Consider the following 107,515-nt stretch of genomic DNA (forward strand, 5'->3'; position numbering starts at 1 on the left):
AAGCCCCAGGTGTGCCAGGGATGTGGGACAGCCGGCGGTATTCTGCTACCAGGAGCTCGAACTGTGAGTCAGGGTCACTGGCACCTGCTCTCCAGTTCCCTGGACTCTGGCAATGCTTGTGGGTCCATCCCCAAGGAGATGCACAGCCCACCTGGCCTTATCCTGACATCCCGTGGTGCTGCCCACTCTGGTCACAGCCCCATGTCCTGTCCCTGTCCTGGGTCAGGTCTGTGACAGCCCTGGCAAGGACATTCAGAGTCCCTTTTCTGCATGCATAGCTGGTTGTAGGGCCAGCACTGGCCCCAGGACTCTCCTGCTTCCCCTTTCCCCAGGGTGCAGGGTCCAGGATGGCACCCCCAGAGCCAGCAAGGGACAGAGGTCTGCCAACAGCATGCCTGCACTGCAGAAAGAGCTGGGGAGGGGGAAGAGACCCTCCAGCAAAGACCTCTGTGAAACGCCCAGGGATTGGGGGCTTCTGCCCAGCCACTCTCCAGCCAGGGTACAGAAGCTCCACAGTGAGTGTCTGGGACCCCACATCCATCTGGGGACAGCAGGAGGGCCGAGGGCAGAGCTGGGATAAGCCATGGCAAAGATTGCTGTAGCGGGGGAGAAAGGGGGATTGAGGGATTACTGTGGCAAACGGCTGGGAGCCTGTTAAAGCTGGGGATCAATTTACTCCCCTCTGCCCCACAGGAACTAATCTGCTTCTTGATGAGGGGCTGGGAATTTTGTTGTCAACAACCACCAACACGCCTGCCCAGCACTGCAGGGGTGCAGGGACACAGAGGCATGGGGTTGCAGGGACGAAGGGCACTGGGTTTCAGGTCTGGGCTGGAACCCCTGGGTGGAAGGTATGGCCTGCACCAGCTCCTGGAAACATGATGTTTCCCATCAGGACGAGATGATCCTGGGCCAGATATGGTTCTGCTGATCCTGCTGGAGCCTCATCCTGCCTGTGTCCAGCTCAGTGCCAGCCCACAGCAGCACATGCTTCATTTCTTGGCCCCATTACCTCCAGCTTCCACTCCAGCCCTGAAGGGGAGCCATCAACCATCCTGGGGTGGGCTGGGGTCTCCTGCATGTGTTGGGTAGCCTTGGCCAGACCCTGCTTCCCTGGCCAGTTTCTCCTAGGCTTGGCCAACAGCCCTGCATGACAGGGACTGAGAGCAGCTGCTATTTCTGTCCCCAGCACACAGATGTAGAAGACGCACAAAATAAAAGATTCAGGACAGGCTCCTGAGTGGGGTCACACCTGCCACCTCCTCTCCCACCCCCAAGGTTGGGCCTGTGCTCTGCACCATTCTCAGTATCGGGAGAGGCACGTGGTCAAACCACAGGTTACAGAGCGCTGAGACACCAACAGCTCCAGACCCATCAGCCACAGAAGGGTCCCACTGTGCAATGCAGAAACAGGTAAGGGGCTGTGGGATGAGGGGTTTACTGGGGGCCAGGCAGAAACCCCCTCACTGGCTTTTCTGATATTTTTATATAGTTTTCTTGTGAGCCCTGTGGGCTTGGGCTGAAAGGCAAACCCCTGGGGAATCAGAGCAGCACCTGGTGTTCTAGATCCCTGAGGCCCAGAGCAGGAGAGGCACTGGGAAAGCTGCTGGAGAGTTAGCCTGGCCTGCCACTGGGTTCAGATCCCATCTGTGGTCCCAGAGTGAGTGCAGGACTTAGGCCCAATCGCCTGGACTTGCTGGCAGGGGTCAGAGTGAAATTGCTCTCTTGATTCTGCTCTGAGTCTGAGTTGTGGCAGATCCTGCCATCCATGGCAGTGGGGTCCTGGCTGTCCAGTGCCATCTGGGAGCTGGGAACACTGTGCTCAGCTGCCTGCAACCTGTGCAAGGCAGTGGGTTGGCCTGGGACCTCCCTGCCTGGGAGCAGGTCCTGGCAGTGTGAGGCTGTGTCTGCACTGGGGTCCCCAGGGTGGTGCCTGGGCAGGTGGGTGCTTTGGGCACCTGGGGATGCTGGTGTGGAGCCCCAAGACCCAACTGCCCTGGGCAGCTGGGGCCATAGACTGGGTGCTGAACCCCTGGGGGTGCTGGGACAGTTTGTGGGATGTGGGGCTGTGCTGGGGATGCGTACCCAGGGTCACGTCCCTGCACCAGCTCTGCATCGCAGGCGGCTGCTCGGGAAGCGTGTGGTTGCTCTTGCAATGACTGAGCATGGCGAACTGCTGTGAGGTGGGTGTGAGACGGAAACCACCCTGCACGTGGGGCTGGGGGCCGGGGCCGCGGCACGCCCAGGCTCCTGGCCCTGGGGCTGGGTGGAGCATCACTGCCCTGGGCGTGGTGCTGCACCCTGTGGCCAGGCTGCCACAGCTGAACCCTCCTCACTCAGCCTCCCCCTGCGCAGGCAACCCCCAGCTCCATCTCAACAGAGCTGATGGCCACCACCGAATTCTACTCCTGGGAGGACGAGTACTCAGGGGAGGCTGGCATGCTGCCCGAGCTCTGTGAGAAGCAGGCAGTGCAGGGCTTCGCCCGCACCTTTCAGCCTGCAGTCTACCTGCTGCTCTCACTGCTGGGCACAGTGGGGAACGGGCTGGTGCTACTTACGCACACCCGCTACCGCCGGGCACGCAGCGTCACCGACGTGTGCCTCCTGCACCTCGCCCTGTCCGACCTCCTGCTGCTCCTGACGCTGCCCTTCGCCGTCACTGACACGCTGCAGGGCTGGTCCCCAGGCACGGCCGCCTGCAAGGCACTGCAGGGCCTCTACGCCCTCAACTTCTACAGCGGCTTCCTCTTCCTCACCTGCATCAGCGTGGACCGCTATGTAGCCATCGTGCGGGTGCCAGCCGCCTGCCGCCTGCGCCCACGGGCTCGCCGCCACGGCTGGCTGACAGTGGGGCTGGCCTGGCTGCTGGCCACGCTGCTGGCGTTGCCCCAGTTCATCTACAGCCAGGCGGAGCAGCACCAGGAACTCCAGATCTGCCGTGTAGTCTTCCCCAAGGTGGTCTCACGGGCGGCCCGGGGGGCCACCAACCTGGTGCAGGTGGTGCTCGGTTTCGCAGTGCCCTTCTTGGTGATGGCAAGCTGCTATGCAGCCGTGGCACGGACGCTGCTGGCGGCCCGCGGTGCACAGCCCCACCGGGCGCTGCGGGTGCTGCTGGCCCTCGTGCTGGTGTTCGTAGCCCTGCAGCTACCCCACAGCCTGATGGTGCTGCTGGACACGGCCGAGCTGCTGGCCAGCTGGGAGATGAGCTGCGCCCAGAGCCGCCGCAAAGACCTGGCGCTGCTGGTCACTGGCGGACTGGCGTACCTGCGCTGCTGCCTCAACCCCCTGCTCTACGCCTTCCTGGGCCAGCGCTTCCGTCGGGAGCTGTGGCTGCTTGCCAGCGACGCCGGCTGTGTGGGGCCCCTCGACCCGCGCTGCCCTGGCTGTCCCAGTCCCCGCCGGCGGACATCGCTCTCCACCTGCCTGGATGTGGTGTAAAGGCACGGTGCCCGCAGCCGGGGCAGGGACCAGCGCCCCGGGGCTCGGCCTCTCCGCAGCTCCCCGGGGAGAGCCCTGGCGAGCAGCATGGCTCGGGCAGCGCCAGACAATCCTCACGGTGACCGCACGCTCGTGGGCAAAGGGAAGAGCAGCTCCGCAGCACCTGCGTGCCCTAGAGTGCCTTCAGTGCCCAGCGACCCCCCGGGGCGGGGGTTCCTGCAATGTCATGCGTGCTCCGAGGGGGCCATGCAATGGCAGGCGTGCTCTGGGGGTCTGTGCGGTGCCGGCGAGCCGGGGCGGTGAATGCATCAGCGGGGCCAGGCAGGCAGGTTGTTCCCACCCTCACAATAAACCTCGGTCGAGTCCTAGTGGCCGAGTGTCGTTTCTATCCGGGCCAGGGCTGTCCCAGGGACTTTTGTGGGACAGGAACTAGGAGCCGGCTCGCAGCCCTGCGGCCACTGGCGCTGGCGGGCGGTGCCTGCAGGAGGCAGCAGAACCTCGCACTTCCTGACTGCCCGCTGCCCGCCCTCTGCCCGTCCCCTGCCCGCCCCTCTCCTGTTCGCGCTCTGCCCGTTCCCGGGGCCGGAGAGGCAGAGAACCCCCGTTAAAGCCCGCCCTGGGTCCGACTGGAAACCCCCTCCCGGACCGGGGGCAGAAGAACGTTCCTCTCCCCTCACTCCCCCTACGAACTCCTCTGCTTCGGCACATCCCAACCCGGCGGCTCCTCGGGGCCAGGATGCTGCGCTGGGGCTGAGCTGGCAGTGCCAAGCGGCTCATGGCCACGGGCCGGCAGCGCCGGGGCCGTGCGGGGCCCAACGCTCCGCGCTTGGCTGAAGAAGCGCGCCGAGGTGCCGGTAGCAGGATGGGGCTTGGCTCCGGTGCAGCCGCTCGTAGGCTCTCCCAGCGGAGCTGGGCATGCAGGGAAGCACCTTCCTTTCCTGCCGGGGCTGGAAACTGCTTCATGCTCACTCCCTGCTCTGCTTGAGATTAGCCCAGTGCTCGTCTGGAAGAAACCAGCCCAGAATCTTCACCTACTGCTGACTCAGCAGCCGCGCAGCCGGGGTGATGGTATTCCTCTCAGCCCTTGCTGGGAAGCGAGGGCCAGATTCGTGCAGTACCGGGCCAGGCAGCACAGCTGACCCCGCTGCCCGCCCATCCTCTTGGCTCGGTTGGTCCCGCTCCCGTCCTCCGCTGACCCCATGGCTGGCGGGCTCTGCCCGGTGCCCGTGGCTGCCCCGGTTGTGCGGGCGGCCCCACACCGGGGCTCAGCCCCCAGAACAGCCCGCGCAGGCCGCGTAGGAGGCAAACTGGCAGCCGGCGTTTCCTGTCTGCGCATCCCGGCACTCCGGCTCCCAGGGCCGGCGGTGACCCAATAGCTGAGCAAAGCCAGAGACTTAACTCCTTCTGGGGCTCCGCGAGCGGGGCCAGGGCCCGGGCGCTGCTGCGACGGCACCCACGGGTCGAGGGTGCTGCGGACCGTCTGCCGCCAGAGAGGGCCCGAGGCAGAACTGCGCCTCGTCGTTGTGGCACCGGGTGTGAGCCCGCCGTGAGCCCCTTCCGCCAGCTCCTGTGTGGAAAAGGCGCCACGAGGACCGGCAGGACAGGCCTGCCCGAGCATGGTGCCCTCCTGCCCACGGTGCGAGCCTGGAGACCACGGTGCTGCCCGCTGGCACACACCTGGCACGGCCCCGTCCCAGCCGCCCTCCCGGGACGTGTGCGATGGTGCCGCACGCAGGGGCCCGGGCAGCACATGGTCCCGGCGCCCACACCGGGTGCGGGCGGTGCCCGGTGCCGGTGCCCCGTCAGGTGCGGGAGGTGCCCTAAGCAGCCCGGCGGCGGCGGCCCCGGGAGCGCCGGCCCCGCTGCCCCGGCCGGCAGCTGACGCAGCGGCGGCTCCGCCGCCCCGGGCGCTGGCTCCGCCCCGGGCCGCGCGCAGCGATTGGCGGCGGCCGGTGACGCGCGGCCCGGCCCGCCCGGGGCGGCGGCGGGGCTGGGGCCGGTCCCGACGGCGACGGGGGCCGGTGCGCGGGGTGGGCGGCGGGCTTGTCCCGTCGCTTCCCGGTGCCAGTGCCGGTGCCGTCCCGTCGGTGCCGGCGGGGCGATGCCGTTCCCGGGCGGGCTGTGGTGGCTGCTGTGCTGCCGGCGGGGCTTCACGCTGCTGCGGCGGGATTACGGCGAGGCGGACCGGGAGGTGGACGGCGAGGCCGAAGAGGAAGAAGAGGAGGTGTCCTTCGAGCTCCGCGCCCAGGGAGACCAGGTGGGGCCGACTCTGACTCCGGAACGGCCATCGGGACGAGCACCGGCACCGCGGCGGGACTGGTGGTGCGCGGTCCTCCGGTCCCGGCCCGGTCCCCGTCGCCCGGTCCTGTCCCTGCCGGTCTCGCCGCCCGGGCTGCCCTTGGCGCGTCCCCGTCGCCGCCCGGGGGGGTCCCGCGGGTCGCAGGGAGGGCTCGTCCCGGCGGGTGCGGGCGGGCGCGGGAGGTCCCGGGCCCGCGGGGCAGGTCGAGGGTTGCGGGGCTCGCTGCCGGCTGGTCCCGGCGTGGGGCCGGTGCCGCGGCGGCGGGACCGGCGCCCGTCGGCTGTTGGAAGTGCAGCCTGAACCGGGCGCTGCCTTCTCCTGCCTGCTCCTACCTGCTCCACTCCGCGCTGCCCATTCCTTGGGGCAGGGACCGCGGGGCTGCCGTGCCAGACCCGTACCGGTTCGGTGTCGCTGGCCGGTGCGCCGAGGGGACCCGCACTGCCCGCCGGAGCGAGCCGGGGCTGTCCCGGGAGCACGTGCCGGGCGCGGGGAGCGGGCCTGGATCTCCCCGCTCCGGCTGCTTCCTCTCTGGAGGGAAGCGGAGCGGCGGAAACCGGCGCTTCCTTCGGCCGGGCTGCGTGTGGGACGGCTGATAGCGCGGGGCGATCCCCGGCGCCCGGGGGGGCCTCCTGCCAGTGCCGGCGGTCTCCTGTACCCAGGGCTATGGGGCCAAGTCCCAGCCTGGAAGGGACACAGGGGGTCTGCTTGCTGCAGCTCCTCTCCCCTGCCTGCTGTAGGGGCTGCAGTACGGGCTGGCTGCACAGGGCTGGGGGCTGTTCGTCCCCCGGCAGTGCCAGCCCCCTGGGACGGTGGGCAGTGGGGACAGTGGCAAGGCTTGGAGCTGGGCTCTGTGGAAGCTGGTGGCAGTGCCAAGGGCATGACTGTGGCAGGAGCTGTTTTTGGGTTTCCCGCATCCCATGGGCCACAGTGGCCCCAGAGGGCAGGGCTGGAGTGGGCGGCTGGTGACGTCAGCTCCCCAGGGAGCCCTTTGCTGTGGCCAGGGGGTCCTCAGAAACCCACAGCACTGGCTGCCCCTTTCTGGGAGCGTGGGAGCAGCTATCCCAGCCCTGCTGCCATGGCTCCTCTCCCGTTTATTTATATCCCTTAGAAGGAGCTGGTCACCACCACTGCCTCCTCTGGACTGCCCACGAGAAACTGGGCACTGTCTCCATCCGTGCCTGCAGCCCTGAGGAGCATGTGGAGCCCTCCCCAGCTTCGGCAGCAGGACAGTGGTTGGAGGTGCTGGCCCCATGCACAGGCACCACCACTATGTGACAGGTGCCTCTAATGCCACGGTCAGTGGTGCCTGGCCCTGACCCACGGCACAGCAGTACCTGTGGCAACCCCCCCTCCCTGTCACTATTTTTAGCATCCATCTCTTTTTCTTGGCGTTGTGTGGCGTGCTCTGGCCTGTCGTGCCTCTGGCTGTCCTCTTGGACTGCAGCTGGCAGGAGCTCCCGCACATCTCCTGGGACAGCATTGCTGGTACTGCTGTGTCCCTGCACCTCGCTCTGCTGGGTGCCTGCCCTGCTCGACCCGGTGCCTGCTAGTGCCTGGGCTCTGCCTCATGTCCCAGCACGTGTGCCAGGGTCATCACGTGAGCGGCACCATCCATGTCAAGTTGTGCTGTGCGAGGAGGAACCGGCCCTGTCCCGCTGCAGGGCCAGGGACTTCCCAGCGCTGTGTCCCACCACCGCGGGCAGGAAGTCAGTGGCCCCATTACAATGGGACTTTGTGCCGTAAGCGTATTACTCAGCACTGACCTTGTGCAATTCTGCACGGTATTCAGCTGGCTGGGTCAGCTGAGGACACACGGCTAGCATGGTTGCCACTGCCCCCGCACCTCCAGGGTGCCCCAGCTGCAGCCCTTGGTCTTGCCACGGCCACTGGGGCACCGAAGCTCACTGCCCCTTGGCAGCGGGATGGGAGCCTGTACCTTTGGGCCCGGAGCCAGGTTGGCATAGAGGCACACAGTCAGTGGGGGGATGGTTGGGGGCACCAGTCAATGAGCGTGGGGCTGAGACTTCTTCCTCCCCAGGGATCCCTGGAAGTGAGTCTGAGCCAGCCCACCCGTAGCAGCAGTGGCTCAGAGCGGTGAGTGACCCCCTGCCTTTGCCCTGCCGGGCATCCAATCACATCCCTCACATGCTGCACAGGAGCTGGGGGACTGGCATGTTGCGGGAGGGTGGCCTGGTGCTGGTGTATGCCAAACCATCCTGACCACAGGGTCAGCACCAGGCTGTGCTGCTCTGTCGGGTAGAGCAAGGATGGCAGAGCCGGGACTGCCTTGCTCGTCCCCATCCCTGGCGCATCCTCAGGCACGTCTCCATCCCTCTGCCATGCCACATAGCTTGACTGCTGCAGGCTTAGCCAGTAGGGCCATGTGTGACTCTTCCTGTGCCAGGAGGCTGTGCCAGGCCATGTCCATCAGCAGAGGCTGTGGCCTGGGCTGGTCTGTGCTGGGGAAAATGGGGGGCTGGGGCACAGGGGCCTGCTCGCTCCCCATCCTCCTAGTACCGACGCTGCTGCCAACATTCCTTCCTGGTTGTTCATTTTCCGAATTCCTTGGCAGGGCCGTGACTGCAAACAGCTTATTTTTAGCCAGGGTCATCTGCACTCGATGACTCTGCTGTGTTCCCACTGCAGGGCTGGGGTGCCCAGAGCCCCTCAGAACCCAGTTCGCCCCTGCCCCCGGGCCAGCTCCCTGTTCAGGGAATGTAGGAGACACCCACGGGCACCTGAACTCAGCCCCGTGTTGTCCCCAGGTCCTTGCTTGTTGCAGAGGAGATGCGCAGCCTCATTGTGGAGAAGGGCCCAGGGCCAGTGGAGGATGATCCTGATGCTCTCGTGAAAGGTGGGATTCTATCCCATCCCAGAGGGACAGAGGCACTGGCTGGGCTGGTGGCAGGCAGACCCTGTCCTGTGCTGAGAAGCTGGTGGAGCGGGTGGTACCAGTGGTGGGGACTAAGTGTTCCCCTTCTCAGGCTGGCTGCAGCGGGAGATGCGGGGCTGCATGAAGACCCCCTGGATCCGTCCTCGGAAGTACTGGTTCGTGCTGACACCTGACTCCTTGGACTACTACAGCAGCAATGAGAAGGGAGCCCGGCGGCTCGGCTCCCTTGTGCTCACCAGCCTCTGCTCTGTGCTCTGGCCAGACAAACAGCTCTACAAGGAGACAGGTGAGATGCCTGTGTCCCTTGGTCCTTGTGCCCGGTGTCACCCTCCCAGCCCCGGGGGCATCTGTCACCCAGAGGAGGGGCTTTGTTGAGCCCCGAGGTGCTGAGTCTGGTGGGAGGTCCTTGAGATGCTGGTGTCCCTCCCAGGCTACTGGAGCGTGACGGTGTTTGGCAGGAAGCACTGCTACCGCCTGTACACGGAGCATCTGAACGAGGCCGTGCACTGGGTGTGTGCTGTGCAGAAGGTCATTGACAGCAAAGCGCCTGTCCAGACGCCCACCCAGCTGCTCATGCACGACGTGGAGGTGAGCGTGTGGCACTGGGCTGCTGGCATCTGCATGTGCCAGGCATGGATGTTCAGGGCCTCACATGCCTCAGGGTGGCCGTGGAGGGTCTGTGCCAGGCACTAGCCGGGCACCCCCTCTGCAGCTGCCACCATCACTTTGCTCCCCAGGAGCACAGCAGCAGCCCTGAGGTTCTGGAGCAGATCTACCGCTGCAACCCCATCCTGCGCTACACCAGCGGCCCCCTCTACGCTCCCCTGCTGCCCTTCCCCTACGGCAGCTTGGACCAAAGTGGTGAGGGACGGGTGGGGGGTGTGAAGCCAGGTCCAGCACCCTGGGCTGGTGGCAGTGATGGCTGGGCTGAGCACTGTGTGAGGCAGGTGGGTGCTGGGCTGGGTCCTGGCTGGCCCTGGTTGTGAGGACAGTGCCCAGCTGCTGGCAGCTGTTAACCCCCATCCTGTCCTGCAGCCCCCAGCCCCCGCAGCTACACCACACTGCGTGATGAGGCTGTGAAGCTCTTCAACTCGCTGCAGCAGCTGGAGTCGGAGTGGGACCCAGTGCCGCTGATGCAGGGCATCCTGCAGACCTGCCTGGACTTGCCACCGCTAGTGGATGAGATCTACTGCCAGCTGGTGAAGCAGACCACAGAACCGCCGGTGCCGGGGGGGCAGGGCGACCTGCACTACTGGCAGCTCCTCACCTGCATGAGCTGCACCTTCCTGCCCTCCCCGCCTGTCCTGCGCTTCCTGCGCTTCCACCTGGACAGGTGAGTGCCGGAGGTGCCCCCTGCAAGCAGAGAGCTCCTCAAGTTGAGACCCCCTCAGGTAAGTGCCACCCTGACTCTCCTGTTGTCTCTTGCAGGACTGAGAGCCATTTCCCTGCGTCAGAGATGGCCAAGTATGCCTGCTTCATCCGGGAGGCGCTGGGGAAGACAAAGGGGCGGGAGTGTGTGCCCTCCCTGGAGGAGATCCTGATGCTGATGCAGCGGCAGGAGATGATCTGCACCGTTCACTGCCCTGGGGCGCCTGCCTGCAGTGTGGCCATCAGCTCCCACACCACAGCCGAGGAGGTGAGGGGTCATGGTTGTGCTGGGCAGTGGGCTGGGGACGTTTTTGCATGCAGGCCTGGGTGGGGCAGTGTGACATGGAAGGCAAGCAGCTCCAGCACGTCTCTCCCACCTGAGCCATGGTGGAGAGGGCCCAAGGCCTGCCTGCCTTTGCCCACCATGACCTGTTTGTGTCCTTTTGTAGCCCTGAGCTCTGTGGCTAGGGATACATGGTCACCACTGGTTGCCTTTGTCTCTCCCAGGTGGCCCAGGAGCTGGTGTCACGCCTGGGGCTGTCCCAGAGCCCCAACCTCTTCGCGCTCTACGAGCAGTCCCGGCGGCGGGAGCAGCCAGTGGGCAGTGCCACACTGCTGGCTGATGTCCTCACCAGGTTTGAAAAGTAAATGTCCCACTCTGTTTGTTGCCTATGGGTGAGAGGGGTCGGGGGGCCAGAGGTGGGAGGGGACAGTATGGAGCACCTTCACAAGCTGATAGAGCCAGTCCTGTCTGCCACAGCCTGGCCGGGGAGCAGCAGGAGCAGGACCCACCGTGCCGGCTCTGCTTCAAGCACTATGGCTTTCTAGACACGGATAATGTCCCACGGGACAGCCTGGAGTTTGCCCTCCTCTTCGAGCAGGTGAGTGCCACACTGGGGTGGAGTGGCCATGCCGTGTCATGCCGTGGTGGCTGTGCCATGCCAGCTCACCACACACTCTTACAGGCACACGAGATGGTGCTGCGGGGCTACGTGCCCACGTCAGAGGAGACGCTGCAGATGCTGGCAGCCCTGCGCCTGCAGAGCCTCAACAGCGACTTCTCCACACACACGCCCTTCCCGCACCTGGAGGAGCTCTTCCCGCCCCACGTGCTGCACGCCCGCCTGCCACCCCCACCCCACCGTCCCCCTCCCAAGTGCCGGGGGGCCCGGCTGCGTATGGGGCTGCTGGCCGGGGGGCTCTGGGGGCAGGCACTGGCCAAGCAGAGGGCAGAACGGGACCAGCGCCTGCGGGGCCGCCTGCGTGAGGAGGGGGCCAACACCATGGCTGCCATTGTGGAGAAGTGGAAGCTGCTGCAGGGCATGGGCCGGCCTGAGGCCATGGCTGCCTATGTGGCCCTGGTGCGGGAGTGGCCTGGCTTTGGCTCCACGCTCTTTGACGTTGACCTGCACACGGTGAGGCCCCAACCTGACAGGGCATGGAGGCAGCCCTGGCAGTTGGTGGCCCTGACAACCCTGTCCCTGCAGAGCCCAGTGGGCACTGGGCCCCAGCATCTATGGCTGGGCATTGGAGCCAAGGCCGTCTCGCTCTACAAGCCGGGGGAGCCCGAGCCCTTGGACAGCTTCTGCTATGGCCGCATCTCCTCTTTCGGTGCTTCCGACAGGAGCACATTTCGCCTCTCCGTGGAGGACCAAGACCTGCTCTTTGAGACCTCCCAGGTAAGGGGCAGCCACCCCTCCACCCTTCCCTCCCCCGGAGTTGCCCCAGGCTGACCTCCCACATCCCCTCTGCCTGCAGGTGGATGAGATCGCCCAGCTCCTCAACACGTACCTCGCCTCTGCGGGTGCCCGGCAGCTGCCCCGGCCCCAGGAACCCCCCACCAGCCCCCCCACCTCAGAGCCCCCTGTGCTGCCTCAGGGTGTCTGCCCTGTGGCTGGGCCCTGGCAGCTCCGGTCACCAGTGGGTTCCTCCCACAGCTAGTCTGGCAGCCGGTGCAGCCACGCAGGTGCTCCGATGGCTGGTGTGGGAGGGTGGCCAGCGTGGCAGCAAGTGGCAGTGCTGTGCTGGCCTCCAGCTGTTCTGCGGAGCGTGGGGTCAGGGGCTCATTTTTTCCCCCACTGCCGTTGCCTTTCTGGTTATTTCCTTAATTTATTTTGAGACGCCTGCGTGCCCGTCTCCCAGCACTTTCCCTGGTGGGCAGCAGGGCCATCCCTCTGTGGTGCCCTGCACTGCCCCCAGGCCCGTTCCTGTCCCCTGTACCCTGGTGCCTTCACCTCTAGCACTTGTGCTGTCCGACCACTCTGCCAACACCCCGGGGGCTTTGCCTGCGGCAGAGTGTGCCAGGCAGCAGTGCTGTGCCATTGTCCATCTGCTGGGCCCACCCCTTCTGGGAAGCTGCAGGCGGCTTTTGGCCGAGCTGCCCTGGGGACCCACAGGCTCCTCCTGGCTGAGTGGCTGGGCCCTGTGGTGGCCCTTCGGCTGGGCTTGTGTCGCAGGGGTGGCCGGTGGGGTGGCAGCTGGTACAACTGGGGCTCAGCCCCTCAGTGCTGCCTCTGTAGAGTTTGTCAGTTCTGTCTTGGGGAGGGGGGGTTGTTTGTTTGTTTTTCTAAATAAATGCACAAAGGAAAGGCTGGGCCTCCTGTCCCAGAGCGTGGGTTGACAGCGGGAGGCTGGGACAGTCAGATCGCTGGGGCAGCAGGGCCTGGGACAGGCGGCAGGGAGTAGCAGCACAGCATGTCCTTGGGGGCAGGGACCGTCATCCCTCCGGTCAGCGCTGGGCACCCTTTGGCATTTTACCAAGAGCACAGGCAGCTCCAGCTCCCCGGCAGCCCCTGGCACTGGCTGCCCCGGGAGGGGGGAACTGCCCCAGCCGCAAGGCACTGCTGCAAGGCTGCTGCCAAAGAGGGCGTGGGAGCCCATGCTGCCATGGCAGCCATATTTTTAGCCTCCTGCAGCGCCCCACAGGGTAAGAGGAAAACGCTAATTCTCACCTTGGGCTGGCTGGGCTTGGGCCAGTGCCAGTACTGCCCCATGTCCACAGCCCACAGCCCAAGTTCCACAAGGCAGGACCAGAGCTGCCATGTCCATTGTCCCCCAACACCGTCTGGCCCCAAGCTGATGCCCTTACTGACACTGCTGTTCCCTGCCTCAGATTCTAAGTACCGAGGGCACCCCCAGCCCCTCACAGTCTGCTCCTACATGGAACCTCACCCCTGTGGAACATCCGTGTGAGCACCACGTGCTCCACAGGCAGGGCAGGCAGGGCGGCGCCAGTCCTGGCCCTGGTCAGCTGTGCTGGCAAGTCCTGCCAGTATTTCTGGCTCTGCCACAGCGGTTGCTCAGTGCTGCCTGGGACCCACAGAACTGCCAGCTGGGGTAGGGCTGGGCCCATGCACCCCAGAACATGATGGTGAGCAGTGGCTGTGGTGCTCCTGCCAAGCTGGGTCCCTGTGAGCTGTGGCTGCACTGCAGGGCCATCCCTGCCAGGCAAGGTGAGTGCTGGGCCCAGTGTCTGCAGCTGCTTCCCTGCCTGGCTGCTCACTCAGGAGCCGTGCAAGCAGCATCAGTGCAGGAACAGCCTTTATTAAAGCAAAATAACCTACAAAAATATAGATACAGCCCGTGCCCCAGGCCTGATCTGGCAAATAGGAACAAGGCTCCTGCCCAGGGCAAGGACTAGCTCAGCCACACGGAGCCTTTGGCCATGGGGGTCCAACTCGGGGGGCCGGGCCTGTGCCCAGACCCAGGGTCACTCTCCTCCTCCTCCCAGCGAGCGTTGCTCCCACAGGCGGAGGTTCCCTCCCAGCACCGAGCGCAGCTGCCCCAGTCCCGTCCTGGGCCAGGGCATGTGGTGGGGTGGGGGCTGTCCCCCGCTGAGGGACTGCAGGGGCAGTGCTGCTCCCCCCAGAGCAGCTTCCGTGGAGGAGCGCAGCGTGTGTGCGGCCAGCGCAAGGGCTCTGCCGCACCAGGCAGCGCTGAGGGGTGATAAACGTGGGCACGGCCCAGACAAGCCCTGCCAGCGTGCGTGGGGTGGCCGTGGGACCCTCCTGTCCCCTGGCAGGGCACTCACTGCTCCTGCGTGCCCCAGGAGATGTAGTCGGGGCGCGTGGCCGCATGATACTCGTCGATCAGCTGCTGCACGATCTCCCGGGAGTTGTCCAGCTCATCGAAGTTGTCCTTGAAGATGTCCTCCTTGCGGAACTGCTCCAGGAAGGCCTCCCGCTTGCGCAGCTTGTCATACTGCCGGCACGTCCGCTCAAACAGCTGGAGAACAGCACAGGGTCAGGGGGCCAGAGCTCCCTGGGGACCCTTCCCAATGGAACGGCACAGCAGCCAGCAGGACTGAGGGGACGCCGGACCAGACCTGAACCCTGCTGGGAGCCACCCACCCCACTCCCCAGCAGGGCCTGCCTTGGCTTCATGATGGCCCCAAACCAAAGGGACACCAGGGCTGTGGGGCCCAGCATGGCAAGGAGAGGTGCTCACCGAAGAGATGTTGGTGTGGTTTGCCATCATGAGACCACTGACACGGTGAGCGGATGGCAGGTAAGGGGACTTGCGGGACAAAGCCACCTGGATGCTGGCAGGGCCCCAGGGAATGAAGTTGGCCAACTTCCTCTCCCGGATCCGCTGCAGACTCTTGTGAACCTGATGGGAAGAGAACAGTGAGGGAAGCAGGGTGAGGGGCAAACAGCCTGGTCCCAACAAACCCACAAGCTGCTCCTCACAGGAGGCATGGCCACAGCAGGACTGTGGCCTTTCCACAACACCAGAGCCCACATAGGAACCACCTGGAGCCAGTTCTCAGGCACTGTCCAGTCTTGCCTCAGGATCCCTGCACAGGCAGTGACTGCGTCCTTCCCTGCACCACACCATGGCCATCAGCACTTGAACGGCCATGGGAGCTCACCTGTGTAGGATCCACCTCCCCCTGGATGATGTTGAGGATGGCAATGTAGCAGTGGTTGGTCTGCCTGTCTCGGCCTGTGGACACCATCACGTTTTTAGGCTGCAACAACCTTCTCATCACATCCAGGACTGTAGTTTTCCTCACACTGGCCACCTGCACAGGCCAGCCAGGGGTCAGAGGGAACAGGTGTGCTGCTTCCTGCCCTCCTACTGCCCAGCACACACACACAGGAAGGGGGCACAACTGGAGATAGATGCCCTCGCCCTGGGGATGGAGCCACGTGCAAAGCCACATGCAGGATGAAAATCCCAACACCACACAACCGGCGCAGCCAGGCTGAACAGTGTCAGTGGGGGCTCCAGCATGGGAGTTGTCTGCCCCTGCCACAGCACAGCAAGGGCTGTGGATGAAGCTCAGCTGAGAGCAGAGAGGGCTCAAAAGCAGAGGGGTTGTACCCCATTCCATCCCCTCCCTGCCTTGTCCAGCTCCGAGCCACAGGCAGACCAGCCACTGCATCCTTGAGTGCTGTCTGGTCTCTGCTCAGCTACCACTAGCCAGGGGGGCCACAGCCAGGGCCAGCACCCAGAGCACCTGCAGCAGGGCCAGCTGGCTGAGGTGGCAGTTTCATTCTGCACCGTCTGAGCTACTGGCTGAGCCCTGCCCGCACTCCTCCCTAGGAGGACAGATCACACACTGATACCCTTTTCAGAGCCAGTAGTTTTTCAGATTTTCTTCTCTGAGAAACATCCTGAGGAAATGCACGCAGGGAGAGAAGAGCAGCTGTTAGACCGTGACAGGCCAGTGCAGCCAAGTGCCTCCCAAAACAAAACTGCCCTGTTTGCACCTAGGGGCTGGAGAATCCTGGCTGGGACGAGCCAAACACAAGCACAGTGTTTGATGTGCTGAGGTGTGGCAAGGCCTCTCTCAGAAACAGATCAAGCCCTGGGAAAGGGCTGATACCTGGAGACCAACATCAGTTTTGGAGTGACAAGGATCAATAGTTTGGACCACTGGGGGGGCAGGGCCACTCTGCTGACCTTGCTCTAATCATTTATAAGGGTAGCTTTCCACCCTGATGCCGTGCTGATGCATGCAGCAGGTAGCCTGGCACATGCACAACTGCCTGCTCACATCTGACTCACTGCACATGCAGACATTACATGGTGTGAGCACACAAGCCTGGGATTTGGGACATACAGTGACAGTTTACACCGAGACATGGGACTGACAGATGCTACAAGGTGAGTGTGGCAGCTTCTCCTGCCCTTGGGAATGGGGAGGAGTGCCTGGGGCTGCCTTACCGACTGGTCAGTGGTGAGTGGTGTGTACCCCGTCATGAGGAAGTGCAGGCGGGGCGTGGGGATCAGCGAGGCGATCAGCCCGATGAGGTCATTGTTCATGTACCCAGGATACCTGAGTGTGGTGGTGCTGGCAGACATGATGGTGGAGACCTGGGGGAGAGGACGAGGTCAGTGCCCGCATCACTGCAGGGTCACAGGATGTGTCCCAACCTGCCTCACGTGGCTGTGCCAAGGGAAGCTGGAGCTGCTACAAGGGCAGAGGACTCTCGCTCACAGTTCCAGGATGCCCACCCATGAGCCCAGCCCATGCAACAGGTTAAGACTGAACTGAACACAGTGGGGAGCCCCATGCTGGCTTCTCCCTAAGAATCCTTCTCACCAGCTGGTTGATCTGCGAGAACGAGGGGTTCTGAATGTGCAGCCGGTCAGTTGCAATACGATTCAAGGCTGTGTTGTCCAGAACCACCTGCAACAGAAACCCAGCTCCATGAAGGGCCTTGGAGGCAGCCAAGGAAGGGCAGTCCCAGTTGCGTGTCCCAGGGCCCAGCACAGGCCCTGCGCGCTGTGGCTGGCAGAGCCCTCGGCGCAGGTGGCAGACACTCGAAACCACAAGCTGACTCATCTGTGGAGCGTAACTGACACTGTCAATGGAAGCTCTTCCCTCCCTCCTGGCTGTGCTCCCCACACTCTGCCCAAGAGCTCTGCCCCTGCACCAGCAAGAGCCCCAGCAGCTCTGGTGAAGCTGCTCCTGCCCTGCCACACGCAGGAATCAGCTGCAGGGGATGGGCAGTGTCTTGGTCAGACCCAATCAAAGGCCACGGTGCGGGCTGAAAGTGCTGCAGGGGTTGTGGGTGCTGAAAGTGATGCTGGGATTCAATTTAGGTAGAGGCTGCAGCACAGCTATACAGTGGAAACACAGACAGCCCTCACTGCCTTGGGAAGATCTGCTGTCTCCCAGAGGCAGAAATGCCAGGCAGCTCCACAGGGGTTAGCACAGAGCCAGCAAAGGTTCCCGGGGACCATCACACCTGCTCAGCCCTTCTGTTCAGGGCACACATGTTGGTGCAGGCAGGGCTCGCAGGCACACCGTGCTGCTGCAGCACTGGCTGCAGCATGAGCCTTGGTTCTGGGCTGTGGTGACAGGGCTGTCACCCCAGGGCTGGCTGCACCACAGGCCTCTTACCACGCAGTCAGCGTTCTGAGTCAGCCTCTTCAGTGTCAGCAGAGAGTTGTATGGCTGGACTACAACATCGCTCATCTCATCTTGGTTGGGGAACACCGAGTAGGTCTCCACCAACTTCTTGGGATACCTGGTGGGAAGCGCAGCCATCTCAAGGGTTAATGCCAAGCCAGCACTCTCTCCCCTCCCACTAGCTGCCTCTGCAGTCTCCAGGGCTCAGACAGGGTGAGTCACCAGAGCTGTAGCCAGAGTGGCTCCCAGGGAGGGAGAGAATGTGTCCCAGGAGTGCCTACCCCAGCAGCACAGGAGCTGGCTGCCAGAGGAGCTACAGGGAGACTGAGCCATCCACAGGCTGATTAAGCAGCTGCTCACAAGCCTTTTTAAGAGGCTGCAAGCTGAAACAGGCCAGGATAGCAGGCCAGAGCCCACAGCCAGAGCCTCCCATCCTCCCCTGCACAGAGAGTTTGCAGGCAGCTGCCTGATAAGAATGGCCAAGGGAAGGCAGAGCTTGGACAGAATGAGCCCAGTTTCAGAGCCTCTGAAGTCCCCAGGCATATCAGAAGCTGTCCCGCCGCAGGCAGTGGGCCAGGGATTGCACAAGACAGTGTTTGGGTGGGGGTGGTGACTGTGGCTCTGAGTCAGCGCTCTCCAGCTCCAGTTCTGGGCAGGGTGCCCAGGCTGGGCCAGGCACTGCGGTGCAGGAAGGGGACAGGGCTGTGCTCACCTGTCATTCAGTCTCTCCAAGAGGTACGAGCCCAGCCCAGAGCCTGTTCCACCAGCAATGGAATGGCAAAGCACAAACCCCTGGAAGGAAAAAGACAGTGCTGAAGCTGTAGCTCAGAGTGAGAGCAGGCAGACAACGTGCCACCCCTGCCACCTACAGCACAGACCCGCTGGCCAAGGCCAGAGCTCCCCATGGCAGCTCAGGGCACAGACGCAGCGGAGTTGGCTCTGGCTCCTCTGGACCCCAGTCACAGCTCTTCAGGCCACTCCTTCCCACACAAATGGGATCTGTGGCTCTGCACACCCTGCAAAGTGCAACGGCTGCTTGGGAGCCTCCAGGACTATTCCCACCCAGAAAAGGCTTCAAAATAGCTCTAATGCCACCTCCAGGACCCAGTCTGTCACATGAAATAGAGATGTACATTTTCAGCCCTGTCCTAGGTCCCTTATGCCTCTTCTTCCCACTGGAGTGACTGAGACCAAACTCCCACTGCCTGACACCAGAGCAGCTCCCACAAAGGCCTTCTGAATCTTCTACCAGTTTTAGGTGACATTTGCACTTCACCTGCTGCCACGTGACAGCCTGACACAAACACCCTGTCTGTCTGCACACAGGGAAGAGGATCACGTGGATGGTGGAAAGAAAAATGCCTGGTGAGCAGAGAGTGAGAGGATTTCCAGGGCAGGATGACTGGTCTGGACCAATGTCCTGTCCCCAGTTCCCCTCTCTCTGTCTTCTGTGCTCAGACCCAGAAACACTTTGAGCAAGTCTGTGCACACCAGAGTGTTGAGCTCATCCCTAAAAAGAGCTGCCTGGTTGGGGAGAACACCAGGCAGGGCCACCAGGTCCAAACCCCCAGTACACTTACTTCCAAACTGTCACTCCCGTCAGCCTCTCTGTCTATTATGTCAAAAATATCTTCGTGAATCTTCTCACCCTGAAAGAGAGACCAGATCTGGTTTCATTCCTTTCCCACAGAACAGGGAGCAGAGCTGCTTGATGCCAGGTTAGGCTGGCAGTGAGTCCCTGTGCCCAGGGTGCCACAGAGCGCCCAGTGCCAGTTCCTGCCAGCGACAAGATGTTCTTCAGAAAATGGGGCTGAGCTGCCAGGACGGGGTCACGAGAAGGCCCCAGGCCTGACTGGTGCCCTGTGTCTCACCCAGCAGTGCTAGAGCTGGTACCTGCGAGAATCCACTGGCCCAGTTGTTCCCAGCTCCTCCTCCATGCTCAGACAGGTAGATGTTTTCTGGGTTGTAAAGGTTGGCGTAAGGGGAGTTGAGGATGGAGTGGATAACTCGGGGCTCCAGGTCCAGCAGCACGGCTCGGGGGATGTAGTGCTCATCGTCGGCCTGCAACGGGAGCAGGAGGCTCTGGTGGCTGCTGCAGCTCGGGAAGCAGAGGGCGTGAGCCACCCCCTGGCCGCGGGTGAGCCCAGCACAGCACGAGCCGCGCCTGGCGAGGGGGAGGAGGGATGCAGGGGCTGGCTCTGTGCAGCCTGCCTGCGATGCAGGGTCCCTGTCCCCCGGAGCACTCCCAGCGCGGGCGGGGGAGCTCTGGGTGCTTACATAAGGTCCCGTCTGTGGCTGTCGCAGCCTCGTGCCTGCGCTCCGCCCCCGCACAGCTCCACTGGCACACCGGGAGTGCGGCCGGGAGCCCGGCACGGGCTCTGAGCAGAAGTCTGGAGTGAGCTGCCGCTCCAGCCCACCGGGTCAGCACCTGCCCACCAGTCCCTGCGCCCGCGGGGGCTGCGGAGAGGGCTGGGGCGGGCGTAGAAAGCCAGGAGCCCCGCGGGGGCCGGTGCAGTACAGCCCATGTGGCATGTCCATCCCACGGGCCGGGCCCGGCGGTACCTGGTAGAAGAAGACGTCCTTGCGGTCGGTGCCCTCGGTGGCGAACTCCTCCACGATGCCCTCCGGGCTAATGCCGTGCTCGGCGCAGAGCTGCTTCCAGAACTCGAACCCGACTGCGGAGGGGGGGCGGGCGGCAGTCAGACCAGACGGGCCAGCCCGGGCTGGCCACCGGTACCGACACTGACACCGGGACCGGCACCTGGGGAGGGCCCGGAGCGCCCCGGCCCGCAGGCCCCGCCCCGTCCCACGCGCCCCGCCAACTCCCCCCGCCCGGTGCGCGCTCTACTGGCCCCGCCGCCGCCGAGGCGCGCTCACTCTGGTTGCCACACTGGCCCAGCTGCAGGGTGATGATCTCCCGCGGCATCGCGGCAGAGGCTCCGCTCCGCTCCGCCCGGCCCGGCTCCGGTACCGCCGCGTCTCCCGCCGCCGCCAACGGCACTGCGCCTGCGCGCTTCGCATTTCCGGGGGCAGCGCCGCGCGCCCCCTCCCCTGGCGGCGCCCTGGCAATGCGCGTGCGCCCCGGCAGGCGGCGCTGACTGCGCCTGCGCCAAGATGGCGGCGCCCAGGGAGGCGCTGCGGCTGCCGGCGGCGGGGGCCGCCATGTCCGTGGCGGGCGCGTGCGCGCGGGCGGCGGGCGGATGTTGACGCTGTGTGGGAGCGATGGCGGCGGCGGCGGCGGAGGGGCCCGGGCCCGGCGAGCGGCAAATGCGGGTGCAGGCGCTGAGCGCGGCGCTGCGCGGCCGCCTCGGGCCCTACGAGCCGCTGCTGGGCGCCCTGCAGGCCGTGCTGGTGTGGGAGCGGCCGGGCCGCAGCGTGCTGTGCTGGGCGGCGGTGCACGGCCTGTTCTGGTAAGCGGCGGGGCCGGGACCGGGACCGGGACCAAGCAGCGCAGGGCGGGCGGGCGGCGGAGCCGTCCCGTTAGGGAGGCGCGTCCCGCCGAGGCCCGGCCCGCGATGGCCGCGGCTGGGAGGGTCCGTGCGCCGTCCCCGAGGCAGCGGGGCTCGGTGGAGCGCGGGACAGTTGCCCTCACGCAGGAACGGGCCGTGAGCAGCCGCGGGTTTGGGCCGTGGCCGGTTCCGGACAAGAGGGACCCGGGAGCGCTGGGTCTGCTGCAGCCCCGTCCCCCTCCGTGTGCTCCCCTTGTACAGGAGAGCGTCAAACTAACCGGGAGAACACACGGGAGATCCCAACCGCTGTGGTGGTGCAGGGAGGGCCGCGGGCGCTGCTCGCCTGGGACAGGAGGCTGTACAGCAGGGCTGTCCCGGGAGAACTGGCCCCCCTCAGTGCTGACTGAGTAGCACCTGAGGAGTTTCCTTAACGAGTGACTGGTTGGTTTCGGATTAGTTTGTGTAACTCTTTTGTGTCTTGCTCAGATCTGGCCGGTACCGACTCTGTTAGTTTCTTTCCCACAGGTTCTTTGCTCTGACTTCCCTTCATTTGCTGTTCCTGGTTGCATTTACCCTGATAGTAGTAGTGTGCATAGACCAGTGGAAACACAAAATCTGGCCAGAAATTGGAGGTAAGTAACAGCATTTTTGCTGATAAAGCAGAAAATCTCGCCCCGTTTCCCAGCCCATGAGTACAGGCTCTGTCTGCAGTTCAATTGTTAAAACCTGAGTCTTTTGCTCTGAGGGTCTACAAGCTGTCAAGGGTACTGCAGGCGTTTTCTCCCTGGAGCTGGAAAATTCTACCTTGTGTAAACATAAGACCTTTTTGTACTTGTGACACTGGTATTTGCCTTCTAGTCCTGAACCATGGGGTGTACGTGACCTACTGCAGGTTTGAGACAGTGATTCACTTTCTAAGTATTAAGTATCAAAGCCAGACATTGAAGTGTATGTGGAGCTCATTTGGGTTTCTCCTCAGAATCCATAATAATCCAGTTTAGAATGAAGATGAGTCCCACTCTTGCTGTTGAGCAGAGATTTTGTTGGGAGAAGAGGCATTTGAACAGCTGTCAAAGAAGTTTGTCCTAAGCCTTGAGTAACAAAGCAGTTGTGTCCTTCCTTTGTGACATTAATACACTGCTGAACACCCCACTCCACCCAGCTCGGGGTCCCGTGGCTTTGCAGGGGAGGCTGGTTTGGGGTAGTGGGAGGGTCTGCCTGCCTCAGGGCTGGCTCCCTGACTAACCAGCAAGTTAGCTCCCAGCCTTCTGCTTCAACCCATGTTCTGTGTAGTTCCTGGGAAGACATTAAAGCTTTCCTTGGTTTTGAAGCTTGGCTCAGGCTCCTTTTTGAGTGGCAGTGTCTATTGAGCTCCCTCATCTGCCTGATTTTGATCTTGGGATGGCTGGTACAGCCCTTGATCATTTTTCAAGTCCTGGCCTTGGTGAGAAAGTATCAAAATACTTAAATCCCTGATGCCTCCAGCCTGCAGGCTATTCCTGCTCCCCAGCTGGTGTGTGCAGGGAGTGAGGGAGAGGGAAGTGCTGTTGTGGCCAGAGCAGCCTCCAGTGTCCGACAAATACCAGGGAGCAACAGGGAGACTGTTGCAGTCCTGGACTGTGACACGTACACACTCAAGATGTGTTATGGAGTGATGCATCTCCACCCTGTAATTACAGTTAATGTCTTTTCCAGGTGTTCCCTAGCTCATTAAATCTTTACTTAAATCCCAAGAGCTAAGCATTCCCATGGCAAATTCCTTGCAACTAATGTAGTGTCTGTTCTTAATATTTTAGTGGCAAGACCTGACGAATTAGACAATGAGAGGTAGGAAACTAATTGACTCCTGCTATGATACTTTGTTGTTACCTGCACATGCTTGAATATCCTTGGGGTGAGGGAGAGAAGGGAGCTGCTGGCTGGAGGGAGGATGGGGCCTAGGACACTGTCAGGAGGTCATGAGAAGATTTTGACTTGCCCAAGCCTTTTTATTATCCTTCATCTTTGCCTTCATGCCAGTTTCCAGTGATGCTCAGTCCCCTGCCCCCTGCAGTGAGAGGTGCTTCCTTAGAAGCAATTCCTCTTGTATGGGCCTCCAGCAGGAGGAAAACAGCATTTCTGTGGGGATTAATGAAGTCACCTGAGACTTGATAGGGAATGTTTAACCCAGCAGTTGTTCCTGCATAGTTATGACCTGACTGCAGCATTAATAATGGGTTGAGAAATGCTGGGGTGTTGCCTCCCTGCTCACACCTGGCTCTCTGGGCACACCTTCCTGCTGCTGCTGCCAGACTGTGCTGGATGTCAGCGCCCGATTAAGTCACCCGAGCTGGTTTCCACAGGACAATTGTCTTTATTCAGTCTTTTAAGAGGCCCAAGCACAAAAGGAATTGCTCTTCATGACCTTCAGGGACTTGTGACCAGCAGTTAAGAGGCACTAACAAAAATCACCAATTCAAGGCCTCCAAAGTAACTGAGTATATGAAGTGAGGTGCAAGGCTGCTTCTAGACCTCATGCTGGACTCTTGCAGGCTGCAGTTGACCAAATAACTGCAGAAAAAGTAAATGGATTCACTTGCTTTGCCTCTATACTGCCCGCCCCCTCCAGCAGCATGGAAACTAGTCGGGGCCACTGACTAAATTTCCTGCTCCTCAGCTGCTGTGGGAGCGCTGGGACACTGATAGAGTGGCCACAGACAAGCTGCTTTGGGGAGGGCAGATGACCCTTATCCTTAGAGCTCCTTGCTGGGGAGGAAGAAGTGTTTGTAACAAGGGATTTCAGCACTGACATTGATGCAGTAACATCTGTTCCCAAATTCTGCCTTCACTGCAGCTGGGGATACGTCCACCCTCGGCTGCTCGGATTGCCAGAGCTCTGTCACCATTTGGCTGAAGGATGGGTGGCTGTGACCAACTTCTTAAGTAATCTCTTCATTTTCAAGAGGCAAAGCCCTGGCAAGGTAAGAATGTACAGACCTCAGGGATAACCTGCTTGATGTGGAGCCTCTTCTGAACCCAAGGATCCTTCTGTGCTGGCATCCAGCACTGGCTGAACACGTTCAGGCATGGGAGGTTGCCACAGGAGGTCTCCCATAACACCATGGCTGTTAGGTGGGGGAAGGAATAGAAAGCATAGGCAGAATGAACAGGCTGTGGAGGAGGGAGGAGAAAGTGCGTGTTGGTGTGTGGTTTGCACCACTGAGATGAGAGTGTGGCTGCTCCTTCTGTAGGTTTCTGGCTTTCTAAGTGTCTGTCCTGGGTTGAGCTGGCAAACTTGTTTCCCTTACTGGGTTTCAACAGTTCAAGAAAGCGTGTAAAGCTTTTCTTTATTTCTTTTTTAGAGCTTGTGCAAAGAAAACCTCTTGCATGGTGATACTGTCCCTGTCCTCTTCACCTTGAAGAGTTCTCTCTTCTTTAGCCTCTTCCTTGCTTTTGGCATCCCAGCTTTGGGAAGCTCCTCATGCCCTGAGGCAGGAGGCCTTGCCTGCCTGTGGCTCTGAGGGCAGATACCCCCATGTCTGTGGCCATCTTAGAGTGGGTGTTTGGACTCCAGGAAGGCTTCGCTGTCCTTAGAGGACTAAGATGATCAAAAACTAAGTGAGGCCACTGCTTAATCTTTGAAACTCATTGTCTCCCATGTCTTCAGTTTTGCCTTCTAGTGTGTGGAGTCTTCACTTTCCTGGCTGTGCTCGGCCGGTATATCCCTGGACTCTTGCTCTCATACTTGCTGTGTAAGTAGATCTCTGTGCCAATACAGACTTACATATGAAAAGAGATGAGGTGTCTGAGGGATGAGACTCCTCTGTGCAAAAGGAAAGCTTGTGTCAATGGCTTTAAAATTTAAAATAGTACTTTCTTCCTGGAATGTTGAGGTTCTTGACCAGGACTCGAAGTCTGGTCTGAAGAGAGAACATGTTTGAGTGTTTCATAACCACAGATCTGAGCACTAACAGGTTGGCCTTTCAATTTTGTTAAAATGGCAGAGCTGATTGCACCAGTTCTAACAGCCCCCCGCAGTACTGCCCTCAGTGCCCAGATCTGCTGTTGTGTGTTATCCTGCATCACAAAATGGGCAGGATCTTGGCCAGGCAGCATCCTGAACAACCTCCTGACGTGTGTTCCCACTTGCCCCAGTGCTCTTCATCCTGCTGTGGCCCCTGGCCGTGTACCACAGGCTGGGGCAGCGCGTGTACCTGCGGCTGGAGCCGGCGCTGCGGCGGCTGGACTTCGGCGTGCGGGGATACGTGACAGCCCGGCAGCGGGACAGGCAACGTGAGTTCCATGCCCTTTCTGAGCCCTCAGACCCTGACCCTTGGTACCTGAGACAGGCTGTGAACAGAGCCCCCCGCCTTGGCGTGGGGTTGGACTGCATGTCTGGCACAGCAAATTCTTGGAGCTGCCTTGGGAAGTGGGCGAGGCAGCTCTGCCTTCACAGGCACCTCCCAGGGAGCAGCTGCTGTGGGATCTTCACAGTGCTGAGCTGCTCCAGTTCCTGGCTGCCAGAACTCTGTGTTCTGTATCATGGTTGCATGGAAGAGGGAGGAAGGGATCAGCAGGGGAGTGCTAAACATATTCATCTCTTCAAAAAACCTGCTGCAGCCACCATCGGGAATGATCATGGCTCTGCTGTGGAACAGAGCTGGCTCTGCTGTGCTGTGTCCAGCTTGGGGTTTTCTGGTCCTGCACAGAGCCCTGTCCCAGCAGCAGTAACAGCTTTGGCTCTGGTTTCTGGCAGTGCGTGGCCGGGCCCTCGGTCAGGAGGCCACAGACGATGGGAGCGACAGTGAAGAGGAGCTGGCTGCATTCTGCCCCAAGGTAATGGAGCATCTGGGACAGGGACAGAGCTAACTGCACTATGGGGACACACAGCACCTGCCTGCATGTCAGCATGGGGTAGCTAAGTGAGATGGCAGAGATGAGGACACCCCTTTCAGAGAGCTCTTTCCCACTCTGTCCCCACTCAAGGATGTCCAGAGCTGCTCACGCCAGCTGCACGCTCCTAGACTGGGCAGTAAACATGAGTGAGCCATAGGTACCAGCCTCCCCTGAGGGCTGGGTTTCACTGGAGGCCACTGGATCACCTGTTTTGCCTTGAAAGGTCTCCAGTGCTGATGTTTTCAATTTTATCTCTTATTTCAAAGCTGGATGACTCTGTGGTCGCCAAGGAACTGACCATCTCTGACTCGGAGCATTCGGATGCTGAGGTTTCCTACACTGAAAATGGGGTGTTTAATCTTTCGAGGGGCCAGACTCCCCTGACAGAGGGATCAGAAGGTGAGAGGAAACAGGAAGCTTCTGGAAGGTGTGGAATGCCAAACAGGTGCCAGTGTGATGGGTTGGAGGGAGGATGCTTTACCTCATGTCCTTGAGGTCTGGCTGTTTGATGTCGGCCTTGCTGCTGCACATGAACTGCAATTGCCTGTTTTATTTGGAGCTTCCTCCTTCATTCCTGTGGTGCTTGAGCAGAGTGACAGCAGCTGCTCTGCAAAGGCAGATCCAGCTGTGCCAGTTGGCTGTGGGTGCAGAAGCAGTGTGGTTGGGGGTGCAGGTGCTCCTCTCTGGCAGGTGGCTGGTTTGGAACCTGCATTCCTTGAGTGAGCTGGGAGATCAGTGGGATCCAAATAGCTGGGACAGGGAGGAGAGTGGGTTGAGGAGCATGTAGTCTATGAGATGCCAGCAGTCTGTCCTAGGGAGGTGCTGGCCCAGCTCCTGCCCAGGGCTTGCAGGTGCTGGGTGGGTGCCGGCATTTAAAGCACTTTCTCCTCCTCCAGACCTGGACGGTCACAGTGACCCAGAAGAATCTTTTGCCAGGGATCTCCCTGACTTCCCTTCCATAAACCCAGAAGCAACTGGCATAGATGATGAAGATGACACCAGCATTGGGATCCCAAGCCTGGCGTACCGCCCACAAGGGACAGAGGATCTGCATCTCCCTTATGACCAGGAGGAGTCTGGCGCGCTGCCGGCAGTGCAGAATCTCACCAACAACATTGCTGGCTTTGTCACCAGGGGGATGATCCAGCTGGCACTGTCAGGAGCCCCTCAGGCAGGCTCCTCATGCAGCACCAATCCCCAGAGAGGGGCAAAGACTCAGCTCAGAGCGGTCAGCTCAGACTTGGACACTGATGCCGAAGGCGATGACTTTGAACTGCTGGATCAGTCTGAGCTGAACCAGCTGGATCCTGCTGGCTCCCGAGGCCAGTAAGCCATCCCATCACTTCCCTCTGGTTTTCTATTTCTCATCACAGAGGGAATCCTGGAAGGAAAAGCCTTGCACAGTTCTCTCAATCGTCGCCTGTGAGTCTGAGTGATGTGACAGCCAGTTGCTGGCTGGGAACTTCACTGTGACTTGTGACTGTAGACTCGCTTGGATTTTAAAATAAAGGACACTGGTAATCCCTGGGAAGAGGCATTGAAGGGACAGCTCCACAATCACCCTGTGCAGTTTGCCAGGACACTGCCTGTTCCAAACTTCCCCACCTAAGACAATAAATCTGGTGTCTGCAGCTCTTGAGACTGGTGGGACCGACAGCATCGCCAGGGACAATCGTGCACCAGCCTCCAGGAATGATGCGTGACCAGGAGAACAGGATGAGGCCCCTCAGACTTGGTGTCTGGGACAGTTGCCCACTCCTGAAATGTTCACAAATCCAAGTCTTTCCCAGCAATATCCAGCTCCGTGTGGAACCAACCCCCTTGCTCCACTGTGGACGTTGTGCAGCCACAATGTTTTCCTTGCACTGGCCTTCCCTCGGCTCTAGCTCCTCATGATGCTGTTTTTTAAGAGCTCGATGGCAATAAGACACCTGCTGCGACCACCAGAGTCCTGCAAGAACATCCATGTGTGGCCCCTGCTCTCGTGTTGCTTTCCTGAACTAACAGCCTTTGTTGACAGCCAGCTAACACTTTGCTAGAACCCCCTGTGCTCCTGCAGCTTGTTCCCGGGGGCTGGCCCGAGGCCGGGTTTCCTGGAGGAGGTGGGGCGGGGGTGCCCGGGCAGTGGTGTAGCCCCCTGGCCCCGGGCCCACCCTGCTTCATCCAGCCTCGTGCAGGCAGAGCCCAGCAACGGGAACCGGACTGGGGCACCAACTGACCGCCAGTGACTGAGGAGCTCCCGCCCACCGCGGCCCCATGAACAAACCAGCAGCCCCCGGGGAGAGCCGATCCCGCTGTGCCCACCGAGCTCCCCCGTTGCGTTTCCTAAGCCATAGGCCCGGTTCTGATCCCGTTTGTGCAGCCAAGAACATACCTCGGCAGGGCCCCCGTTACCGGCTGCTGTTTGTCTGTCTCCGCCTGCCCGAGCGCGGGGCTTCTCCGGGGGAGGGGTGCGGGTCGGTAACGGCTTGTTCCCTACGGGCTCCAGGGCCGGGGCCGGTGCGGGGCCACACCGGGGCCGCGGCACTTCCGCCTCCGCCCATCAGAGCCGGCCTTGCCCTCGCCCCCGTTCGCCGGGGGCGCGCCGGAAACGCGCGAGCGGCGCGACCGGGACGGAGCGGGCGGGATGAGCAAAGGGCGCGAGGCCGCGGCGGGCGGTGAGTGCGGGAGGGGAGCCCGGGAGGGGACCCCGGGAGGGGACCGGGGACCCCGGGCGGCCGCTGCAGTGTCAGAGGGCCGTGGTGACCGGGACCGGTCCTGCAGGAGGCGCTGCCGCCGTCCTGCTGCGGTACCTGCGCGAGCAGAACCGGCCGTACAGCGCCCAGGACGCCTTCGGGAACCTGCAGCGGGAGCACGGGCTGGGCAAGGCGGTGAGCGGGGCGGGGCGGGGCGGGGCGGGCGCGGTCCCAGTCCCGGTCCCCGCTGACGGCGCGCCCCGCAGGCCGTGGTGAAGGCGCTGGAGCAGCTGGCGCAGCAGGGCCGCGTGCGAGAGAAGGCCTATGGGAAGCAGAAGATCTACTTCGCCGACCAGGTGAGCCCCGGCCGCGGCGCCCCCCGCCCGCCCCCGCGGCCCTGACCCGCCCTCCGCTCCGCTCCCGCAGGAGCAGCTCCCGGCCGCCAGCGATGCGGAGCTCCGCGGGCTGGACGGGCAGATCGCGGCGCGCTCCGCGGAGCTGCAGGCGCTGCATCAGAGCTGCCGGCACATGGAGCAGGGTGAGTGCGGCCCGGCGGCCCCGCCGCGGCCCCGAGGCACGGGCAGCTGCGCCCGGTGCCGACCGGCAGTGCGGCCGGTGATCGGTGTCGCCTTCCCAGAGCTGAAGGACCTGAACAGCTCCATGACGACCCCCGAGATGTCCAGGGAGATCGAGGCGCTGAGGAAGGACTGCGCCAGTTACACGGAGAAACTGGAGAGAATTAAATCTGCCACCAACCACGTGACTCCGGAGGAAAAAGAGAAGGTGAAGACCTGCCGGGGCTGCGCCTCCACCGGCATGTGGCACTTCCCTCGCAGGCATTCCCGGCCCCGGGGCGGCCCTGACTCTGTGCCCTTGGCAGGTGTGCCGGGAGCAGCAGCTGTTCCGCCGGGAATGGCGCCGCAGGAAGCGCATGGTACGGACTGCGGGGCGGGGCGGGCCCTGCCGGGACGGGCCGCCCCCTGCCCCCCTCATGTACCCTGTTCCCGTTAGGCCACTGAGCTGCTGGACGCCATCCTGGAGGGGTACCCCAAGAGCAAGAAGCAATTCTTCGTAAGTACCGAGGCCGCGCTGTGCTCGGGGCTGCTGAGCTGGGAGCTGAGCCTGCCCTGATGCGCTGGTGCCGCGCAGGAGGAGGTCGGGATAGAGACGGACGAGGACCACGGCGTGGTGCTGCCGGTGGCCCCGTGAGGTGCCGGGGATGCCTGTGCTCCGGGGAGAAGCTGCTGCTGCTGTTGTAGCTGCTGCTGAAACTCGGCTGTTGTTTTTTTCTCTTAGCAGGACTTGGGCTTGTCCCGTATATTCGTTTGTTTTAAAGTTCTTTTTTGTTGGTGGATGGTGGGTGGGAGTGACATGGCACTGGCCCTCTCCTTGCAGAGGGATGTTGTTTCTTCCTGCTCCTCAGTGCCAGGGAGCTGGCAGGCTGGGCCCACTGGGGCTGAGGGGAGGTGTGGGGGCATTTGTGCCTGGTGTTCTGGTAAGAAAAGGGATGTGGGAGGAGGTGGGGGACACTGGTGCTCCGAAAGGGAGCAAGGGACTGTCAGGGCTGGAGAGCCTTTCCATTAAACACCAGGACTTTGGTTAGCTGCACCTCCCTGTGGTGTTTGTTCAGAGGGTGCTGAGGCAGCATTTGCATTATGAGGAGTAGTGAGGCAGGAGCTAGGAGAGGATAAGCCTGGAATGGGCTTCTGGAAACTAAGGGCTCTAAGGCACAGCTCCAGGAACACAGCAGCAAAAAAAAAATCATTAAAACATTCAGCAGAATTTATTTAATTACTTTTCACAATAGAAAAATATGTCACTTTCATGTGTGAGGTCTGTAAAACTCCACATACTCCTCCCAAGGCAGGAAGCAACACTCCCTCCTCAGTGCTGGGAAAAAAACAGCCTGAAATAAACACTCCCTGGCTGTTCCCCTGGAGCAGGAGCACAAATCCCACTGCCAGCAGCATCCTGGAGCAGTGACCAGCCCTGGCCTGGGCAGAGCTGTGACCCAAACTGGTTGTGGGACAAAGGCAAAGGTGTTCTGGAGAGCAGCTGTGTGCACAGCTGACACTGGCAGTACTCTGGGACTATTTTAGTGATTCACAAAAATCAAATCAAGGCTGGTTGTGTTATGTGTGTATAAAAATCTTGAGGGGCAGTGAGCACACATGCCCACACTGCTACAACTGCAGAAAGTTCCCATGCAGCACAGCCAACCCAAAAAGGAGCCAGCACTTGAAGGAATTTCCTGTGTCCCTTCCAGGACACCTACAGCTGCAGCAGCACCCTGGAACTGATGGACTTGCCCTGCTGCCAGCACTGCCAGGCTCCCCCAAAACACAACATCTGCCTCAAAAGAGCTGCTTCAGAGGGAGCGGGGAGACAGTTTGCAGGTCAGGGAGAATCTATTCCTACTTTACACCAGAAACCCATCGTTTTTAGCACACATTTGTCACATTTCCCCAGCTGGGGTCAGTGGGGGTGTCTGAGGCCTGAGGGCACAGAGTGGACCTGCTCCAGGCTCAGCTCCACAGGGAGAGTTGGTGGCACAGGCAACCCTGTGGCACTGCCTGAGCCAGAGACTCTGCCCCGACCACTCTGTCCCATGAACTCCTTTCCTCCCCCCATGCCCAGTCCCCAAAAAGATTAGGTAACACCGACTGGAGCAGCTGTGTCTGCATGGCTGCCGTTGGGCTTCAGAGGGAATACAATAAATAATTCAGAAAAGCTTAGAAACAGCCATGAGGGAGAGGGCCTGGGGCGGTGCCCGTCCCCCAGGCAGAAGGTGCCCTGTGCCTGTGGGCATGGAGGCCGTGGAGGAGGTTCAGTAGAGCTGACTCTTCACCTGGTGCAGGACTCCAATGACAACCTCTCGCAGTGTCTGTAGCAGAGAGGACATGGTCAGTTGGTCTGTGGGAAGAGCCACCCCTGTGCACTGTCTCTGCCCCCTCAGCCATGGCACCAGCCTTGCTGCAGCTCCACACTCACCTGGGGCTTGCAGTGCTCCTCGATCCAGCTGAAGACACACGCAGAGAGCTCCTGAAAACTTGTTACAGAGATGGAGGCGTTGAAGGACTGAAACAGGGAATCCATGATGCCTTGGAAAACATTAAACTTCACTTCATCAGAGACCTGGTCCTTCCCCTCATTTGGGTTGTCCTGATGAGCTTTCACAATCTGCTCGTAGTTCCTGAAACAAGCACAGTACCCCAAGGTCAGCAGCAAGGCCTCCTGCCCCCAGCTCCTGCTCCTGGTTCTGAGCCTGTGGCTCCCAGCTCCTGCTCCCAGGTCCCACACCCAGCTCCTGTCCTGGCTCCAAGCCTGTCCCCAGCCAGAGCTTGGGGACCCCTTTGGACGACCCGTCACAGCTCTTCCCTGCAAGGACATGGAGGAACTGCAGGAAGAAGAGGGCAAGACCCTGACAGCCCTTCCCTTACACTTTCATGATCTTCAAGGCCATCACATCTTTCCTGAGGGTAGAAACTTCCTCCTCCTGCTTCTTCTTTTCCTTGTGCAGAAACTGGATGTAGTCGATGGCTGAGCATGAGAATGCAGAGTGAGGATTTGGGAGCACACACAGGCCCCTGAAACCCCCCACAGGAGGTGCCCAAGCAAGGGCAGCATCAGCTACTGCTGCCCCAGTTCCCCTGGGGTAGGCAGGTGGGTGCAGGTGAGCAGCACCTGAGCTCCCCACAGCCCCATCGCACCGGGAAGGTCCCAAGGTGCAGAACACTGCCCTTCACAGCTCTACGTGAGGCATTTTGGGGGTCAACAGCATCCCCTTCCCTCTTCACACCTTTGGGACTCACTTTTCTGGAGGACAATGGCCTTGCTCAGCTTCTGGGAGCCGATGGAGAAATCCTGCTGCTCGCAGGTGGGGACAATGGCCTGCAGGTCATCGTAGCCTTTCTGTGGGGAAGCAGCCACAGCACATGGAGCTCATGCTGTGACTGGGTCCACACCCAGCCCCCACCACAGCCAGGGCAGCTCCTGGCACACGAGGAGCGTCCTGGGGAGGGCAGATGCAGCAGCACAGCACGGGAGCAGCGCTGGGTGTAGCAGGGCCCCAGGAGCCAGCGAGGCCCCACAGCCTTTGCCCTCACCTTGATGGCATCGCGGCGCTTCTGCTCAGCCTGGGTGTGCGCCCGGCGGCGCCGGTCCTTGTACGACTCCTTGTAGGGCTCCTGGTGGTAGTCGCTGTCCTCGTCGTCTGTGGGGACAGAGCACGGCTGGGAGTGAGGGGGCAGAGGCCCAGCACAGCCCTGCACCACTCAGCTCCAGCAGGCTGGAAAAGTGTCCCCAGCGACCCCACCAGCCCCTTCCCATCCTCATGGAGCTGGACAGAAGGCCAACACCCGCTGTCCCCAGCACCTTCCTCCTCCTCCCCTGCGTGGGAATCCTGCCCAGCCGTGCCCCTGCCTTGGCACAGGGCAAAGCTGGAGCCCGGCGGGTGCTGGGCTGCCCAGAGAGCAGAAACACCGCGGGGACAAACCGCACCTGTGTTGGGCACAGAAGAGGCGCTGGTGGAGCCGATGCTGTTGGCCCGGGACACTATGCTGCCTTTCCGAGCGTTCTCCATGAAGAGTGCTGGAAGAAGAGCGTTCCGGGGTCAGTCCCAGCGCGGGCCGCGCCCGAGCACAGGGACCGGAGGGTGTCCCCGGGCCATGGCTGCCGCCCTCGGCGGGGGGCGCGGGCACCTACCGGAGTCCAGGCCATTGTCGCCGTAGGCCGCGTCCACCTGCCAGGGGTCGGCGAGCGGAGGAGACACGTCAGCGGGGCTGGGCAGCGCCGGCGGTTCGGCTCCCGGAGCGCCCCGGCCCGCCCGTGCAGCGCCCGCCCCGGCCCTGTCGCCCGCTCCTCCCCCGGCCCCGGCTCCGCCGCTCCCCCGGTGCCCCCGGCCCGCCGCCACCCCAAGGCCCAGCCCGGCCCTCGTCCCACCTTCCCCCACGAGTCCTCGCCCGCGGGCCCCGGCGGCTCCGCCATTTTCCGCCCGCCGGTCATGTGACCGGACCGGGCGTGACGTCACCACCGTGACGCCACCGCAGCCGCGGGGCCCCAGTGCGGGACCCTCCGAGCCCCGCAGCGCCGGGGCACGTCCTTAACGGGAGCTGGAAGGGCCGGGGCACCGGAGCCGCTGTGGAGGCGAGTGGGCGGACGGGACCCCAACAGGGGCACGGGACCGGCACCAGGACCCCAGCAGGGACACGGGACCCCAGCAGGGACTCGGGACCCCAGCAGGGACTCGGGACCCCAGCAGGGACTCGGGACCCCAACAGGGACACGGGACCCCAGCAGGGACTCGGGACCCCAGCAGGGACACGGGACCCCAGCAGGGACTCGGGACCCCAGCAGGGACACGGGACCCCAGCAGGGACACGCACAGCCGGAGCAGCCTCTTTACTGTGACCCAGCGGGGCTCAGCCCCGCACGGGCCCCCACGGGGGATGTCGGGGCCGGTCGGAGGGGTCGGTCGGGGCCGGTGCGCTCAGGGCGGCGGTGGCAGGACACGGACCCTCCTGGGGCCGCCCCACGGCCCCTCACGGGCTGGGCTCGGGGCTCAGGCGCTGCTGCAGCAGGTTCCAGGCCTTCTGCACCTGCCGGAAAACCAGGCGGGGCAGCCCCTCAGCGGCGGCGGACACCTCGGTACGGGCAGGAGCCTCACACGAGGGTCCCACGCGTCCTCTCCCTTCCCGGCTGCATCCACATCCCCAACTTCGCCCCTTGTGGCTGTGTCCAGAGGCAGCCTCGATGGCGAGCAGCCACCCAGGCACGCTCTGCAGCCCCGGTGCCCGGCACGGTCTCCCGGGCCCCCTCAGAGCCGCAGCTCCCTGGGCTCACCTGCTGCCGGGTGACGTCCGGCTCCCAGAGGGTGCAGAGCACGACCTGTGCCCGCTCCACCCGCTGCCTGTTGGTCATCTGGCTCTGCAGCCGGCGGCGAGCAGCCTCCTCACTCAGCCCATCCCTGGCCACGATGCGCCTCACGGCCTGGCAGGGACAGAGGGGACACTCAGGCACTCGGGGGAGGCCTCGGACCGGCCTCGGCAGCGAGCGAGGGGCCCAGGCCACGGCCCACCTCCTCCTCCGGGATGATGGCCGTCCACACCTCATGGACCATGTCCTGCCACCCCGCCTCCAGCAGCACCGCAGCGTCCAGCACACACACGGCCTTCCCTACAGAACAAGGGCATTCCTCAGTGCCTGGCCATGGACGGCAGCAGGGCAGGTCCTCGGCTCTGGCCCAGCCTGGTCTCAGTCCCACCTTCCTGCAGCACAGATGCTTCACTGCTGAGCTGAGGCAGTTACCTTGAGTGTTGGCCTCCTGGATCTGCTCCCTCACCATCCGGGCTATCTCGGGCCACACAATGTCTGTCAGGCTCTTCAGCCGCTCCTAGAAAGGACCATGGCAGGATTTGGGCCTTTGCCCTCAGAACTCCTGGGCAGCCAGCCAGGGGATGGTGGGTGTCAGCAGTCAGCAGGCACCCAGGAAGGTCCCACTGAAGGGGGGGTCTTATTTTCCTTGCTCTGCCAGACACAGCAGACCCTTGGTCTCTGCTGCACCTCAGCACAGTCAGCTCCCCACAGAGCAGCACCCAGACGAGCCCCATCCACCCCGGGAACCCCTCAGGCTGCCTCCACCTGGGGCTGGGGCAGCTCTGGGGCTGCAGGCTGAGCACTGCCCAGCCAGCAAGGCCAGGGGTCACTGAGCCCCCCGGGCACCAGGGGCAGAGAGCACCAGCTCCACATACGTCAGGGCTGCTGCACCATATGCTGAGTGAAGGAAAAGCACGGGATAGAGGGGACAAGGATGGGGACAGGAGGCAACAGCAGCTGCAGGGCAAGAGGACTATGTCCAGCACAGCTGCTGACTCAGCTGCAGAGACTGGATGTGTCCTGCCCTATCCATATGAAATTGCCAGAAGTGCAGCCAGAAGGTGTCATCAGTTCAAAGGACTGAAAACTTAAAAGCCTCAGCACAAGGGGAGAGCTCCCCTGGTCACAGGATCAAATACTGAGTCTCTGTTCTGCTTTCACCTGGTTTCCAAACACTTTGGCCCCAAGAACTTTCCTGTTAATCGTCCCATCTTCATTCAGAATCTCTGCAAGACAGAAGAACAACAGGTTTGGGAGGAAGAAATCCAACTCCCATCCCTGGAGCAAGCCTTGGTTGGAGAAAGGGCTTTGGCACAGGACTTTGAACACAACGCAGAAAGGGGCTCCAAGACCTGACCTGGCAGCTTTTCACCTGACTCCTGAAAAGGACAGGGAAGAACTTTTCCCAGGCAAACAGCAGCCTAGTTCAGCCTTCCCCACCAGCAGCTCTAACATGGGAGCCCAAAACCCACAGGCTGGGAGAGGAGCACAGGCCAGGGCTATCTGAGACACCCCTCCCTCCCCCTCCTCGTCCCAGTCCTCTCCGCAGCCTCCGGTGGCTCTACCTGCCCCAAAGGCTGCCACCACCTGCTCATAGGCCGGGCCCCCGGGGGCATAGACGGCGTGGCCCAACTTGTCAGCATCAATGACGAAGGCGCCCAGGTGCCCCAGGAGTTTGGCAATGGAGGTTTTCCCACTCCCGGTGCCCCCAGTCAGGCCAATCACGTACGGGCGCAATGGCAAGGCCAGGTCTTGCTAAGGGAAGAAGGAAAGCCATGGCAGCAGATGGAGGACTGGACTTTTCAGGAGAAGGATCCCAACCCCCAAGCCTAGAGACAGGCACAAAAGGCTCTGGCCTGCAGAGCAGCTAAACTCTGTGGACCCCGAGCCTCCCACCCCCCTTCCTGGGCACACCAATCCCATTGCAGCCCTGGTTCTCCAGGTCCCCCTCACCCGCGGGGGCTGCAGCAGTGTCCCCAGCAGCCGCTGCCGGAGACTGGAGGAGCTGATCTTTTCCTCCTCATTCTGACTGTGGTCAGGGTCCTTCATCAATTGGATCTCGTGGAGAGCCAGCTCAGGGAGCCCCTGATGAGAGAAGGGAGCCCCAAGGGCCATCAGCCATAGGAATGTGGCAGACAGAAGGGGCAAACCGAGACCCAACCTCCCCCCAGGCAGCAGCGGGCAGGGGCGAGAGGTGGGGCACATGGAGCCCACCAGGCTCCAGCAGGGGAATTACATTTTCAAGTCTCTTCCTATTCACGGCCTCTCCTCCCTTGTGGGTCTCCTCGCTGACAACCAGGCACTGCAGGTCGGGGTCTGTGACCGAGGGGCCAAAGGGGTCGGCCAGAGGCACGATGTCGTAGCACAGCGAGGGCTTCACATCCTCCAGGAACTCGCGAAGCTTCGCCGCCCGCAGCTCGTATGGTTCGATCAGCTCCGGCAGGACCTTGTCTACCGGGTGCCGGGAGGGCGGGGAAGCACAAGAGTGACAGAAAAGCAAGACCCGGGAGATGGGCGACAACACCCATTCGTGACTTTGAGTGGCTGCCTCTCTGCCCCTGCTGCACCCGCACACCTTGCTAGCTGTGGACAGGACACCTCCTTGGGCAGGTGGCTGCCAGAACCACACGCGCCACCGGCCCCCCAGCCCACCGCCCTGCCCCGGCCAGCACCGGGTTGACCCCTCGGCCCCACGCGGTGCCGGCCACCCCGGACTCACGGCGGAGCAGGTCTCCGTCGGCCACCCCGGCCAGGAGCCGCCGCCGGGCCAGGAGGCAGCAGGCGCTGAGCAGGAGCCGGTGAGCGCCGTGGAGCCGGTCAAAGGTGCCGCCGACCGCCACGTCCAAGAATTCGGGGAGCGTCGCGTCTGTGTCCTGCTCGGGGTCCCCCTCGGGGTCCCCGCCGACGTCGCGCTCGGTGTCCTCGCCCAGCAGCAGCGCGGGCAGGCCGGGCGGACACCCGTACAGAGCCGCGGCCAAGCGCTGCAGCCCGAGCTGCACCGGCTCCGGCGGCCCTGGCGCCTCGGCGGCGGCGGCGAGCAGGACGCGGGGCGGCCGCGCCAGGGGCCGGCCGGGCCCGAGCAGGACGCGCAGGTCCAGCCCCCGCCGCGCCGCCGCCGCCGCGTACAGCGCGGCCAGAGCCCGCAGCAGCGCGGGGCCCGCGGGCGGTGCGGCGGGGCCGGCGGCGGGGCCCGACAGCCGCAGACCCGGCTGCAGGTGCACGTACAGCGGCCCCGCCACCAGCCCCGCCGCCGCCGCCACCAGCCCCGCCGCCCGCCGGGGCAGCGCGGGCAGCGGCGCCGTCAGCACCAGCAGCCCCGAGGGGAAGGGCGGCATCGCCCGCCGGATGCGCCGCCGACCGGAACGGGGAGAGCAGCGGGACCGGAACGGCACCGCCTCCCGGGCAGCCCCGGCGCGGCTCCGCCCGCGGGGGGAGGAGACCGGCAGGCCCGGCCCCACTGCGGCCCCGCCCGCCCGACGGGGCGGCACAAGCCCGGAGACCCCCCCGGGAGAAGGGGCCCGGCAGGACGCCCGGGCAGGGCTGCGCCGGAAGGACGGAGTCGGAGCCGGAGCCGTGCGGCTGCAAAAAAGGCTTTACTGGGGACACGGCAGGACCGAGCCCGCGGCAGGTGCCGGACCGGGGGTCCGCACGGCACTGGGGCCCAGTGGCTCCGCTCAGGGCTGGTCTCCGCCGACTTCGCTGCCACCGAACACGAAGTCGTGCATGGCGCGGACGTACGCGGAGCCGTCGGGGCTGCCGAGCCGCAAGGGCCAGCGCGGGGCGAGGAGCTGGGTGCTGGCACAGCGCAGGGGCGGGCAGAGGCTGACGATGGCCTCCAGGAACACCTGGCACCACAGAAATGTCAGAACCGTCCGCGGCACGGCCACATGGCCACCCCCGTCCCGCGGGGACTGACCGGCAGGACCTCCTCCACTTCCTGGGCCGCGTCGCGGAACAGGCTCTGGCAGTGCTGCAGGTACCGGCGGTACAGCCCCCGCGTCTCGGCGTCCAGGCCCTGCAGCTCGCTGCCCTCGGGATCCGGGCGCTGCAGGTTGGCCAGGAAGCTGGTGTGGACGGGTCCGCACTCCACCAGGGTCACGCTGCGGGAGGGAGCGCATGAGACGCCATCGTACCCCCGCCCTGGCATCCCCGCATCCCGGTGGGCAGTCTCGGCGTTGAGCTCCCCCTGCACCGCCGGCACTCACTGGATGTTGAAGGGGCGCAGGACGATGGCCAGGCTCTCGCACAGCCCCTCCACGGCAAACTTGCTGGCACAGTACACGGCGTTGAAGGGCAGTCCTGGGCAGAGCCAACACCCTGAGCGCCGGCGGATCTTCCCCGAGGCTCCCCACGTCACAGGGTGCCAGGGGTCCTACCTTGCAGCCCCCCAATGCTGCTGGAAATGATGATCCGCCCGGCCCTGCGCCGCTTCATGGCGGGCAAAAATGCCTGGATGGTGCGGACAGCGCCAAAGAAGTTCACATCGAAGAGGGTTTTCATAGCCAGGTCGGAGCAGGTCTCCAGGGGTCCCATCAGTCCCACCCCCGCGTTGCAGACTGCCAGGCACGGTGCAGTCAGCCGGGCACTGCAGCCCCCGCACACTGCTAAGTGCCAGACGGGAGGACGGGGGGGCTTTCCCTGCTGATGGGCCCTTGGAACCCCATCATCTCCTGCCCCCCTGCCCCGCTGAGCACATCCCAGCCCAGCCCCAGCACTGCTGGCACCTCCTGTGATTTGGCATCTACTCCTAGTGCCCTGGGAGGGTTGTGACCCTGCAAACATCCCCCCAGCCACCCCAGGGACAGCGGGGACACTGGGAACAGTCGTACCCAACACATCCAGCTGCTGCCCTTGCACCCGCTGTGCAGCGGCCGCCAGCGAGTGTGGGTCGGTGACATCGAGCTGCAGGACCTCCAGAGTGTCAGGGCAGCAGCTGCCCAGGCGCTCCAGCAGCCGCTCGCTCTTGGCCAGGTCGCGCATGGTGGCATAAACTGGGGAGAGAGCACAGCCACGGGCAGCTGGGCCACAGAGCCCACCCCCACAGGCCCCCAGGGCTGCCTCCAGCCCACCCTCACGCACTGTTCGTCCTTGATCATAGAATCATGGAATCGATTGGGTTGGAAAAGACCTCCAAGATCATCGAGTCCAACCCTTGGTCCAACTCTAGTCCATTTACTAGATCCTGATGAGGCACTGCCTGGCCCAGCCGAGATCCCCAGGGGTGCTGGACCCCCGGGGCAGAGTTGTCTCTTACCTTTGAACCGGTGACCAGAGTCTGCCGCGAGGTGTGCGGCGAGTGCCAGGCCGATGCCCGAGGAGCAGCCCGTGATCAGCACCGTAGTTCTCTCCATGGCTGGCAGTGCTGGTCGAGGGGGCTGCATTGCTTAAGAGGGCTGGGAGAGGGGTTCCCCCGCCCCACAGCACCGTGTTGTGTCTGCTGCCTTATCTCAAGGCCCCTCCACCCACCTCCCTGCGTGTGCCTGGGGCTCCCTGTGCCTTGATGCTCACGCAGGTGCTGCGATAATGATTCGTGGGGGGAGGCTCTAGAGCACAAGGGGAGCTGCAGCCCCGGGGGATCTGAACCAGCCGTGCTGTGCCGTGCCAGGCACTCTTGGCTGCCAGTACTCGTCTGGCAGTGCATTGTTCCTGCTATGTGGACTTAGCACCGAGCTGCTCCTCGGCCCCCTGCACTGGGGAGACGAGTTGGACACACATGGGAGAACAGTATCTTTATTTGCTCCACAGCTGGGCTCTGCCTGAGCTCCAGCTGGGGGAAAGGCCTCAAAAACCCTGAGGAGCACAGCCCCAGTAATGCTGCAGGATATGCTGCACGATCTTTTATGATACAGAAGGCACCAAACGGAGGCAGGGCTGTTGGGTCCCTCCCCGCAGGCACTGGCATACAGGGCTGCTCTGCCCTCACAGTACTGCCACCTCCCTGTCTGCTTCTCCACCATCACTGCCCCTATCAGCCAGCCAGGTCCCCCAAGCAGGGACACATCTGTCCCTCTGCAGAGTCCCCCCAAGCTTCCAGCTAGGACAGTGGTCAGGCCAGCTTTCTGGGGCATAGGCACAGGGCAGCCTGGCAGGGCTGAGCACAGAGCACAGCCCTGGGGCCCAGCCTTCCCCTCATCCATCTGCCAGGCCCCCCATCTGTCTGCCACCCTCCATCAGGGCACATCCTGCCCACTAAGGGGAAACAGGGAGTCCAGGCTGGCTGGAGGCCACTGGGGTTCTGTGCCTCGCTTCTAGTACAGCCAAGATGCAGCCATCAGGCCAGGAGCTGCAGGAGCCCAGACACAGGAGGGCTCTGCCCTCCCTCCCTGGGGCTGGCTCTGGAGGCACAGTCCAAAGTCATACCGGCCCAGCCCGGCTGCCCCACAGGGCACTGGGGTAGTATTTGAGAAACAGCTTCCTGGAGATCTCCAGTGTGTCTCCAGCTGGCACGGCTGGGTAGCGCTTCTTGTTGTAGATGAAGCCTCTCTCCACTTGGAAGACAAGCTGGTTGAACTGGTCCTGGTGGAAGGGGCGGCCTGAGTTAAGACTTTCCACCAGCACAGAGACGAAGAGGCTCCAGCGCACGCCATAGTAGTCCAGCACCAGCCCCCCCAGCTGCTTGTTAGCGTAGTCCAGGATGTTCCCACTGGGCCCCCAGAGCGTCACCTGGTTCCGGGCATTCAGCTCATACTGCTCTGCCTCCCGGTCACTGGTGGCAGCGGCACGGGCACTTTCCAGCCAGCGGCCAAGCAGGAAGAGGCTGTGGCTGGAGAGGAGGCTGTCCAGCTCAGGCAGCAGGTCGTACACCAGCACACCACCAGCTGTCAGCAGCTCAGACAGGTTGTGGCTCTGGAATGCACTGCGGATGGTCAGGTAGTAGTCGCTCACCAGCTGCTGGGCCGCCTGTCGCGTCACATCCACCAGGTCATAGCGGAAGGTGGGGCTGGAGCCCAGCTGGGCGCTGGCGCTCAGCAGCAGGCGCCAGGCCTCGTACACATCACTGGCGTTGTACCAGAGCTCTGTGTCCATGTGCAGCGAGGGCCGGCGCACCAGCGGGCTGCGGTTGTGGTTGACGCAGACGCCGGTGCAGTTGTACACACTGCGAAGGAGCAAGAGCCAGGCACTGGCTGCGGCGGCATTTGGGGCGCCGTAGCGGCGCTCGGCATAGCGGGTCACCCAGCTGGGGAGGTCGAGGGGCTCCTGCCGCCAGCCCAGCTCATTCATTAGCTCGTACACCATGTCATTCTGCTCGATGCCCTCAGGCACCAGCCCTGTGCCCACCATGGTGGAGTTGGGGAAGCGCCGAGCCATGAAGGGGCCGTGGTTGATGGCCTCCACGGTGCCAAAGAGGCCATGGTTACCCCCAAAGTTGTGCAGCATGCACCAGATGAAGGGCTGCCCGTAGAAGGACTCTGTCCACTGGTAGACAGGCTTGGACTCAGCAAAGAGGTCGAGAACAATCATCCTGCCAAGGGGCACGCCGTGCAGGAGGGCTCGCACCTGTGCCGGCTGCCAGAAGTCTGGCTGGTGCTGGAAGAGCCAGCCCTGCATCAGCCACAGCGCCTCAGGGTCAGCTGGGGATGGAGGAGCACAGGGTGAGGTCCCTCCAGGCAAGGCTCACAGGGGTCCCACAGGGCTGTGGGGTCACCAACTGCTTCTTGTAGAAGGGGCTTTGAGAATTTGCCACCAACGGAGGCAGCTCAGCACTCACATGGGGGCCCCCAGCCTCCTCCCCCAGCCCAGTTACCCCAGTTGGACCCTCACAGCAGGGCCGGCACCACACACTAACCCACCTCCTGTCATTGACCTGAAGACAGCACTGCTGATCCTTGAGAGATAGGCAGGGTCAGAGGAGAGTGGGGTCATCTCATTGAAGGTGTCAGCGCTATAGATGTGGTCTGTGCCAAACTCCTTGATTAGCTCCTTGAGGAAGAGGGTCCCGATCACCTGGAACATGGGGTCCTGTGGGTCCAGCAGGTAGATACACGAGTAGGTGCAGTCAAAGTGGCTCCAGCGCCCCAGGCGAGTGGCATTCACCCGTGGGAAGACCCTGCATGGGAGGGCAGAGATGGGAATCAGGAGCAGGGCAGGACAGGCCCGTCGTGCCCCTACGGGGGCAAGGCAGCCTCCCGGGGAAGCCGCAGTGGGAGGTGCCATCGGTGCCGATCTGCCCGAGGTGTGACCCTGGGAACGGCCCAGGGCAGAGCCCCCGGGGCAGGGGCTGCACCCACCGAAGGACGCCCTGCGGCACGTGGCCCGCGAAGGCCGGCAGGACCGTGGTCATCCCCAGCGAGCGCATCCGCTCCACGATCCGGTACTGCGAGAGAGAAGGAGGGAGGACGCGGGGAGGGAGGAGCCCCCGAGTCCCCGCGAGGGGCCCCCGAGGCTCCGTGAGCGCGGCCTCGGCCGGGAGGAGCAGGGAGGGCCGGCGGGGCCGTGCCCCGGGCGGGCGGGGCCGCCCCGGTACCTGCAGGTATTGCTGCTTGAGGTGCCAGGCGGGCGGCAGCGGCCCGGCCCAGCGGCGGAGGTTCCCCATCCGGTTCCAGGCCAGGAACGCGGGGCCTGTGAAGTACTTGTCGATCTCGGACTGGTTCAGCCCCAGGCTGCGGTAAACCTGTGCGGGCGCCAGGGGTCAGCCGGCCGCGGTGTCCCCGGTCCCCGCCGCCCGCCCGGCCCCGGTGCTCACCCGCTGCCACACCGCCTCCTGCCCCGCCAAGGCCGGGGCCAGGTTGATGCCGCTCAGCGCCATCCAGTCGATCTCCCGCTCCCAGCGCGCCCAGTCCCACCAGACGAAGGAGTAGCTCTGGGCGCACACGTTCTGGTAGTAGCGGTACCTGCGGGAGCGGCGGAGCTGCGCCCGGGCCGCCCGCGCCCCCCGCCCCGTTACATAAGGGCGCTTGTCCCCTCGCGGCCCCGTTACCTGCCGGGCCCGGCCCCGTTACCTGCCGGGCGCCGCGGAGCGGATCTCGGCCCGCAGCCGCGGCAGCGGGTCGGGCAGGCGGAGCTGCGCCCCGGACCAGGACAGGTGGCAGCCGCAGGAGTCGCGCAGGTAGCGGTACAGGCCGGCGGCCGCCGCCACGCCGCTGGAGCCCGTCACGGCCACGGCCACGGCGGCGCCGGGCGGCGACCACAGCCGGTACGTGTCGGGCCCGCCCGCCGCCAGCGCCGGCTCCACTGACAGCGCCACGGCGGTGGCCCGCGGGCCCAGCAGGCGCCGCGCCAGCGCCCGCACTGCCGCCTCCTGCCGCGCGTCCCCCGCCCGCGCCGCCGCCGCCCAAAGCAGCAGCGGCAGCAGGAACGGCAGCGCCAGGCCCGGGCCAGGGCCGGGTCCCCGCCGCGCCGCCATCGCCGCCTCCTGCCCCTGCGCCAGGCCGGGCTCCGCCGCTCCCGGCCCGTCCCGCCCCCAGCCCCGCGCGCTGGGCGGTCCCGGCGGGGCGGGCCTGGCCCGGATCGGGCGCGGGGCGGAGCGGGGCTGGCTCAGAGGGCGGGTCTGGGCCCTCGGATCGGGGACATACCGGGCACGGGGACAGTCCCCCAGGGCCACGGCGGGCCCTTCCCCGCCCGCTCGGTGTGCCCGGGCAGGGCGGACCTGGCACCGTGACGGCTCCGCACCCTGGAGCAAACCGAGCCGCGGCGGTCCCGAAGCAGCCGCCAGCCCGGGGCCTCCCGGCACCGATCGGGGCGCGCTCCGCCCGGCCGGGGGCGCTGCGAGACCGGGCAGGGGGAACGCCTGGGAGGGAATCGCTCCAGGAGCTCGGGCTGCTGCGGGGCGGCCCCGGAGCCATGGAAACGGGCAGAAATACTGTGATTGCATTCGGGAGTGGTGCAAGAGCGCAGGGGAGCGGGTGAAGGAGCAGAGCAGCATCCCCCGGGACCGCTGGTACCCACAGAGGTGGGAGCGCATCCCCCCGAAGGGCGGGGAGCCCGGGCAGGGCGGCTCCTCGGCCTCCCGGGGACGTCGGGAAACGGGAAACGTACCGACTGCAGCAACACAATCGCCAAACCGCCGCAGAGCCCTCCCTTCCGCTGCTCCTGCACATGTGGGAAGAGTCCTGCGTCAGGAGGGGCCTGAGTAAACACGGCCCTGGCGGGGCATCCCTGCGGGGCAGGGGCCGGGAGCAGAGGGCAGAGCCCCGGGCACGCACACCGTGCTGCCCCACTCCCCATCAACAACACCCACTGCATCCGGGTCAATCAAGGCGAAGCTTTTCCTCCTGCAGAAACCCTCCCTCCACCCAGTGATGGGGTTGATGGGGGTGGGCTGGAGGCTCCAGGACAAACGGCCTCGACCCGACCTTCAGGATGTCACTGGAGCTCGATAAGTACAGAGACTGCAGCCTGGGCAGGGTCACACTGGTCTCCCTACACAAACCACTCCATGGTTCTGGCCATGGAGGTAACAAGTGTCCCAGGCAGGAATGCCAAAGGTCCCAGCTGCCCCCAGCAGCGTTCGGGGCTCTGCCTGGTGTCAAGCCAGGCATGAGGGGCTGCCTGGGAGCCCCCTCAGCGAGTGCAGGGGAAGAAGAAAACAGACCACAGCACTTGGGCAGTTCATTTAATTTCTACAGTGACTGTCAGTGTTTCACCCGGGCAGCAGGACACACCAGGACTTATGTCACTGCTCCACCTGCAGCCACACTTTGATTTCACCCTTCATTCTCCAAACACCTCTGTAAACACACACCAGTGAGCACCCAGGGGCTGCCCAGGGGCAGCACGAGGGTCCCTGTCCCCCAAACACATTGCAGTGTGCAGTGCACACACCTTTCTCTCCTAATTTTAGGCAGCCCAACACTTTGAGGCATTTCCTCCTCGCTCCCAGGTTAATGATTCTCTTTTTTTTCTCCTAATCTGTTCATATACAAATATTCAGCTCCAGTGTGAGAATTAAAACACGATGGTCACACAGCACTAACACACATCCCACTGCTGCTACAGCTACATCAAGTTGAGGAGGGCAAGGAATTACTGATAGCTCAGACAGAAGAGAAAGCAACAGCTACTGCAGGGACACAGCACTGCGACTCCCCTGCCAGGGGGCTGTTGTGGCAAGACTGGGCCTCTGCTCTCCCTTAAAGGGCTCCTCAAACCCTGAGTGCACAGGACAATGTAAGCCACTGGTCCCTCCACCTGTGCAAAAACTGCCTTTGCCAATGCCAAGTCCATACAGGCACTACCCAGTGTGCCTCAAGGGCTTTGCAACCTTTAAACAAGAACCCCCAGAATTCCCACTGCCAGTGCTTGTGGTGATCGATGACAGTCTGCACCACAGCTCACCCCTCTCCATGCAGCCCCAGGCCACAGCCAGGCAGCCAAGCCCCAGCTCTTGAGCCCCCTCCCCACCACAGCCTCCAACAACAAGAGGGAGCAGCCCTTGCTCTTCCTGAGCTAAGGTCGTTGGGCCTTTTCTCCATGTGCTGGTTTGTCCCCTCAGCACATCTACATTTCTTTTCTGCCCCCATCAGTTGCAAGGGAATGCACAAAACAAGGAGCACACAACTGCACACCAAACAGACACATCATGCACTTGGTATCTTCAAGAGTAAACATAAGGAACAAAAAGTTTCTGTGATCCAGTGTCACTCGTTACCCCAGAAAATCAAAGCTCTTGGCTTTGGGACGCCCTGGTAATGCTCAAGAGTGCTGCAATAAGTTATTGTCACTATGGGAGGGTCACACACAACTCAGACACGCAGGGAGGGGGGGTCAGTCACAAACACAGGATGTTTAACACTGCTGGGGTGGAGGGGACGCTCAGTCATCGAACCTTCCCTCACGGATGGTGTCAAAGGAGAAAGGGAGAAACTTGAATCCAGTACCAGTGTAGAACTTGTTCTGGAACTCGATCCTGCAAGAGAGGGAAGAGCAATCACGCATTAAAAAGGAAGCTCTCACTAGAAGCAATCAGCAAGAACGCTGATAAAACAAAGTATGATTACTGACTATAAACCTTTAAAGAGAAAATGAGATTTATAACATAATGCACCTTTTGGGACAACCCTCCCACCTGTGTGTGATGTTCCGGTGGGGGGCAGAGAACTGTCCAGGGACTTCAATCCCATTCCCGGGGCAATAGAAGCACAAGAGAACCAGGAAGCCCACCCTGACTGTGGTCTCCCGGGAAGCACAGGGAGCACAGAGCATTTTCCACACCAGCTGGCTGCTGAAGTTCCCTGTTTCGTTAGCACAAGGCTGGGCCACGTGACGCTGAGCTCAGCCTGCCCCTCCAGCCGCTGCTGGCACGTTTGGTGCTGTGCTGGGATGTGCCTGCTGGCTCCAGCCCAGCATCAGCACAGCCCCATTTGCTGCTGCCCCTAATGAACTCGGGTAAAAAAGGAATTATTCTAGAGAACTGCCCAATGGTCAGCAACAGCCAAACAGGGACAGGAAAACTAATCCCCTGATCCCCAGAAAAAACAAGCTCGGGCTTCACAGACACTTCATGTTGCACGATCAGCTGGAAAACAAAGTCTGCAGGCAGTAAGTGACAGCAAACCAGGGAGCATTTAACACAGTTTGGGAGGATTTTTATACAGCAAAAGAAGACGAACCTGAATTATTTTTCCCCATAGCAAATGCCAGAGCTGCTGGATTTATCTAGCAAAAAGCCCAGGAGAGCCCAGGAGAAGAAATATGCTCAGAAAAAACAGCTTTATCTTGTATCTGCTGCTGCCTTGCAAGCCAAGGGATCCCCAGGGTGAGCAGGATTTTCCATGTGGGAGGAAGAGCTCCTTGCCAATGTGCTCCAGTTTTTCAGGAACCCTGATAATCTCTGTAAGTATCCTGTGACTAAATAACTGTTCTGTAAGCAAAGGGAAATGAGAGGCAGAGTGTTGGGAATCTGAGTCACCCAAACCCACTGTAACTGAAATTTCAACCCTGATGATTCACTATTCCAGCTGGCCCTGACATCCAAACGCCCTCTTTGGACTCCCTGTTACAACTGGCCACAACTGGTGGCCTGATGCTGGAGGAGAGGCTGCTCTAAGGTTAGAGAACTAGTATTTAACCAAATAATCACAGCAGAAACAGTCCGTGGGGTTTTCTGCAGTTGTCTCCAGAAACACTCAGAAGCTGGCACGAATCACTGCTGTTCCCAGGCTCACTGCCTGTTATGTGTCCTGCTTTATTGCTAAACTCTTCATGTGTCTTCTATCAGTGACCAAGGCCTGCAGAGGATTTACACAGTGAGCACTGTCAGCAAACAGATCAGAACTCTCTGGCAGTAGTGCTACAGCAAACCCACTCTGCAGCTTTTTGCACTGATAATTAGTGTCAAGGGTTTGCTGGACTGTGTTTCTGTGGATTTTCCAACCCCCCAGAGTCAGGACACCCACAGTGGAAAACCAGGCAGCTCCAGTCCCATGAGCAGGAGCAGCTGCAGAGGCAGCTGTGCAACAGGAACCCCAACTGCCTCCTGGTACAACTGCAAATTCCCACTCTGTGTTTGTGCTCCTAAAGGCAGGTGCCAGAGCCTGGGGTCAGGTGTGACCTGCAGCAGAACTGACAGTCAGAACCTACTGAGGTGTCTGTGCAGAGACTGTTGCAGTTACTCCTTCCCAAAAAGGACAGTGGTTCCATCTCTGGCACTGTGGGATACTCCATCCTGCCTGACAGGAGGCTGTGGCTGCCCCTCAGAGCAGCAGCTCCTGTGGCTGCGAGTGCTGGCTCGTGACCTTTACAAAGGAAAATCAAATCCTGGCAGGTGGATGGAGAGCTTGACTCCACCACTCCCACTTGCTGGATTGAGAGCAGGATGCAGCTCCAACACACACGACTCTTGGGAAGCACACTCTGAATCCAGTTACAAACTTCTTTTGAGCACAGTCTGTGGTGGGCTCACATTAGAAGAGCTGACTAGCTTAAAAAGGGGGAAGCTGCTTTAATCTGAACATTCATGTCAAATTGCATCACTGAAAAGCCAATGGAAAGGTAAAATATTTCAGGAGAGTTACATTAGAAGGAGCTGACAACCTGAGAGCTCAGACAGGCACGGCCCTGCAGCAGAGCCCCGATGCACACGCAGCACTCTGGGTGCTGCCTCCACCCCAGAAAGCTCCAGAAGGCACAGCCTGCTCAACCAATGCACACTGAAAAAGCACAAAGTAAACCTCCTTCATCAGGGGCTGCCAGGCACAGGCAGTCCCTCACTGGTAAAACACATGCTCAATTCCTCTTTTCCAGGAAGGCTGACCCACCCACACCCTGAATTCCTGACAGGTGACTGTTCTCCCACAGCCAGAAAAGCCCATCTGCTCCTCCCAGGACAGCTGTATTTGACCCTCACTGCCCTTTTCTCCTCCTAAAATGGGAATACCTGCCATTGGAACACCCTGTTTTGAGTTCAGGAGCAGAAAGGAATGTGAACAGTGTGTTCTTTGGAACAACTGCAGGTGCCTCCCTGTGATAACCAACACAGCAAGCCCAGAATCATTTCAGCAGAATACTTGCAGTCTGAAATAGAGCCTTAAACTTGCTTTCTGGGCTCTGAGCCTGAACAGATTTTCCCTCAGAGCCTGGACATGAAAGGTTTGTAAGTTTGAAACACACATTTGCGGAAAACAGAACTTTGCTAAGTGATGCAGTTCCACAGCCAGGCCATGCCCTGCACTGTTCTGTGTGCCCACTGCTGCTGCACCTGGTTTCCCCTGTTCCACAGTTCACTGACTTATGCTCTTCTCTTGACACATTTACAGATGATTTTTAATGTCCCTTTAGGGACAGTCTGGCAATGAGAGCAGCCACCTCTTGGCTGAATCACGACCTCCAGCTCACACCTGTTCCAAGGATCTGTGAGCCGTAGGTGCAGGTTGTGGTTATTAACACAAAGACAGGTACCTCCCCAAAAACGTGCTTGCTGCTCCGAGCCCATCCCTGTGAGTGCAAAAGGAACTATGGAGCCTGCCCAGAGCAGCTGCTCAGAGCCATTCCCCAGCTGCTGCTCGGAAACAGCCATGCAGCTCTGCAGCCCAGGCCCTGGAAATCCTCTAATCCACAAGGAATTGCAAAGCAAACCCACCACATCTGGAGTTACAGGACTGCTGCTCTCTGCTCCCCTTGGACTGCTCTCAGAGTCCAACAGGGTTCGCAGGGCTCCTGCTGTGGCTCCTGCTGTGGCCCCGCACGGTGACAGGGTGAGGGACCTCTGTCCAGTCAGCGAGGAGCTCTCCAGTGACTGCTGGGGAGGGTTCAGGCTGGATGCCAGGAAAAACAGAGGCACCATCCAGCAGCCATTTCCAGCAGTGCCCCCCTGCTCCCTCAGCACAAGATGGCTTCGCCCCAGGATCCTGGGATGAGCTTGGCTGACTCACTACAGAGACACAGCTAAGCCAGGACACCCCTGCCTGCACCTCCAAGCTGTCAGGACATCCTCACCTGAAGCCCCAGGCAGCCAGGACCCTCCATACTGCATCTACCAGCTGCCAGTGGAGAGGGCAAAAAGCCTAAGTTTTCCTTCCACATAAGCAGCAAAAAAGGGTAAAAAGGCTGATTTTTTTTTTAAAGGCCCTGACTTCATCTTGCATTTACAGAACTACTTTCAGAGAGTGCTCTAAACCTCTTCTTCCCATTTAAGCGAGACAGAATATTCCTTCTGATCTGCATGGGACTTCCCTTTGCTCTTTTTAGCCCAAGAAAATGAGCAGCCTGAGGAGGTGGCAGCAGCCTGAATCCCACAGAGACACAGACTCTCCAATGCTTCAGGCTGAGCAAAACCTGCTCCCCAGTTGCCCATTTGATCCCACCAGTGCACTAACCAGGGAATCTGAGGTGGAACAATGAGCGCTCTCAAACACAGATTAGAGAAAGCTCTCGAACACTTTCCATACTTGGGAGCAGAGTAATTCCTTCTGCTTTGCTGGCTGCATACACAGGAGCTTAGTGACCATGGGAAAGGGACTGCAAAAGCATCTGCCAAAAGAAAGACCAGCTCACTGCCATCCCACAGCACCCTGAGGGCAGGAGGCAAAGCCACTCCTGTCCAAGGCAAGGTCTTATGATAATGAGTAAGAGCATGAGAAGGAAGCTGCAGTCAGTGGCTCTTGCACATGGAGGACAAGAAACACAGGAACCAGGAAAAAGACCAAGAGACAGAATGAGAAGGTCCTGCCAAAAGCCACAAGACATTCATCTGCCCAGATCTGCTCACAGCCTCCCCAGCCCCCAGTCCCAAAGCTTTGGTCTTAAAGCTTTAGTCTTTTAGTGCTTATTTTTAAGCAGAGCTGTTACTCTCACAACTTCTAAGCAACAATCAGGAGAGAAGTGTTGCTCTACCAACAGGATTTAAATTTCTGATCCTTTTAAAGGCTTTCTGCCTTATAGAGCATGTTCTTTCTGCACAGTCCAAGTGACATCAATTTTAATGCCATGAAGAGCTCTCCAAGTTTGTGGATGTCCCAGTAACTCACCAGTGCAAACGCAAAGCGTGGAGGAAGGCTGAGAGCCCCTCCATGACCAGCAGAATGGCCACTGTCAGAGTGGCAAAAGCAGCAAAGATGAAGAAGAGGCCGAGACCTCCCCCCAGGCTCCTCACGCTGAGGCCAATGTGGATCACCATGGTCCAGAGCACCTCTGAGAGCTCTGCCGGGAGAAACGGGAGATGAGTTGTGTCAGCAGGAACAAGGTGGTGCAAAGCAAAAACTAAAGTCAAGCAAACTCCCACCACAATGAGGTGGGACACTGAAGGGGCACAAGAGCTTTTGCAGCCAAATGTGTCAGGCGTTGCCTCCAGCTGCCCCACAGGGCAGGACACAGTCCCCACCCAGCAGCTCTTTCCTTTATTTCATGTCTTTAGCTCCGTCCCTCCCGTTCAGCAGAGCTGTGTGAGCAGACCCCGTGTGGTGCTTGTTGCTCCCAGCCCACGCACACGAGAGGCCCCTCATGTTCCTGCCTCCCACTCGCACGGGGTGGGCAGGCACAGAGATCCACCCCTCGAGGGACACTCACGTGCGTGGGCCAGGCTGAGGGCCCAGAGCCGCAGGTAGGACGCCGTGTTGGAGATGCAGCCCAGGCAGTACTCGATGGTGTGGATGGCCTGGTACACCACCGTGTCGCCGAAGTCGAACTGCAACGGGAGCACAGGGTGAGGGGAGCTGGGAGCCCAGCCCGGGCCAGCTGGGCAGGGACCTGCTGCTATTGCCAGGGACACCATGTGTGATGCTGCACACTGACACTGTCTGCTCCTGGTTTAGCACGTTCAGTTTGATAAATGCAAAAGGAATCTTGCCCTGCCGGGTTTTGCAGAATGACAAATGCTGTGACTTGAGTATTGTTTTCACATTCTAGCACATGAAATTCGGATATTCCAGTTTAATCCATGGGCTTAGCCAGGAAAAGACTGTTCAGCAGAAAATGGTGTTGCTGTGCATTCCCCAGCAACCTGGAGGTGCCTCTACAGGAGACAGTGCTCCAAACCATACTCTGTGTGCCTTTGCTAAAGGAGTATTTTGCAAGACATGAACTAGCTCTTTTTGAAAGCAAAAATAATGCATTAAGCTATGCTGAAAAAGTCAAATGTGTGCACCATTCACTGGCAAAGTCTCTGTGTCTCGGTAATTTTCTGCAATAATAAAAAAAGAACTTACAAGGAGGTCTGCCATGTAGGGCAGTTTCTTACTTTGTAGCTTGAGAAAGCATTCCCTGCATTTTGGATTTAATCCATGCTTCAGAAACTGTTCAGATTTAAGTGAACATGATGTTTTAAATACATCCAGTGACTAATGCTCTAGGCATGAACACAAAGCTATTTATATTCTTATTTCTCCCCCAGTATATTCAAGGCAATAAATATTTCACACAATTCAGGTAAATTAGCTGTCAAAAGCCTCATTCCTTCTCCACAGAACGCAGGCTGTGAAGTTCTTCAGTTCCAGCTCCTGCACACACGAGCTGGGCAGCAGCTCTGGGAATGTGGGAAATGTGAGATTTTAAACAGTGACACTACCCAAGAGAGTGACAACTGTGCCAGGAGTGAGAGCACCGGGATTGCAATGGCACAGTCCTTGTGGGTTTGCACATTTTCCCCAGGTTCAGGGAAATGTGAGATACACCAGCACACACTCCCCACCCTGCACCCCATTCCACATGGGCCTGTGCACAGCAGAGCTCTGAGCAAATGCCTGCCAGCACAATTTTGAGTAGCAGTGCCCTGGTCGAGCTGATCTGATTTCCTGGCATTTGTAAATTTTGTAATAAAACTGGTTACCTGATAGTGCTGAAATCTACACTCAATCCTGCCTGAGTATTGCTAAACCCATTTTTTAATACTTGTTACAAGTGCTTATGGATGAGCAGTTTCTCAGAATGGAGCTTCTCCTTTACACAAAGCCTCTGCCCAGATCAGCTGTTGAACTACACGAACTGGACTGATTGTGCTGTACTGGCTGACTGGGTTAACCAGTATCATCCATAACACGGCAGATAATTTGGGGAAAAAAGCTCTTTAAACAGTTTACTGCAGCACAGAATTACCAAAGACACAACATGTGGCAAACGAGACTTCTCCAAATGCTCAAAAGTGAAAATTTTTCAGTTTCAGACCTCCAGCTGAGCAGCCTCCCAGGTAACTGGGAACAAACTGCAGACAGGGGTCAGACAGACAAGCTGTATAGATGAAGTAATTAAAAGTCTGTTAATGTATGTATGTATGAATTAAAAATGGCCCATAACATGTAAACAGCGAGATCTTTTGGAAAACAAGATGCTGTGACATAACGTGTCCAATTCAGCACATTTTACACCAATGGGAAATGGTCCAGGTACACATGAAGGCAAAGCTGCTGTGCTCTTACCACCTCGTCCTCTGTAGGCTTGAAAACATAAATTTACATTTAGTTCAGTGTCTTGATCACATTAATCATGAACACATTCAGCAATTCCCTCTTAAACATGTCACGGAAAGCAGTAACACATCCCATGCACTACAGAGGCAGGATCTGCTGCAGCCGTTCAGAGGCATCACAAAACTCCCAAACTACGTGCAGTGACTGTTTTTCTCCTCTCCCAGAGGAAAGGGAAGTAATTAATATTACCCCTAGCAGTCAAAATTAATATATAAACAAGATTTCAGTGCTGAGGAAACACAGCCCCCGGATTTCCACTGGCACGGGAGAAGCAGGTAATGTGTGGCTGCTGGGAGTGCTGTGCACCCCTGAGATGGTGGCTCTTTGTCAGCAGGACAAACAGAGCCACAGCTCCCACGATATGCAAATTACGCTGATTTTTCTGGAGTCCTGGGAGTGCCCAAGAGACAGTCAGTGAGAAAACTGCTATGAAAACACTTCACTGGGAATGCTGCTGCTTAAACAGCCTGGAAATGAATGATGTCAGTCCCAGCAAGCTCATCCTGCTGCCGAGTGCAGTGCCCTGAGAGCGAGGATGCTCAGGTGCTTACCTCTTCCCCCTCCTCAGAATGGGTAGATAACTGGTCATGTTGAATGATCTCAGCATCCTCCTCCGTTGGGCCATTGCCCACCCGGATCCCACCAAAGTTGTGCGTGCCCTGACACATGCAGAAAAGAAAGAGCAAAGTGTTTGGGTTTTAGTGCAAAAGTGCAGCTTTCTCATGACTTCATGTGCAGCAGCAGCTCACAGAAGAAAACAAAATATTAAGGCCCAGGTTAAGGCAGGTACAATTCTATTTCCCAGGTCGGATGGGACAGGTGCTGATTCCTGCTGGGGCTGGGGGGAAAAAAAAGTCTGTCTGAGTGAATCCTTGGTACATTTCTACAGGGTAACTGCAACCCTGAGGACAAAAAAAGCACATCTCTCAGAGGACATCTGCTGGCACTGACATGCAAGAGCCCCATGTGCTGCCCAGCACCGCTGGCCAAGCACTGACACACCACTGCCAGGTACTGGAGCAGGTCACAGAGCAGAACACACTGACCCAAACACACACAGGCTTGCTCCCACCAGTCTCAGGCACACCAACACTGCACAGGAAACCAGACCTTCCCTGCTTGGAAACTCAAAGTTGTGCAAGCAGCTCCTTTAGAGACATTTGTTCTGACATTCAGCATCGGACCCTCAGCTGCACCTCCAGGCCTTCAGAAAAGAACAATCCACAGACTGAGCTGAAACACTGAAACCAGGAGGACTTCCCACCTGACCCCTGTGAGTCTGACCCCCAGAGAGGCAGACTCCAACACCACAAATAGAAATAAACCCTGTGTGCAGCTTCAGCACTGTCCTGGGTCACCTGTGACATGGGATGTGACCAGGCAGACCCACCACACCCAGACTGCAGAAGTTCAGGGATGCCCATGCAGACCAAAGAGGCTGAAGCTCCTGTGACCTGGCACTTGCATAGCCCTGCAGAACAGCTGCTCAGAGTTCTTCTACCTCATTTGTTCTTATAGACCTGCTTTTATTTTAGGCTGAACTATGAATTTACCCAAAATGCAAGATGTGAATTAAAGATTTTGTCAGGCCTCTAAAAACAAACTAGGTAGGTGTTTATGCTCTGAAAATAGAAATAAAATTAAAAGACACCCCCATATTTACAACCAAGGCAATGCTTTTATTAGGATTTTCAGCAGCTCTGAAACACCAAAAGTCACTGATGACTCATGTCAGTATTCTACTTATGTATTTCCAGCCTATGTGAACTTGCACTTGTCTTCAGCTTTTCCCTCGCACTTGACTCATATCCGTTCCCTGTAAATCAGCCAAGCTAAACAAAGCTCCAGCAGCTCCACTTATTTACTTGGCCCTTCTAAGCACACCTCACACAAGACCTTCCCTTGCAGTTTCCTAGTGGAGATGCACTTCATACGCTGGATGGATCATGCACAAAAGATCCATTTTCATGTCTGACATTTCCACGAGGAAATGAGAATGTCACGAGAGAATCAGCTAAACCATCCCTTCTGGCACCTCTGACACGTGGAGACTGTGATGTGCTTCACACAGTCAGTGAGACTCACACTTCCTAGTCAGCCAGGCAGCATTCACAATGAAAACTGAGCTGAAATAGGGAGCACTGGGAACAGGACCAAGTTCTGGGGCCTGCCACAATCCTCACCAGAAAGCTGTGGTAGCAAAGGGCTGTCTCTAGGCTTAGACACATAAGCCAAAACAACCACCACTGACAGGCTTGTTTGTGCACAACCATTTTGCAACAGTTTCAGGTCTAAGTGTGTACAGGATAGAGGTGTCACAAACCCACTGATTACTGACATGGAGTTGCTGGAGGCCATCACATCACTGTGGTGTGTTTGGAAATGTGTAACGCAAACAGAAATGCTGCACTGAGAAGAATCCTAATCTATCTTAAACAAATAATGCAAGAAAAGGAAAAAAGGGGAACTTAACCTGGGGGGATGTGGTAGCAGGAATTCCTGTGCTGCTGTGGAGGTTGGATGCAGCAGCAATCCTGCAAGGAAGTGTCTCTGTTCACACACAACTATCATCCTCCAGCCTGGGTGTTCATCCAGAATGTATCAATTTGGCTGAACTTTGCTCTTTCCAAGAGACAGTGTTTTTCACCCTAAAGGTGCACTTATCATTCCCTTATGAAATTCAGATACATTCCATGCTCCCTCGGTAATGAGACAGACAGCCAACTCCCATCTGTAATGCATCAGGTGAGGTTGAAGAGCACTCACTGTTGCAGCCGCTGCTGCCTCGAGCGCCTGCGCGTTCGTGGTGCCCTGGGCCTCCTCGGGCTGCCCTTCCTGGGGGTGCAGGGAAGAAGAGAGAGGGAGGAGGAAGAAAACAAAAAGAGAAAGGGAGACGAATGGAGGGGACATGGGAGGATGAAAGGTGGTCAGAGAAGGGAGAGGGAGTGTCTGTAACTGAACTGATCTTTGACTCGCTGCACATCCTCACAGCTCTGCCTGCCACGCAGGGAGAACTCACACACGAGTGCCACGGTCCTGCATCTCACACAGGCACTTCCCAGAGCAGCTGGAAACCTACAGAGCACACCAGCAGACAACCTCTCACATGCCTGTGGAAGTTTACGTTTTCCCTTTTAATTGTTATTTTTTTACCATCCAAACTGCTTTAACAAAGATAGCTGAGAAGTCTGCCAGCCAATCCCATCTCTGTTTCTCACAGCCAGCCTAGCCCAGGCACAGGAGTGCATCCAGCAGCCAGTGAGATTGTTCCTAAACCAGCTGCCAAAGCCCAAGCCAGAGACACTGTTCTGATCAGTACCAACATAAAAGGTTTTTAAAAGCAGGTTTGATGCTGGATCCAGATCTGGGAAGCAGGCAGGCAACACCGACTCCAGTAACAGCCACCTGCCTGTATGCCCAGGAATATGCAAAAACACTTTACAAGTCTCACTGCAGTGTGAACCCATGTATCCAAGCTCAAGATGGAAAACACAGCTTTTCAGTCAAAATCAGTTTTCATATGGAAAACATAAGAGGGAGTCACCCACCAAGTGCTTTCTCCTTAAATACTGCTGGCGAAGAACCAGGGGTTTGGCTACGAGCATCCAGGGCACACACAGCAACGCCACCACCACGAGGAAGCACTGGAGCCCCTTCTGCAAAGAAACAAGTCTCGGGTGATTCAGTGGCAGCTCCTGCTCAAACATACAGAGAACCCACCCAGAATGGCTGAATTCCCAGTATGTGGATGCTTCACTACCTCTCTGTTCTGGGAACAGCCAGAGGAGCTGTACTTAATGCCTGCAGCTGCCCTCATTGACTGAGCACAGCATTTAGTGCTGAGAAGGGGTCAGATTAGGGAAAAATCCAAAAGATCCCACACAGACTGAGAATTTGACAGATGTCTGATAGTGCTGGTGTTGGTGTCTGAGCTAAGCTGAGAGGCACCATGTTGCAGAGACTGGACAATATTCCTAATTGTTTTCCACTATTAATCAGAATCCAAATATTCTGGAGCCACAGCTGACATGTTCAGACTGATCTAAATTCTTGGTATAGGGATTATGCCTTCCTTCTTCAACATTCCATATGATAAGCCTTCAAACAGAAGAAAAATGTTTCACACTGCATTTCACAATTATCACGAGGTCAGTGAAATGCTCCAATATCACGAAGCATCTCTGATCCTGTTTCAGTAAGAGCACATACCTGCCCACTATAAAGCATCTTATTACTGGTGTCCTCATAGGAGAACAGAAACATGTTGATAAAGTGTATTAAGAGGCTTGGTGCTTCCTTTGATGTGTGAGCATCATAGGCTGTCCACTTGTAAAAGATGAGAATAACAAGGTATCCAAACAGGGAGGACATGAAAATCATTTCTGGAATAAATCCAAGGTATATGTTCAGTGGCTTCTTAAAATAGCTACAGGGATAAAAAAAAAAGAGAGAGAGAGTTTAATATTACCTTTGGTTAAAATTAGGGCAAAAGCTTTTACTTAGAGCATGAAGAGTGTCTTTGGAAGAAAACACTGCAAGGACTCTGCAGCTCAACAACAGCTGGGATTGCCTGACACACACACACCATTCTACACAGCCAGAAACTGCACTGCACCTTCCACCAGGGGAGGGCTGACAGGCTCTGGCATCTTAAACCAACACACACATGACACCCAAAGACATTCCCCTCATCACGAGACAAACAGAGCAAATCACTTACATGTGGTTGAGGAGACTCAATGCAACACCAAAGAGCATCTGGAAAATGCCAAGAATCACAGACATCTTCATCTTAAAGGAATTGAGGAAAGCCAGCTTATTGCTGGCAATATTCCAGATCTGTGCAAAACAACACTCAGTTAGGCAAACACCAGGGAAAGGAAAACAGGAGAAGGAAAATGCTTCCCTTAAACTAAACAGTATGAATCAGCCAGGAAAATGTCAGGCTGAAAGAGCAGGGTTCTAAAGCTGTGTTTGTCCCATGGATATCTTTTGGGGAAAGAGACGACAAGCTTTTCTTCTGGGAACAGTCTTACAGTGACTGAGCATGAATCAAACCTGTTTTCATGGTTGCTCAAAGCTGCAGGGAAAAGGGGGCTGTATCCTTAACAGAAAAAATATGATTATCCATTTAAAGGAACAATTAAACACAGCTTTGATTTCCTGCTCTTTCAGTTTATGTGGAACACACACAAGGTTTGTGTCACATATTCAAAGCAAAGTTTGGAGCAGATGTGTTGATGCAAGCAGGTACAAAGTGAGAGGGTTACTGGGAAACATTTCCAAGAGTGACTGAAAAAAGAGATTAACAACTTTACACAAGATAAAAAAGTAACTTCAGGAAGTGATTTGCAAGATTAATCAGGTTTGATTAAAGCACTGCAGGTTAGGAAGGGTGAGAAAGCAGCCTTTGAAGGATGTCAGGGTCTCTACCCCAAATGTGGCTTCCCAATAGGAACAGAATTAATTCTATCATTCAGGAGGGTTCCCACCATTGGTGGAGTTCACTAAGAGAATGGCTGGGCTGGGGAAACCTTTCACAGTGAACCAGACAGACACTTCTCTTCCTGCTGACACAGAGGATGTTCCCAAAGGACTGCAGAGGAAGGATGAGCTCTTACCGGGTCAATGCCAAAGGGGTAGGGCCCACCAAACACTCCTGGGATAGCAGGATCCAGCTGCAGCAGGGGGGTGGTCTCCAGCAAGGCATCTCTGTTTGGGAATAACATTATACAAACATTAACACAAGCAATGTCCTCTTCTTTCTGTAAAAAACTAACACCATTCTTCCCTTTTGAGAGCAAGGAATAGCTCAAATTGAGAGAACTTTTAAGGTTCTGTGTGGTCCTAGAGTTTTTCCCAAATGAGTAAAAAACCTGTTTCTCAACCTTTTACTGAGTGTCACAAAGAAGACAGGTGCAGGGGACAGGAATCTTGCAATGTCTATGAGGAGAAAGGTGAGAATCTGCATATTTACAAATTTTCTGGGGAGAAAAAAAAAAGCTGTTTTGAAACTTGACAGATATCCCATTTACACCCCTGTTCCAATTCTACTTGAGACTGAGCTCAGAAGTTTCTGTTTTCCTGAACGGGGAAGGACAAACCACTTGGTTCTCACTGTCTCTCTTTATATTGTGTCCAAGGGTTTACTCACGACCAGTTGCCTTTAGTGAACATTGGCCGGACACTCCATGAGGAACCAAACATGTTGAGGGACTTGGAGAAGCAGTCGTTGTAGATGAGGCCCGTGTACGTGGAGAACAGCCCCATCAGCAGGATGATGTATCGACCACTGAACACCATGTTGAACATCTAGTGTAAAAACACAAAAGGAACAAAGGAAGTCTATTGGGGTCACCCTTTATTGGGGTAACGTAGATCAGCTTAGCAGCCGTCAAGGAGGCAGAGACGGCTCAGGCTGCAGTGGGATCAGAAGGTTCACCCAAGACAGAAGGACTTGATTTTTAGTAACAGCTTCACTTTTATCTACTCCTGTATCCAACATGCCAGCACACTATTGGTCAGTGGTTCACCTCACATACATGGAGAGATTCTACTGGCTACAAGGCATCCACATTATACAGGGAGCTCTCTGGTCCTTAAGGATGCACTCATTGATCCCCTCAGACCTTAAGAGGTCCACACACATACTGTCATCCCCACAGAAGTCCATGAGAACAGGGAAGGTCCCTCCTAAAGATAAACCAGGGAAATTGGTCTGCTGTAGGACAAACATTGGCCATATGGACTGAGAGCCCAAAGTCTCTTATTTCCCCTTGGCAGGGATTAATGGAGCAAGAGGGAGCACAGCAGCATAGAATCTGGTAACTAGGATAAACAGGCAGTGTGGCTGTCCACAGGGAACATGGGATTAGCTGGAGAGGATAAACTGCACTGCACAGCCTGATGCAACCCCCAGCTGGCAGCGGGAGGTTCCAACCAGGCAGCACAGACCCTGTCAGCCTCCTCCATGCACTGCCAGTGTACCTTAACTCTTGCTCAGCTCCTGTCAGCCCTGAGCAAGGAAAACCCACCTCGAGTAGCAAATAGGAAGAATCCTGGAGACAGGATATTACATGCACAGGAACTGGGAGTTTTGCAGTGACTGAAACCTATTATGAGCCAATTAAATTTGAGGTGATTTGTTTACACCACAGCTAATCTACTACTACTCTTCATAATTTCCTTCACACAAGTGAAAGGAATTATTTCCTATAAATATCTGAAAGAAAACCCAAGGGAACTCAATTTTATTATGGAATTACACTACTCAGTCTATGCTCCTCAGGCTTCCCAGCCTGTCTGTATGTTTCACAAATTCCAAAAGAGAAAAAATTGGCATTGTCAACTCAAGGGGAAAAGGATGCAAGTAAAACAAGCAGCAGCTCTTTGTTTGAAATGCAAAGCTCAGCAGGATCTGTCACTTCACCTCATTGTCACTCTTCTGGGACAGAATCCGGCTTTCCCTCACCACCATCCAGACAGCAATCAGAGTCATCAGGATTCCGTGGCCAAAATCCCCAAACATCACAGCAAACAGGAATGGGAAGGTGATGATGGTGTAGGGTGCTGTAAAGGAAGAGAGATGGGCACTGTGTGTGAGTCAGCCCAGAACTCAGGCAACTTAGCAATATAATTGTCCTGCTTTCCCTCTGTTTCTGAAAGCTGTTGAGTCTCTACTAGAAAATACCACACAGGTCAGACAATACAAAGAAACATCGTGACTAAAAATTGAGACAGATGCCTTGGACTGTTCCCAGCCTGAATTTACCTGGATTTATTTCCCGATATGTCCCAATGCCGTAAGCATCAACAATGTTTTGAAAGCCAGAAGTAAACTTATTAGTTTTGTTGTATGTGGGTGGGGTCTGATTAGTCTGCATCCTGTTTAAAATAGACGGGACAGTGGATCCGCTGTGCTCCTGTTTGAAAAGACCAAAAGGAAGATCAGCAACCCCACCCCTGCAGCACCAGAGCACCAAGTCTGACACGGCTTTCCCGCTGGCATTTGGAAAACTGCAAGCTTGCATGTTTGCAGTGTGCTTGCAGAATGAGGAACTGGAGCAGCTCAGGGGGCTGCCAGGATTCCACAGCTCTGCACTTTGTGTTGCAGGAGGAGAAGCACTTGGAGTAAGGGTGAACATTCTCTGCATACAATAGACAAGAAAACTCAGAAAGAGCTCAATTTTTTTTAAAACAGCAAGTGGAAGAACTTTAAGATACCCAACTCTCTTGTCTATCTGAGCGTAGGGTAAGCTTGCCAACATCTTGGAGAGCTCCTCTATCCAGACACCAGTATGACAAAGCACAGCCAGGGTAACTAAACGTACCAAAGGACTCACACAGCAGAAAATCCTCACCATTCCAGCATTCTCCAGAACTTAAAACTTTTACACAACGTATCTGTTATGACGTTTATGTGCAAGTCATGATTCCTGAACGTTGAATGATTTTCAGAGGCTCACAATTTGGAAGAAACAATGAATCCATGCAATGCTGTCACAGCTGGCAGGCACAGCAGCTACTCACAGTGCCCCTCCTGAGAGCAAACTGTATGGAATCGAGGTCAGCAACAGGACACCAGACTTCAGCAATCAAGCACTTCTGTGTCACGTCGATGTTGCACAGGTTCAGGGTGTGGTAAATCGCCTTCATCTTCCGCACTTTGATGAACCAGACACGGATGTTTTTAGCAGCTGCCTGCAAAACCCTCTGCCGATGATCCTCTGTTTGGTTCAGCACCTTTCAGAGAAGCAAGGAAAAGATGAGGCCCAATGGTTGACCAAAGCTCAAGGTGCACAGACATGACAAGCCTTACCCACAGAGGATGGACGATGAGCCCACTCCTCTACCCCATGCACAGGCTGCCCCATGCCTGCAGTCCATGCTGCAGTCCCCATGCTAATTAGTTCTGCTAAAAGGCTACACACTTTTTCCAGGGGTGCTTTCTGATTACTTTCCTCCTCCAGCTCCAAGGTCACTGGTTGTTTCAAACAATGCACTGTGCCAAGATCACAGGGAACAGTTAAACCTCCACCCAGGTTAAAAGAGCAGAGAAGAGTTCTGCAAGTGAGGGGTTTGCTGCTTTGAGAAAACACAAATTACCCTGAAAACTTGTTTACTGAAGGGAAAAGGAGAAAGTGCTTCCTTCTGAGCGTGTTTTCCAACTGGAATACATCACACTCAGGCCAAGTCAGATTTCCAGAATGGAAAGTCTTAGACTGCAGGGAAAGTGAGGACACAGCACACACAGCTTTGAATCCTCCAAGTTACATTGATTCTGAGTTCTTGTCTACTTTCAAACTGCTGAACAGCTGTGCTACACAACTCCCACCTTGAGACAGTTTCTGTACCAAGTAAGCAAGCCAAATTGAACTCTTTCCTTTTCATTTCTGATGTTGTCTTAATTTTTGCCTCAAATCTCTTAAATCTTCCTGCATTATCACATACAGCCTTTCTTCCTTGAAGACATCACCAGGTATTTCAGGGCTGGCACCCAGGTGACCTGGGTGCTGGTTACTTTTTACCAACACTCTGGCTGCTGCACAAAAGATTAGCTGTAAAGCAGAAGCTCTTCAGGACAGCACAACGTGAAAATACGAAGACATGCAGAAAAAAGAAGAGCTAAGTTAATGTTAGCATTGTTATCTCAGCTTGGAAAGTGTTCAAATGTTATCAAAGTACTTGCAGATGAAACAGGCAATTACAGAACATGCTCTCTGAGCCTTAACACATGGGATCTCCTCACACATGCATGTTCCTCTTTGCTCCCTGGTATGGAGTTCCCTGTACTTACCTGCACAGAATGGACTGCTCAGCCCTGCAGAAAGATCAAACCACCCCATCCCAAACCCTGACACAGAAACAACTGAGCAGCCTCCAAACATCTCTCTTTCACTACTGAGCTGCTGGTCTCAAGCTCCCTGGAGCTGAAAACACAGTCATCTAATAGGGCCAAAAATCCTTCTGTTTTGATAAGACCCAAAGAAGCTTTCAACTATATTACTAAAGAAAAAGAGAAAGGAAGGGCATTGACCCCAGTTATTTTACCATCTGAAGATCATCGATTCTGGTATTGACACCAGAAGCCATTTCCTTCCGCTCCTGGGGTGTTTCTGGGCATGGGTAGAGGGAGGCCCGGAACCTGGAAGGCACAGAAGCACCTCAGTGACAGAGATGGAAAGAAGATAATCTGTCAAGGCTGAGCCTGAGTGCAGGAATAAAGCCAGAGGCACTTCAAGAGAATTTTCTGATCAGCAGAGACTGCCAGAGCTCCAGGCTCTAAATCATGGGAGTGCAGAAGTTTGCTGCAGGCCAAACCAGAAGCCATGCTAAAGAAAACAGAAGTGAGAGAGAATCCTCTGTTCCCTGTGCTCCCAGTGTGTCAGGGCTGTCACGAGGCTGATCAGCCAGTGCAGGGGAATGCTGTCATGCCAGTGGAGCTGCTGCTAGAAGCACTCACTGTTGTCTCCCCTGTGAGAAAACCCCACTGACACAACACCAGGTCTGCCCCAGAGTTCAACCCTCCCTTGGGTTTGGCATTTCCTAGCACAGCAGTTGTGTACTTTGAGCATTACAGGCTGTGGACTGGTGAGTTTGGCTGTAAAATATGTTTCAGCTACTTAGGGCACATTTCATTTGCTGTCTAAGTATGTGCTCCTGCAGCCACAGTGAAATAAGTAGTTGAAAAGTTTAAGTTAGGTCAATATGTTTCAAATAGAGCTGCGCAGCTGTCAGACTTTCATACCCTTCACAGATCTTCTTGACTCTGTTCTTCAGCTGGTCACCTTGGAAGAAGATGATAAACACAGACTTGTGCACATAATCCCCCTAGAACAGAGGAAAGAGTTGTAGAAATTACCATGATAGTTAAATGCCAGAGCTCTCCCTTTCCTCCCGCTGAGTCTGTACATCAGAGCTCAGATCTGCACAGTGGGTCAAGAATGTATCTGAGTAACGCTGAAACAGTCACAAGGAGAGCAATTTTCTCAGCCTCAGTACAGAATAGCTGCACTGTACCTGTGTTTACTGAAGCAAAACGTCCCACATTATCCATTATCAATTCTATGCAATACAACGAAAGGGAAAACCTGGGAAGACCTCCAAAAATAATGGAGATGCAATGAAATATTTATCAGTACTTAGTGCAGTCAGCTCACCCACAGAATCAAGCCAAAAACTAAAGAGTGAATGACGATAAGGTGAAGGGGAGCTTAAGGACTCAGGGAGGCTGCTGGCACATTCCTTGAACAGCTGTGTCCGTGGGGACAGCCAGGGCCCCTTTCCTGCCTTTGTTGACAAGTTATTGTTCTACCTTACTTAGGAAATTTTAACATAATGTTTCAGGAATAATTACATTAGGTGTAACCTCGATTTAAGGAAGTTGTGCACAATAAGAACAAAGTCTCTCCTAGTAGACACATGATTCCACAGGTCAGCTACCAGTGGTCAGAGGGACAAGAGAACACATCAGCCTTATGTGAGAAAGAGAAGTGTTACTGGACCTCACCTCCTGGGCCTGTGTTCCAGGATAGTCCCCATAGAGCCTTTACTGGGTAAGAGTAAGGGTTCCCCAAGCTTGGGCCAGAGGACACTAGATGTTAAACCAGGCCCAATCACAAGGTTTACTATTTATGTCTGTACTAAAGCCAACAGTTCTCAGGTGAACGTTTAAATTACTAAGCAGCAAATTAAGAAAAAAGGACAGGCCCAAGTTCTGAGTAAATGAGCTTCAGATGTGACACACTGCTGAGGTCCCAAAGAGCCTCTTCCAAAGGAGGAGCTCTGCTCATTCCGAACTGCACACAGGAGCTGTTTGGGCCAGAGAAGTCACTAGGCCCTGCTGCAGTCTGTGTTTTGAGTTGTTTTCCCCCATTCAGCAGCATTCTCCATCCAGGCTGTTATTTTGTTTTAATAAAACAGGAAAGCCTTTGCTGCTGAAGCTCAGAGGCTGCAGTGGGTTCACTACCCAAACATTCACTGCACGGAGCTCACTGAGGGGCAGGGGCTTTGACCTACAGACCCCAGCTCTGAGATCCTGTCACACATCTGAGGCTCCTGCTGCTGTACCCAACAGTCCCTTTTACCGTCACGGGGTCCTCCAGCGGGTTCTCGATCTCGGCCTGGCGCAGGAACACGTTCCCGCGGCACACGCGCCACAACATGCGCTCGAACGTGGGGATGCGCTCGCGGTTGATCACACCAGCCACGAACCTGCCAGGACACAGCACGGCTGCAAGGGCTGCACCCAAACCAGCCCAGAGCCCACACCCGGCACCCCACGGCAAAGGGCAGGGCAGCATCACACTGAGAGCTACAAAAATCTTGTTTTAACATTAGTTCTTTAAGCAAGATGGAAGGTTCTCCAAATAAATAGAGATAACATAAAACAAACCAACTGCACTATAGCACAGGCTTGTTTTTTAACAGAATTAAATAATCTTTAAAAAAAGTAAAAAATCATTGCTTATAAAAGAAACAAATGCATTCAGATATTCAGTTTCTAGGCTCCATTTTCCAAGGGTTCTGGTACATTGGCTGCAAGGGTTAGAGCAACCACGGCCGCAGTGACTGTACCCCGGGCTTGCACTTGACCTCACCAGCACAAACACCCATGCCCAGATAAAGAATTACACACACAAGGAAGCCTGGAAGCAGTTGATAAAGAGGATATACAACTATGCAGTTATTTCAGAGCATTATGTGCTCACAGCAGTTACGACTTCCAACAAGGCTGTGAGAGCTCAGAATGTCTCAAAACCAACCAGATTTACACAGAACAAACTGGGAGAATTCACTGGTGCAGTGAGAAATGTGTGAAGCACAAACATGAACTGGGAAGTTAATGTGGGCAGGACAGGAGCAGAGAGCAACAGCTGGTTTTAGATCAGCTTTCATCTGCTTGGGGTGGAAAGTTCCACAGCTGTGATCAAATCATTGCAGATTCCACAGGCTCATAATCCCTAATCCAGCAACCCCAGTGCCAGGTCAGAGCCCAGACTGCCATTACCCGAGTCGGAGTGGGGCACCTCTTCCCATCTCACTTGGCTCCAGCAGTGAAGAGGATTCCTCCAACAGGTCTGGATCCGCCATCTGCTGATGATGCAATTCAGCCTGAATTCACAAATCAATTAATATCTAATGAAACCAGTTAGTGGCATGCAGGGAATGAGGAGCCAGGAGATAGTTGGGGGTGACAAAGAAAGAAAAGAAGAAAGAAAAGGAAAAGAAAGAACAAACATAAGACAGCAAAAAGAGGAATGCGATGACAGAAAAGACAGCAAGAATCACACATGGAAGGAGAAAAACGAGAGGGAAAGTGGAATGGCTCAGCAGGGCTTTCATACAAGAAAGGTTTGAGGATTGTTGCAACAAAGGGGTTGGGGGACATACAAGTCTGAAGAAAGGCGGAATTAAAAAAAAAATTCAAGTCTTAAGTGCAAGTGATGTTCCCAAGAACCATTTTTAATGGTACAAACCAGAGAAACACACTTGACTCTCATATTTCCCCAGATATAAAATTAATTTATCCTTATTCACCATATGTCTCATCACCAGACACACCAGATGGGTTGCTTAGGGCAGGCTGGTGATGTGGTTCATCTCTTGGCCAGCCAGGCATCAGAACAGGACAGTTTTACACTGTCCTTCATTGCAACTCATTTGAATCCTAAAATTCTCAGGAATGCAGCTTTTAAGTCTCAGCAATTCAGGTGAAGGATGCTCAAATCACATCACTCTCATGTACCATCTTCACACTTGTTCAGCCCTGCCTCACTTAGTTCTACCTCTGCAGCTCACATAATTACAGTTCCTGAGCACAACCAGAGGGCCAAAGTCCACCCTCTGGGTACTCAGGAGGTCTTCCCCACAGAGCCATCAAGGGAACTTGCTAAAACACAGTGGAAAGCAGAGTTTGACCCAAGGACACGCCGGATGCACACACAGCACAGCCTTGCAAAAGTCTGTGGCAAGTGCAGTGACTCAGCTGCAGCTTCTCTGTTTGGGCAAGAGTTGCATCAGTTTTAGTGAAAATCTCTCCAGCGCTTTACCTGTTTGTTAAATAAAAGTGTTTGCCACATTAAAGAGTTTTTGCAAGGCTGACACCAAATGCAGCTCAACTGCTTGCACACACACTTGCTGAAGCTCACCCACATTACACAAGGCAGGGAGCCCTTCCTTCAGCCTGGAAAGGCAACATCAGCTATTCCTGATTCTTTCAACTTTAAGGAAACTTGTTGCAACATCAAAAGCTGAATGAAAATTTTGCTTCATAGAGGACACAACCAAAATAAGAAAGTTTGGTACCCCAAAACAAAACACACAGACCAAACATCCTGGTGATTGTTTGGCATCTCGATTTCAGGACACTGAAGAACAGTAAGTTACAATTTTAAGAGGCTTGTATTGTATTTACAGTCATCAGATGCTGTCTGGTAATTTTTTGTGAGGTGCAGCACATTTTAGCAGATGAAACAAGAAAAAGGAAGGACAGCACATGTGACAACTTTGGATCCACCCCACCCAAGAGAATTTGTTATGTTTCATGTTGGCCCCCCCTGGGCTACTCGACCTTTATTCAGGACAAGTCCTGCTTAGAGGGGATGGAATTGCAAAACAAACCAGTTCAGAATAAATGTGGATTAGACCAGTTTTACTAAAATACTGAGACTATGTTGAAATTGAAGAACTATCCAGCTCCAATGCAGGAAAACAGGGTTCTGGGAAATCTACTTTGAATATGAGTTTTTGCCAGTACTGAATGAAATGTCAGAGTTATTGTGGAGTATTTTTTAACTACATCAGGTCATTCAGGATTGGAATCCCCCCCAGTATTTCCATGCCAGTAATCAAGAAGCAGAGCTTTTCCTGTTGAACCTTATTGATCCCCTGATCAGCACCCTTAATCTCAGAAAGGTTTATTTTCCCCACTGTTGATTCCAGTCCTGCCCTGTAACAGCTCTGGAGCCCAACACAACCTGATACAATTCAAGCCCCTTCCAGGTCACAAATAGCACAAAAAACAATCAATTTTCACAAGAACTTAAAAGGATTCATGTCACCATCTAACAATTAACCCAGAGCCAGACAGAAGTGACAGATGCAAAGCAAATAGAGAAAAGCAGATGGCAGAAGAGTCAGAGGGAGAAGAGGGGACTGCATGCCATTAACCGTTACTTTTCCAGTCTTCTTTTACGCTCACACTCAAGGCAAAGCTCTCAGAGAAATCTCTCCAGCTCATACTGTTCTTCATAAGCAAAGACAAGAAGACTGAGAAAAGGAGCATAATCATCAACATGGTGTGTTGGAACAAGAAATGGCTGCCTGGGCTGGAACGGGAAGAAAAAGGGAACATTTTGCCACCCTCCCTCCCCCTGTGCTCAAACTCTGGAGAGCGACCACCAAGCATGAAGGAATTTGGAGAGCCAGCCATTTCTTGTGCAACTCATTACTGTGAATTACATAATCTTAATTACAAGTTATTGAAGTCTTCAAGTGTTGAAGGTGCAGTGCAGTGGCAGCACAGGGAAAGGGAGTGTTGGCCACTCTGGGATGGTGAGCAGAGGCACCCAGGGCTGCTCGGGGCTCTCACTGGGCTGTTTGCTGAGCACAGCGTGGACTGAGACAGCTTTACATTGTCCACACTCGTGTTTTTGGGCATCACCCATGAGCTGTTCAGTTTGCTTTCACACAGAGCAGCACATGCTATTTGGTGTATTTTGTTTCATCACTACACAACACAGTCATCAAAGAGGAGCAGAACATACCTAAGCTCTCTGTGGCCCGTCCATGTAAGGGTGAGATGAGCTCCCTTCTGTGGGTGACCTGACATGGACTGTTTAGGAAATTAATTTTGTCCTTTAAACTCAGTATGATCAAACTGCACTTGAAGAAAAGCAGAGGGCAGTTCTCACCAGAGGGGACAGTAATTAACAAGGCCAGGTTGGATGGGGCTTGGAGCAACCTATTCTAGTGGAAGTTGTCCCTTCCTGTGGCAGGGGGTGGAAGAGGGTGAGCTTTAAGGTCCCACCCAACCCAAACCAGGCTGGGATTCATTCTCAATATAAATGTGCTCAGCAAAGTACTTGGTTTTACTTAATACTCAGGACAGGCAGTAGCACCTTAACACAGTAAAGTAATGGATCATCATATTAATAAAGTGTCCCTTGGACAAACAGGAAGTGAACATTCAACACTTGAAGATGAGGGTTTTTTGTACTGAGATCAACCCCACAACCCATCAACCCTCACACCAGCAGCACTCTCTGTGTCAGCACTGACTACACTGCTGGTGGCACAGGACCAACCTTGGTGCCTGAACAGGCAGCATCTTGTGCCAAAATATCAACCCCAAACCGTGAGATAAACAGCCTGAGTGTGCAGGGGCCCAACTCCTCCTGACAACAGTCCTTGGAAACACCAAGAGCCACTTCTGTTAAGAACTCTTTGATCAAATCCTGGTATCACAGGAAACAGGACATCTCTTTGGCAAAAACATACAGGAGCTCCCTGAGAAAACTGCCTAGACAAGGAAGGGTTGTGTCTTCTTCCAAGCAGAACTTACGTTGGTGCCATGAATGACATTGGGGAAGCTCCTCTCAGGCCCAGTGAGACCTGCCAGGTCCTGGCCCAGCTGTTATTGACAAAATGTCAAAGACTTTAAATGGCAGCTTTGCTCCTCAACTGGCCCCTGAAAGCTTCAGGGTTTGATCAAAGGCTCAATTCATTAATTAATCTACTACCTCAGTGTACTTTGTGTTCTGACCCTGATGAGTCTCCACGTAACACTCCAACGGCTGAAGAGAAGTTGGGCTCAGCCACAACCCCCCTGCACGTGCACCCAGAGATTCCTCCCAGCAGGGACAGTGCTCACTGCAGCTCCACATTCTGGGGTGTTGATGTGCTTTACAACTGCTCAGGTCTTAATCATTTTACACAATTCTTAAACAAACCATTGCTTTACCAGAATAACCCCAAACCAGCACCAAGGAGGTAAATCATGGGTGGCTGTGTGTTCTACATGAAAAATGGAAAACAACTTGAGAAGCTTTCTTAAACAAAGCATAAAATGACCCTGCTGCCAAAAGCCAGCAAAGAAAATATATCTGAGAATAAAAATGGTAATTTCTAAGAGAAGAACCAGCTCCCCAGGTGTTACCCCCCAGGTATTCTGACCTCATCAAAGAACTGCTGAGTTTTACGCAGTATAAATTTTAATTCTGTCAGCTCCAAGAAGTTTCTCTTCAGAGCCTCCTGGTTGGTGTTGATTTCTTTAAGCTCGTTTTCAATTTTCTCAAAGTTTGCCTGCAAGATGTGAAAAAGAGAAGGAAAAGGAACTTCAAGCATAGCCATAAATAAGTGCTGTTCAGCCTCTGTGAACACACAGAAGCCAATGAGATCCTTCACACCTCCACCTAATTGTTATGGAATTGCAGGTGTGTCCCCAGAGTGCTGTGGCACAGACCCAGATCTGTCACATTCTTTTCAGGCAACTGCAGACTTCTCACACTCAGCCAGTCCTTTATGGGCTGGACTGATGCAGTTTCTTAAAATCATTAAAACCTTGATAAAACTTTATGACCCACCACCACAAATTGTGTAGTTCCAGCAGTTTTTGACTCACTTTGACAGTGAAATCCCTGTTAAGTACTCTCACTTCTGTTTGGATAAACACAGAAACCACAGAGCTCTGAGTCACACGGGTGGCAGTGTGAGCTGGCAGTGCCACATGCAGGGACAGCTGGGGACAGAGCCCATGCCCCTCTGCTGCCCAGTGCTGTGGGAATCAACCACTGGGGACAGGACTCCCTGTTTCCATCCAGAGTCAAATACTAATTGACTCTTAGCACATCTTTACCTCCAGGTCAATCATGTCCCGTGGAAAAGGAACCTCTGGGTTTTCGCCGGTGTCCATGATTGGAATATTTGCCTTTTTAATCTCCTTCTCCACAAACCCTGTGCAAACATGAGCAAGTGTTACCTACAGACATTTCAGTGTCACCCCAGCCTGCACCTGGCCCCACACGTCCTTTCACCTCCAAGACCAAGACGACCTGATCTGGTCAGAGTTACCTTTTCAGGAGGTGAATCCCGTGCCCTCCCCGCTCTGCCCCCAGCACTGCCCTGCAGCTTCAGCCTGCCCTGAGTCGGCTCTGCAGCAAAACCTGCAGCGTCAGAGCCCCCTCAGCCCCCGCGGGAACCTACGGAGCTTGCGGTCCATCTCCTCACACCTCCGGACCTCATTGACGAATTTTCGGTGGAACACGTTCACGTCGGGGTTCAGCTGCGGGGAGAGAGGCGGGGCTCAGGCCCGCCCGGCCCGGGGGGTGCCCGCGGGGGCGGGCGGGGGGCCCGGCGGGCCGGGGGACACTCACGTCGCGGAACTGGACCTTGCCCAGCTCGCCCAGCTCGCTGACACAGCAATACGCGGCCTCGGACTGCAGGAACAGCTGGGCCAGGGTCATCTCCTCGCTGCGGAACAGCTCCCCCATGGCGGCGCCGCTCCCGCCGCGGCCTCTGCGGGGACGGCCGTGACAACCGGGGCGGGGAAGCGACCGGGGCCGCCACAACCCGGGGCGGGGCCCAAACGCTCCCGTCCCGTCCCGTCCCGCCGGCCCCGGTACCACCACCCCCGGCAGCCCCGTCGCCTGTACCCCCGTCCCCGGTACGAACTTCCCCTCCCCCGGTACCAGGCCCCGGTACCCCCGGTACCCATTGCCCCCGGTACCCTTCCCCCCGGTACCCCGGTACCCCCCGGTACCCCCCGTACCCTTCACCCCCCGGTACCCCCGTACCCTCCCCCCCGGTATCCCCGTACCCTTCCCCCCGGTACCCCCGTACCCTTCCCCCCGGTACCCCCGTACCCTTCCCCCCGGTACCCCCCGTACCCTTCACCCCCCGGTACCCCCGTACCCTTCACCCCCCGGTACCCCCGTACCCTTCACCCCCGGTACCCCCGTACCCTTCCCCCCGGTACCCGCCGCTCCGCCGCCTCCCGCTGACCCGCTCCGGCTCCCGGCCGTGACGTCACCGCAGCGCGCCCGCGGCGTCGTCACGCGCACGTCTCCTGGCGACGGCGCGAGAGCGCGCCCAGGAAGTGACGCAGAAATGCGGAGGGGGCGGAGCCGTGGGCGATGACGTCACGGACGGGGCAGTGACGCGCGGTGACGTTGTACAGATAATCACGGGTTAAACCAAAGGCTCATCATTCGAGCAATATGAGTAAAGCCGAACAAGTGAGACCATTACAAGGGAAGAGAAATTACAGTTCTGCCTAAGGAAGGATGTGGGACTAGAGAACATTCTGTGTGTGTGAAACGCGGGACTGGGAGTGTCACTGAGCAGCGCTGGGACAGGGGTGTGGGGCTGCCCGGAACCCACACACTGCCCTGGCCGGGCCTGGCACCACTGACAGGGGCTGTCCTCGGGATACGGCTCAGAGCCCCCTCTGTGCCCCTCCGAGCCCCTCTGAGCCCCCTCTGTGCCCCTCAGAGCCCCCTCTGTGCCCCTCTGAGCCCCCTCTGAGCCCCTCTGAGCCCCCTCTGAGCCCCCTCTGTGCCCCTCCGAGCCCCCTCTGAGCCCCCTCTGAGCCCCTCTGAGCCCCCTCTGAGCCCCCTCTGTGCCCCTCCGAGCCCCCTCTGAGCCCCCTCTGAGCCCCCTCTGTGCCCCCTCCGAGCCCCCTCTGAGCCCCCTCTGAGCCCCCTCTGAGCCCCTCTGAGCCCCCTCTGAGCCCCCTCTGAGCCCCTCTGAGCCCCCTCTGAGCCCCTCTGAGCCCCCTCTGAGCCCACTCTGTGCCCCTCTGAGCCCCCTCTGAGCCCCTCTGAGCCCCCTCTGTGCCCCTCTGTGCCCCTCTGAGCCCCTCTGAGCCCCCTCTGAGCCCCCTCTGAGCCCCCTCTGAGCCCCCTCTGAGCCCCTCTGAGCCCCCTCTGAGCCTCTCTGAGCCCCTCTGAGCCCCCTCTGAGCCCCCTCTGAGCCCCTCTGAGCCCCCTCACAACGACAAGAGCAATCACTGTGCAGGTTGAACTGAGTTTATGCACTGGGAAGGGTATAAATGGTACGAGTTTTGTTCTGTGGTTGAACTCGCCTGGGGAGCCATCCCTGCAATCCCAGCACTGAGCAGGGAAACGGCTGCTCGTTCACATCAGACTGGGGGTGGACAAGTGTCTTTGGCCCCGTTTGGGTCACAAGGACATGGGAGTGTAAGCGAGACTGGGCTCTGGGACACTCTGGAGGGCTCTGGGACACTCTGGAGGGCTCTGGGAGGCTCTGGGAGGTTCTGGGAGGGCTCTGGGAGGCTCTGAGAGGCTCTGGGGGGCTCTGGGGGGCTCAGGGGGGCTCACGGAGGGCCCGGGGAGCGGTGGCAACCCCGGGAGCAGCCCCAGGCAGGGACAGCTGAGCCCAGGCAGGGTGAGCAGCAGCCCCAGGTCCAGCCGTACCCTCTGTGTGGGGAGAGCAACAGGAGCTGCTCCACTGGAAGGGATCTGCCCCAAGCAGAGCCTCCAGAGTGTAAGCTGCAGATTCCCACCCACTGGCTGTTCCTTGTGTGTCTCTGTGGCAGCAAAGGGCTGAAGTGGAGTTAATCCAAACATGAGAAGACACTCCTGGCATTCCAGCCTGGAGGGTGATGGTTGTGGGCACAGGGGCACCAAGGGGACACTTCATCTCACTGAGCCCCAGGAACAGGAATAAATCCCTGGCCTGCCAGTTTATCTGGTTCTATCCAGGCTGACATACTCAGGCAGATGTATTTTTAATTATTCCCAAGTGGAGAGCCAAAGGCACAGAGTCCACACATGGAATGGATGGCAGGCCCGGGGGAGCTCTGCTCCACCTGCACCCTGTCCTCTACCTGTAGCCCCACGCAGGTGCCTGTGGATGCCACCCTGAGCAGGTACCTGGGGACAAACAGCCCTGGGGCCTCGGGCTGGCTGCCTGCAGGGAGGGGGTTTGCAGGGAAATGACTCAGCAGCAGCAAACACCAGAAATACACGCTCTGGAAAAAGGTCCCTTCAGGAAAGAACAGTGCTTAGAAAGCAGCCTATTTTCACTGGGTGACACAATGGCTGCTGTGGGGACACAGGGCACAATTCCCTGATCCCAGGCCCGGGTCAGTGGGGAGGGTGAGCTGTCACGGGGCCAGGAAAGTGCTGACTGCCCTGAGCATTCATGGTGAGCAATGTCCCTCTGCAGGACACCCTGGCTTCCCCAGCCTGTGTGTTGGGGTGGGTCATTTCTCCCAGGCTGCCCTGAAGCAGCTGAGCCAGGAGCAGCCTGAGGCTCTCAGGCATTCCGGGTATTTGCCAGGCAGTGGCAAAGGGCAAGGGCAGGCTTGGCCCTGCACGAGGCAGGAGGTGGTGGGGATGAATTACTCTTGTCAAGGCTAGAAGATGAGGGAGGCTGCCACCCTCCCAGTGTGCCCACAGCTTTTCCAGCGAGACCCCAGTTCAGCAGCAGAGCCCAGGTCAGGGGGCACCTCTCTCCATGGAACCTTGGTTCCCTCTGGCTGAGCCAAACCCAGGGACAGTGAAGAATCTGGCCCAGGGTCACTCCCAAAATCTGAATTTTCCTTCTCCACATTCCTGGTGTGTTCCTGCTGGGTTGTTGCACAGTCTGTGGTGGCACCTGCCGTGTGTCTCTCTGTCCTGAATCAATTAGGGGTTTTACCACTAAATCCACCAGTAACCCACTGCATTTGGCTTTGCTTAGAGCACAGTTTTGCATGGTGTGCAGGGCAGCATATCCCATGTTTAAAGTCCAGTGACTAGATCTGTTGATGGCTCGAAGATTCCAGAGCTGGGAGAGCTCCATCAGGGAGAGTTTCCAGCTGCCTCTCTTCGGGTTTGAATAATCCTTCTTGTGAGTTAAATCTGCATGGAGGTTGGTGCACCTTGAAAGTGCTGCACAGCTGTACTCCCACAGATGTGGGAGGGGGTATTGTTATGATAAAGGTGTTTTTGTGCTGTAAGTACAGAATCCAAATTGTAGCATTTCTTTAAACTATTGAAAATCAAGTTCTCGTAGTCCTTGAAATACCCCAAACCTAACTATTGGCAAAAGGTCTGTGTTTTCCAGCTGAACTTCAGCAAATGCAGCTGCTTAAACCAGCCTTCAACACACACAGCTGTGCCCAGATGGGGCTGCTTGCTTCCCACTCTTCCCAGCAGCTTCCCGAGCCATTTACTCAAGGATTTTGTTTTTTCCTCTCGTTACTTGCAGTGCCTTTAGACCGAGGGGCGGCTGCAGTTCCAGAGCTTTGCATTCCTGGCTGAGCCGTGCCTGTATTTGCATGCAGAGCCATCGCCTCCCCTCCAACTATTTTAATCATTTCAAAAGGGTGGGTCAGCAAGCATTTGGCAGCAGCTCCTTTTCTATAGCTGAGGTGGAGTCAGCCAATGACCTGCAAGCCTGGAAAATTTTGCAGGGCAGTTCCACTGGACGGCTGTGTGGAGCTGTGCCATTTGAATTTCAGCACAGACACTCACTGCGCTCCCCATTCCTGGCGTGTCTCCCAGCCCGAGTTTAGCTGAGGCTCGGGCTCAGTTTTCCCTGCTCTCTCCGTGCAGTGACGGTTTCTCCGGGCTCCGTGAGCCAGGACTCCTGAGTGACCATGGAGGACACCACCTTGCAGATCATCGAGCCGCCCGCTGTTTCTGAGGCCTCGGAGGAACAAGCGCCCGAGGATCCCATCAAACCAGACCAGATCAACGGCGTGATGGTGCTGACCCTGCTGGACAAGATCATCGGAGCAGTGGATCAGATCCAACTGACCCAAACACAGCTGGAGGAGAGACAGCAAGAGATGGATAGCGCAGTGACCAGCATCCAGGGAGAGCTGACCAAGCTGACCAAGGCCCACACCACCACCAGCAACACTGTCAACAAGATGCTGGAGAAGGTGCGCAAGGTGAGCGTCAACGTGAAGACGGTGCGGCAGAACCTGGAGAAGCAAGCGGGGCAGATCAAGAAGCTGGAGGCCAATGAAGCGGAGCTCCTGAAACGCAGGAACTTCAAAGTGATGATTTACCAGGTAAGGAGCTGTTTCACAATGTCTTTACATTCTGTTATGGGGTGTTTTCTTTGCTGAGGGTCCTGTCCCGCTGCATGGCCGGTCCAGTCCTCTCCCAAACTCCCTGCACTGCCGGGCAGTCCGGACTGAGGCGGGTCCCCCTGGAGCTCTCTCATGTGTGGTTTAACATTTTCTGTGTGTCCTAAGACAAAGTTTGACAGAGTTGTCCCATTTAACAGGAATTTTAATGCAGATAGGGAGAAAGGCCCTAAACACTCACTGCAATGGGCCAGAAGGATCAAAATAACCCGATTTTGCTGCTTAGCTCAATAAAGAAAAAGAATGTTCTGAAATCTGGAAGGGGGTTTTGTATATCCATCTGCCAACACCTCTTCTACAAAGAGACACCATGTGTATGGCTACGTGGAGAGTGATAATATTTCAGATTTGTGACATGCATCTGATAACAAGTGACAGTAACCCTGGCTCAGGGTTAATCTCACCAGGGCAGATAGAGCTGTCAGAGAAAATACAGACCCATCCCCTGAGCTCGGCAGCGTTCGGGGTGGACTTTGCTGTGGGCTTGCACAGTTCCCACCTTCTTCTTTCTGCATCCTTCAAGCCTTGATCCTCCTCATTGTCTGGTTTCAATAACAGCTTTGGTTTGTGCAATGTTCACCTGCTGCACCAGGTGTTGAAGTTTTCCTTTAATATTAAGCAAGGAAAGAGAGGGGAGCACAGTTCTGTCATGTTTCCTGCCTGGAGTTAGTTTTTCCTGTCAGAGCAAACTCTTCTGTGGGGCCACAGGAGAAAAGTGAGTGAAACTGTTAATGATTCTGTCCGAAGCCTCTGGGTTAATAATAGCCAGTGCCAGGGACAAACAGAGAAGCATCGAGTGCTGATCATGGGAAGAGAGAGAAGAAAAGAGAAGCAGAATAAAAGGCAGCACGGTCCTTACCGTGGGGGTTGAGGGGGAGCAGCTCATGACAGCTCAGGGATCTGACACATACAGGGCCTGTGAGACTCCCTGGTTCGGAGCCTGAGGATTTGTAGCTTTATTGTGGCTGAGAGGCTGAAATACTCGAGCCTGATCAGAGTATACAGGAAACCCGGACAGTTACAGACAGATACAGATGTATGTATTTATTACAAGGTCTTTGTATCAATCTATCTGTGGAAAAACAGGATAGAACTTTAAATGTACTGCAGAAGCAACAACCATTGCAAAATGAGAGGAACAAAGGGAATTGTTTAAGCATAACATTCCATGTGAGTTACAGAGATGGGTAGTAAGTTGGCAGGGTTCAAGGTCCTTGGGAAGCGTCCTGGACCTTGACAGGTTGCATTTTGTGAGCTGCTTGTATTGGTTTTGCTGTGGCTTATGGATATGGAGCAGAGTTACTCTTTGTATAGGAAAAAGCAATCCTGCTCCTGGAGGCTTGGGGGCTGCCCTGGCTGCTGTGGTGAGGGTAGAGCAGCCCTGAAGAGAGTTGTTTGGCAAGAGACTGCAGCAGGGACTTGGTAATCATGGAGATATTAGGGAAAAAACGTATTTGTAATTTGGAACAGTTTCCCAGAATGGAATTTAGAATGATTTGAATGTGAGGTCACACAGCACAAGAAAGGAATTCTCCAGGTTTGCTCCATGTGAAATGGAGCCAGTTGTGCCTTCATGGACACCCTGGCACTTCTGCAGGAGCCAGAGCAGACTCGGCCCCACCGGGAAAGGACCCAGCACTGGGGTCTGCCCTTGGTTCAAGGAGGAACTGACTATGCTTTCCTAATGGTGTCTACAGCTAAACACAAATAATTACACAATAATTCATTGTTTCACTTCTCAGATGCCCCCCCCCAAAGTGTCTGTAGGGTGTGTTATTGGTCATGTAATTAATTCTGCGGTGCTGAGCACATTATTACTCCTCTCCGACTCAGGGAAAGCTGCTGGGAGTGACTCCTGTGTGTTTTCTGTTGCTGTGGCTAAAAGTGCTGAGATTTTTTAGTCTTTCCTTTTGAAGAACAAGAGCTAAACTCATCTAAAGAGGAGTAAAATATTCCATAACCCCAGAGGTGGCTGTTTTCAGGCAACAGAGCTGAACAGAGCAGGAGTCGTGCTCCGTAGGGATTCAATATCTCACGGCTCTGAGGTCGGAAGAATTACAGGAGGTAAAGATAAATGAGCTCTTTGCTGGTTATTGATGTTTGATCATTCTCTCAGCACTGAGTCCTGAAGCTCCAGCAGTTGTGGAGGGACTATTTCAGGAGTGCAAATCAGACCTTTTGCACCTTGTGAGGGAAGGTCAGACTGCCTGTGAGAGCTGCTTTCTTCGCTGTAATTAAGAGGAAACGGAAATCAAATTTTATTCAGGGAAAAGCCTGACCTGTGGGATGATCCTGAGCACATCTGCAGGGGTAGTTTCAAAGTTTGGGGGAGGGAAGTGCTGGGCTGGAAATCAGTCCCACATCCTGGCTGAGGGGAGGTGTTGAGCTGAACGTTTTTGGGTGGCACTTGCAGTCCTGCCCATGTGCATGTTTCTCACTTGCTCACCCTCTCAGATACACTTTGAGCTCGTTTTGCAAGGAGCTGATCTGATTTCTACTGAGTTAAAAGAATTTTTGTATCAACAATGTAGGGAATTAGATTGATTCTTGAGAATAAAATTTGAAAACATTAACCCCCCTCCAAATTGCCCCATCTTTCTATTTTGAAAACTTGCAAAGCAGAGGTGACAGCTTTGATGGGCCGCTGTGTACCCAGAGGTTCAGTGCAGAACTTGCCTTCCTAAAAAGTCTCATGTCAGTGAGTGCTTGCCCTGCTCAGCAGCCCCTGGGAACAGAGCTCAGAGCTCCTCAGAGCTTCCTTTGTGCCTCTGGCCTGGGCTCCTGTCTGTCAGGGAAACCAGGACACCAACAAATTTGGTGAGAACAGTTACTAATAAAAACAATCTAAAGTGACTTCATCCCAGATCTCCTGTTTTTAGGATCCTGAACCTGGGTCTGGTTACTGCAGTTCATGGTTAAATAATGAATGTCCTGTGCAAGCAGCTCCTGCCCTGAAACCAGACTTTGTGCCGCGTTGAGCCGAGAGCAGCACGTGGCAGCTTATGTAAGCTGGGCATTTTCCTCCAAACAGCTTTTGACAATTAAACCTATTCCTGCAAATATGAGAGGCTGATTTTCTTGCAGGTGGGCAAACCCTTGAAGCACTCAGCACACACACGGAGTATTGAATTTCTGAAGTGTGCTGGTTCTTTATTTGGAGGCTTGTGTGGGTGCTGAGCTCTGAGAGCTCTGGCTCAGGATGTGCAGCGTTGTTTGTTGGGAAGAGCAGCCTTTGTCCAAGGGCTGTGGGCGAGTACCCCCCATGCTGTCCAATCTGGGGGCTCCCGTGGGGCTCCTCTGCTCTTCAGGGGGCTCCAGTGGCCACTCCAAGCTGTGTGAGATGTGCATTTCTGTGGGAAGGGCTGGGCAGTTGGGAGAGCAGGGTGGGACCTGCATCCCAGCCATGCAGTGTGTAGGGTGGGTAGGGCTGGCAGAGGGAATATAAATAGCCCAGCCTGGCTTTGTGCTCTGCGTGGGCCTTATAGGGATGGAAGCTACAAGGCTGTACATCGTGGGGAGAGGGGATGGATCACAAACACACACCTTAATGTGACAGCTTAGGAGGCCAGACCTGAACTGCCTCATTTTTGAGTCTGTGCTCCTCAAAAGAGACTGTGGGAAAGAACAGGAGCTCAAAGGGCTGAGGAGGAACACAGGGCAGGGAGCCCAGATGTACAAGCCCACTGCCCTGAGGCTGCAGCCTTTTTCCAGTGCACAAACAGAACAGCAGCTGTTCTGAGCTCTGGTTTTGTTTCAAGGTAATCATTCAGAAACAAAACTGTGATGAGTTTAATGACAGCAGAGCATTGGCAAGAGCCAGCAAGACCTGCAGGCCTGAGGGGCAGCCTGAGTGAGTGACCTGCCTGGGGTTCAGTGGAGCTTGTCCAGCTACCAGTGTTAAAGAGGAACTTCCAAAGTAATTTGGAGGACAGCAGTGGGATAGACGTGGGCCCCCAGCACCGATGGGGCACTTTTTCTGCAAGACAAGTTGGCTCCATCTGCCTGGGAGTTCTCTCTGCTGGAATATCTGACCCTCTTCCCTGTGGGTCACTGCAGGGATTTGCATTGCAGCAGCCAGAGGGTTTTGTATTTATTTTCTGATAATGCTTTAAAATGAAAAGCTGATTTCACTTTGCTGGGAATCCAGTCCAAAGCAGCTCCCGTCAGTGCAAGTTCCCCCTCCGTTGTGGGAGCACCATGTGAACATGTGCCAAAAATCCTACATATTCTTTGCATATTACTGAATTATGAGAGTCTCAAGATAATAATTCACAGGAGACTGAGCCTTTAAAAAATGTCAGGATGTTAATACCTCTGACTTCCAGGATTTTTCTTAGTGCAAATTACTAGTCTTTCTACCAAAAGAAAACTCTAGAGCATGGATTTCTCTGTTACAGCCTGGTATCAACTGCATTAATATTTCATTGCTCAGCTGTTATTTATAAGCAGTTGGTGCCAGGCCTGTTTACTTTGCTGGAATTCTTTCAGCATTTTAGTTACAGACTGGGCTGTGCAGCCATGGATTGTCTTGGAGCAAAGGGCCAGAGGCTGCCCAGCTGTTGGGATGGGGTTCAATTGGACGAGTAGTGGCTCAGGAAAACAAACCCCAAGTTAATATCCCTCCTGATCACACATTCCTCCCTTAGGCGTCTCTTGTGCACAGCCTGGAAAGCACAGCAAAGACTAATAAACTATTCAGCAACAGGCTTAGCCCTCTTTTAGTGTGCTTGGGATTGTCCTCTATTCTGCAAGAGCTCCTACAATTTACAGAGCACCTGAAGAATCACGGGTCCACTGTTCAGCTGCGAGATAAGAACCAGAAGTGAAACACACAGTGTCAGTGAGGGAAAATCAAATATTTAGAACAAAAAGTCCCAGGATGTTTAGTCTTCAGGTTTATGTGAGGATGCAGATGTCAGTGTCTGCAAGTCATCTCTAATGCAAACCCCACCTTTGCTGCTTTGCTGTTCAGCAGCAGCTCTGGAGTCATCAATCAGCTCAGACAGGTTTATCCGTGAGGAGCAGATCTGAGAGCAAAGCCAGTGGTACAAACAGACTGATAATGGCATAAAAAATTTTGAATGTAGTCAGGGAGGAAAAAATGTCTTTTCACTCTCTATCTATTTACTTCTGTTTCCTATAGCCCTGCCTCTCTCTTCTGACTCACTGGAGGCAAAAGCATTTTTCCAAGCATTGGCCTCCTCCTCTCCCCGCTGTCCCTCCCTCCCTTTGCAGCAGCTCCAGGGCCAGTACCAGGCTGCTGCTCCTCACAGTTGATGAAGCAGATCCAGGTTTTCAAACATGGCTTCCAGGACTCAGAGTAACTGGATGTGCCTGACAGGAAGAAGTGCCAGGCAGACTGCACAACACCCGGAATTACAGAGAGTGGAAGGACTCTGCTAGTCAGGGAGATGCTAGTTGAGAATGAACTACTTACCCCTCTAACATTTACCTAATCCCAAACTGGTTTGCTTTCACCCCTCACGTTTTAGATCATTCCCTTTCTCTCAGCAAGAGTTCCATGGTGACTTAGTGCAGGACTCAGAAGTCTCCTCTCTAAGGCTCAAGGCTTCCCTTTTCATAAACCTCTTAGTGCTATTGGAGACAAAATCTGTCCAACCTTTGGAACTCGGAGTTAAGGCCATGCCTGACTTTGATATATCACTGGGTACAGATGTCTGGGAGCTGCTGGGCATTGTCCAGCTCTGGTTTAGGGTAAGGTCAGAATGTGACAAAACCAGCTGATGGAGTCACATCCAGCTGTTTCCATCTCCACGGCCTCTGCACTTCAATTAATAAGCACAGGGGTTGAAAATCACTGCCTTTTTTCTCATGGTCTTCCACATACCAGCAAACTCTGTGTTCAGCTACACCAAAGCAATGGGAAATACATCCCTGACAGCCAATACTGAATCCCTGTGACTGCCAACAGAGTCTGGCCCTGTGGCAGCATTCAGTATGAACATGCTTGAACCCACAGAAGGGATCCTATATCTCCTGGGACCTGCTGTGGAGCAGAGACCAACACTGTTCCTTCTCAAAGATCTTTGCTGACTTGTGTTTTCTGTCAAATTTTGTTTCCTGGCTTCTCCCTTTACTAAAACATACCCCTGTGCCTTTTCTCTCTGCCTGTTCTCGTGCTAACCCAGATTACTGTTGGCGTGTTCAGAATCCCGTCGGGAGCAGGTAAGTGTTTCCACTGTGCTTCCTTTCCCTGGCCATTGAAACGCAGTTTTCCTCATCTTAGCCTGAGAAGATCCCACGTGTGTGCCTTGAGCCTTCGCCAGGGACTGCCCTGTGAGCCCAGGGCAGCAGAAGACGCACGAGGCGGCCGCAGTTTAGGGGCTCGGCAGCGGCGCCCCCTGAGGATCGCTCTGACCTTCTTCTGGAGCTCTGGGAGCTGCTGATTCCGAGCCTTTCCCTCTTGCCTGCTTGGGGCTGCCTCGGGCCCTCAGCCCTGCCAGGCTGAGCCTGCTGCTGGCAGCGATGCCTGCTGTGACTAATGTGCTTGCTGCATGCGCTGCCCTGTTGGTGTGGGTGTGAGGAGCTGGGGTTCTCCTCAGGCATTGCTCCCTCTGCGATCTGGGAGGCACGAGCTGCTCTGTGCCTTGCATGAAGGGCGAGTGGCCAGAGGCAGTTGGCTCTGCTGGCGTCTGCTGTGACTGGGCAAATCCCACCTGCTCTCTGAGCCACAGTGTCTCCCTCTGAAACACAGCTCTGGGACACCCACCTCCTCAGGCTTCTTGTGAGCGTTGGTTTCTGTTTGTGGAATGGTTTGAAGTTGTTTTATACAGGTAGAAGTCAGGCAGAGAGCACAAACTGTGATATGAACTCCTGGTACCTCTGCAGCACCTCCTGTTCCTTTGTGGCCACAGCCCCAGCTGGGCTTCAAACTGGGCCCTGCACACTCTGAAGTGGTGACTTTGCTGTTCATTCAACACTTACCTCCTGCCACAGGAGCCACAGTGCCCTGTTGCCTTCCTGTCATTATGCAACTGCTGGAGAAAATGCCCCAAGTTCCAGCTGCCTTTCAGGGCTCACTCCCCACTGTCCTGTGGGAACTGCCACCTGGGTGGACCCAGCCCAGGAATTGGGGTCTCTGGAGGAAGCTGCCAGGGAAAACTTTTCCTTTTCAAAACCTGAAAAAAGGGATTTTTTTGTGATGTAGCAGGAGAAACTGATAGAAAAGGTCTGTTCCATTAAGACACTGCAGAGGAAAGTACAGCCCTCTCTGTGCAGGGCATCTGGATACCCCTGAGCTCTGAGAGGCTCTGGGGACTTCTCAGGCTTGCTGTTCTTACTCAGGAATAGCTGAATCCTCCTTCCCATGACACTGTGGGAAGGTCAGCACAGAACGGCCTCCTCTGAGGCCTGGCAGAGCCGAGCAGTTATCATGGCAACGGGAGAGCAGAACTTGTTCTCTGGCAGGGCTCGACCTGACCTGGAGGGCTCTTTGCTGCCTGAGCTTCTGATCCTCCCCCAGGCAAGGGCAAGGCTGGGTGGAGTGAGGGCTGGGGCACAGGCAGGGCTGTGGGCTCCAGCGCTCTCCCAGCATTGGGATCAGCCCAATTTGGTCACAGTGGAGCCCGGGAATGTGAGCTGGTCCTGTTCTGCACGTTATTGCTGCAAATCTCAACCAAACTCACTGTTTGTGCTGTTGCAATTGTGTAAAAATAACGGAGTGAAATGAACTGCAGATGGGATTTGCATGTGCATGTGAGAACCTTCCATTAAACCTTCCAACCGAAGTGGCTGGGAGTGCTGGAACTCTGTTTTTCACACACTGACAATAAGAGCCTCTAAAAGAGCAATCCAGGAGTCCGTCTGTCATTTTGGGAGTGTTCTCCAGATTTACCAGGGGCTCTGCAGTGCTGGAGGAGCCCTTCGGGGCTGGGAATGCGGCTCAGCTCTGTGTCCCCTTGGCCTTTTATACGCCAGGGGAAGTGTTTACATGTGTTGTAGCAACCAGGCTGGTGTCCATGGCCGTGGGCTGTGGGTGACTCACTGCCAGGGAACTCGAAAACAATGTCAGATAAAAACCCACTCCGGGAGCCGGGAAGAGGCTGCCGTGGGTCCAAGAGCTCAGAATTTTTTGAAGTAGGAGGGCACAGAGCAGTCCAGCACCCACCAGCTGGCAGCCAGCTGCCTCTGGGGCCGGCTGTGGGCACAGGGACCCCTCCAGGTGCCCACAAAGTCTGCAGACAGACAGGCTGCCAGTTCCCTCAGCTCTGCCAGGGGCAGGGAGCTTCCCAAAGCACACCACTTCCCAGGAGGTCTGTGCTGCAGACAACGCACACTCCCTGTCCCCATCCTGCTGCCAGATGCAGCTCTGTGTGGTACACAGAGTGGGGCCAGAGTTTGTTGCTGCTGGTACCAAAATCTTCTGACAAGTGTTGTTTACCTGTTGTTCCTGTGCCAGCTGGATCTGAGCTGTCCTAGAGGACAGAACTGGTTTGCCTCTGTTGATTGGGAGCCAGGCTTTGGACACCCCAACAGGCAGGGATACAAAGGCTCAGAAATTTGGACTCGCCCACTTCAGGGACAGTGTTTTCCCAGTAAAAATAGAGTAGTTGGAATGCCTGGTGTTAAAAACGTGGCTCATCTGGATGAGTCATAAGTGAAATGGAGAGAACATAGTGCCTTGCTTGGAGTGGGGATTTGTGCAGCAGCCCCCTGTGGACCCAGAATAGTTCTGGATTGTTCCAGCCAGGTCCCATTGTCCTCCACAGCTGTGTCTGCAGGCACGTCCTGCAGGCACGTCCTGCCCACACTGGGCAGCTCCTCTTCCTCAGAGAAGAAACCTCCTAGGCCAAGAGGAGGAGACCCTTGGTGGCTTTTGGGCAGTGCCTGAGCACAGCGGTGGCAGGGGATGAGTAGGTACATGCAAGGGATGCTCAGTAGAAGGTTCTTATCCCCGTTAAGATGTGCCAGAGCTGTGGTTGTTCTCACACCAGTTGTGCTGAGCTCGCAGGAATGCTCCCTGGATACAGCTGGTCTTGGAGTCTGGGGAGTGACTCAGGGCACACAGTGCTTAAAACCCTCCAGCTGTGCCCCAGCTGGTTCCTACTGCTTGGATCAGTAACCAGAGTGAGGAAGAGTCAGAGGGGGAAATGCAGGAATTATACAAGGCTTGGGAGAGAGAAGCCCCATCTGAGAGCCCTGCATGGGCTGCCCTGGCACCTGGCCCTGCGGGAGCAGGGCTGGGATCAGGGCATGAAGGGTTTCCCAAACACAGCTGGAAAAAAGCTCTTGGAAACAGTCCCAAGAGGGAAGCTGGGATCTTCATGTGTGGGAAGAGCTGTGGAGCCTCTGTGCCCCTGGGCCTGAGCCATGAGGTGCCTCCTGACAGAGGCGAGGGCAGAGCCTCAGGTCCGTGGGTACCTCTGGGTCAGGGCTGGGCTGTGGGGCTGGAGCGGGGCTGGCAGAAGGGCAGGTGAAGTGCCTGAGAACAGCCCATGGGATCAGGGAGCTGGGCAGCTGCTGCTCTCCAGGTGAAGGGTGGGACTGGGGAGAGCCAGGCACCCCCACAGGGGTTGCTGCCACTGTCCCACGTACCAGGAGCTGCTGCTGGCCACGTCTTCACGGCTGTGCGGGAAGGGCTGCAGGATGCTGCCGGGGCTCGATGGGAGCATGACTGGCACAGCTCGTCTCACTATCAGAATATTCAGTCAGGAGCTGCATTTGCTTGTGTAACATGGGGAAAGATGGTTAATTACGTGGAAGACGTGGAGTTTTTGAGGTGGTGTTTCCTTCTGCAGACATATGTTCTGGAGCTCACAAGGGGCTGATAGGATCAGAATTTGCAGGATATGGCCCATTTCCAGGGACAGCCGTGCCAGGCGAGAGGGGGATGCCTTTGTTCTGGCTCATTGTGTTGCCTCAGAGGGAAGGAAGTGGCTGGAGTTCCTGATGTTCTGCTGGCGGGACAGGATCCCCGGGAGTCTCTGGGATTGCTCCAGCAGGTGTTGTTGTGGAGAAAAGTTCCCTGCCTTCCCCATGATGTTGGTTTGTTCTGGACTGACCCGGCCCTCTGGAGGGCATGTGTATTGTTTTCTGCTGAAGTGCCTCATCAAATGAACAAAACACATGTTGGCCATTCCATAAACTGTTTTGGAGCTGAGCTGTGATCTCGGAGGTGAAAAGCTTTGCCCATCACAGCTCTCTGCCTGGAACAAAATCCAGAACAAAACCCCTGCTCTGGCAGGCTCTGTGTTTTCACATGGACACTGTGGCCGATGCCACCCTCACCAAGCCCAGTGCTCCGTGGAGCTGGCTCACCACTGCTCACAAAGGTTTCCCTGGAGGCCCTTGTGCTTCCAGAACTTCAGCTGACCCAAGGAACAGCACTGTCCCCTGCCAGCACTGTTCCTCTCCCGCCTGCCCCAGGGTCAGGAATGGCACCCGACTGTCCTGCTGCCCAGGCTCTTCTCCAAACCTCAGCCCAGCAGCTCCATGTTCCACACAATGCCTTTCAGCTGCTGCTGGATTTCTGACAGTGCTCGTCCTGGCAGGTCCTGCCCCTCCCACTCAGCTCCATAGATTAAAACTGCTTGGGCAATGAATTTCTGTGTGGGGGCTGCAGCCCTGCAGCTGTGATGCTCCGTGCAGGGATGGGCTATTTCCAGCCTGTCCTGGGATCAGAGAGGTGATTCACTGCAGCAGGGACGCATGCTATGTGCTGCTCAGATGAAAACCAATCCTGCTCCAGAGCTGTGCCCCTCTCCCGGGCACATGCCTGTCCTCTGCCACTGAGATCAGAAACTTGGCTGGCCTGGGCACATGGAGAAGCTGAATGAATCCAGCCCTGTCCCAGGCAGAGCAGTGTAACCCTGCAGGCTGGGCTGTGAGAGTCAGGGCCACTGTCTCCACCAGCTCCAGACATGGGATCAGGCAAATTCCCTGAAGAATAGGGAAGAATAGGGCCTTGTGAAAGTCTGAGTGCAGACTGGGGTTGGCCAGGGCAGCATGTGTGCCCTGGTGGCGTGGCTGGACTCCTGGCTCCAGCTATGCCTCAGCTCCAGGGGCTGTGATGGCCAGGTCCTGGGATGAAGATGAAACTGGAGGGGACAGGACTGTGACAGGGCAGAGCAGGATGGGAAAAGACTCCAGTTTCAGTGCTGGGCTGCCTCTTCCAGCTGGAGTCAGAACCAGCCCAGAGTGAGCAGAGCTGGCGCCTAAGAATAAATACAGGACAGCCCTAAGCACATCCTCGTTACAGGAATTTACCAGGTGCACTAGGGCAGGGTTAGCCCAGCCTGGGGCACTTGGGTCTGTTTAGCCCTGCGGGAGGGAGGGAGGGCCGGTGGCTCCAGGGATGTCGGGGGTGTGTGTCTCACTGACTGGGCTCTGTGTCTTGCAGGATGAAGTGAAGCTCCCGTCTAAACTGAGCATCAGCAAGTCTCTAAAGGAGGGTGAAAAGCTGGAGAAGGAGGGTGAGGGTGAGGAGGTGCCTGCGGGTGAGGACCATGCGGAGGAGGACCACATCCAGCTCTCCTCGGATGAGGAGGTAGAGATTGAGGAGATTATTGAAGAGTCACGGGCAGAGCGCATCAAAAGGAGCGGCATGAAAAGGGTGGATGACTTTAAGAAGGCATTCTCAAAGGAGAAGATGGAGAAGACTAAGCTAAAGACCAAGGAAAACCTGGAGAAGACCCGTCACAACTTGGAGAAGACCCGCCATAACCTGGAGAAGAGGATGAACAAACTGGGCACCAAGATTGTGACTAATGAAAGGAGAGAGAAGATGAAGACCTCTCGCGACAAGCTGAGGAAGTCTTTCACACCTGACCACACCATTTATGCCAGGTCTAAGACAGCTGTCTACAAAGTGCCACCCTTCACTTTCCACGTCAAGAAAATAAGAGAGGGTGAGGTAGAGGTGAAAGCCACGGAGCTGGTGGAGGTTGGTGGAGAGGAGGGGGAAAACTCGGATCTGATGCGTGGGGAGAGCCCTGAGATGCACACACTGCTGGAGATCACGGAGGAGACCGACGCGGTACTGGTGGACAAGAGTGACAGCGAGTAGGACAGGCTGCAGCACGGAAGGGTTGTGGACGACGGCTGAACACCTTATCACTCACATTTCGAGCTCTCCCTGCCCTGGAGTCCCAGGGAAATGTACACGACGCATCCTTCCCACCCTGCAGAGCCGACGCCAATTCCCTGCCTGCTTGGACAAGGTGTATTTTATACTTTAGTTCTAGCACACAAACATTAGGAACACGGGACTGTTTTTCTTACACTGTTAAATCACCATTGGAGACCATTCCTGCTGCAGCCTTCTTGCCCCATACCTGAAGAAGGACTTTGAATGACAGGGCCCCAGCCCAGCTGGACGGTGCTGAACCCAAGATAATGGCTGTACAGCTGGAAAGCTCAAGAGTCTGCTATAAGCAAAATCTGATGCCAAGAAAGCTTCCTGCAAGCAGCCCACCAGCCCATGGCTGCCCCATGCCAGGTGCATGGCCACCCCACAGGCAGGAAGACTCCCAACACCCAAACTGGCTGCTCCTTTGGCAGAGCAGAGGAACTGGGATGCACCCAGTGCATGGGAGGGAAGAGCTGAGCGAGCCCTGTTGATGGGCAGAGCACAGCCCAGGGCAGGTGGGGCAGCTCCTCTCTGCCCTCCCAGGGACCGGGTGACCTGGTGGTACCCAGGACAGCTCCCAAGGAGCCACCCTGCAGTTCAGGCTGTGGGGCTGCTTTGGGTGCCCCCAGGGCATCACTCAGCCGGGGCTGCTGCTGCTGCTGCTGCTCCCTGCAGTGCTGAGGCTGCCCAGCCCCAGGGCTGCAGGCTCCCTGCCTGGGTCACGGCCCCACTGCCAGAGTCCTCCCCAGGGCAGGGAGCAGCACAGAGCTGGGGTGCTGGACCTGCAAGAGTGGGGGCGGTGGGTGGTGAGATCTGTGCCCACTGCCCAGGGAGAGGGGACGTGCAGGCAGCGGTGCCACCTCAGGGTATGGGATGGGTTGTGCTGCTGCCACGCAAGGCTCTGCCATCAGAGAGTGGCCTCGACGCCTGTCCAGCACCAGACGCTGAGCATTTCTGAGTGATGCTTTCTTCTCCAGGGGTCTTGGCTCGGGCTCCGTCCTGCGCTGTCCTCCTCGGTTCCTGCTTTGTGCAGCTTCGCCCCGTGCCCTGCCCGAGATGTGCAAGGGCAGCACAGGCAGCTCGAGGGCTCTGCCCCGCTCGGCTCTCACACCCCGCCCAGCCCCGCAGCTCCGGCACGAGCTGCTGCTGCCTCAGTAACCCACACACAAACTCGCTTTTCCTTTCAGAATCACTTCCCTTCACACTGTTCAGTGCACCCAGCCCGGGCCCGGCCCGCAGCTCGCCCGCCCACACGGAGCCTCCCGCAGGCGCACGGGTGGTTTCTCTGGGTGGCGGGGCCGGGGCGGTGGGAGCCCGGCTGACCCCCGGCCGTTCCCGGCTGTGCCCGGGCAGCAGTGCAGCAATAAAGGCTCTTTTGTAAACCACACGCGTGTGGCCTGTGCGTGGGGCATTGGGGAGCGGCTGACACGTGGAACTGAACTCCACAGCCCCGAATGGGACCGACCCCCACAGCCCCGAATGGGACCGACCCCCAGTCACAGGAGGGACCGACCCCCACAGCCCCACAGTGGGACCGACCCCCAGTCACAGGAGGGACCGACCCCCACAGCCCCACAGTGGGACCGACCCCCACAGCCCCACAGTGCCCGGTCCCCACGGGGCCGTTCCCCCTTTCCCCACGAGGGGGCGCTGCTCCCGGCGCTGCTCCCGGCGCGGCCCCTTTAAGAGGCGGTGGCGGTCTGGTGACGTCACGGCGCTGCCCGGAACACAGCCGGGTTTCCCGCACGGCTGTTCCCGGCAGTCGCCGCTCCCCCCCCGCGCCGCCCCTGTCCAGCGCCGCCCTGCGGCGGGAGGAGGAGTCTTACGGGAATAGCTGGGGGGGCAGCCCCCGCCGCCGCCCGCCGTGACGCGTCGAGTGGGGGCCGCGCTGATTGGTCGGCGCGGCAGACCCGGGGCGGGGCCGCGGCAGTGCCGCGCCGCCATTGGCCACAGGTGCGGTGACGTCACCGAGGGGCGGGCCCCGGCAGCGGCAGGTCCGTCGGTCGGCACAGCCGGACGCGATCGCCGCCGGCACCGGGAGCGCCGGGAGCGCCGGGAGCGCCGGTGAGCGGGCGGGCCGCCGCTGCTCGGCCCCGGGAGCCGGTGCTCCCGGGACTGACTTGGAGCCGGGGCCGCCCCGCGCGTGGGGGCCGGGCCGGGGTGCGGCGGAACGGGGCGGGAGCGGGGCGGGATAACGCGAGGGGGCCTGTCCCGGCTCCGCCGTCGTCAGAGGCCCAAGCCCTGCGGAGCGGGGTCAGTCCCTGTGGCGGAGCCCGAACCGGCTTCGCGGAGAGAGAAAAGAGTCGGGACCGGCAGCGCGGGAGGAGCTGCCGCCCACCCCGGTCCGGTAGGGCCGGCGGGGTCTGACGCGACCCGGGGGCTTCGGGATTGCGCTGCGAGACGGGCCCGTCGCTCCCCGGTGAAGCTTTTTCTGTTGCTTCCTGTGAGTCTGGTGGAGCTGCTGGAGCGGTGGTGGCAGAGGACAGGAGGAGTGCGGGCTCGGTATCCCCTGCCACAGCGAGGGCTGGTGACAGCTCCTGCAGGGGAAGTTCCGCGGAGCTGGACCCTGGAGAGCTGTGACGGGAACAGGCGGCCATGGCGGGATGGGGGAACTCAGCGCTGTGGGGTCACCCAGAGCTGCCTCCCTTCCCCTCGCAAACCTCTTCATCGCTGTGTTCCGCCTCCGAGGCTGGCTTTGAAATCGCTCCAGAGGAGCGGAGCCAGGTTCTCCTGACAGCCTTTCCAAACTGGCTCTTGTGCTGCTGGAGTAATTGGCTGCTCTGTCAGACAGTTTTCCATCGGGCTGTTGATGGTTGTGTGGAAGCGGTGGCAGCGAGGGACCGGTGTCGGCACAGCTGGGGCTCTGAAGTGGCGGGCTGGGTGTCACCTGTGCTGGCCCTGTGACACTCCCGCTGGTGATGGTGGGACCTGTGCAATGCTGTCAGTGACTGAGCTTCATCCTGCGTGTGTCACTACAGCAGACATGGAGTCCCCAGGCCTTCCAGGGCCTCTCCAGTGACTCCTCTGGGTCACTGCCCCGGGTGTCACTGCTTGTTGTGGGGACAGGGATGGAGGGTGTTCCCAGGTGTGTCCCAGCAATGAGAAGACAGATGGAATAGGCAGTGGCAGCATTGCTTCCAGGACAGGCCAGTTTCGAGTGAGGCTGTCAGACTGGGGAGCTGTCTCAGGTTGCCAGTGGTGCTGCACAGCTTCTCCTGCTCTGCCCTGCAGCGAGATAAAGAAAGATGAACTTTAGCTCTGAGCTACTTTTAGCAGCTTCACTCTGAGCTCTGAACAGCATGTGTACCCCTGGCCTTCTGTCATGCCTTGCTTGGCCCTGGCCATGTTGGCTGCTCCCTGGCGCTGTACCAAAGGCAGAGGAGGGGCAGATGGCAGAGACTGGCAAGCCTGGGGGAGTTGGAAAGGTTCAATGCTCAAATCTTTAGCCACACAGGGGAGGCTTCCTGGCAGCAGGGCCAGCCGGGGAGAGGCTCCTGCGTGAGGTTCCAGGGCTGACACGGTCAGAGCTTCCCTGACACTGGTGACTGCTCCAGGAAGGAGCATCGCAGGGACCCTTTCCCTCCAGGAATGTCGTTCCTGCCTTCTGTGGATGCTGGGAGGAGCTGGAGCCTTGGTGCCTGAGCTGGCTCGTCCTGCAGCTGTTTGTGGCAGTGGGAAGTCTCTGGTTTCTGTCCAAGTGCCGCTGCCGCGTGGCAGTCTGGGAACTTTGCTCTTGACCCTTTGGTGCTCTGCAGATTGTGGCTCCAGCACTGCCCTGAAATACTGGGATTGTGGCTTTCTTGTGAAACGTCTGCTTGGATTAGGGGTCCGGATGTGGCATCTGGTTTGGTTGCTGCAGCTTGACAGGGGAAAGTCCGTGTGCGAACCGCTCGGCACCGGCACTGCCGAGACTGCCCGAGTAGCTGCTCCTGTGCCACGGCACCGGCCTCAGCTCAGGGCTGGGAACGCTGCCGTGGCAGGAGCTGGGCTGGGGCAGCAGCTCCTGCTGTTTCTGGAGATTTGGGGCAGCCCCCCCGTGGGGGTGCCAGCACACAGTGCAGTAGGAAGGGAGGTGGCTGAGCTCAGGGCCAGGCAGGGCACTCCCCACGGGCTGCTGGGTTTTTGCTCTTGCCTGGCCTGTGCATTTGTTGGGTTTTCCCCTCAGCAGCAGGAGCAGCCTCTGGGACTAAGTGAAAGGGCTGGAGCCCCACAGCTGCTGGGGTGGAGGGAGCGCTCCCCGAGCTACTGCAGCTGAGAACCAGCCACAGAGAGCAGAACTCACTGCAGAGTGGCAGCTTTGCTGAGCTGCCCTGCACACAGCCCAGCCTGTGGTTCACAGCCTGGGAGGTCTTGAAGGCTGTGTCACAACAGCCAGGTCTGAGTCCAGGACTGAAGGAGCATCTGTTGTTTTCAGGATCCTCCATGGCCAGTGTCTCTCTCTTGTCCTGTTCACTCATTGCTCCATTGAAAGCAGGTTTGGCTCATGTGAACTTGACTGAGGATTGCACCAGAGGGTTGTGGTTCAAGGTTAATGGCCTGGGACGGCTGCTCCTGCCTTTGAGGCTGTTCAGTGCTGTGAAGCTGTAAAAACCTCTTTAACTCCATGTCAGATGCCAGTGTCTGTCCCTTCCCCGTGCCTCAGCCCACAGAAGATGTTGACCCTTTCCTCAAACCCAGACAAATGGGGAAGGAGTCCCCTGTAGCAAACCTCAGGAGAGCAGGACATGCAGTGATTGCTGTGTTGCTCACCAAAGGAACCTTGGGAAAAGCAAACACTTTTCTGCAGGGAAGTGACTCTGCCTTCACTTCTGAAGCACAGCTGGAGTCCCCTTGTTAGTGTCAGTGGATTTCCATCGATACAAGTCGTGAACTCGAAAATTGCTCCTTCCTTGTTTCTGTAGTTTCCTGGCAGTCTCCGCCTTCCGCACTTACTGTAAGCTCCACAGTTCTTTCCCTGCCGCCCAGCAGGGCTGGCCAGGAGTGCCTGCAAGAGCAAATGAAAGTCTCCTTCCTACCTGTTGCTAGTGACCTACCTGCCCACACCAGCCCTCCTGGAGCCGTGTACCCTGGGCTTGTGCCCTGGCTGTCTGTGGTGCTGGCCCACTCAGCCCTCCCCTAAGGGGTGCAGCAGTCACAGCTGGGTCCTGGCTCTGAGCCACGTGTGTTCCTGTCCCAGCAGGTCTCCGGAGCGGGCCAGGATGGCACAGTGGAACCAGCTGCAGCAGCTCGACACGCGGTACCTGGAGCAGCTCCACCAGCTCTACAGCGACAGCTTCCCTATGGAGCTCCGGCAATTCCTGGCCCCGTGGATTGAGAGCCAGGACTGGTAAGGCCTTGTGAAACTAGTGAAGGGACTTTGCTCAGGACATCCATCCCTGGTGGCAGCAGGGGTCTGGGTGGGCTGGAGGAGCTCTGCTGCTTACCCTGCACCCCAGTTGTGGTGGTTCTGGCCTCCCTCCCTGGGGCTTGTGTGAGGAGGAGTGGGAGTGTGCACAGAGTGGGACTCTGTGCACTGTCAGACCCTGGACCAGGGCAGCTCTGAAGCAGGGGTGTTCCCATCCAGGGGTGGCTTACTCTGATCTCTGTTGTGAATGGGGCTGACACAGAGCACTGATCTCTGGATCCCATCCAGTGAGCACATGGGATGTGCTCTTGAACAAGAGATGCTGGGGTGTGCTGTCTGCCTGGGGCATGGCAAACCTGCGTCCACAGCTTCTGTCTCCCCATCCTTGTGGGCACAGCTACCAGGGGGTTTGTTGGTGTGAGGCGAGTCAGGCCCACTCTGCTTGAACTCAATGATCCTGGACGACTTTTCCAACCTAAATGATTCTGTGACTCTGTAAATTGCACAGGGGATGGCAGGCATGAGCAGAGCCCCCTGCCAGCCCCCTGCCCTGTGCTGGGCACCCAGGGCTCTCCCTCCCTCGCGCAGGGCGTACGCAGCCAGCAAGGAGTCCCACGCCACGCTGGTGTTCCACAACCTGCTGGGGGAGATTGACCAGCAGTACAGCCGCTTCCTGCAGGAGTCCAACGTCCTGTACCAGCACAACCTACGCCGCATCAAGCAGTTCCTGCAGGTGAGCTGGGAGGTGCTGGTTTGGCAGAGGAAGATGCAGGGGGGAGCTGATGGGAGTCCAGCAATCTCCTTGGCACAGCTCACCACTTGCAGCCCTAAAGGGTGTGGAGATGCCAGGGGTTGTCTTGTGCCTGCTAACCACAAGGGTTTGAACCTTTACAGAGCAGGTACTTGGAGAAGCCAATGGAAATCGCTCGCATCGTAGCTCGCTGCCTGTGGGAAGAGTCCCGACTCCTCCAGACAGCTGCCACTGCTGCCCAGGTCAGTGGTCAGGTATTCCAGGGGCTTCATCCTCATTCCCAACAGCCATGACACAGCCTGGGTGCTCTGAGTGGGGGCTGTGAGCTGGGTGCCTCCATCTCTCCTCTCACCCTCATGTGAGTAGTGCCCTGACCCCTGTGCCACCCCAGAGCTGATGATGAAGTGATGCTGATGCCGAAGTGATGCTGATGCCAGCAGCCCTGGCATGTGTTAGGGACAGGATGAAGACCCTGCAGAACCTTCTAAGGCTGGGAGGGAGCATCCCCCGGTCACAGCCCTGTCCTAATGCCCTCCTTGTCCCCTCTGCAGCAAGGGGGACAGGCAACACATCCAACAGCAGCTGTGGTGACAGAGAAGCAGCAGATGCTGGAGCAGCACCTGCAGGATGTCAGGAAGAGAGTGCAGGTACATGTCTGCCTGGGCACCTCCTGCTTTTCCCCAGCACAATGCTTTAGTGCTTTGAATGAATCCACATCTCTTGCCTTGCAGGATCTGGAGCAGAAGATGAAAGTGGTGGAGAATCTCCAGGATGACTTTGATTTTAACTACAAGACTTTGAAAAGCCAAGGAGGTAATGACAACTCATTAGCGTCTTCAAACCACAGTGTGTTCCTGCAAGGAAACTTGCTGGAGGGTGTGTTCCAGCCTCAACTCCCAGCAGGAAGGTGCTCAGGCTCAGGCAAATGCATGGCAATTGGAGAAACCTGATTTTTTGTTTCTGCCACTAATGCTGCCCTTGGGAGAGCTGAACCAGAGTTCTGTGAGCACAGCGGTGGGATGGGAAGAGAATGGTCCCTGTGGGTGCAGGAGAGCTGCCAAAGCCGTGCCAGATTCCTGCTTGGCTGTTGGGAGCTTTCAGGATGACTGCTTTGCCATGGAATTGTTGTGCTTGTGTCTCACTTGGGAGGGCGGGAAGAGTCCATGTGTGTGGCTGAAGCTTCTCACCTCCACACAGACATGCAGGACCTGAACGGGAACAACCAGTCGGTGACCCGGCAGAAGATGCAGCAGCTGGAGCAGATGCTGACGGCACTGGACCAGATGCGCAGGGTATGTGGGGCAACCAGCCCTCCAGATCCCCTCAGGTGCAGATCCTCCTTCTTCAGGGTTGGAGTTTGGTGTTCCTGCGTGGCCAGAACCAGAAGCAGTGCTGGAAACACAACCCTGGGAAACTTCCTTGTCTGTGAATGTGAAACTTGCTGACCTCAGGAGGAGTTGCAGGGTGCTGAAGGTTCTGCTTTCTTGGCAGGGTATAGTGAGTGAGCTGGCTGGACTGCTGTCAGCCATGGAGTATGTGCAGAAGATGCTGGCAGATGAAGAACTGGCAGACTGGAAGAGGCGGCAGCAGATCGCCTGCATTGGTGGCCCACCCAATATCTGCCTGGACCGGCTTGAGAACTGGTGAGAGCTGGCTGGGGCTGTGTCAGTCCCCAGAGCAGTAGTACTCACACATCTGCTGTGGAAATGAGCTCTTTGCCTCTGGAAATATGCTTGCAACATGGCTTCCAATGCCTGCATGTCTCAGTGTAATCCACTGATCACACTAAGCCTTGATGGTGGACACTGGTGCTGGAATGGTGTCCTGGTGTCCTTAGCCCCAGGTCTGGGAGAATCTGAGGCTGCTGGCAAGTTTCTGTTCTTGTGTCTCTGCAAAACTTGGGCATATGCAGGTTTTGTTTGTAATGCATGGCGTAGAAAGGCATACTGGACTGGGAGCCACAGACACACTCCGTTCTCAGCTGGTTTGGTCTCTATTTAACATGCAAAGTGTCCCTTTGGTTGGAAAGAGAAGGGCTCTGCATGCTGGGAAGTGTGCAGGCTTGGCAGCCAGAGCTAATGCTGGTTCTCTCTTCTCCTCTAGGATAACCTCTCTTGCTGAATCACAGCTACAGACCCGACAGCAGATCAAGAAGTTGGAAGAACTCCAGCAGAAAGTGTCCTACAAGGGTGACCCGATTGTCCAGCACCGGCCCATGCTGGAGGAGCGGATTGTGGAGCTGTTCAGGAACCTGATGAAAAGGTGCCAAGGGCAGGCGGGAGCCGTGGGCAGTCCCAGTCTCGGCCGTGGGTGGAGGGTGGGCAGTGAGGTCTGACTGTGGTCTCTGTGCTGTTCCTCAGTGCTTTCGTTGTGGAGAGGCAGCCCTGCATGCCCATGCACCCCGACCGGCCCCTCGTCATCAAGACGGGCGTGCAGTTCACCACCAAAGTCAGGTGGGTGCTGCAGCTGTGGGTGAGGGAGGGTGGAGAGGGATCGCTCTCCAAAGGAGATGCTGGTGCAGATGCAGGCCTCAGCTTACCTGAGGAGCACAGGTGCTGGGAGGGGTGGATCCCAGTAGGATGGATCCCTGCAGGCTGGAATGCTGCCCATGTGACTCAGTGCAGGGCTGGCTGAGGCTTCACTATGTTCCCCTGTTCTGGTAGAGGCAGCCAGTTCTGGTAAATCCTGCTGGGGTGGTGGGCGGTGGAAGTGTCAGTGCATCCCTGGCCAGCTGCTGCTCAGATGGGCCGTGTTCCCTGCCAGCCTCCATGGAGGGAGACTGCTCTGACACTTTGCTTGGAGCTTCCTTATCCTCTCCCAGCTGTCCCCCCATTGCCCCCTTGGCATATGGCAGCCCCTGGCGCAGAGCAGTGTGAAGGGTGTTTATTCAGAGCATGGTATGGGCAGTCACCAGCCTGGACGAGCTCCCCAGGGTGTCCAGTGAAGCATCAGCTCCTCCCTTGTTCTGGGGACAGGTGTCAGGGCTGATGTGGCTCAGACCTTTGTACAGATGGGCCCAGGGATGCTGAAGGAGCTGGTCCATGCTGCTGGCTGCCAGCTGTGCCCAAAGAATAGGAAGTGTTTCCATGAACAGTGTTCACACTCAGTGTCTGTTGACTCTTGCAGGTTGCTGGTCAAGTTTCCAGAGCTAAACTATCAGCTGAAAATCAAAGTCTGCATTGACAAGTGAGTCCTGTGCTCCCTTTCTAGTGGCACTGGGTGGGCTTACTGGGGGCACACTGGCTCCTGCTGCCCTTGACTTGGGCTCCATCTCCACACCAAGGGCCAGTGTGATACCCAGTCAAAGGGGAGGTTGCAGAGTGGCACTGGGTCCTGAGGGTTGTCCCCATGTAGGGGGGACAGCCTAGGGGGCTCCTGGGACTCATGCTGCGATGCAACCGGTGCTGCACACCAGCTGTCTGCTCAGGGTGGGAAGGCCATGGCCATGACCTGGTGTCTCTCTCCCCTTTTCTAGAGACTCTGGGGATGTTGCAGCACTTCGGGGGTAAGTGCAATGTTTGTTTTGGTGTTTTTTCTATACCTGGTTTTATTCCTGGCAAACATCCTATTGCACATTCTCTCCAAGAGGGCCCTGTCAGCCACAGTCTGTCTTTTCCCAGGTCCCGGAAGTTTAACATCCTGGGGACCAACACCAAGGTCATGAACATGGAGGAGTCGAACAATGGCAGCCTCTCTGCAGAGTTCAAGCACCTGGTGGGTACCACGAGCTCCCGGGCTGCTCCTGTTGGGCTGGGTGCTGTCACAGTGTGGTTGCAGCCTGTCCCTCTCTCCACAGACCCTGCGGGAGCAGCGCTGTGGGAACGGAGGCCGAGCCAACTGCGACGTGAGTGGGGGGTGCAGAGCCCTGCCCTGAGATGGGGAGTCTGCAGGCACCAACTGGCACATTGGCAGCTGCCGGGCCAGAGCCAAGCAGCAGTCTGCTGGTGCTCATTGTGTCCCCTTCTACCCTAGGCCTCGCTGATAGTCACCGAGGAGCTGCACCTCATCACCTTTGAGACAGAGGTGTATCACCAGGGGTTGAAGATTGACCTGGAGGTGAGACATAGGTCACTGCCGTGGGCCTGGATGCAGAAGAGTCCTGGGAGATGTCCCAGCCCATGGTCACATCCTCTCTTTGCAGACCCACTCGCTTCCTGTGGTGGTGATCTCCAACATTTGCCAGATGCCCAATGCCTGGGCGTCTATCCTGTGGTACAACATGCTGACCAACAACCCCAAGGTAGGTTTGGCATGGGGAGGCAGCAGGGCAGGTGTCAGGACAGGTGTGTCCCAGGGGGAGAGGGAAGCTGGGACTGGGGCAGGACCTGGCCCTGTTCCTGTCCTGTGTCCCGCTTAGGGCCATGTGTTTCCTGGTGCAGAACGTGAACTTCTTCACCAAGCCACCCATTGGGACCTGGGACCAGGTGGCAGAGGTGCTGAGCTGGCAGTTCTCCTCCACCACAAAGCGTGGCCTCAGCATTGAGCAGCTGACCACACTGGCAGAAAAACTGCTGGGTAAGTGCTGAGTGACCCAGCTGGGTGTCCTGCCTGTCCCTGCTGTCCCTCAGGGTCACTCCCCACCTATACATGCCATCCAGGAGTGAGATCCCATGTTTGGCAAAGAAGCTGTAATTTTCAGTTGTTTGGTTTTCTCCCAAATGCCACAAACCTCGAGTTGTGGAAATGGTGTCTTTGGAAGAATAGCTCTATTTAAATGTTCATGTTTCTGTTCTCTACCAGGACCAGGTGTGAATTACTCTGGCTGTCAGATCACCTGGGCCAAGTTCTGCAAGGTAGAACTCCCCCTCTGCCTCGAACACCTTCCCTTGGCTGTTCCCTTCCCCCAAACTGTGGTCACAGCCTCTCTTCCTTATCCTCAGGAGAACATGGCTGGAAAAGGCTTCTCTTTCTGGGTCTGGCTGGACAACATCATTGACTTGGTGAAGAAGTACATCCTGGCACTGTGGAACGAAGGGTGAGTGCCAGCCCAGAGTCTTTGGCTGGGCTGGGCTTTGGGAGGGGTTCCATGGATCTCGTTTTGAAGGTGTGAGGTGCCTTGTCCAAGTGCACGAAAAAGTATCTACTGGGATGCTTTTTGCTGGTTCAGAGTGAAAACCCAGCTAGGAATCCTTAAAATGTCAGTGGCCAGGCCAGATCCTGCTGCTGAGCAGAGCTGGCAGGGCTCACGTCCTGGAGGGGCTGTACCCATGCCCTGATGAACCTTTGCTTCCTGCTGCCCAGGTACATTATGGGGTTCATCAGCAAGGAGCGGGAGCGAGCCATCCTGAGCACCAAGCCCCCGGGGACCTTCCTGCTGCGCTTCAGTGAGAGCAGCAAGGAGGGAGGCATCACCTTCACATGGGTGGAGAAGGACATCAGTGGTAAGAGCTCTTCCCTTGGTGCTCTGGGTGCCTGGCTGAGCATTCCAGGCTCTTAAGGAGGCTTGGGATAAGACACTTGTCCTTTGTTCCTGTCCCAGCAAGCCCTCCACCTGGGTTAACCCCTGAGCCTGGCTGCCCTTTGCTGGTCTCTGCCTCCTGGGTGTCCCTGCCCATGTGCTGCTGTTGGCATGGTTTTCCATGGCACTGAATCCAGCTGGCACGTCCCAGTCCTGCCCTGTGTTCTGCTGGGTGACCTAAGCCCATCTCGTCCTTGCTGCTCAAGGGGTCTCTGAGGGAGGCTCTGCCTTTGACCTCTGCCAAAATTGTTCTTCCTTGCACAGGGAAGACACAGATCCAGTCAGTGGAGCCTTACACCAAGCAGCAGCTCAACAACATGTCATTTGCGGAGATCATCATGGGCTACAAAATCATGGATGCCACCAACATCCTGGTGTCCCCACTGGTGTACCTGTACCCAGACATCCCCAAGGAGGAGGCGTTCGGGAAGTACTGCCGCTCTGAAAGCCAGGAGCACTCGGAAGCAACAGACTCAGGTAGTTGTTGACTTTCCGTGGCTTGTGTGTCACAGGGAGGCTCCAGGGACAGCACTGGAAGAGCCGTCACCAGCCAGGACCCCTTGCTACCCCTGGATGGCACAGCCACAGTGTGGAACCAGCTGTGGGGTCCCATAGGGTGCAGGCAGGAGGAGAGTGGGGCTCATCCTTGGGTGGCTGCTGACAAGGCTGCTCTCTCCTTGCAGGTGCTGCTCCGTACCTGAAGACCAAGTTCATCTGTGTCACCCCGTGAGTGTTCCTGGGGGGTGTCTGTCAGTGCTTGGCAGGTGTTTGTGTGCTCGGCCTTGCTTGAAGAGTTTCCTTCCTTCCCATCTCTGCCTGGGTTCTGCCCAGGTGCCTTGGGGCTCCCAGCCTGGGCGTAATGGCAGGGCCTGAGCCAGGCACCAGCTGCTGCCCAAACCACAGCCTTGTTCTTCCCCTCTGGGGCCCCTTTCCTCTGGAGAACTGTTTCCTCTGGAGGCTTCTGGCACGGCCCAATGGCCCCTCAGTGGGGAGAGGCGATGAGAGCTTTGGCCGGGCCCTGACTCTGGCGGTTTCTGTGCTTTTCCTCCCTCAAACAGCACCTCCTTCAGCAATACCATCGACCTGCCCATGTCCCCGCGCACCCTGGACTCGCTCATGCAATTCGGCAACAGCAGCGAGGGCGCGGAGGCCACGGCGGGAGGGCAGTTCGGTGAGTCTGGGGGGCTGCAGGGGGCCCTGGACGGGGCCACGCGCCAGCCCCGTAACCTGTGCTGTGTCTGCCCACAGAGTCGCTGACCTTCGACATGGAGCTGACCCCGGAGTGTGCGTCCTCGCCTATGTGAGGGGCTGCCGTGGTGTGTGGGGCCCTCCCGGGCTCGGCCTTCCACCTCCAGAAAGCTCCCCCAGATTTGTCCCACTCGGCCATGGCTGCTCCAGGCCTGTCCTCGGGAGCAGCTGGGGCTGGGTCTGTGCCCACAGTTCCCTGCCTGCCCCAGTGGAGCAGCCCCTCTCTGGCACGGTGCCACTCGTCTGTGGGGCAGAGGGATGAACATTGTTCTAGTTCCTTCATAAGAGTTTTTTATTATTTTTGCTCATTTAAGTGCCTATTTGCCTCCCATCGCAGCCGCAGTTCCTACAAGTGCTTCTGCAGCCCCAGTCCCAGGGTTGGAAGGTTGGAAGTTGCTGCCCTGACTGCCAGAGCCCAAACCCTCAAGAGTTTCTGAGCCTGGATTTGCAGGGGGCATCGGCCATGTGGCAGCTGCCCTTCTGCTGCCCAGAGCTCACAGGGTGTGGGGGGTCTGTCCTCTGCCTCTCCTGCCCTGGTTTTGGCCAGGAGGACCAGCCCAGGGCTCAGAGCTGAAGGGGAATGTGTCTGGGTGCTCCTGCCCTGCTAGGACAAGGCTTACACTGGACTCTGCCTGGGCTCTGGTGGGAGCAGGGATGTTCAGGACCTGCTTGTGCTTGTCTCCATCTTCCTGCTGTGGGTGCGGGGTTCTGCCCAGTGCCAGCAGCCCTGGGCTCCTGCTGGGATGACTGTTGTCCCTGTGGGGCAGAAGCTGCCTAGAGCAGGGCAGTGCTGCCTCCAGGCAGGGGTGCCTGCATATGAGCAGCATTTGCAGCTGGGGCCGGTTTTGGGACCTGGGTATAACCACAGCAGCTGCCCTGGGGCCAGGCTGGGAGCATTGCTGTGCTTCCCATGCTGTGTGAGTTAGACCTGCTGGACCCTGGGGAACTGCTGGAGCCAGCGTGGTCTGCAGTGGGTCACATGGTCTGTTCTTTCCCTCTGGCTTGTGAGGGGGCAGGCACAGGGTCTGCAGCTTCTTGGGGGCTTCATATGACCTTTCTGTTGGAGGCTGGCCCTTACATAATGTGAGAGGGGACCTGAGTTGAAGGGAGCAGATGGACATAGGGAGAGGAACCTGCTGTGGAGCAGCACATGATGGAGAAGTGGGTATTGTGTTGGGCAGGTGTCCCAGCTTTTGGGGGGGTCAGTGCTTGTGATCCTGCATTTACCAGAATGGGAAGAGCCCTTCTGCCCCTTCCATGCAGTGGGCAGACAGACATGGATGAGCACTGGAGAGGAAAGGGAAGTAGTGGAAGAGCTACCGCCTCCCCAAGTTGTATCACAGCCAGCAGGCAGAGAGCCAGAGGACGGCAGGAAGAACTCCTGGGGCTTGTGAGGTCCAGGCCAGCCCCCCTGAACTATGTGGGAGCAGGATGGGAGGTGCGTGGCTGGGCATGGGGATGCTCAGAGGCCATGAGGGCCCTGTGCTCACTGTAGCTGCCTCCAGCCGCAGTCCCTGGAGCCCAGGGCAGCATTCAATATTGTAAAAAATTTTATTTTTTGTATATTTTATTGCTGTATCTACAGGCTTTAACTTTCTCTGAAATAAAGGCCCTGAAATGACATGTTTTGGGGTGTGAACTTGGCCCTGTCTGCAGCACCTGCCTGACCCCACTCCAGGAACTGGGGCCTCCGTCAGTGAAACGTGGCCCTGGTGCTGCAGCTGTGGTTTGCTCGGCATGAACAAGCTCCGGTGCTGCCGATACCTGCCCAGCACGTCTTAACAACTGCCCCTTCTTGGGGGCAGTGGGGGGCTCTTGCGGAGCCTCAACCCACGGCTGCTTTCTCTGCCCCAGAGCTGTGCCTGGGTCTCCTTCAATTGTGTAAAGGAAAGGCTGGTGCCAGCGTGGGAGGACATGGCTGTGCTGGGGCCCTCTGGCTGCTTCCAGCCCAGGGTGCCTGGGGCTGCACCACGACCCCTGCCAGTGCCTCTGCCCTGGGGGTCAGTGGGCTCTTGGGTGGAGGTGACTGGGCTGGAGTTTGGGGCAGCAGGTCCCAGGCTCTGCAGGGCAAGGGGTGTGTGGGTGTGCGGGGCTGGGAGCAAGTTGGCCATAAAGCACCAACATCTGCAGGACCCCTGCAGATCCCACCACAGCACTTGCACGTGTGGCCCTCCACAACTCTACAGAGCACAGTATGGTTCCAGGGTTTGTGCTCTGGTGAGGCCAAGAGGGAGAGATTATTGCTCTGTCAGAGCAGGATTAGGGAGATTGTTCATGCACGTCATGTGGAAGGGGCTGTGCTGTGGTGCTTCAGGCCCTGGAACCTCCTCTGCCCTCCCTGCACCCTCGAGCATCCTGCTTGGGTCTGAGCTGAGAGCTGAGACCACCCCGTGTCCCTGCTCCAGGAACCAGCCCTCCACAAAGCCTCCACAAAGCTGTCCCTGCTCCCGAGGCAGCTGCATGGCATTGTTGCCCAGCTCAAAGTGGTGAAGCCCAGGATGTTGGTGGTGGAGGCAGGGTGGGGTGCAGTGGGCAGCTCACAGGGGAAGGAGGCCCAGCCCATCCTCAGGGACCTCCTTCTACTCTGGCAGCTCCAGCTGCAGCAGGGGATTGAAAACCCAGGAGTGAGGAATTTTCTTACCCATCTGTAAACCCTGGAGTTGCCACAACCATTTGGTGTCAGGAACATGGTGTCCCATCCTGCACTCCTGTAGATCGGGGGTTTCTTATCTCCCTGTGCCCCCTGCATCCCTGTTGGAACATGTCCTGCTCAGCCAGGGGACAGCACTGAGTATTGTGGTTAATGGGCTGCTGCTCCCATGTCTGTGTTCCTGCTGTTAGTGCTCCGTCTGGCAGCAGGCAGGGAAGTGCTGGACCCTGATGTGCATCAGGAGAAAGCTCCCAGGCAAGATCCCTGTGCTGGGCTGGTGAGACCCCTGCAGCACAGGGGGCACCTGGGTCAAGGGACACTTGACAACAGCCTGTCCCCCTCCTGCTGTCACAGTCACCCCAGCTTTCTGCCCATGCTGGGGCACGGGGTTGTTTGTGATTCTGAAAGGAGGTCACGGGATGGCTTTGCTCCTTGCCCAGAGTTGCAGCGCAACGGGGAGGAGCAGGGGCAGTGTCTGAGCCAAGCATGCAAACGGATTAGGGGATTCCAAATGCAGATAATCCGCTTGGGATGCAGACACTTGCGTGACGGGCACGGGGCGGCCCTGCAGGGAGGGGCAGCCACCTGGCAGGGCAGCCTCGTGCCATGAGCAGTCTGGAGTGGGCAGCTTATATGGGGCCAGATTGGCCCCCAGGGTCCTGCTGGCCCCAGGCCTGTCCAGGCTGTGCAATATTGACAGTTCCTTGGGAATAAACCAGCAGACAGGGATTAGGGAGGCCACGGCTCAGCTGTGGCTCCGGTTCCAGCTCCACTCCTGAGCCAAGCAACTGAACGAGCAGTGCTGCAGTGTGGGGTGGGAGGTACCCATCTGCCACCTGCCCGAAGACCTACCTGAGGGTCTCCTCTGGCCCTCCCAGGCACTGGGAAAAGTCTTCCTGCAGGTACACGTTCTGAGCTGCAGAGCACATGCCACCGCTGCCCAAGCCAAGAGCCATCCCAGTCCCTGCTTCCAGCACTTGTAACACAACAGTCAAATATTGCATCATGCTCAGACTTTAATATGTAGCAGAGCAGAGCCAAGCAGTGGCAGTTCCCACTGCCAGGTATGGCAGAGGTCAGACTTGGAGCTTCAGCCCAGTGTGGTCCCCAAAGCCATCACCTGCCAGCCCAGCTGGTGACCATGCCATCAGGACACAGCCTGCCTCTTTCCCTACAGGAATCCCATCTTGGCACAGAGTGCAGTATTTGGCTGTGGTAGCACCAGTGCTGTGGGCTCAGCTCGCCCTGGCACATGGTGAAGGGCCCTGGCCCTGGTGCAGTGCTGGACTGGGCTGACCCGTGGCAATGTGTTTATGGCAGGAGCAGCTGGGGCAGAGTGGTTACTGTGGCAACCTGAGCTCTGTGAGGGAGAGCAGGGAAGCAGGAGGAGCACAGGGATGCACAGGGATGCAGGGGTTTGCATAGGGATGTGGGGATGCACCAGTGCAGGGTGGCAGGGCCAAGTGCTGCTCTGGTGTCCAGGCTCTGGGTGCCCCCAGCCAGTCCTGGCACGGGCAGGGGTTATGAGATGCTTGTGTTCTTGTGTCCTGGTTGGGTTGTGGGTGCTGCTGGGCCCCAGGGAGGCTGCAGTGCTCACTGGACTGATGGGAAGTTCTGGTGCCCACCCCAGACCCAGCTGGGCTGTCGCTGCTTTGGGTGTTCCAGTTGCAGAAACTGGATGTCTTTTCCAAGCTGGAGAAATTATGGAGGGAACAAAGAGCCTTTGCCCAGGCAATGGTGTTGCTCAGCTGTTGAGGCTGAGCTTTTGCTGGGTTGTTACCAGCCATGTCTGAGTGGCTGGAAGCAGAGGTTTCCTGCAAAAATTCCTCTTTACGTAAAACGCCATTTCCAGGTTTTTGCTGGAGCAGATCCTCCTCTCCTGCTGGCACAAGGCCCCATGGGGCTGAGCCTGTGCCAGTGATGAGCTTCCCGAGTGCCCATGGGCTGGCCAGGCCCCAGCAAGATCTGTGGTGCTCCTCTGTCCCTTCAGCTGCTGGCCCTGATCTCCACAGGCCACCCTTCACACCAGCACCAGGACTGGAACCCTCTGGGGCCCATCTGGGCTGGTTCTCCAATGGGACCTTTGTGGGAAAACATGAAGCTGTGACTAATTTTGGGATTCATCTGTTTTGCATTAGCTGGACTGGATTCTCACAAGAGGATTTTGTGGCCTCAGCACAGACTTGGGAGTGTGAGGGACCCAAAGCAGTGAGCGGATGTGACTGGGGATGGAGCTGAGGGTGTATCCTCCCTGAAGGTGTCATGGTTGGGTGTTTGCACCTTGCCCAAGCCCTGAGCACTACAACCTGCACATCCCAGGAGCAGCAGGGAGGGTGTAGAAGAGCCTTCCATGCAGGAAGAGCTGGGAGGTCTTTGGGAAGGGAAGAGCAGCAGCCAGAAACCTCAGGACCTCTCCAGAGACACCTAAATAAATGTTTCCACTCCTGAGAAATAATTAAGACCCTTGAAATGCTACTTAGAGAGAAAGGCTGTTCTGCCTGCACTCCTTGAGCTCCCGCTCCAAACACAGAGGCAATTTTCTAGGAAATCACATACAAAACCCCAGGCTCCCTCTATCCTTGGAATGCACAGCATCACTTGGCATTCCGCTGAACTCACGTGAGGTGACCACACGTTTGGCTGCAGCTCAGCCTGGACACTGCTCACCTTCCCAGAGTCTTTCTGAGACTTTCTGAGGACCAGAGTTGAGGCAGAGCTGGGGCCACATCGGGGCAGTGCTGGAGCAGAGCCAGGGGCAGCCTCTCCAGGCTGCAGGTCAGCATTGCAGCTGCTGCTCCCCTGTTCTCTTCCTCCAGAAAAGAGGAATTTCTGTTGGGTGACATTCCCACCAGCCAGCACAGAGTTTTCCTTGGGATCAGTTTGAAACAAAACTGTTATTTGATTGGATTGGATTTTATTGAATTCCATTTCCCCTCCCAGCATGGAGTCCTCTCCACTTTCTCTTGCATCACTGATTTCTTTCTCCTATTTCTCCCCTTCCTACCAAAAAGGGGAGGAAGAACAGAGGGAAGGGAGAGGGGAGAGTGTTTTGTGTACATCTTCCAGCTCTTCCCAAACAAGTGTGGCTGTGCAGGTCTCTGACACAGAGAGTGCTGCATACCCAGGCCCTCTGTATTCCCCTGGACCTGCAGTGCCCAGACAGAGCCCCAGCAGCCACAGACATTGTGTGTGACCTTGATTCTCTGGCCTGAGCAGCCAGTACCCGGCTGACTGTGCTGATGAGCTATGTGGGCCAGGGATTGTGAAAGCTGTGTGTCTGTGTGATGCAACTCGCTGGACCGAGAGCGTTACTAACTGAGCAGGGCAGGCAGGAACCAGGGCAGTGGGCTGCGTTTCCCACTCCTTTTCCTTTATCTCAGTGGATACAGACATAGGGAGTGTGGGAGCTGCTGGCCCCATGCTGGGCATCCCTCCCCATCTTCCTGGAGTCCCAGTTCACCTTCCTGAGAGGTCCAGAGCACTGCAGAAGCACTGGGAACCACAGCCAGGCTCTGCTGGTGGTGTCTCAGCAGCGATGTGTCAGACCCTATGCATGGAATGCTACCAAGTGGCTGAGCACAGGCAGCAAAATGTTTGGTGAGAGATGGGGGCTGCTCAGGATGGAGTTGCATCCCCCTGGGCTGGCCTGCTCACCACAGATGCTCCAGGCACAGACAAGGCTGGCAGTGAGGAGGTGAGTCAGAAAGCCCCAGCTTGTGGATGCCATCTGTATGGAGCAGGTGCTGGTCTAGTTTCTGCCCAGTACACAGGTGTTTATCTCTTGGATGTGTGAAGCTGGACA

General features: G+C 57.2%; 12 protein-coding genes across 26 annotated transcripts; 6 read left to right on the plus strand and 6 right to left on the minus strand.

The window, feature by feature from the left end:
* The first annotated feature begins 1,366 nt into the window (after positions 1 to 1,366).
* Positions 1,367 to 3,438, plus strand: CCR10 (C-C motif chemokine receptor 10). Its single transcript, XM_071577514.1, has 2 exons — positions 1,367 to 1,413; positions 2,356 to 3,438. The coding sequence occupies exons 1-2, from the start codon at positions 1,402 to 1,404 to the stop codon at positions 3,436 to 3,438; spliced, it is 1,095 nt and encodes a 364-aa protein (XP_071433615.1). The 5' UTR covers positions 1,367 to 1,401.
* A 1,959-nt stretch (positions 3,439 to 5,397) lies between these two features.
* Positions 5,398 to 12,572, plus strand: PLEKHH3 (pleckstrin homology, MyTH4 and FERM domain containing H3). 2 transcript variants are annotated; one of them, XM_071577247.1, is made up of 13 exons: positions 5,398 to 5,695; positions 7,776 to 7,831; positions 8,503 to 8,591; positions 8,722 to 8,916; positions 9,061 to 9,218; positions 9,368 to 9,491; positions 9,666 to 9,963; positions 10,059 to 10,266; positions 10,506 to 10,642; positions 10,759 to 10,879; positions 10,964 to 11,413; positions 11,486 to 11,677; positions 11,757 to 12,572. In XM_071577247.1, exons 1-13 carry the CDS (start codon positions 5,540 to 5,542, stop codon positions 11,937 to 11,939), a joined length of 2,367 nt encoding a protein of 788 aa, XP_071433348.1. In that variant the 5' UTR covers positions 5,398 to 5,539; the 3' UTR covers positions 11,940 to 12,572. The 2 variants fall into 2 exon arrangements, with proteins under 2 accessions (XP_071433348.1, XP_071433347.1); XM_071577246.1 differs by having other exon boundaries at positions 10,964 to 11,677.
* A 949-nt stretch (positions 12,573 to 13,521) lies between these two features.
* Positions 13,522 to 20,383, minus strand: TUBG1 (tubulin gamma 1). Its single transcript, XM_071577556.1, has 11 exons — positions 20,239 to 20,383; positions 19,924 to 20,036; positions 19,255 to 19,422; positions 18,942 to 19,010; positions 18,074 to 18,153; positions 17,353 to 17,479; positions 16,549 to 16,635; positions 16,170 to 16,319; positions 14,869 to 15,021; positions 14,445 to 14,606; positions 13,522 to 14,222 (listed from the first exon to the last, which is right to left on the minus strand). Exons 1-11 carry the CDS (start codon positions 20,285 to 20,287, stop codon positions 14,025 to 14,027), a joined length of 1,356 nt encoding a protein of 451 aa, XP_071433657.1. The 5' UTR covers positions 20,288 to 20,383; the 3' UTR covers positions 13,522 to 14,024.
* A 145-nt stretch (positions 20,384 to 20,528) lies between these two features.
* RETREG3 (reticulophagy regulator family member 3) lies at positions 20,529 to 27,631 on the plus strand. The gene is made up of 9 exons (XM_071577600.1): positions 20,529 to 20,771; positions 21,336 to 21,442; positions 22,607 to 22,637; positions 23,644 to 23,770; positions 24,457 to 24,541; positions 24,945 to 25,082; positions 25,546 to 25,625; positions 25,952 to 26,084; positions 26,582 to 27,631. The coding sequence occupies exons 1-9, from the start codon at positions 20,584 to 20,586 to the stop codon at positions 27,013 to 27,015; spliced, it is 1,323 nt and encodes a 440-aa protein (XP_071433701.1). The 5' UTR covers positions 20,529 to 20,583; the 3' UTR covers positions 27,016 to 27,631.
* A 100-nt stretch (positions 27,632 to 27,731) lies between these two features.
* Positions 27,732 to 29,962, plus strand: PSMC3IP (PSMC3 interacting protein). The gene is made up of 8 exons (XM_071577603.1): positions 27,732 to 28,342; positions 28,449 to 28,555; positions 28,627 to 28,716; positions 28,787 to 28,898; positions 28,998 to 29,143; positions 29,241 to 29,294; positions 29,372 to 29,431; positions 29,510 to 29,962. Exons 1-8 carry the CDS (start codon positions 28,312 to 28,314, stop codon positions 29,567 to 29,569), a joined length of 660 nt encoding a protein of 219 aa, XP_071433704.1. The 5' UTR covers positions 27,732 to 28,311; the 3' UTR covers positions 29,570 to 29,962.
* Positions 29,963 to 30,120: 158 nt separating this feature from the next.
* On the minus strand, positions 30,121 to 33,395 carry MLX (MAX dimerization protein MLX). The gene is made up of 8 exons (XM_071577602.1): positions 33,302 to 33,395; positions 33,065 to 33,101; positions 32,861 to 32,950; positions 32,467 to 32,573; positions 32,173 to 32,272; positions 31,801 to 31,900; positions 31,352 to 31,553; positions 30,121 to 31,244 (listed from the first exon to the last, which is right to left on the minus strand). The coding sequence occupies exons 1-8, from the start codon at positions 33,362 to 33,364 to the stop codon at positions 31,188 to 31,190; spliced, it is 756 nt and encodes a 251-aa protein (XP_071433703.1). The 5' UTR covers positions 33,365 to 33,395; the 3' UTR covers positions 30,121 to 31,187.
* Positions 33,396 to 33,745: 350 nt separating this feature from the next.
* COASY (Coenzyme A synthase) lies at positions 33,746 to 37,643 on the minus strand. Of its 3 annotated transcripts, none has more exons than XM_071577599.1 (9): positions 36,954 to 37,643; positions 36,471 to 36,685; positions 36,188 to 36,319; positions 35,800 to 35,989; positions 35,396 to 35,460; positions 34,667 to 34,751; positions 34,467 to 34,534; positions 34,202 to 34,348; positions 33,746 to 33,957 (listed from the first exon to the last, which is right to left on the minus strand). In XM_071577599.1, the coding sequence occupies exons 1-9, from the start codon at positions 37,567 to 37,569 to the stop codon at positions 33,901 to 33,903; spliced, it is 1,575 nt and encodes a 524-aa protein (XP_071433700.1). In that variant the 5' UTR covers positions 37,570 to 37,643; the 3' UTR covers positions 33,746 to 33,900. The 3 variants fall into 3 exon arrangements, with proteins under 3 accessions (XP_071433700.1, XP_071433699.1, XP_071433698.1); XM_071577598.1 differs by having other exon boundaries at positions 34,437 to 34,534; positions 36,954 to 37,641; XM_071577597.1 differs by having other exon boundaries at positions 34,437 to 34,751.
* Positions 37,644 to 37,908: 265 nt separating this feature from the next.
* HSD17B1 (hydroxysteroid 17-beta dehydrogenase 1) lies at positions 37,909 to 39,665 on the minus strand. Its single transcript, XM_071577555.1, has 6 exons — positions 39,489 to 39,665; positions 39,064 to 39,225; positions 38,611 to 38,790; positions 38,440 to 38,533; positions 38,151 to 38,334; positions 37,909 to 38,079 (listed from the first exon to the last, which is right to left on the minus strand). Exons 1-6 carry the CDS (start codon positions 39,613 to 39,615, stop codon positions 37,909 to 37,911), a joined length of 918 nt encoding a protein of 305 aa, XP_071433656.1. The 5' UTR covers positions 39,616 to 39,665.
* A 289-nt stretch (positions 39,666 to 39,954) lies between these two features.
* NAGLU (N-acetyl-alpha-glucosaminidase) lies at positions 39,955 to 43,630 on the minus strand. Its single transcript, XM_071577554.1, has 6 exons — positions 43,174 to 43,630; positions 42,918 to 43,065; positions 42,699 to 42,845; positions 42,463 to 42,548; positions 42,025 to 42,281; positions 39,955 to 41,805 (listed from the first exon to the last, which is right to left on the minus strand). Exons 1-6 carry the CDS (start codon positions 43,575 to 43,577, stop codon positions 40,589 to 40,591), a joined length of 2,259 nt encoding a protein of 752 aa, XP_071433655.1. The 5' UTR covers positions 43,578 to 43,630; the 3' UTR covers positions 39,955 to 40,588.
* A 1,142-nt stretch (positions 43,631 to 44,772) lies between these two features.
* On the minus strand, positions 44,773 to 72,158 carry ATP6V0A1 (ATPase H+ transporting V0 subunit a1). Of its 9 annotated transcripts, XM_071577500.1 has the most exons (23): positions 72,047 to 72,147; positions 71,445 to 71,586; positions 71,275 to 71,353; positions 70,928 to 71,025; positions 70,246 to 70,374; positions 66,080 to 66,183; positions 65,157 to 65,283; positions 63,818 to 63,900; positions 63,121 to 63,214; positions 61,600 to 61,812; positions 60,842 to 60,992; positions 60,500 to 60,639; positions 59,225 to 59,382; positions 58,692 to 58,782; positions 57,791 to 57,909; positions 57,280 to 57,496; positions 56,619 to 56,726; positions 55,837 to 55,905; positions 53,622 to 53,729; positions 53,020 to 53,037; positions 51,176 to 51,293; positions 50,638 to 50,809; positions 44,773 to 46,079 (listed from the first exon to the last, which is right to left on the minus strand). In XM_071577500.1, the coding sequence occupies exons 2-23, from the start codon at positions 71,559 to 71,561 to the stop codon at positions 45,986 to 45,988; spliced, it is 2,607 nt and encodes an 868-aa protein (XP_071433601.1). In that variant the 5' UTR covers positions 71,562 to 71,586; positions 72,047 to 72,147; the 3' UTR covers positions 44,773 to 45,985. The 9 variants fall into 9 exon arrangements, with proteins under 9 accessions (XP_071433601.1, XP_071433594.1, XP_071433599.1 ...); XM_071577493.1 differs by lacking the exon at positions 55,837 to 55,905 and having other exon boundaries at positions 72,073 to 72,158; XM_071577498.1 differs by lacking the exon at positions 55,837 to 55,905 and having other exon boundaries at positions 66,080 to 66,162.
* Positions 72,159 to 75,434: 3,276 nt separating this feature from the next.
* CAVIN1 (caveolae associated protein 1) lies at positions 75,435 to 89,647 on the plus strand. The gene is made up of 2 exons (XM_071577562.1): positions 75,435 to 76,096; positions 87,534 to 89,647. The coding sequence occupies exons 1-2, from the start codon at positions 75,677 to 75,679 to the stop codon at positions 88,197 to 88,199; spliced, it is 1,086 nt and encodes a 361-aa protein (XP_071433663.1). The 5' UTR covers positions 75,435 to 75,676; the 3' UTR covers positions 88,200 to 89,647.
* Positions 89,648 to 90,225: 578 nt separating this feature from the next.
* STAT3 (signal transducer and activator of transcription 3) lies at positions 90,226 to 102,684 on the plus strand. Of its 4 annotated transcripts, none has more exons than XM_071577071.1 (24): positions 90,226 to 90,326; positions 93,439 to 93,588; positions 94,195 to 94,339; positions 94,501 to 94,599; positions 94,909 to 95,004; positions 95,089 to 95,170; positions 95,555 to 95,649; positions 95,849 to 96,000; positions 96,461 to 96,619; positions 96,718 to 96,810; positions 97,484 to 97,543; positions 97,833 to 97,862; positions 97,978 to 98,071; positions 98,154 to 98,201; positions 98,330 to 98,413; positions 98,499 to 98,597; positions 98,737 to 98,872; positions 99,098 to 99,150; positions 99,238 to 99,332; positions 99,599 to 99,738; positions 100,080 to 100,295; positions 100,499 to 100,541; positions 100,874 to 100,986; positions 101,064 to 102,684. In XM_071577071.1, exons 2-24 carry the CDS (start codon positions 93,461 to 93,463, stop codon positions 101,117 to 101,119), a joined length of 2,316 nt encoding a protein of 771 aa, XP_071433172.1. In that variant the 5' UTR covers positions 90,226 to 90,326; positions 93,439 to 93,460; the 3' UTR covers positions 101,120 to 102,684. The 4 variants fall into 4 exon arrangements, with proteins under 4 accessions (XP_071433172.1, XP_071433171.1, XP_071433175.1 ...); XM_071577070.1 differs by having other exon boundaries at positions 93,442 to 93,588; XM_071577074.1 differs by having other exon boundaries at positions 93,442 to 93,588; positions 100,080 to 100,292.
* Positions 102,685 to 107,515: the final 4,831 nt, after the last annotated feature.

This window comes from Pithys albifrons, chromosome 25 (genome assembly GCF_047495875.1).
Source record: "Pithys albifrons albifrons isolate INPA30051 chromosome 25, PitAlb_v1, whole genome shotgun sequence".
Lineage (NCBI taxonomy): Eukaryota > Metazoa > Chordata > Aves > Passeriformes > Thamnophilidae > Pithys > Pithys albifrons.

Coding starts and splice junctions, on each gene's coding strand:
- PLEKHH3 (XM_071577246.1), top strand. CDS start 5,540: ATGCCGTTCCCGGGCGGGCTGTGGTGGCTGCTGTGCTGCCGGCGGGGC. Junction 8,592..8,721: donor TCCTGATGCTCTCGTGAAAG/GTGGGATTCTAT, acceptor TCCCCTTCTCAG/GCTGGCTGCAGCGGGAGATG. Junction 9,964..10,058: donor CTGCGCTTCCACCTGGACAG/GTGAGTGCCGGA, acceptor TGTCTCTTGCAG/GACTGAGAGCCATTTCCCTG.
- TUBG1 (XM_071577556.1), bottom strand. CDS start 20,287: ATGCCGCGGGAGATCATCACCCTGCAGCTGGGCCAGTGTGGCAACCAG. Junction 19,011..19,254: donor GGGCCAGTGGATTCTCGCAG/GTACCAGCTCTA, acceptor TCTCTCTTTCAG/GGTGAGAAGATTCACGAAGA. Junction 18,154..18,941: donor ACGGGAGTGACAGTTTGGAA/GTAAGTGTACTG, acceptor TTTTCCTTCCAG/GGGTTTGTGCTTTGCCATTC.
- RETREG3 (XM_071577600.1), top strand. CDS start 20,584: ATGGCGGCGGCGGCGGCGGAGGGGCCCGGGCCCGGCGAGCGGCAAATG. Junction 24,542..24,944: donor CTTGCTCTCATACTTGCTGT/GTAAGTAGATCT, acceptor CACTTGCCCCAG/TGCTCTTCATCCTGCTGTGG. Junction 25,083..25,545: donor CCGGCAGCGGGACAGGCAAC/GTGAGTTCCATG, acceptor GGTTTCTGGCAG/TGCGTGGCCGGGCCCTCGGT.
- PSMC3IP (XM_071577603.1), top strand. CDS start 28,312: ATGAGCAAAGGGCGCGAGGCCGCGGCGGGCG. Junction 28,343..28,448: donor GCGCGAGGCCGCGGCGGGCG/GTGAGTGCGGGA, acceptor CCGGTCCTGCAG/GAGGCGCTGCCGCCGTCCTG. Junction 28,556..28,626: donor AGCACGGGCTGGGCAAGGCG/GTGAGCGGGGCG, acceptor CGCGCCCCGCAG/GCCGTGGTGAAGGCGCTGGA.
- MLX (XM_071577602.1), bottom strand. CDS start 33,364: ATGACCGGCGGGCGGAAAATGGCGGAGCCGCCGGGGCCCGCGGGCGAG. Junction 33,102..33,301: donor GCGAGGACTCGTGGGGGAAG/GTGGGACGAGGG, acceptor GACCCCTGGCAG/GTGGACGCGGCCTACGGCGA. Junction 31,245..31,351: donor AGGAGCACTGCAAGCCCCAG/GTGAGTGTGGAG, acceptor TCTCTGCTACAG/ACACTGCGAGAGGTTGTCAT.
- COASY (XM_071577597.1), bottom strand. CDS start 37,569: ATGCCGCCCTTCCCCTCGGGGCTGCTGGTGCTGACGGCGCCGCTGCCC. Junction 36,320..36,470: donor ATAGGAAGAGACTTGAAAAT/GTAATTCCCCTG, acceptor TTCTCTCATCAG/GGGCTCCCTGAGCTGGCTCT. Junction 33,958..34,201: donor CGGACGTCACCCGGCAGCAG/GTGAGCCCAGGG, acceptor GTTTTCCGGCAG/GTGCAGAAGGCCTGGAACCT.
- HSD17B1 (XM_071577555.1), bottom strand. CDS start 39,615: ATGCAGCCCCCTCGACCAGCACTGCCAGCCATGGAGAGAACTACGGTG. Junction 39,226..39,488: donor CTCTGGTCACCGGTTCAAAG/GTAAGAGACAAC, acceptor CTCTCTCCCCAG/TTTATGCCACCATGCGCGAC. Junction 38,335..38,439: donor CTGCGCCCCTTCAACATCCA/GTGAGTGCCGGC, acceptor TCCCTCCCGCAG/CGTGACCCTGGTGGAGTGCG.
- NAGLU (XM_071577554.1), bottom strand. CDS start 43,577: ATGGCGGCGCGGCGGGGACCCGGCCCTGGCCCGGGCCTGGCGCTGCCG. Junction 43,066..43,173: donor CGCTCCGCGGCGCCCGGCAG/GTAACGGGGCCG, acceptor CCGCTCCCGCAG/GTACCGCTACTACCAGAACG. Junction 42,846..42,917: donor AGGAGGCGGTGTGGCAGCGG/GTGAGCACCGGG, acceptor GCGCCCGCACAG/GTTTACCGCAGCCTGGGGCT.
- ATP6V0A1 (XM_071577500.1), bottom strand. CDS start 71,561: ATGGGGGAGCTGTTCCGCAGCGAGGAGATGACCCTGGCCCAGCTGTTC. Junction 70,375..70,927: donor GGGACATGATTGACCTGGAG/GTAAAGATGTGC, acceptor CACATCTTGCAG/GCAAACTTTGAGAAAATTGA. Junction 63,215..63,817: donor GTCAAGAAGATCTGTGAAGG/GTATGAAAGTCT, acceptor TGTGCCTTCCAG/GTTCCGGGCCTCCCTCTACC.
- CAVIN1 (XM_071577562.1), top strand. CDS start 75,677: ATGGAGGACACCACCTTGCAGATCATCGAGCCGCCCGCTGTTTCTGAG. Junction 76,097..87,533: donor TCAAAGTGATGATTTACCAG/GTAAGGAGCTGT, acceptor TGTGTCTTGCAG/GATGAAGTGAAGCTCCCGTC.
- STAT3 (XM_071577071.1), top strand. CDS start 93,461: ATGGCACAGTGGAACCAGCTGCAGCAGCTCGACACGCGGTACCTGGAG. Junction 96,620..96,717: donor TTCAGGAACCTGATGAAAAG/GTGCCAAGGGCA, acceptor GCTGTTCCTCAG/TGCTTTCGTTGTGGAGAGGC. Junction 100,987..101,063: donor CACGGCGGGAGGGCAGTTCG/GTGAGTCTGGGG, acceptor GTCTGCCCACAG/AGTCGCTGACCTTCGACATG.